We start from the raw sequence: 143658 nt of genomic DNA on the forward strand, positions 1-143658 counted from the left end.
TAGATTTGTTTGCTGAGGAAAAAATGAATATTGTATTTATTTACTTGAATTAAATTGAATCCCTTCTCTTATCTGACCAAAGCCAGTGACTTTTCTTCAGGGCCTTGAGATTGCTGTGCAATCACATGCAGGCTCCCTGGGCCTTGTTCCTAATCCCAGGGCAGCTTTTTTCCTGATTTGCCCATGATGCTCTTGGGCTCTTTCCCCTTGTTGCCTATCTGATGTGTGATAAGAGAATTCACATTCTGTTATCTGCCAAGGTGAGATGAAATTAAAATAAATATTCTGCAAAAACACCATCTGCTATATTCCAAAGCCAAACATAAATGTGATTTAGAGTATTTAGTGTTTTGTTTTGTTTTTCTAAGCCATGGCCTCCATCAGCTAATGACAAGTTTAAAGTTAATGCTGAGTAAAAGATAATGAAGTCTTTAGAAAGTGTGGCTAAAAATTAATGCCCAGAGACCTGCTATCATTCATGTTTTCATACAGTTGAATTCTTTGGTCAAGGACACTGGTTGGAGAAATGATGGCCAGTGTTGTTTGGCAGCACTTCTTTGTGATTCTGATTCTTGTCAACCATTAAGAATAAAGTTAAATGTCAGGCTTAGAGGAACAGAGGCCACTGTTTTCAACTGCAGCAGTATGTTGATCATTTGGCAGTGTTCATGCTGAGCTTCGTGTTATTAATTTTCAAGGATGTCTATTTTAAAATGTTTCCCGATTTCTTATAGCATAATTATTAAATTAGCCAGACTAAGAAAGTGAGTGACATTAACATTCTCAGAAGCAGAAATGAGGGAGGTAATTGTCTTTCTGCTCTTGACTTAGTACCTTTGTGGCATCCCATGAATCAAGACGTGGGCATAGCTTTTCCATTTGTTTCCTTTAAAACATTCTTGTTCTTAGGACTTTTTTCCTGTAATGTGGTTATTTCAGGGAATTTTCTTATAATACTTTAAAATTAATACATATTTGTAAGCTAGAATCCAGAGAGACGACTCCCATTCCAACTTAGTTTGTAACATGTGCACAGTGAGAATTTCTGAATGAAGGTACGTTTTATAGACCCATCAATAAATGTACTTACTGTGTGTCCCTAATACTGCTCTTCCTCTCCCTCATAAACATCTGCTGAATTGAAGACAAAGTAGAAATAGAGACAGACAGACTCCAAGACAAGTTACGGCAGGAAGCACCATGGAAAATGAGATTAGAAAAACATTGATCAACTACAAATAATATACCATTGAACACAGCATAGAAATATACCATTAAAGTTAAAAAACATTTTCCTCCTTCCTGTTAATCAGGAAACAAAATTTTTTAAACATATAAGGGTATGAGCTTTTTCTGTTGGAAAATATATTGTGTAAAAAGACAGCGTATCAAATTTAACTCCTTTTTTTTTCCCCCATACCCTCCAACGGCTTAAATGAATTGCAGAAGTGAAGGTGAGAGACCAGGCAAATCAAGATCAAGGAAGGAGCCATGGATGTGAATGATAGTGTCCCCTTCAAAGAGATACTTCCATTTAGAGATGCATGACTGCTCTCAGTGCAGAATTGCAAAGGTATCTTTTGGTTTAGCCATTATCTATCCCGTCCTCAGCTAGTGATTAGAGAAGATCATGGGGACAGAACCAGAGGGAACTCTGCTCCTAAAGAAAGTGTTTGAGAAATAATTGGAATCATGATGCAAAAGGCTATAATCAAGCCAAGATTAGATTTAGAATGTGGGATGGAGGTGGGAAGCCAGGTGCCAAAGCAGATCTTCAGACCAGAGAGGTCAGTCCTGGATCAGGAGGACAAGATGCAAGGAGTCAACTGCCTATCTGACTCCACCTCTGCCCCAAAGCATTGGCCTTTTATACCAACAGTACGTATTTTCTGCCTCTGTCTTCCACGGATATGTCAGTGTGGTGACAATATTTGCCCCACATCCTTAATGAGTTACATCATTAAGGCAGTGGGCCCAGGCAATACACTTTAGCCATGGAGGCAGGCATGAAGTAAAATTCATGAAGGCCGAGGGCAGAGTAATTAGCTAGAAAAGAAAGCCAGACTGGCTAAATATCAGATGGACTGTGTGTGTGTGTGTGTGTGTGTGTGTGTGTGTGTGTGTGTGTGTGTGTATACACATGTGTATATACGTGGGACATTAGGGTTCATAATGGACTATAAGATGACCATGAGTTCAGTGACAAGAGCAGTCTTTTGAACAGATATAGGAACCTATCTTGTCCAAGCCAGGAAGACATTTTCCCCTCTTGTCTGATCTGGTTAGACCTTTCCAAGTTCTAGGGACAGTTCTGGGTTCAACATGTTGGAGTTAAGCACCACTAAGTCATATAATTGTTGGAAAATGAGAACTGTAAAGACGGATGTGAGACTGTTTGATTTAGAGAAGAGAAAGGAGAAGACTAATTTAAAAACAGTCTTTAAGGGCACCATGCCAGATGGTGACTAGCTCCTTTCCATCTTCCTTTGAAGGAGAAGAAATAGACTTAAATGAGAATAGTTTTTTATTTCAATCAGTAAACCTTTATTAAACTCCTCCTGTGTACTAGGCACTGTGCTTAAGCCCTGTGGATACAAAAAGAGTCAAAAGATCTGCTCTTGAGGACTTATAATCTTCTGGGGGAGACAACAAGCAAACAATTATGTGCATTCTATACAGTACAAATAGGAAATAGTTAATAGAGGGAAAGTACTAAAATTAAGTGGGATTGAGAAAACTTTCCTGTAGAAGATGGGATTTTAGTTGAGACTTTGAAGGAAGCCGGAGAAACCAGGCAATAGAGATGAGGAGGGAGACCATTCCACATATAGGGAACAGGGAAAATTTCCAGAGCCGAGCATTTGATTTGATAGATAGATCTGATAGAAGAAAACAGTTTTTGAGAGAAGAGTAATAGGAAGATGGTAGAATCTTTTCAGGTATGCTTTTTCTAATAGAGTGGATCCGTGTCACAATTTCTCAGGACTTGTGTCTTTTGCTGTACAATGAGAGAGTTAGACTAGAACTTCCAGCTCTGGTATTCTGTGACTAACACATATCTGAGAAGGTTTAAGGATTGTTCTGGATCCCTCCAAGCTGTTTAGGTTCTGCCCCATTCTCCCCACTTCCCACTTCACTTCTGTTTAAAAAGAAAACAGAGCCAGTCCATCATCAGGAGGCCCACAGGACATTTTCCATTATTGATCACTGATTATGCCTCTATGTCTCACCATAGACACTACTGGATTATGAAGAAGTCATAGCTTCCTCAACTGATATGCTGAACTACTCTGTGCAGTTATCTAGGACGCCAGTGGTGTCACTGGGCTCTTATAGAAAGAAGGAGATGCCATTCCTTTCCTCTTTGTTGAAGTAGGAGCCAAAGTAAATTGAGTTCGTTTGACTGATAATTCCATTTAGAAAGTTTTTGTTCCCTTTTAAACTACAAATATATTGAAAAGGAAAGGCTATGTTAAAAGCCTGGTTACCAAGGCCTCAGAATGTTTGTTTTTAAGCAGTAGGACACAGATATTCTACTTTATCTCAGACAGTGCTGATATTGTCTCCAGGTTCCAATGGCCCTAGAGCAGCAAGAGAAGGCACTTGGAGGACATCCAAGTGCTGAGCATCATGAGCACTAGTGGAGAAGACAGAACACTTAGGGTTCCCTTTTGCTGGGAAATAGCAAGGGTTCTGAAACATCTGTCTGTGCAGAGAACATTAATGGATCTTACCATTGCCCCAGGAGAGTCAGAGGAGTGGACCTAGAGTGGTCTGGACTTAGGTTCAGGTCCTGCCCTTCACACTAGCTGTGTGCACCTGGGCAAGTCATAACACTTCTCTGAGCCTCACTTTTCTCATCCGTAAAATGGGGATAACAACCCCCCCTACCTAAAATGAGATAATGTTTGTAAATCACTTTGCAAACCTTAAAACATTATGTAAATGTGAGCTGTTCAATATGTGTGAAAAGGTGTGAAAAGGAGAAGTAATTGAAAAGTGTGTAACCACACATGGATTAATCAATTAATAACCATTTATTAAGTACCAGTTATGTTCCAGTCCTGGATTAAGTTTATGCTTTAGAGGTGGGACCAAGAAAAATATTAAGGACATGGATTTAATTCAGAAAGGGAACTTAACATCTATTGAATGCAACCCCCTCATTTTACAGATGAGGAAACTGAGACTCAGAGAGGTTAATGGACTTAACCAGGACTGCAAGACTCATAAGTATCTAAATCAGGATTTGATCTTAGGTCTTCCTCAGTTCCTTTGAACTTGGGCAGCTGGGTGGGACAGTAGATAGAGTACCAGGCCTGGAGTCAGAAAAATGCCACTTCCTGAGTTCAAATCTGGCCTCAGAAACTAGCTATGTGACCCATGGCAAGTGACTTAAGTTTGTTTGCCTCAGTTTCCTCATCTAGATGAGGAAATGAACTGAAGAAGGAAATGGCAGATCATTCCAGTTTCTTTGCCAAGAAAACCCCAAATGGAGTCATAGAGTCAAACACGACTGGAAAGACTGAACAACCTCCTAACTCTAAGGGCTCTGTCTACTACACCACCTGGCTTCCTTTGCTTTCAATTACAAAGTGGTTTTGTATATAAAATTTGAGGACCCCAAATTAGTATTGGTCTGTCTTTTCTCTCTACCTTTGTAAAACCTGTTTCATTCAAATGTTCCTACTTCCCTTTACCTCTAGGCCCTTGGAGTAATCACTCCTGAGGATTGACTCCTGCCCTACTAGGAAACATGTAAAAGCTTCCAGATTTATGGCGAGCTATCTCAGTGTCAAGATTCTTTTTGCTCTTCGTACTCAGTGTCCTTCTTGGAGTTAGTCAAGTTTTCTGCCTAGACTCTCTCCTTGGATTTTAGAGCATTTGCTTACTTTGACCTCTGGTGTGTGTTTAGTTATTTGAGCTTTCCCTGACTCCCTAGACTTTTGACTTTCCTACTCAGATTTGACCTATTTCTTTGCTCTGACCTTTGATTTCCCCTCCAAACTGTGTGCCTCTTTCCAGACTTTAGCTATATTTTGACTGTGGGCCTCTGGGTACAGTCATGGATAGTAGTGTGCTACATTGCTGCTCTGTTCTTCTGACCCCAGCCCTTGGCACTATATCTGTAACCCACTGTGACAGTTACTGTGACCCATTTGTTAACAGTCAAAATCAGAATACATCATTTAAGTAGGTCACTGTATAAGTATGTCATTAGCTTCTAAGACAAAATAATTATAATATTTGGACCAAGGTGTATCTGTCATTGACTAAAGACTGAGTAAAAGTTCGCACCTTCAGCAGGGAAGAACCATTCACAAAATAATGACCCAAGTTGTTCCATACTCCCTCATCCCCTACCCCAGCCCCACTTTGATTCACATAAAGAACTGTGAGACCCTGTGTTGTTGTCACTGCTGTTAGTATGAGAAAAGTGTTGGCTGAGCTAGATTCCTGCTAGGAAATTCAAAAGTGTGAAATACTAACAATATTATGGAAAGTTCGACCCATTCCCATTGACTTTTAAACACTAAGGATTATAAGTCAGATGACTTCAGTTCCTATAAATGGGTGGTAAACATTGACCCCAGAAATGTCAACAAGCCCCTCTATCCATTTGTTTATTGGTCTTCTCTGCTGGGAAGGAACACTACCCCCGGTTTGTAGATATGCTGATCTTAAAAATAAAGAGCTTCCGGGAAGCCAGCCTCTTTCCTTACATTTATCCTTGCCAGGAGTCCAGAAAGAGTAGGCCTCTAGGCTTTCCTTGTAATAGGACTAATGACTCTCCTGAATCCTCTCATCCATTTCCTGTAGGAATTCATAATTTCTTAGAGAACCATGTAACACAGAGTTCTTCCCCCATCTTGGTTCCATGCTTGTGCTTTCCTTTCCCTTCCAGTTTGCTACTAGACCACTTTAGTGACCACCTTCCAAAGGGCTGAGCTAATAATGCAGTAGGCTGTACCTTGGTACTGTAAAATAGGTGATATGTTTCTCTTTAAAGGACTTTTATTTTGAAATTTTTAATGCCTTGACATAAAAGGAAGAAATGAGCAATGTGGAAAACAAAAAAATCCTCAAGCAGTACGTGAGGCTCCATGTGGGCGTGACTAGAACCTAAAGAATGATCTGAGACCCCTCTAGCCTCTTTAAAGCAGCTCCTCTGTGTGTGTTCGTCCTTCATTGCCATCAGAGAAATAATGACATGACTTGCACTTGACTTTGTTTTGAGTGAAGGAGGGCTGTGCATGTCACCAGCTTCACTTCTCCAGAGCCATCTGAATCCAGTGACCTGATATTCATCAGGATGACTGGAGATGACCCAGGATGAGGCAGTTGGGGTTAAGTGACTTGCCCAAGGTCACACAGCTAGTGAGAGTCAAGTGTCTGAGGTGAGATTTGAACTCAGGTCCTCCTGACTCCTGCACTGGTGCTCTATCCACTGCATCACCTAGTAGCCCCAGAGCAGCTCCTCTATCCCATTCCTGGCCCTCCACAGGATCATTGACTATAGCTGTAGAGCCACAAAGGTCATCTAGTCCAACCCCCTCTGCCCCTTTTCCACATGAGGGAGCTGAAGTTGAGTGACAGAAATAGTGATGAGCAGAGCTGCCATTCAGACCCAGGTTTTAGGGTTGAATTCAAGTTGAACCCTGTCCACAAGCCACTGCTGGTGCTTTGGAAATTGGCTCCTGTTGGAAAGGTGGGAAGTTTGACCACCATTATGGTTTTCCTGTCTCCCAGTTAATAGCCCTGGAGCTGCCATTGTCAGGCAGCAAGTGTTCTCAGCTGCCCACTTCCCAAGTCCTGGTCACTTTGGCCAACTCTTTTTCTAGCTGGACTGGGATTCCTCTTCATCCATCCTCATCCTCAGACTGTTGTCACGCATTGAGAGTGTTTGTTCTGTGACTTGAAACTCTTAACACCAGGTACATTGCTTAGAATACTCAGCTAACCATTGGAGAGAATGGATACTATACACTTTGGGTTTTGTGGGAAGAGTTTATAGACTAAGCATAAGGTCATGAAATTTCATCTGGCCTGGGAGACCAGTTCCCAAGGTATTTCTAGGTTTTATTAGATATGTGAATAGGAAGCTTCCTTGACACAGCACAGACATGAAAAGCTTTCTTGCTTACTAGGGACCCAATACAGTACTGCTGACAGAGGCCAAACTCCTGGGGAAACCACTCTACCATTAGTTGAAATTAAATAGCAACTTTTTGTTTGTTGAAGAGTATGGGATCTTAAATAGAGCCCTTTCTAAACCCAGGTACTGTACTCTCATTTAACCTAGAGTCTTAGTACACTTCTGATTCACTCTTGGGAGGCCTGGGAAAGGAGAGCTTTGCCTTGAATAGTTAAGTCATTTTGATTCCTTTTGTGCAAGTAAGTCAGTAGTCAGAGCATCTAAATTATTCATAGAAAAGCCATGATCAAAAAAAGAGCCTAGACATTATCTTCCATGAAATTATCGAGGAAAACTGTCCTGATATTGTAGAATCAAAGGGCAAAATAAATTTTGAAAGAATCCATTGATCACCTCCTGAAAGAGATCCGAAAAGAGAAACTCCTAGGAATATTGTGGCCAAATTTCAGAGTTCCAAGGTCAAGAAGAAAATACTGCAAGCAGCTAGAAAGAAACATTTCAAGTATTGTGGAAGTACAATCAGGATAATAAAGGATCTGGCAGTTTCAACATTAAGGGTTCAAAGAGCTTGGAGTAGGCTATTCCAGAAGTCATAGGAACAGGGATTAAAACCAAGAATCACCTACCCAGCAAAACTGAGTATAATATTTTAAGGGAATAAATGGTCATTCAGTGATATAGAGGACTTTCAAGCATTCATGTTGGAAAGACCAGAACTGTATAGAATATTTGACTTTCAAACACAAGAATCAAGAGAAACTTGAAAAGATAAATAGGAAAGATAAATCATAAAAGACTTTCTAAAGCTGAACTGTTTACATTCCTACATGGAAAGAAAATATTTAAAACTCTTGAGACTTTTCTCAGTATTTGAGTAGGTGGAGGGATTGTACATACACACACACATACACACAAAAACACACACACACACACATAGATAGAGAGTACGGGCTGTGTTGAATCAGAAGCGATGATATCCACAAAAAATAAAAATAAAAATTAAGGGGTGAGGAAGGAAAATACTGGGAGGAGGAAGGGAGAGATGGAATGGGGCTGGCTATAACTCATAAACGAGATAAAGAAAAATCTTGTTCAATGGAAGAGAGAAGGGAGAAGGAGAGAGGGGAAAAGTGAAGCTACTCTCTCCACATATGGCTGAAGGAGGGAATAACATGCTCACGAAATTTGGTAGGAAAATCTCTTATACTACAGGAAAGTAGGGGAGGAGGTGACAGGTGGGGTGAGGGGAATGATAGAAGGGAGAGCAAATGGGAGAAGGGAGTAACTTGAAATAAACACTTTTGGGAAGGGACAAGGTCAAATGAGGGAATAAAAAAACAAGGGGCGATAGAGTAGGTTAGAGGGCAATATGGTTAGTATTACACAATATGATTATTATGGAAGTCTTTTGCAAAACAACACATATATAGCCTGTATTGAATTGCTTGCCTTCTCAGTGGAGATGAGTGGGGAGGGAGGGAGGGAAAGAAGGTAGAATTCAAAGTATTAGAAACAAATGTTGAGAATTATTACTGTATATAACCGGGAAATAAGAAACACAGGTACCGGAGTATAGAAATTTGTCTTGCCCCACAAGAAAAGAGAGAAGATGGGGATAAGGGAAGTGTGGGGTGTGATAGAAGAGAGGGCTCATTGAGGGAAGGGGTAATCAGAATGCAAGGTATTAGGGGTGGGGGGAGGGGAGAGATGGGGAGAAAAATTGGCCATGTTACAAAGTGATGTAAAAGCAATTAGTATTAAAACAATTGACTGCATTAATTACCGAGACTAAATCAGAGACATCTTTAGTTTGGGGAAATGAATTTTAGTCTAAGTCGCCTAGAGGCAGGTAACTTCAGGTAAAGTTTGGCATTGATGGAAAAGTTAAGGTTTCAATGGTAAATCTGATTTTATGATAGTTATTTAAGCAGGAACTAGAACAGGTACAGAAAGGCACGTACGCCACCTAAGACCTGCCTCAGAAGATGTTCCTTGGCGAACGTGAGATTACAGTCATGTCTGAAACCTGGTTATTGGAGCTTACTGTTTTAAGATGCTCTGGGACTATTAACTCCAGGTATGGACAGCAAGAAAGTCAGTCTGAGCCTCCAATCCACGATGCCAGGAAGCCTGTGAGATGCTGGTATGAACTGAAAAAGATGATCTCATGGGAAGGGTGGGAGAGCGGCTGTTCGGCCTGGGCTGAGGTAGGAGTCGCCTGACTCAGTTTCCCCACTGACCCCTGAAAGATTTTAAGCCTCACTGAATACAAGTGGACAATCTACTCCTGCCTGGAACTGATATGAAGTTGGGAAGATATCATTTCCCTGCAGTGTCTCTACTCTTAGTGGCAATTTCCTATAGTCAAAAGGTTTGTAAGCTTAATACCAGATCTATTAAATTATAGATTGTTGGTAGGGGAACATCTGAGGTCAAGTCTGAAATTAAGCTATTAGGCTTAGGACTTTAGACCAACGACAATAAGTTAGGGTCCTTTTATTCTTAGTAATACTGTGGAGACAATTAGGTCAAGGGCTTGTGAAGTTAGCCACATAAATATTATTTGTGTCTCAGTTGGTTAATGTTAAAAAAAAAAATTCGTTTGTGGTCTATATTGTAAATGCTTTAAAAGAAATATCACCTGACCAAAAGTTGGAATAGTGTTATGTGATATGAACCGTGTTAAAAATGAAAAATAAAATAAAATATTCATAGATACTCTTCTCTGTAGCAGTGAACTGGAATCAAAGTGGATGCCCATCAGTTGGGGAATGGCCAAATAATTTTTGTTATATGAGTGCAATGAAACATTAATTACCATACCATAAAAAATTAAGAGTTCGAAAAATTCAGAGAAGCATAGAAAGATTTATATGAACTTGAATAGAGAATTAAGCAGAACCAGTAAAACAGTGTACACAGTTAGAGCAATGCAAATGAGTGGAAGAACAGTGATAACAAAAGCAGCAAAAATAAACTTGTGACCGAAAGTGATCCCGAAAGGGGAGATGAGAAAATGGGTGTAGAGCATAGGCTGTGCCACCAGATGCGTGTGGGCTGCGTAGTGATGATGCACTACTTTTTTAAGTCTTTCATTTTTATCCCTTGTTACAGGAAACATAATGGAACATTTTAAAAAAGATCGATAAAAATGTTAAATTTTTTTTTAAAGCAGCAAGAAGTGTCTCCCTATAGTGGAGCCGTGACCTTGTGGCTCTGCAGACGGTTCCCTGTATGAGTTCCCGGAGGGTGGAACTTGCTGGCTTAGTTTTTCTGCTGACATCCTTCAACTCAAGGACAATTTTGATGATGCAGCAAAAAGCAAAACGTGCATTTCTGACATGGTTGCCATGTAATTACAATTGGTAGGAAGACAGCAGAACTGAGATTAAGCCATTTTTTTCTGGAGATGAGGAGAACATTAGGAAATCTTCATGGTTGGTAGGCTTGGTGTGAGGTCTGTTGTCATTGCTATGTTACAAGGCTAGGACTCTTGCACAAATATCTGGGGATATGCCTGCACCGAATATGGAAGGGCGCACCCTCGGAGAGGGATTTGCACTGAGGAAAGGAGAGGTATAAGCCCAGATCTGTCATTGTTGGTCAAACCAGACAGTGTGCAGAGCCCTGAGCCTAGCATCATTCCTGATGGTAGCATGATCCCAGTTCACTGCCCCGCTGTTCTATGTGGTTTATGTGTCTTCACTGTTGGACACACTATTCTTCAGTGTGCTCAGTGAAAAATCTCACTGGAAAAAATTGTTGTAAGCTAAATTATAAAATAAAAAACTCTCTGAGCCTCAGTTTTATCATATATAAAGTTCGGGATTGAAGGGAGAACGTTAGATAATCTCTGCGGCCACAAAGACAAAGATAAGTCTCTCTCTGTGTTTCACAGTGGAGCTTTTGGAAACCAATAGGCCACGTCCATAAGCTATAAATTTGCTCTAGGTACAATTAGAAAAAAGTGATTTTCAGGATGATTGAATAAGTTAAATGTATTTTGCTTTTAAATCTTTACTGTGAACACAAAATCAAAGAAAGAAAATAACTGGCATTATTTTTAAAAGGCTTTTGTATTAGGTTGGCAGCATCTGAGCTTTTGTCTCTTGAATGTTCTAAATTTCCTTTTTCGTATATATATATATATTGCCTATATATCCAGGCAGCTTTAGTGGAATTTGATTGCTCATTGGCAGAAGGGCAAGTGAAATAAATGAAATATCTTTTGATAACTATACTGTTGGCCAACCGTACTTTTTAATCTGGGTGCTCTACACGCTTTAAAAAGAATTTTTTTACAGACTCATTGGGTATGTGAATTGAATAGGACAGTGTTGGTAACACAGGGAAATAGTGGGCAACAAGTCAAACTCTGGTTAAGTTCAGTGACCACTTGGCTCCAGAGAACAGGTGATGAAACACTCCTTCCTTGTTGGAGTGACCTGCAGATTCCAATGTGGAATGTGCTGCTGGATGCTCACACTGGGTCAGGGGCTGCTTCACTTTCTTTGTTACAAGAGAAGACCACAGGAAATAGCTGTTGTGTAAACAGGGAAGGACATCAATAAAATTGTATTGAAAGGTTAGAAAACAAAAACCAACCAAGTACATACCAAAAAAAAGTGTAATGTAGGGAGTTTTTTTATGTCAGGTGACAAAATGCCAGAAGCTAGTCAGTCAAAAATAAAGTAGTAAGAGCAGAGCGAATGAAGCAGAAATGTCAAAATACTGTGTCTTTATAAGTAATCTCCAAGTATTTTTTGCCTCTTTGGATATGTTGGATAAAATGGTCTAGGCCAAGTGGCCTCTGTAAGCCTCAAGAGTCATTTCCCTGCATATTATCTGTAATAGACTGAGGGTGGGGGCTGAGTCAAGCCTCAGATGGCATGTGGGCAAACAAAGGTCATAGACCCAGAGGGAGAAAATGCCCTGTCCAAGGGCTTTGGAGCAGTCGGTGTCCTTCCGGAGTCATTCAGGATTCTGATCTTTCGCTCTTGCAGATGTGTTCTCCTAGTCTTCCTTATGGACTTTCTTTTCCTCCTTCCCTCTTCTACCCTCTTAAAGTTAAACAGAGTTTTTATTGACCTTTTATTTTTTTAACGTCTTCATAGTTTTCCCCCAATATCTCTCCCATTCCTCCTCTCAGAAAGCATCCCATATGACAAATAGGTATTTCTTTTAAGATAAAAAGAAGAGAAAAGAATCAGCACCACCAATCAGTACCCTGCAAAGCAGTGTGTAATGCTTATGGACCTCCTTCCCCCACAAAGGGGTGGCTTGGGGGTGTTCTCTCATCTCTTCCCTTAGACCCTGCTTGATCTTTATAATTATGGGAGAGTCACTTTTGGTTTGTGCATGTGGTGCTTCTTTCCACTGACATTGTGGCAGTCACCGTGTTGGCTCTGCTTCTGTCAATTCTGCTTTGGTTCATTTGGAACTTTTCGTGCTTGTTTGCATTCATGGCGTACATCATTACGTTCATGTACCACAATTTATTTATCCATTCCCCAATTGATGCGCATCTATCGTTTGAAATTCTTAGCTATTACTATATATTTTGGTATACATGGGCCCTTTCTTCTTAATTAACGGCTACCGTGGGTTAAGCCCGGTAGTGCAGTCTCTAGGTCAAAGGAAATGGGCATTTTGGTTACTTTATTTGCATAATTCCAATACTTTCCAAAATGGTTGTACCAATTCACAGCTCTACCAACAATGTGTCTGTCATCCCACAACACCTTCAACATCCAGTATTGTCATTTTTTGTCATCTTTGCCAGTTTGTAGAGTGTGAGGTAAAACCTCAGGGTTGTTTTGATTTATATTTCTTTTATCAGTAATTTGGAGCCTTCTTTCTTGTGGTTATGAATACTTTGCATTTCCTCTTTTGAGAATCATTTGTTCATATCCTTTGATCACTTATTTATTGGAGAATGGCTATTAGCTTTCTTACACACACACACACAGTGTGTATGTATTTGTTAATTGTGTTTATCTTGAATGCCAAACATTTATTAAAGAAATTTGTTAATCGTATGATCTCTAATATTAGTTCGTTTATCTATTTAAAACGTATTGCAGAAAATGATGTAAAGTCGTTGGTTTAAACTTAATTTCTACTGGACTGTCTTCCAGTTTCCTAGCAGTTTTTATCAGATAACGAGTTTTTTCCTAGGCGATTTATATTTTCTGCTGAACACTGGGTTACTGAGTTCCACTGTTTCTGACTGCTTTGTCTAGTCTTTGCCATTGATCTACCTCTGCATTTTTTAACCAAAGCTAGATGACATCGATGACTGCTGCTTTATAATATGCTGTCTGGATCTGTTGTTCCCCCTTTGTCCCAACTTGTTTCATCATGTTCCTTGATATTCTAGATCTTTTGTTTTTCCAAATAAATATTGTTATTATATTATCAGGTTTTGTAAAGTATCTCCTTGGTAATTTGATCAGTATAGCATTAAAAGTAGAAAGTCCATTTTTTAAACTATTGACCTATCCCAGCACTGAGCCCTGATTATTCCTCCAGCTACTTAAGCTATTTTTTAAATTTCTTTAAGGAGTACTTTGTAATTGAATCTATACAAAGTTTGTGTGTATTTGGATAAACTGATACTTTAGGTATTTTGTAGTTATTTGAAATGAGATTTCCTTTTCTATTATTGCTTCTTGGATTTTATTATCATTATTATCTAGAAATGCAATAGACTTTTGAGGGTTTATTAATTGCCTCAGTTAGTATCCTTGCTGATTCCCTAGGATCTTCCAAGCTTGCCATCACATCTTTGGCAAGTAGGGATAGTTTTATCTCCCCTTTACTTCTCCTTATGCCTTTAATTTCTTTCTCTTCTCTTACCATTACTGCTAACATTTCCAGAACTATATCAAATAATAGTGGAGAGAGTGAGCCTCCTTGCTTTGCTCCTGTGTTTATTAGGAAAGATTCTAGTATATATCCCCATTGCATAGGCTTGCTTGCTTTTAGTTTTAGGTAGATGTTTTTTATGATATTAAAAAAGGGCCTGCCGTGCCTACACTTTGAAGAGTTTTTAGCATAAATGAGTGTTGTACTTTGTATAAAGCTTTTTCTGCATCTATTAATGATCATGTGATTTTAGATGTTTTAGTTTTCAATATGATTAGTTCTATCAATCGTTTTCCTAATTTTGATCCATTCTTGCATCCCTAGTATAACTCCAACTTGGTTATAATTAGTGATTTCTTGGATTTCCTATTCCCTTTTAGTTAATCCAGGAGATAACTAGTCACATTGAGTAATATAAAGTTGGTGGGGGTACAGGATATCTGAAATTGTAGGCATGTACTATAGGAAGGTTGAAGCCATTTCAGAATCCTCCCCTCCAGGGGCAGAGAGTTCTAAGGAAAGCGCTACCAGGAATGATTGATACAAAAGTTGAGATCTTGTGCCATCCCAGAGCAGCTTGATGTACTGACTGGACTCTCCCATTTTGTTGTATAGACGGTTTCCATTCTAGAGCAGAGACTGACCCTGACAGAAGACAAACTCAAGCAATGCTTGGAAAATCAACAGTTAATCATGCAAAGCAAAGCTGAGTGATTTGGAGAAGAAAGCAAAATCAAGTGTGATAATAGATTTGGGGTGTGTGTGTGTGTGTGTGTGTGTGTGTGTGTGTGTGTGTGTGTGTGTGTGTGTGGTGTGTGGTGAGGGTCTAATGCATTTGTATTGTGTGAATTATATAAATAAAACTGATATTTTACTGAAATCAAATATATGGTTGTCCTCTGTCATTGAAAACTAATCACAGTCTGGCTTGAGCCTACCTTTCTAAACTTATTACATATTATTTCCCTTCACAGAGCCCAGTCACACTATCTGCTTGCTCTGTCTCCCATATGACACTCCATCTCCTGCTGTCCTCCGTGCCCATGTCCTCCTTCCAGACTCTGCTTAAGTGGCACTTTCCCTCTTCCCCAGCTGCTTGTGCTTTTGCTCGATTATTTTGTGTCCTCTCTCACAGAATGTAAGCTTGTTGAGGACAACCACTGTTTCATTTTGACCTTGTACCCAGCACATGGACCCTGGGCCATAGGTGTTAGACCCCTATACCATTAGCATTCGCGGTATTTTAATGTACCCAGAACGGTATGTGACCTGCATAATCTAAAAGTTTTTAACGTTACCGCAGCAATCCCTTTTTTTCTTAAAAAAAAAAAAAAAAGTTGAGTGACCTGTAGGCCGTAAAATCATGATGATTTCTCGTCTGTGAAGAACCAAGGGTGGTCCTAAAGTGTGCTAATCTCATGGGATTTTTTCATCTTTCACCCAAAGTCCTAGAGTTTTCTGTCTCTAGTATGAGTTAAAAATTGATTACTAAGAAGCTGAAAAAGCCAACAGATTTACTCAGAACCAAAGAAAAACGCCCAAACTTGACTGAGTCAAATTTAGTACCAGGGGAATAGGCCTTGTTTATGAAAGTACAGAAGTATTGATTTATGGATGGGACCAAAAATGAAAGACGCCTGACACATTTCAGCTTCAGAATGACTTCCTCCTCTTTCTCATACTAGTGAGGGTCAAACAGGCACCCCTCGAACTCAGTGTTTCCATTTCATTGCTCAAGATCTAATTAGCTCACCAGGACCCAGAACTTTGAAAGTAAGGAAATGAAAGAGAAAATTACATGCTTTGGAGGGTGCCTCTCTAAAGGAAATTTTCTACCGAGGCCTAAGAAGCCCCTTCGCTACTCCCCCAATCCCAGCAAACCATACATAGCATGTTGTTTCTGAAGTAATTTCGGAGAAAGAACAGAACTGCTTAGAACAGCCAGCCCTTGATTCTGGCCAACAGCCCAGGCCTGGCTCACATGCATATTCAGCCTTCCTTCCCCTAGAAACATAGACTTGAATATTTTGAGCACACGAGTTTCCATTTGCTCACAGGGGTTTCCATAAGCGACCCTTTCCTCTGCACCTGTTTCTGTAAAAATCAGCCCAAGTCTGCATTCTATTGAAACCTTGTAAGTTTTATTGAAGTCTTATTACTTCCATATGGGTGAAATGCCTTTCTCAGGTCTCTGCCAGCAGCTCAAAGTTCCCCTATGCCTCCTTTTCCTTGAGAATCCATGTCTGTCCATCCTCTTTTGTCTTTTATTTATTATTCTGTGATCGTGTCCATTGCCTTCTGTCTTTAAGACCTCCCCACAGATTGGTAGTGTGCCTGCCCAGTCAGTGCCTAACTCGGCTAGCCATGCTTGGCAATGCTCCCCTCCTTGTCTGTATCCCAAATGTTGAGTGTTTGTTGACTCAGACTGAACAAATAACTCCTCTCCCACTGTCCTGCAGGGAGTTACCAATGATGTCGAATGCTGTTGAGGTTGATTTCACGGCCAGTGAAGTTGCCTGGGTAGAAACGCAAACTGCTTCAAACACACGCACACATAGGCGCAGATAGACAACAGTAACTTGGTAGATATCCCTATTTATTTACAAGGTGGTTCTTGTCTTTCTTTTGAGTTGGAATCATCTACCAAAATCATGCCAAGAACTTTGCCAGCTCTCACAAGAGTTCCTCTGTTCTGTTTAGAAAGTTCATGGCTCCTCCAGAGCTGCCACTGCTTAGACAGGTGAACGATAAAAGGCCCCATGTTCACCAAAATGTTGGTGACAGCACTTTTTGTTCTAGCAAAGACCTGGAAACAAAGTAGATATCCAACAATAGAAATGCAATGGAATATCTTACTGCACTGTAAGTAACTTTTTGAAAACAGAATCATAAGAAGACTAATAGGAGCCAGCGTGAGGCAAGCAGAACCAGGAGAACCATAACTCTAGTAAGGTAAACAGAAACAGCAACAAGACCGATAAACCCAGTGCTGTGAAAATAGGCTGAAGAAGTGGTGGGAGACAATACACCCACCTCCTTCCATGGAGAGCTGGAGGGCTGCGCATGTGGAGCACTCCTCAGAATGCTGAATTTGTGTTGCTAGATCGGTACGTTTTGGTGAACCATTATGTTTTTTTAATTCTTTGTTAAAAGGAAAAGAAAAGATGAAGGGACATATTGGGAAATGTAGGCAAAGAATAAAGCTATAAATAAGCAATTATAACTAGCAGAAGAATCTTATCATGGCAGTGTGGTCTAGGGGGAAGAGCCCTGAGTTCAAGCCTTAGTTAGTCTCTTTCCCTCTCCATGTGCTAAGTGTGTGACCAGTCATGACACCTTACCTGGATTTTGTATGTATCAAGTGAGCTGTGGGTGAGGCAGTACGGTGGAATGGGAAGGACCTAACTAGGAATCCTGGCTTGATTTCTTACCATCTCTGTGTGTGTGATGCTGGATAAGTCATTTCTTTGGACCTCATGTTCCTCATCTGTAAAAGAACAGGTTGAATTAAATGAGCTCTGGATTCTCCTCTCAGCTCTAAATCTATGATCCTATGACAAAGAGCCATTATAGTGGGCCTGCTGCTGTGGTAGTGAATACCACAGTGATCAATTATGTCCCAGAGCATTTCTGGAAGGCCAGTTTGCCTGGGGAGCAGCCTAAGTACTCTGTCTACTGGTTAATATAGCCGCTACCCTCATAGACAGTTATGAGGAGAACATCTGAACAGTATATGAACAGACAGGAGAGAGTGCGAAAAATGATTTAAAAAAAAAATGTATTTTATTCAGTCCTGGAGTTAGAGATGACACTCAGTGGTGAGGAGGAGGAGCCTATCAGAATAAAGTTTATGTTTAAATGAGTGGGTTGGGAAGGTTAGGTGGGGTAGTGTTCAGTGGGAAAGGAATGACTTGTATCATGATACAAAAAGTGATTGTAGAAGAGAATACAGCATCTTCTAGTCAAGAGAGTGGAACCAGAGAAACAAGGTCAAATTGAGGTTCCTTGCACCATGACATTTGGGCAACTAGAATTTGCCATAGCATGGAGTGGGATCTCATAGAGCCCCTAATCCTACTCTTGCCTAAACGAGAATTCCCTTTACATTTTCAACAGGTGGTTATCTAGCTATTGAACCTTCCAGTGGATGAGAATTCCCTTCCCTGGGTTGTCTGTTCCCTGTTGGCTAGCTCTGACTACCAGGAAATTCTTCTGTTAAACCCAAACTTGCTTCCTTTGTAGATTTCTTCCCTGATTCTTCCCCCTCTGGAGCCACCCAGCTTAAGCCAGCTCCATCGGACACTACTTCACTGCAAAGCCCTCTCCTCTGGAAAGTTCCTTTGGGGCCTCGGTTTCCTCCATTGTAAAATGAGGAGTTTGGACTGGATGAATTCTAATGGCCCTTCCAGTTTTTGCTGTTTCATCTAGATCATACCCCCTAAATATAGGTTGTTCCCAAAGGTTCTTAAGCCCTAACTCTCCCTTTTTTGGTGACTTGGTTAGTTCCTGCTGATTTAAGTCTTGCTATGCTGTTGTACCTATACATCCCCACTGTCCTCGAGCTTTAATTCCGCCATCACCAGTAGTTGTCTGTTAGAAATTTCAAACTGGATATCCTGGAGATATCTCAAACTCAGGTCTCTCCCCACTTTAGTCCATCCTCAACACATCTGTCCAAAGTGATTCTTCACCCTGCCCCCACATTAGTCATGTTGTGAAAGAAGAAACAAAACAAAAGGGAAAAGTCACAAAAAATAAAAGTGAAAATAGTGTGCCTCAATCTGCTCTCAGACGCCATAGTTCTTTCCCTGATGTGAATGTGGATAGCATGAGTCTTTTGGAATTGTCTTAGAACCTTGCAATGCTGAGAAGAGCTAAGGCTACCATTGCTGATTGCCACGTTGTGTTGTGACGACTGTGTACAATGTTCTCCTGGTTCTCTGCTCACTTCACTCAGGATCCGTTAGGTAAGTAAAGGGATTTTGTTTTCTCAAGTGCTGATCTGATCATGTAACTCTCCTACACAATAAATTTCAGTGGTTTCCTATGGCCTCAAATCAAATATAAATCCTCTGTTTATCATTCCGACTCCATTGCACACTGTCCATTACTCACCATTGTCTGCAATAGGAACTGACCTGTGCTTGTTACATGTCGCTCAGTCTCCTGTCTTTTATGTCCTTTCGTTGACCATCTCCAATGCCTGCCATGAATACCCACATATCCTCCTCAGCCTCTCCTTAGACTTCCTCTTTTCCTTCAGGACTCAGCAAGCCTTTCCTGATCCCCACAAATGCTACTGCCCTCCCTCCCAGATTGCCTTGCATTTGATAACTTCATATTTGTTTGAATTATATATTTATTCTCTGTGTGTGTGTATATGCATACATATGGATACGTATCTCCCCCCTCACCCACACCCCCCCCCCACTTCTCCCCACCTTCATTTAGAATGACCTTTGGAGTGGGCACTTTTTCATTTAATTTTATTTGTATCCCTAATAGCAGCAAACATTTGTTAAGAACTTACTTCGTGTCCAGCGCTTTACCCCTGGAGCCAGCACAATGCCTGGCATGCAGTAAGTACTTCATAAATATGTGCTTATTGAAGGATTGATTTTAACGGATGTTATGACTATTCCCTATGACAGCCCTTCAGACTGTTAAAGGCGGTGATCTCTGTCCTCTGTCTGCCGTTTCCACCGCGCAGGGGAGCCTTTCATCCAATTCCATTTCTGCCTTGAGGTTTTCTTGAATGTAGCTTGAATGACGTTAGTATTTGATCCTACAGTTTCACAAAACTAGGCAGCTCTGTTGGCGTCGTTTAATGCCATTCTCAAACATGGCACCGTTTCTGTCCAGGGATCCAGTTGTACTCTGGGCCTAATCCTGTCTCTTGACAAGACGTGGCAGTAAGGTCTGACTTTCTCTGTCTCTGTCTTTTTCCCTCTCTCTTCTATCTCACCTCTCTCCCTCTTCTTTCTGTCTCTGTTTCCTTTTCTTTGTCTCCGTCTCTGCCTCTTTCACACATGCTAAAAGTCAGTACCTATGAATAGCCGTCATACTGGATTTTTTCCCTCTATGGAAGAGTCTGGGACAGAAGTCCTGCCCTTTTTGGACTTAGAATTCTGAATAGAGAGAAAAGGAGGAGGGAGGAGAGGAGGCATACTAGACATCCAATATAATTCCTCTATAATAGTCCTGGTATAATAGAATTAGTGTGATATAGTGAGGGAGGAAGAGGGAGGAGGAACAAGAGGAGTCAGGACACCTGAATCTTGGCTCTAATTATTTACTAATTATATGACATTGGTTACCCCCATCTGCCTCTAGACCCCACTTCTCTCATCTGCAAAATGAAGGGATTGGGCTATGAGTCTCCTAAGGTCCCTGCCGCTTCTCATGGAACAGATGAAAAAGATACCATTTCTGGAGTCAGAGAAACTGGGTTGGAGGCACCCCAGATGCTATATGGCCATGGGCAAATTAGCTCACCATCTTAAGCCACAACTTCCTTCCCCATAAAATGAAAAGGTTGGACTGGATGATTCTCACAGGGCCCTTTCAGCTCCAGAGCTTCAACTCTCTGATCTTTTGATTAAATACTTCGGATTTAAGAAGCATCTATTCTCAGACAGTAAGAAGATTCTATCTTGTCCAGGTAGCTCTGAAGGCCAAATTCAGTCTTTTATGTGTGTGGTTTATGATGCAGTCTCAAGGGTTAATGTCCCCTAGAGGATTCTAAATCTGTCCTCCCTTTCAAAGAGAAGACTTCCATGGGCTGTGCCCATCAGCAAGCCCCCAGACTGAAAGACCACCCACCCAGGCTTAATAGGTTGGTACACAGCTCAGATCCATGGTAAATTCCATTGGCCTTCAAAAACTCCCAATTGTGGCAGCAAACCTATGCCAGCCCTTGAAGGCTGGAGATCTTTCTCTGCAAGGGCTGGACGTATGTATGACCAGCCTGTCTCTGTGAATTTCCTGTAGCTCACAGGGCCTTGTAGAGGGTTAAAGATTTTGTCTGGGGCCTCTCCAGCTCATTCTGAGCCAAGTTCTTTAAAAAGTAGTTTAATTTGCTGCCATTGGAGTTGCCAGACATATGACCTCACCAAACATTCAGCAACAGCTCTTTGTGCAGAGATGACTCCCAAGGGAGGCTAGAGTGACCCCAGGGCAGCTGCAGAAGAGTTGGGGCTGCTCTAGGGATGAAACATGTTAAATGTAATCCTGATCTCTGAAAAAACTGGAATCTTGAGTACAGCCCACAGCCCACTCATTCCCTCCTTCCTGTCTGGAAACTGGAGGTGGGGCAATGGCCTGGGTGAGCTCCTGCCCAAGTAGGGGAGAGTGCACAACGCCAGAACCCAGATGGTTTTCCTGGAGAGGCAAGCAACCCCTGGCCGACCATAGTCTCAGTGCTGGCCCCCCAGTTGGGGATGGTCACTTCTGGCCAAGGGGCAGTGTCTTCCCCATCTGCATTTCCCATAAATATCCATCCCCTTGCCAATTGGAGGACATTTTTCTCTCATTGTTCTGGCTGTCACCAAGAGACAGGCAACACCGCTGAGCTTAGAAGCGGGGCTGCCTTTTGGGAGACAAAAGAAGATCTCAGATCTCCTCCTTTCAGATCTTGGTGGAAATGAAATCAACACAATCAAATTTTAATTGCTTAATGACCTAAATAAATGAATAACCCGACCCACACAATCTCCGCTCTTCCACATCAGCCCAACCCCGGCCTCTTGCTAAGGCCCTCTTTGCCCTATTTTTCCAGCCCAGCGGAGTGAAAGTAGACAGAGCTGGTTTAAATTGAGATCAGCCACCCACACTCTGCCAGAATCCTGGGGTTGCAGTAATGAACCTGTAAATCAGAATAGAAACCAAGCGAAAGTCTGGGAGCAAGTCATGTTTGGGCTCCGGTAGCCGAGCTGTGTCTCTTTCAAAAAGCATGCTGAACCAAGAGATTTGAGACGACTCAGATCCTTGGTGAATTCCATTTGCCTTCAGAAACTCCCAGTAGAGAGTGGTAGCGACGGCTGCCTCCTCCAGAGTAAAAGGCCGAGCTGCCCAGAAGACACTGCATCCCACGCGCTGACCCTTGTCAGCCCTTCAGAATCTGCCTTTTCTGAAATAAACAAGAACACAGTCATTAAAAGCTGCCACCTCCTCCAAGTGGAGCCTATGGGTAGACGGACTCTCCCAGGAGCTATTTCCATCCCCACATCTCCTTCCTAAGCAGGCCTAACCTCACTCACCCTAAGAAGGTGCGGTTGTCATGTGACTCTCTAGGGACCCATGACTGTGTCATCTTTCCTGGCCCCAGCTTTGCTGGGCACCCTAGGTCTGGAGATACAACTTGGCCATCGTTGAAGGTCCTGTACCCAGGCTTCTGGAAGGAACCCTCCCTTGAATCTACCTGATTGTGGGCACCTTTGCTAAGGGGGTCAGAGGACAGTGCTTAACTAGTCCATATGTGGGCATTCATTCCCCATCTGGTCTAGGCCTCTACTCCCTGACCCCCACCAAATTTGCATATGCAGTCCCTGGCCAGTGGTTCCCTGCTCATTGAAGGGATAATTAGGCCCAGCATATGTTTTCCTGAAGTTTGGCCCATGTAGAGATTGCTTCTGTTTCCAGTGTTGGAACTCTCACCTTGGGAATAATAATAGTCTATGCCAACAATCCCGGAAGTCCAGGATGCCAAAGGAGAGCCCTGAGTCACTGGCTGAGCCAGAGCTGTTCACCCCTGCTGCGTGATCCCCCATTTCCATAGCCTCTGGCTACTTTGGTCCTTCCCCAGTGATGAATGCCTCATCTTCACAAACTATTTGCTCAGGATGGGGCACTTTGATGGGTTCACACTGATTTGAGATGTGGCCATGTAAGGGGAGAAGTTGGCTTGTGCTAGGGTGCCATCATGGCCCAGTGCTGCCTCAGCAGCCTTCTCAAGGAGCTGTGTGGGTTGTTTGCTCTTCTTTCCCAAAGGGTTAATGTAATCTGTTGGCAACTGCAGCCTCACTTCTTTCTAACTTCCCCTCCCTGACACTACCACCCCCACTCTTAAACCCCAACCCCCAAGCCTGTGGGAGAATTCTCTTCCCAGCTGTCTGGGAGCTGATCCATTCAGACTTCCCCCAAGTGAAGCCTACAAAAACAGTCTGCCCCTCCCTGGGGGAAGGTTCCCCATGGAACAGGAATACACACACACACACACACAGACACACACACACACACACACACACACACACACCACGTCTGCATAGGTTCCAAGGGGCTTCCCATCTTGCTTTTCTGAAACATACAGCAAGAACAAAATTATTTCAAAACGTTCTGCTGTCACCTCCTCCAGTGAAACCTCCCCGTAAACAGATCCTCCCCAACAACTATTTCTAGCCTTGGAACTCTGCATTGCTTTCGCTGTAGGTGAGCCTGGAGGTGTCTCCCCTTAGCTAGTCCTCTGCAGCCCAACTTCCCTGTTCTCTAACTCTTGGTCTAATCCTTCATCCACATCCTCTATCTTTCTTTCTTATTTTACTCCCAAAACCAGCAGGTGAAGTGAGCAAGGCTTTTAAATCTGCCTTTCAACTCAGCATCTGAAACCAATACTCTGTGCTTGTCCTAATTGGAGGCGATCTCTCCCACTGGCAGGAATTGGCATCTGCAGGCACTTTGGTACCCTAGGGCCTCCATCCTCAGCCATCTCTCGGTTCTCTACCCTGATGGAGTTGAGAGCAGGTCGATATAATCCCCAAATATCAGATAGTTGAAAAATATTTATAAAAAAGTTCATACAATCCATGTAAAAGACATTCAAAAAGACCTTGGGATCATAGATTTAGAGCTGAAAGGGATCCAAGTCTAACCCTTTCATTTTACAGATGAAAAAACTGGGTCCCAGAAAAGGGAAGTAATTTGCCCAGGCTCACAAAGGTCATAATTGTCAAGGTTAGAATTCAAACCCAGGTCTCTTGCCTCCAGACTCAGCATCTTTCCACTACAGACTACACCATGCATCCTCCTTAGATAATAAACACACCCAAATACAAGCTGGAGCCATCTTGTTTTCCCCCAAACCCAATAGAACCGAGTGTTAGGGTTAGAATCGAGGGTACTCCCAGTTCTTTCCCATCTCCAGGAGTTTTCCTAGAGGTTTTTTCGGTGCTCTCACCCTACGCCTACCATTTTTCTAGGCTTAGCTCATCTTCCCCCCCTCCCGGAGGTGTCACATGGTCACCCCAACCCAGAATGATCACTCCCTTCTTTGAGATCCCACAGCACTTACTGTCTCTAGATGTGGCCTGATGGCACACTCGTTGTTGTTCTCCAGTTATTTTGTGGGCGTGAATCTCATCTCCTTAATCAGACTGTAAATTCCCAAGGAAAAGGTATTGGGAGTCTCCCAACACCTAGCGCTGGGCCAGCCACTTAGTAAGGACGAAGGCTGAGCAGATACACTGGCACAGTCCAACTTCAGCCCAGCCTCAGCCCAGGGATCCTGGGCTCTCTGAGGTCATCAGCTGGGCGGTTGATCTGCTTGTGCGTGATTAGAAGGTTGCCCCTAATAAGAGCCCTGGGCCTGGAGTCAGGAAAACCTGAGATCAGATCCAGCCTCAGATTTTTACTAGTTTTGTGACTCTGGCCAAGTCACTTAAACTGCCCACCTCAGAGATAATAATAGTACTTACCTCCCTGGGTCATTGTGAGGATCACATGACATGATCATTGTAAAGCATTGGCACAATGCCTGGCACATGGGAAGAGCTATAAAAATGTTAGCTCTTATTGTCATTCAGTCATTTCAGTCAGAGCCAACTCTTTGTGACCCCATTGGGGGTTTTCTTGGCAAAGACACTGGAGGGATTTGCCATTTCCTTCTCCAGCTCCTTTTACAGGTGAGGAAACTGAGGCCAACAGGGTGAAGTGACTTGCCCAGGGTCACACAGCTAGTAAGTATCTGAGATGATTTGAACTCAAGACATCTTCCTGACCCCAGGCCTGGCACTCTATCCACTGTGCCATCTTACCTGCCCCTATTAATCATACAAAGACAAAGACAAAAATACAATCCCTATTTTCCAAAGGCTTCTGTTCTGCTGACAGGCATACTGTATGGGTGTGTGTGTGTGTGTGTGTGTGTGTGTGTGTGTGTGTGTGTGTGTGTGTGTTCACTGGATCCAGATGGCTCTGGAGGAAGTGAGGCTGGTGACCTACACAGCCCTCCCTCACTCAAAAACAAAGTCAAGTGCAAGTCATGTCATCATTTCTCTGATGACGTGGTCTTCTTCGGCAACGAAGGACAAGCACAACAACAAAAACTTGTGTGCATGTGTATACATACACACATATAAGCATATATACATATATGTGTATATACATACATGTGTATGTGTGTATCCACTTGGCCTTGGTTTTGGATTCTCTTCCATTTGTAGGAGCACCTGCCTCCTGGAGTTATTGGAGATGAGACAAGATGGACAAAGTGTTTGGCAAACCTGAAAACAAAGTATAAAAGTTGGCCATAATTTTTTTCTAGAAACAACTATAAAGCTGTGATTTAACCTCTGCTAAGGTGAGTCAGGTAATAGGCTGAACTTATATCTAGCTTGTGCCTTAGTGTCCTATCCACCATCAAAGTAATGTGTATTCTCTAAATGGTCATGTGTGGTCACATGTGGTCATCGCAGACACACGGGGGAAAGGGGACAGAGCTCAGGAACTGGAGAAGAAACCCATCCTTTGGAGAGGTGGTATGGAAAAGCCCCCCTCCCCGCAAGCATTGGTGAGCTAGCCGGGCCTTTGTCATTGAAGGAACCTATTAGTTCTCAAGGGGACTCTGGGACCTCATGCTTGGAGGTAATTCACACCTCAGATGCTGGCCTGGGTCTCCTACAGGTAGATCATCTGAGGCCTGTTGGGAGTCCCAAGGCCTGGGCATGGGCCTACCTTCCTCTCTCCATGGCTAACTCCTGTCTTCTGCTCCCATATGAATGGAGATGCTATGTCTGTTTCAGAAAGGCAAGGCCAAGTCCTGAGCCCAGAGCCTCCCTGGTGACTTGAGGAGAGAATGGAAAAGCTGGGTGGGCTGTGGGGGAGGAGGTGAGCAAAATAGAAACAGAGAGGGGAAGAGGGGAGGGAGAAGGGAGGGAGGGAGAGAAGGAGGGGGGGGGGAGGGGGAGTGAGATTTCTTCCTTGAGAGTAATTACCTCCTGCTTATGCAAACCATTCTGAATCTTATTTATATCTCCTCAGTTTGGGAAACAATGCTGCTTTGCCAAGAGGGCTTGAATTTCAGTTGTTCTTAAATTTCTTCTTGAAAGCTCTTTGAAATTTTAATTGGGAGAAGCAGTGTAATTAGCTCCCTTGCAGCAAAGAAGCAAAGTCGCCTGCTCTCTAAGTAGAAACATTCATCCCTCCTAGATGGAAGAGCTCTCTGGTGAAATAAAGTCAGTCCCGGTGGGTGTCTGGGGCCAGGCTTTTCTGGCTTGCAGAAAGATAGTCCTCTGAGGAGCTCGAGTTGGCCTGTGGCCTCTGAAGTTTGAGCTCAATTAGCCACGGACTGGCTGAGAAACCCAGTTTCTTAAGTATGGGTAAGCTCTTTCAGGCCGGGGACCTGGGCCTTCTCTGTTTAAAGATGGCGGGGAGGAGTAAGAAGGGAGAGAAGGGTGTTGCTGTACCTTTCTATTTAGTGATTCAGTGAAGAAGGCCTTGTTCATGCCTAATTCATAGATTCTTCAACAGAGGAGTTCTGGGCCTTGTTGGCATCTCTGATAAGTTCAACAGAGGACATTCCCAAAGCCCTAGGCCAAGCTTGCCTTGAAGTTGTTCTGTAGCAGGGCCTGGGGTCCTTTTCTCACCCTTCTTTCTGTGCTGAATCCCAAGCTTCAATCAGATCTATAACAACCTTGGCTTGGGATGTTCCTCCATCTTCTACCGCACTTCCCTTCTCATTCCCTCTGTGAGTATCTTTTCCCCAAGTATACCATAAGCCTTCTGAGAACAGACCCCTCACTGAATGATCTCTTGATGACATTTCAGCCTCCTTCCTCAAATAGGAATCCTCACAGACAGAAGACCCTTGGAAACCATATTAGAGAAGAAAGAGACTGACATTTGAAGGTTATGATGCCCCTAGGAATGGTTTCCCTCCTGGGGTCATTGGGTCAATGAGATGGTGGCCCATGGGGACCTGGAGGAGCTTACAAGGGCCTGCCATCTTTGCTTCGCTCTTCTCGCCTCCATTTCTCTCATCACTTTATGGCTTTTACTACACATTCCAAGTAATTTCTCATTGCAGAGAAATGGGGAGCTGGAAGGAACAGAAAGGACTGTGCTTAGTAGCCCTGGAAATAAAAGAACTCCCGGGCTGGAAGGTAGCCTCCCCAGTCCTAGCTCCGACATATAGGATTCTCTTCCTTCCTCCCCACACCTGACCCCAACAGGAAATTGGGTTCCTAGAAAACTGGGGCTGGAAAAGGCCTTCGAGCTGGATAATTGTGATTGCTAACATTTTGTGATACACACAGAAGCTCTAGAGAGGCAGGCAGCCTGCACTGCTAGTCAGAAGGGCGTCTGATCTGGAGACACAGGCACCAAGTTCGATTTCTGGTTCTTCCACTCGCTGCCTGTGCACCAGTCTGGGACAAGCTACTTCACCCTCTGCATAATTTCCTAACCTGTAAAATGAGGGGATTGGATTAAACGCCTCCCACGGTCCCTTCCAATTCTGAATCTAAGGTCCTTTGTGAGATGCAAAGGGATTGGGGCCCCACGGAATGCTAGTGCTCATAAACATCGCCACGTTCTTAGCTAGATATGCACCTGCCCCACTCCAGTCCCAAGGGATAAGTCCAAGGTCACTGCTCAGTGCACCTGGCCAAGCTGAGTTTCCTGTTCCAGGTTCTTCTCATCCCAAACCCCAACTGAGCAAGGCCCAATCACCACCTCTAGCATGGAGAGAGGAAAAAGACACCCCATCTGTCCCCCTTTTTTCTCCTGTGCAGCTGGGTAGCACAGAGGACAGAGCCCTGTCCTGGAATCAAGAAGATCTCAGTCCAAATCTAGCTTCAGAGACTAGCTAGTTGTGTGACCCTAGGCGCTGACAACCTCTTTCAGCCTCACTTGCCTCATCTGCAAGACAGGGATAAATAACAGCTACGTCACAGAGGAGATGATTCTTGTGAAGCATTATATGAATTCTAGCTATTATTATCAGTCAGTCCACAAACACTGCTTAACTCTCTGCTGCGTACCAGGCTTGTTTGTACATCTAGGCCTTTTCCTGGTAATTTCAGTAACTGGACCTCATTCTCCAAGAGGATTCCTCAAGTCTCTCCTCCCTCCAGTCCATCCTCCCATCAGCTACCAAAGTGATTTCCCTAAAAGTACAGGTCTGGCCACATCACTCCCCTCCCCTACTCAGTAAACTCCAATGGCTCTCTATCACTTCCAGGTTCAAATGCAAAACCCTCTGTCTGGCCTTCAAAGCCCTTCATAACTTGCCTTCTCACCTCACCTCATCCCCAGCTCTCCAGTATTCTTTCTTCCATGATCCAGTGACGCCAGTCTCCTTGCTGTTTCTTGTACAAGACACTCCCATCTCCAGATTCCAGGCACTCACCGTCTGTCGTTCCTTCCCCCCATCTCTGCCTCCTGGCTGCCCTGGCTTCCTTCAAGTCCCAGCTAAAATGCCACCTTCTGCAAGAAGACCTTCCTGGCCTTCCTTAATGTTAGTGCCTCCCCCTCACCCAGGCTGCGAATCTCCAAGTCATCTTGTATTCACCTCATTTGTACGTAGTTGTTTGCGCGTTGTCTCCCCCATTAAGAGCAGAGATGGTCTTTTGTCTTTGTACTTGCAGTGCTTAGAACAATGCCTGGTACACACTAGGTTCCTAATTAATGCTTGCTGACTTGACTGTGTCTGACCTTGGGTAAGTCCATGTTCCAATCTGTCATAGTGTCTGGGACGCCCCTGCCTTGTACATGAAGCCCGTAGAAAAGCAAACTCAGGGTTGCTGTAAAAATAAAATGATACAACTTTGTGATCTCATGTTCACTTAAAAGACCATAGCTCACAGTCCTCCTCCCAAAGCAAGGCATTGAATGAAATAGCACAGTAAAAAAAATAGCAGGAGGACATTTTCCCCACAAGCCTGGGGTGTTCTCCAGTCTATACACACAGTCAGTAAGGAGTAGATAGATCTAAAGGACAGAAGTACCAGAGTGTACAGTTCCTCATCTGAAGAATGAGCTGGAGAAGGAAATGACAAACCACTCCAGCATCTTTTGCCAAGAAAACCCAGAAAAGAGACACGTGGAAATGAGTAAACAACAGTGACACTGCCAGAGTATGTGTGCAGGGAGCCCACCTGGCCAGGACACAGGCATGGAAGGCTCTGCATGCTGGGAAGTGTCCTGGTGCTGCTGTGGCTGGACCCTCTTCTCTGCTGGCCTTGTGTCTCCTGTGGTCTCTGCCAAGCTATACTGCACTGGTGATTGCTCGGTGAAGGTCTGTTTTTCTCACTAGTACTACTGGGAACATGGTGGTGGTGTTTCTTTTTGCTACCAGTTGTGGGCTTTGGCACACTTCATCAGAGGAGATGCCACCTTTTTCTCTTAAGAGAAGTGGGTTCTCAGCAGTACTCTTTTAGTTTAGAACCCAGTAGCTGAAGCTTTAGCTTGTTTTGTTGAGAGAGATGGACCCTTACACCTCCAGGGTAAAACTAGGAAGGAACCCTAGGTGGCTTTCTCTTCATAAGGAAAATGAGTATTTTAATTCCTGAAGTCTTAACTGTGTGCCATTTTTCTTTTTAGAGGGTCTTACCTTGAGGATCTTAGCACTTTTGGAACATAGACTAGTAGCCAGACGGCTAAATCTGTCCTAGAACCTCTCCAACTTGCAATATCTCTGTTCCTGGTTTGTATCTGACTTAGAATTAGAAATTCCTTATAGCTTCCATTTAACACCTTTTATGGACCTTGTGGCCAGCCAGATGAAACCTTGACTAGATATCACCTTTCACTGCAATCCTCTGTTCCAGTTATTGTGTATGTATATGTGATGGGCAACAAACTTATGGCTATGGGAATTGTGGGAGGGAGGTAGCAAGGCGCACCACTAAAGAACCCTCAAAAAGTGCTATATGAGTTTGAGGCAACTTGGTTTTCCCTCAATTCCCCAAATTTTCTGGGTTTCCCATGAAAATAAGTTGGGAGGGAGATAAGATTCCCCACCAACCCACCCCTCAAGAAAGTGCTGGTAGACATAATCTTCCATTTCCATCCTTTCTTCTAAATCCCTCCCTTTATTGTTATATGTGGTCAGCAACAATCCTCCCCAGCTTTGGGTCACCCTGGGGGGCCCTTTCCTAGCTCTGACTTCTCAGTCTTTTTGACCCTGCTTCCCTCAACTTAGTAACTCTAGCCTGACTTGGGTGGAGGAATTTGGGACTTTTCCTGTCTAAAGAATGGGAAGTTAGCCAGCAAGAGGCAAGCTCTTCTGTTTCTCTCCTCAGTGGGAAGCATCTCTGTCGCAAGAGGGTGGTGGCTCCTACCATGGAAGGGCCAGCTGTGAATCTTTCCCCCTCCCCTTAACCCTTTCCCTCTCTCTCCTTCCCATCTCCCCCCCATTCTCCCCCTCCCCCTCCTCCTCCCCCTCCCCCTCCCCCTCTGGCTTTTACTGCCTCCTCACATGTTTCCAATTCCCTCCAAGGCCTGTTGTCCCCCCTCCCCCACATTCTCATTTCCTCTCTCCTCCACGTTGCATGTGGAACTCGTTAGGGGGACCAGAGGAGTTTGTAACACAGGCACAACCAGGGGCTGCTCAGGGCTAGACTTAGGCTTATAACACCCAAATGGCAGGAGAGGCAGTACATTCACCTCACCTATACCTCAAGACACAGAAGCTAGGAGGGGAGAGAGGAGAAGGACCTCCCCACCAGCCCCTACCCTGGTCTAGAGGGCCCTCTGCAGTCTGCCGGCTCGAACCTCGACAAGGGGGCAGGACAGAAGGCAAATAGTGCTGCTGCCTCTCCCTGAAGGCTGGCATGCCAGGCAGCCTCTGCAATGAATAGCGACTCTTCTACATCTGGGATAGGGATGGGGTGGGGATGGCTGGTCAAAGCTGTAGCATCGAATTCTGGCTCCCTGAGAACTGAGTGACCAGCCTAGGGAAGACGCTCCAGGAAGGATGGGCCTTTCTCATAGACCAATAGGGCCCCTTCTTCTCTACCCTTCTGCTTGGCCAGCTCAGGGTGGTCCTGACGTGCCTAGATCCAGGACAGCCTTCCTGAATTCAGTTGATTAAAAAAAAAATAATCAACCAATCCACAGGCATCTGTTAAACACCGAATATGCCCCAGGCACTGGGCTAGGTTCAGGGGATATAAGTGCAAGAAATGAAACAATCCCTACTCCCAAGGTGCTTATGTTCTATGAAGAACCTGCTAAGTCTCAAATGCCATCTGCTAGGCACTGGGCATTCCCAACCCCTGCCTTTAAAAAAAAAAGGAGGCATTGGCAGCGTACACAAACAATGGTAATAATAACTTATGTACACACACACACACACACACACACACACACACAACTCTATGAAATAATTAGAATGCCACAGAAAGAGGCGAGAGAGACAAATTGCTCCAGACCAGGGGAGTCAAACTCAAACAGAAAGGGGGCGTTCCTGTGAGTCACATGTTCACTTGGGAAGTCACAGATTAACATTATCTACGTTGCACTGTACTTTTATTTATTTTGCTGAACATTTCCCATTGCACACAGTTTGAGGTGAGAAATGATAAGGACTTCATGGAGAAGGTGGCCTCTGACCCAGGCCTGGAATGATGAAGAGGAGGAAATCAATGATCGGAGAGATGAGAGCGTGGGCTTTCCAGGCACTGGACCGTAAGTGGTTGCTGGGGATGGTGGGGAAGCCTGAACCAAGACACAGAGGCAGGAGAGGGCAGACTGAGCCTAGGAAATAGTCCATTTGGGCTGGAAAGTGGATTTTGTGGAGGGGATTAGTGTGATATATGGTGGGAGGATAGGCCGGAACTAGATTCAGGAGGGTCTTTAATGAGAAAGTAAGGTATAAGTATGTTATCCTTAAGGTAATAGGGAATTACTATTGGTTTTTGAATAAAGGAGAGACATGGTCAGACTTGTCATTAAAAAGTATATTTGGGCAGTTGTCTGATAAAGCAGGCGTCCTTTTTAAAAATCAATGTGGCTTATTCAATTTAACATACACCTTCTCTAACCTCTACTTTCCCCACCCCCATCACTAACTGAGAAAGCTAGAAAAATAAAATCCCCTGTTACAAATATATAGTCAGACAAAACAAATTCCCAAATTATCTGTGCCCCCCCACCAAAACAAGGTCTCAGTCTGTACTCTGAGTCATTTACCTACTCTTAAGATGTAAGTAGCCAATTTTAGGAGTCCTCTGAAATCCTGATTGGTCACTGTGTTGATCAGAGATCCTAAGACTTTCCAAATGGATTGTCTCTATGATATTGTCACTGTACAAGTTGTTTTCCTGGTTGTACTCACTTCACCTTGCATCGGTTCATGTAAGTCTTCTCAGGCTTTTATGAAACCATACCCTTCATCATTTCTTACTCCATAATATACATGGACCTAGGCCATAACTTATTCAGCTGTTCCCCGATTGATGGGCTTCCCCTCAGTTTCCAATTCTTTGCTACCATGAAAAGAGCTGCTATAAATATTTTTCTACATAGAGGTCCTTTTCCTCTTTCTTTGATCTCTTTGGGTTATATACCTGGTAGTGATAGCACTGGGTCCAAGGGTATACACAGTTTAATAGCTTTTAGAGCATAGCTCCAAGTTGCTTTCCAGAATGTCCAGAATGGTTCACAGCTCCACCAATGGTGCATTAAGGTATCCTTCCCCCACTTATTTTTGTATACAGTATGAAATGTTGGTCTATATACAGTTCCTCCTAGACTACTTTCCAGTTTTCCCAACAATATTTGTCAAATAGTGAGTATTTGCTTCAGTAGCCAGTATCTTTGGGTTTATCAGACACTGGCTGCTGTGCTCATGTGCTTCCGTGTATTGTGTGCTTAGCCTGTTCCATTGATTTTTTGTTTTTATTATTTTTATTTTGTCTAATTTTAATTATTTTATTATTTTTATTTTTAATTCGATTTTATTTGTTCCAAGTTCTCTCCCTCTTATCTCAAACCGAGAAAAATAAAATCCATTACAATTTTGTACAGACATGCAGAACAAACTTCCATATTAGCCACGTTCCAAGGAGGAAAGAAAGTGAGAAAAAGAAGAAAATACATTTCAAACTACACTCAGAGTTTATCAGTTCTCTATCTGGAGGTAGATAATATGTTTCATCATTGAGTTCTTTGGAGCTGTGGTGGGTCATCATGTTGATCAGAGCTGCTAAGTCTTTCAGTTAATTATCTTTGCAATATTGCTGTTTCTGTGTAAATTGTTCTCCTGGTTATGCTTACTTCACTTGGCAACAGTTCATACAAATCTTCCTAGGTTTTTCTAAAACCATGTTCTTCATCATTTCTTACAGCACAGTACTATTCCTTTACATTCACATACTGTAACTTAGTTAGCTATTCCCCAAATGATGGATATCCCCTCAGTTTCCAATTCTTTGCTTCCCCAAAAACATCTACTATATGGATGTATAAGTGTGTGTGTGTGGCCTTTTTCTCTTTGATGTCTTTAGGGCACAAACCTAGTATTGGTCAAAGGGTACATACAGTTTAATAGCTTTTTGGGCTTAGTTCCACATTGCTTTCTAGGGTGCTTGGACTAGTTCACAGCTTCACCAACAGAGCAGTAATGTATTGCATTTGTAATGTACTTGTAATGTTTTCTCACATTCCCCCTACCATTTGTCATTTTCCACTTTGTCATCTTAGCCAATATGAAAGTAGGAGGTGGTACCTCAGAATGGTTTAACTTGCATTTCTCTAATTAATAGTGATTTAGAGCATTTTTCATATAGCTTTTAATAGCTTTGATGTCTTCCTCTGAAAACTACCTATTCATATCCATTGACTATTTATCAATTGGGAAATGACTCCTATCCTTGTAAATTTGATTCATTTCCCCAGATTGAAATCAAAGAAACTTGCTACAAAGATTCCCCCTGCCCCAGTTTCCTGCTTTTCTTCTAATTGTAGCTGCATTGGTTTTGTTTCTGCAAAATCTTTTTGATTTTAAGTAATCAAAATTACCCTTTTTAATTCTTGTGGATCTCTCTATCTCATTTGGTCATAAAGTCTTCCTTAATCCGTAGATCTGGCAGGTAATTTATTTCATGTTCCACTAATTTGCTTATGATATTGCTCTTTGTGTGTGTGTGTGTGTGTGTGTGTGTGTGTGTGTGTACACATTACCTAGTCTGTTCCACTGCTCAGCCTTTCTGTTTCTTACCCAGTTCCAGATTGTTCTGATGATGACAGCTTTGTAGCATAGTTGGGGACCTGGCCTCCATTCCTTTCCAATTTTTTCATTGATTCCTTTGATATTCTTGGCCTTTTGTTGTTCAAGAGGAATTATGATATTCTTTTCCTAGCTCTATGAAGTAATTCTTTGGTAATACGATTAGTATGGCACTGAATAAGTAAATTAATTTAGGTAGCATTGTCATTTTATTATATTAGCTTGGCCTACCCATGAGCTATTAATATTTCTCCAGTTATTTAGATCTGCTCTTATTTATATAAAGAGTGTTTTGTAATTGTGACCATATCCTGTGAATATCTTGGCAAGTAGTCTCCTAAGTCTTTTGGACTATTTGTAATTCAGTAGAATTTCACTTTCCATCTCTTTCTGCTGGTTTTTGTTGGTAGTACTATATACAGAAGTGTGATGATTTATGTGGATTTATTTTACGTCCTGAAACTTTGCTGAAGTTGTTCATTGTTTCGATTAGTTTTTTAATTGACTCTCCAAGGTTCCCTAAGGAAGCTATCACGTCATCCACAAGGAATGACCGTTTTGTTTCCTCATTTTCGCCTGTGCTTATCCTTTGATTTCTTTTTCTTGTCTTACTGCTCAAGCTGTCTATTTCCTAGCCAGTATCTAATTGTTTGATGATTACTGCTTGAGATCTGGGACTGCTGGGCCCTTTTCCTTTCCACTTTTCTTCATTATTTCCCTTGAGATCCTTGACCTTTTGTTCCTCCAGATGAATTTCATTATATTTTTTTCTAGCTTCATAAAGTAATTCTTTCATAATATGACTGGTATGGTATGAATAAGCACATTAATTTGGGTCTATTCTCATTTTTATTACATTGGCCTGGCCTATCCATGAACTATTAATATTTCTCCAGCTATTTAGATCTGTATTTATTTGTCTGAAAAATATTTTGTGATTGTTTTCACAAAGTTCCTCCTGGCAGGTAGACTTCTCAGCACTCCATACTGTCTATAGTTATTTTCAATGGGATTTCTCTTTCTGCTGGACTTTGCTGGCAATATACAGAAATCATGATCTTTGGGAGTTTATTACATATCCTGCAACTTTGCTAAAATGGTTCATTGTTTCCATTAGCTTTTTGGTGAACTTTCTAGGATTCTCTATACAACCCATCATATTACTTGCAAAAGTAATGGTTTTGTTTCCTCTTTGACCATGTTTGTTCCTTCAGTTTCTTGTTCTTGTCTTATTACTATAGTTGGCATTTCTAGCATTGCACTGAATAGCAATGGTGATAATGGATATCCTTGCTTTAGCACGGAAAGTCCTCTCATTTATCCCCATTACAGATAGGAATGGGTTTCTTAACTTTTCTTGTGTCATGGACTCCCTTGGCAATCTACTAAAGCCTATGGACCCCTTCTCAGAATAATGGTGTGTTGCCTCTACTCATAATTGAAGGAAATGCTAAATTATAGTTAGAGGTTTGTAAAAGAAAGACGTATTTCTTTTTCTATTCAAGTTCATGGACCCCCTAAAATCTATCCTCAGGTTAAGAACCCTTGGGTTAGAGAGGCAAGACCAAAGGAGAGACCAGTTAGGAGACTGTTACAATAGCCAAAGCAACAGATAATGAGGGCCGGAACTAGGATGGTGTCAGTGTGAGTGGACAGAATGGGAATGATAAGAGAGATGTTGTCCATGTAGAATTAACAGAATTAAGCAACTGATTAGATATGGGGGATAGGGGAGAGAGAAGGGTCAAGGATGACTCTGAGTGACCAGAAGGACTCCCAGTGACTGCAAGGATGATGATGCCATCCACACAAACGGAACTTTGTAGAAGAGGGTTTGGGGACAAGGTTACAAATTCTATTTTGGACATGTTGATTTGAGCTGCTAGCAAAACATCTAAAAAAAAGGTTCACCAGACAGTTAGTAGGCTGGAGCTCAAGAGAGAGATTAGGACTGGATTTATAGAGGTGAGAATCATCTACTTAGACATGTTGGATCCAATGGGGGCAGGTGAGATCACCAAGGGAGAGAGTATAGAAGAAGTAAAAAAGGTTCAAGATAGAGTCTTGGAAGACATCCCTAGTGAGGAGACAAAAGGTGGATGGCAATCCAGCAAAGGATTCTAAGTAGTCAGATAAGTAGGACAACAAAGAGAGAGAGAGAGAGAGAGCAGTGTCATGGAAGCCAAGGAAAGAAGGAATTCCAAGAGAAAAGTCAATAGGAAGGGTGAAGATTGAGGAAAGCATTTTAGAAGTTACTGGTGACCATGGAATTACATTTTAGCAGAGTAGGGCAGCCAGGTGGTACAGTGGATAGAGTACCAGACCTGGAGTCAGGAAGTCTCATCCTCCTGAGTTCAAATCTGGCCTGAGACACTTTCTAGCTGTGTGATCCTGGGCAAGTCACTTAACTCTGTTTGCATCAGTTCTTCATCTATAAAACGAGCTGGAGAAGGAAATGGCAAACCACTCCAGTATCTTTGCCAAGAAAACCCCAAATGGGGTCACAAAGGGTTGGGTATAACTGAAAAACAACTGAACTAAAGTGGAGTGCTAGAGTCAGAAGCTTGATTGCAAAGAATGGGTGGAGAGGAAATAGAGACAGGAAGTAAACATGTTTCAGGGACAATTTCTAGAAGCTTAGCAACAAAAGAGAAGAGGGACGTTGGGTGATTACTTGAGGGAGAAGCGTGAGGCCAACAGAGGGTTTTTTGTTTGTTTATTTGTTTTTTAGGATACCCAAACCTGAGCAGATGTAGACAGTGATGCAATAGAACAAAGGAAAGAGGGAGATTGTGAATGAGAGGACTGATGAGTGGAGCAAATTTCTGGGGGAGACCAAGAACCATGGGCAGCTCCGGTAAAAGGAGATTCACTTCATCTTCATAAGTACTGGAGGAAGGGGTGAGGGAATGAAAGTACAAATGAGTGAATGAATGGTATTTCCAATAAAACCGCCAATCCCTGACCATAGTGTCCTGGCTACTTCTGGGGTAACCTGTTTGTATCTGCCTTCAGAAACCTTCCTGACTCCCACACAGAACAAAGGGACCATCTCAGAGCAAGACCATTTCTCTAGCTCACTGACTCCTAATGGCAGGTGTTCCTGCTTCCAAGAAGGCCCAGCTTCACCCAGAGAGCAGAAGTCAGCAGCAACATCAAACTTGTATTTCCCATCTGCAATCAGGGCCCCCTGCTCATCTCTGAGTGGGAGATACAGAGGGAGAGCCTGGATACAGACCCAAAGCAGATGACTGGCAGTGTGTGGCATCTCATCTAATTGAAGGAGCAGAGCAGATACGTGGAGCTGTGAGACCCCTTTGGACTGGAGCAGTCTGGGAGGGCTTCCTGGAGGAAGGGAGGACTGGAAGATGGGGTAGGACTTGGATGGTGGAGGAAAGGAGAAACCATGTCCAGAGAAGAGAGACTGGTGTGTGCCCGGGGCTGAAGGTGGAAATGTATTGACTATGACAACTAGGTGGCACAGGGGAGAGAATGCTGGGCTTGGAGTCAGAGACCAGAGATCAAATCTGGCCTCAGACACGTATCTGTGTGATCCTAGGCAAGTCACTTAATCTCTGTCTGCCTCAGTTTCCTCAACTGTAAAATGGGGGTAATAGCCCCCACCTCCCAGGGTCATCCTCAAGAATCAATAAGATCATGTTTGTGAAGCATTTAGTGCAGTACCTGGCGTATAATAGGTGCTTAATAAATGCCCGCTCCTTTCCTCCCTGACATAGGTTCCAGTTCTGGTGACCTGTGTAATCACCAACATTTACGTGGGGCTTCCAGATTTGTGAGGTATTTTGTCCATGCTTTCTCATTGATCCTTATAATAACCTGAGGAGGTAGGTATTGTTATTGTCACCATTTTACAGATAAGGAAACTGAGACGGAGAGAGGTTAAGTAATTTCCACAGGGTCACACAGCTGGTGTCTGAAGAAGGATTTCATGCTTCCCCACCTCAGATTCCCTGTCTGTAGAATGAGAAGACTGGGCTGCATGGCCTCTTGAGGTCTCCGGAAGGGTGAGTTAGAACTCAAGCCCAGGTCTCCTGACCTCCCTGCCCCAGCCTAACGTTCTTTTCCAGTGCAGTGCTCTACTCAGAGGAGAAAGGAAGCCATCAGAAGCTCTGGAGTTGAGGGTGGAGATGGAAAACCTCAGGGCAACAGGGTCACACTGGGAGGGTGACATTTTTCATTGTAACCTTAACCATCCTGACCCACACTGACCAGAGTCAAATCTCCAGTGCCCCTGGCTTCAGGACTTGCTTACCTCCCATGATGTCAGCTGGGCCTGAGCCAGGAGCCTGCTCTGGGTACTGGGTGAGGCCTGGGGATTAAGGCCCCCCTTTCCTTGATAAGTAGCCTTACTGGTCAAGCCAGGGCTTCCCTGCCAGGATGGGGCAACCTCTGGCCTCAGGTACAAAAGGGCTGCCCCAATGGTCCTGCTTTCCTGCTGATGGTACCCTGATAACTGACACGGCCGTGCAGAGTCACTGCCCTGTCCACTGTTGGACCCTCAACTGGTGCTGTCCTCCCTAGCACTGGGGAGGATTGAGGCTAGGCCAGTCTGGAGTCCCCAGGCCACCTTGATCCATTCTGTGGTGTGCCAGGAGAGTGAAAACTGGGTCATTAAAATAAAAGCTTGCCGTAGCCTTCCCCTCCTCTAAAAATATGCATTCATGCATTTGTTCATCCATCCATCCATTGGTTTATTCACTCATTTCTTAACTCATTTATTCATGTACTATTTCATCCGTTCACTAGGTCATTCCTTCATCCGTTCATTAGATCATTCATTTGTTGGTTCGTTCATTCTTTCATTGGTCGATTCATTCACTCATTCACTTATTCATTCATTCATTCTTTAGTTGATTCAATCATTGGTTCATTCATCGGTTCATCATTCATTCATGGGATCTTTGGTTGGTTCGTTAGTTTGTGGAATTGTTCAACCATAAGTATTTTTTGAGTCTACAAGTCGCTTGGCCAGAGTCTTGGGGGAGTATGGGAAAAGGAGACATGGCGGCCTTCCAGAAGGCTGAAGCTGAAATGAACAGATTCTGGGTCAGAGGAGCAAAACTGAGCTGCTGGAGTGGTCTGTCTGCACTACTTCAGTGCCTTGGTGTAGTGAACAGCCTGAGTGGCAAGCCCTGAGCCTTGTCCCCATTTCTCAAACAAGCTAAACCCCACTCTCCCCCCGCCATGAAATCTTCATTACAGATATCCTCTCTTTGGGGCATCTTCCCACTCATCTGCAGTTCAGTCTAAATGGTGCTAGCACAGTGTTGGCTTGTCCTGTGATTATGGGTCTGATCCAGGTAGGGAAGGGTTAACTGTTCTCTATACTAAACTGAGCCCTAACCTGGACAGAGACAGAGCCCCTAACCCCAGCCCTAAAATACATTCTGAGCCTGGGCTGCTCTTTGGAGTGCATGAGCAAAGGACCAAGACCTTGGGAGACATGGGATTGAATGAAGAGGGGGGAGAAGGCTGGAAAGGATATTGGAAGGTGACTGGAAGCTAGCTGTCCAGATTCATTTGTGAGTGACACTGTGACTGTTAGTAGCTGCTCCCCTACACGCCCATGCCCTCATTCCCAGGCCTCTGTATATCTAGGATCACTTGGGTTGTCACCTGATGATAAGACTGAGTGAGACAGGATGCCCCAGGCCTTCTGTGGGTGACTCAGGCATCCCCAGACTGGGGCTTGCCTATTTCTCAGCATCATTTCTTCTTTGTCACAGCCTTAGCCATCCAAGGAAGAGGATTCTTGACAAACAGGGCCATGGGGATGGTAGACAGGGAGGCATCAACAGACCAACAAACAGACGGCCTGGTGGAGTGGCCCTCAAGTCCTGGCAGAGACATGCTTGACTTGTGGGGCAGATCCTCAGAAAGGCCTTCCCCCACCTACAGATGCTAAGAGCCCATCCCAGTATCCTGGGAATCCCTGAATGCCTCCTAGTGCTCTTCCCCAGAGTTGGAGGAGGAATACGTTTGGTCTCCAGTTCTCTGGATCTGAAGAGAACTGAACTGATCTGTCAAACACATTCCCAGACTCCAGGATCTAGGGAGGAACCTATCCCCTGCCCCAAGTGGGACTTCCTCTCCTAAGGGGTTATTTTTAGAGCTAGGGCCCAGAGGGACTAAATGGTTTGCCTAAAGTCCCAGAGAACTTTAGACAGAGGAGCGAGAGGAGAGCGTGATTCTCCAAACTCCCCTGTCCACTTGTTTCTGGCACCTCCATCTCAGCCCTCTGGAAGGTTGCTGTCTGGCTGGGAGGTGGGATTCACAACCAGCTCCCCTAGACCTTCCTTCTCTGTCATTCAAGTGGCCCCATTCCCAAAGAGAGAGAAAAGACCTTAGAGGTCAGATGGTTCAACCCTCTTGCTTTACGGATGAAAAAGCTGAAGCATAGGGATGTAAGGGATTTGCCCAAGGTCACACAGGTATTCGATGGCACAGCTGGGATTGGAAGTCCAATGATTTGGATCCAAACCCAACTCTCTACCTCAGTACACCCCTGACCCACCCTCAGCATGGAGCAGGACCCACACCTGGGTGAAAGTGGCCTCTCAGGTTCAGCCCTCTCCAACCCCACCCCTTTTTCTGGGAAAGGTGATTGTGGGTGGAGAGGGAGCTGAGACTGAAGCCTTTGGGGAGCTCCACCTCCAAAAGGCAGGAAACCCAGAGTGGGAAGGGAGAGTAGGTGAATTGGATCTTATCTGACTCGTCCTGATGCCTGTCTTTACTCCCCCCACCCTACCCACCCCCTCTACCCTGGGCTGTATCAGGGGTCCCTCCCCCCACTCACCCAGAGGAGGGGCAGCCAACAGTTGGGGTGACGGAAGCTAAAAGAGACTTCATTATTTTACATATGGAGAAAGTGAGGCCAAGAGAAGAAAAAGAATTGTCCAAAAAGTCTCAGTGAATATAGCCCAGTTGGAATTTACACCCAAAGTTTCTAACTCCTGAGCCCTTCCCATTCCACCAGACCAAGAAGAGTATGGGAAGGCCTGGATAGGGTGCTGGGGATCTGTGGCCCTGCAGGGTCCCAAAAGGCAGAACCGGAGCCAGTGGATGCAGGTTAGAGGGAGATGGATCTGGGTCCAATATAAGAAAGAACTTGTCAACAATTGAATGTCCAGTGCTAGAATTCATTGCCTTGGGAGGTCATGAGGTCCTCATCCCTGGGCTAATGATGATAGCAACTCAGGTTTACTGAAGCGCTTTCCTCACAAAACTTTGGCGAGGTAGAGTGCAAGTTTTATTATCCCACTTTACAGACGAGCAAACTAAGACTCGGAGAAAATCAATGACTCATCCAGGGTCGTACACCTTTCGTTGACTCGGTGATTTCAAAGCTGTCTTCCGTTTTTTTCCATGCTGGATGTTTAGGTCAGCTGGCAGAACCCAGGCTCCATCCCACGTTTCCTGGCTTCAAACTCTTTGCTGCTTTTGCTATAGCAAACTGCCTCACAGAGTCTCCTGCATAGTCACCTTGCTATGTTATGTCCCCTTGGACAAGCCCCTTTTCCCTCCCCCCTGACCATCCAAGAGAAGTTCTGTTCTGTGGGACTCACCAAGGTGAGGATCAAGTGAGGCTTTGCTTTGGAGAGGGCTTTGGGAACCAGATGTCAAGGAAGTTCATGGACCTAAGGAGACCCTGACAGGAGTCCGTGCTTCCCATCTGGACTCCTCTTCTGGGGCCTCCCCCATGGTTGTCCCCTTCTGCTGGCCCCTCAGAACCAGACCCTAAGCTGGGAGGGCTCCCGGAGGCCATCAGGAGAGCAACTCATACCTGCACCACCAAGTGGGTGAGGTTGACCATTCAGGCCCTGCTGGAAGACCTCAAGTAACAGAGAATTAACTCTCTCCCTCCCAAAGCTGCCCATCCCACTCGGGGTCATGCTATTGTGCAATGAGCCCAAGTCAGCCTCTCTAGTCTGCTTGAGACATCCATGCATACACACACACACACACCATACACACCATACACACGCACGCACACATACACCATACACACACACACACGCACACACACATACCATACACACACACCATACACATGCACACACACACCATACACATACACACACACCATACACACACCACACACACACCATACACACACACACCATACACACGCACACCATACACACACACACCATACACATGCACACACACACACACCATGCACATACACACACCATACACACACACAACCATACACACACATGCACGCACACACACATACCATACACACACCATACACATGCACACACACACCATGCATACGCACGCACACATACACCATACACACGCACGCACACACACCATACACACGCACACACACACACCATACACACACACCATGCACATACATACACCATACACACACCACACACACACCATACACACGCACACCATACACACACACCATACACATGCACACACACACACACCATGCATATACACACACCATACACACACACAACCATACACACACATCATACACACACACATACCATACACGCACACCATACATACACGTACACACACACACACACACACACACCATACACACCCCAAGCAGAAAAAAGGCTACTCTGTTATCTAAGCTACAGCCTTTCAAACACTCCCATCATTCCCCTCCTCTTTTATTTTTTCTCCAGGATAGACATTCCCCAGTTCTTTCGACCCGTGATCACATGGCATGGTCTCAGGTGCCCTTCACCATCCTCGCCACCCTTCCCTGGGTGCACTCTAGCTTGTCAGTGTTCTTCCTAAAATAGCGTTCCCAGAACAGAAGACAATCCTCCAGGTGAGGTCAGACCAGGGAAGGGAGCATGGATCATCCATCACCTCAGATGCTCTAAATCTCCTCCTCTCAATGCAGCCAAGATCACACTAGCTTCTCTGGCAGCCACATTAAACTTGTGGTTCACTGAGAAATAACTCCAGATCTTTTCTTTATGGACCACTGTTTAGCTATGCTTTTTCCATTCTGAATTTGTATAATTGCTTTTTTTTTTTTTTAATTCAAACATTAAGTCAGTCATGTCCGTCTCTTTGGGACCACCCCTCTGCCCCCTTTGAGGTTTTCTTGGCAGAGATACTGGAGTAGTTTGCCATTCTCTTCTCTAACTCTTTTTACAAATGAGCAAACTGAGACAAACAGGATTAAGTGACTTACTCAAGGTCACACAGCTAGTGTCTGAGGCCAGATTGGAACCCAGGTCTTCCTGATTCCAAGCTGGGCTCTCTATCCACTGTGCCACAAGCATAGGATTTTATATTTTCCCTCTATTAAACTGAATCTTATTGGTTTGGTCTATCATCCATTCTCTGGATCCTAACTGGACTATTCAACATGTTAGCATCTCTCTCAGCTTAGCATCTCCAACAGGTTTGCTAAGCAGGTTGGCAATGCTTCTGTTCAAGGAAAGATCCTTGGAGCACCCCATGCCTACACACCTCTCTCCAAGTTCATGGGAGCACAGATGAAGCATTGGAAGGGTCTTAGAGGTCATTTAATCCAACCTCTTCATTTTACATGAGAAAACTGAGATCCACAGAGGTCAGATCATTTGGCCAAGGTCACACAGAGCCAATATTCAAATTCCAGAGTGGACACCAGTATGTTGATGATTACTCTTTGGTCCATTTCTGAATAGATCTGAAATGCGCTGTCCGCTAGCCCACGTCTCTTCTTTGCATCCATGTGGACCGCACAAGAAACTGTCAAGTGCTTCACCGAAACTGTAGTAACAGCTAAAAGTATACATATGTAGTATATACGCATATATATTAAATATGACTTTAAGTATTTGCAACATGCATTACTTATGTCTTCTGTGTTATGGTTCACAACAACTCCCTGGGGGAGGTATTTCAGTTATCTCAGTTTGACACATGAGGAAACTGGAGCAAAAGTACTGAAGTGCCCTTCCCACAGTCACAAAGTTGATAAAATCAGGAATGGGATTTTTTTTTTTTGAGAACTCAGTCTCCCCTGCTGGCTCCAGCTGGAAATGTAAGTGGCCAATCTTGTGCAGCCATCAAAATGCTGGTTGGTTACAGGAGTTCTGTTTTGTCCATTTTCCTGCCCCAGTTTGCCTCTCTGTAGGCAACCTGTTGGCCCTCCACTAGCAGGGGCTCATTATGTCAGTGCTGAACCTATAATGGACAGCCAGTGGGTTTTACCCCTACTGCAGCTCAGAGCTCCTAAGCTGAAGCAATCCGCCAACCTCAGCCTCTGCCAGTGGCAGGGATAGGATGTTAGCCCAAGTCTTCCTAATTCCATTTCTAGGGTTCTGTCAGGTATTACATGATGTTTCTCATGGTGTTCCTCTGATCTACCGAACTAATGACATTCCCTTCAGTTCTCATCTGTTTGAGGGGGAACAGTCAGGAACTCTGTGGGCTTTAGTCCAACTGAGTGGGCAGCAGGTGGGAAAAGTATCAGGAGCCATTGTTGTGAGGGCCTGGGAAAGAGAAGGGGGAACACGAGGAAGGAAAGGGAGGAAGAAGAGGGAGGATAAAGGAGGAAAAGGGGAGAAAGAAGAATGAAACAACAGATAGATATAGAAAGAAAGGGAGGGAAGGGAGAGGCAGGACAAAGGAGATGGGAAGGGAAAAGGAGAGATAAGATGGAGACACGGGGAGAGGGGAGAGGGACAAGAGAGACACAGGGAAGGAGAATGGGCAGACAGAAAGAGAGAGAGATAAAGGGAAGTGAAAAGTAGCAGAGCAGAGAGGGGGTGAGGCTCTGGGGAGTCCAGATCATCAGCTGCTCACATCAAGGGGCTCATGGGAACCCCGATCCCACAGGCAGAGAAATTCCATTCAAGTCACCCCTGGTGCAGAGCGGCTGGCTGGAGGCTCCGGCTCTGGACACTGTGGTCAGCAAAGACCCGGAGCTGGAAGGAGCCTCAGAGGCTAATGGAGTCCCAGGATCGCTTAGGTGGCGATCACAAGGTGGGTTGTCTTTTCCCCCTCCCATAGTATTCGCCTGATGCCAATCTGAGAGTTGACCTCAGTGCCAGCTTCTCCCAGGAGACAGGGCATGTCCAAACCCTTTAGAGGCCTCTCCTCTCCCAGCTCCCTCCCCCCTCCCCCTTCCCCCACCCCTATTCCTGAGGGGAAGTGCCATAAACTAGTGGCTGTGAACATTTATTGCTGACATGTGGTTCTATAAGTCTGGATCTGGTCTCTGAGTCCATAAAGTGCCCCCCCTCCCCCTCCACAGACACCCCTCCCAAGGCTTTTTGAGACCTTCTTTGTGCTCTGGGAGCCTGTGGGGGGAGGCTGAAGGCAAAGCTCCCCACTTCTGAGAGTTAGTTCCTTGTTGGAACCAGAAGGGGAAGGGGGATGGGGAGGGGGAGAGGGAATGACTCAGAGAGGAAACAGACCTCTAACAGTATGACTGGCTACGCTGGGGACGTCGAGGGAGGGCCTTCTCCTGGGGCAGCAGGAACCCCGACTCAGAGACCAGAGGCTTGGGCTCTAGACTTCATGCTGCTGCTGGGACCCACTCTGTGAGTCAGACAGATCCCTGTCCTTCTCCTGGCTCAGCTTTCTTATCTGTGAAACAGGCTTCAAGAAGGAAGCACCAGAAGCCAGGGGTGGAAGCTGCAAAGACGGCATTAGCCCCTCAGTGGGTAGAGAAGGGGGGAAAGCAGTTCAGACACAAGTGCCGGTGGGACAAGTGGGCAGGCTGACTGAGGCTTGGAGGACTGGAGGGTTTCTGAACAGAAAGGTTGTGGCTGGGCTCTCCGAGGCAGGGCCAGGATGAGCCAAGCACCCAGGCCTCTCACCCACAATGCTTAGCCCTTCCCCCATCCTAAATTCAAATCCAGAATCTCTTGTTGAGTTGTTTCAGTCATTTCTGACTCTCCTGACCCCATGTGGGGTTTTCTTGGCAGAGATACTGGAGCGGTTTATCATTTCCTTCTCCAGCTCTTTTTACATATGAGGAAACTGAGGCCAACAGGGTGAAGTGACTTGCCCAGGGTCACACAGCTAGTAAGCATCTGAAGTCAAATGAACCCAGGAAAAAGAGTATTCCTGACTCCAGGTCCAGAACTCCATCTGGACCTCGCTGCCCAGCTCTTGAAGACTTGAGTTCAAATTCTGGCTCACACTTAGCTATGGGACCCCGAGCAAGTCACTTAACCTTCAGCCTGAGTTTCTTCATCTATAAAATGGGCGTAATACCCCAGGGTTGTTGTGAGGATCCAGTGCAATAATCATTAAAAATCTCTTAGCCCAGCGCCGGCCCAGAGTCAGCGCTGTCTACGTGTTAGTTGTTGTTGTTATTATTTTAAAATTATTTTTATTAGCCCTTGATGCTCCCAAGGTCAGACTTTACCTTCCCTCCCTCCCTTCTTTTGTCTCCCTATTGAAGGAAAGGAGACCTAACAGAGGCACCCCTGTCCCCCTGGGGCTGGTGTGTGTGTGTCTGTGTGTGTCTGTGTGTGTCTGTCTGTCTGTGTGTGTCTGTGTGTGTCTGTGTGTGTGTCTGTGTGTGTGTGTGTGTGTCTGTGTGTGTGTGTCTGTGTGTGTGTGTCTGTGTGTATGTGTGTGTGTATCTGTGTGTGTGTGTCTGTGTGTGTGTGTGTGTGTGTATGTGTGTGTGTCTGTGTGTCTGTGTCTGTGTGTCTGTGTCTGTGTGTGTGTGTGTCTGTGTCTCTGTGTGTGTGTCTGTGTGTATGTGTGTGTGTGTGTGTGTGTCTGTGTGTGTCTGTGTGTGTGTGTCTGTGTGTCTGTGTCTGTGTGTGTGTGTCTGTGTGTGTGTGTGTGTCTGTGTGTGTGTGTGTCTGTGTGTGTGTGTGTCTGTGTGTGTCTGTCTGTCTGTGTGTCTGTGTCTGTGTGTGTGTGTCTGTGTGTATGTGTGTGTGTGTGTCTGTGTGTGTGTGTCTGTGTGTGTCTGTGTGTGTGTCTGTGTGTCTGTGTGTCTGTGTGTCTGTGTCTGTATGTGTGTACTGTACTATTTCATTAATGACCCTGTCGTACTTTTGTGACCAAAAGGCGACACCAGCACGAGGCCCTGGCCGCATGGCTCAGGCAGCCCCATTTCCCACATTCAATTTTTATCAATTAACAACCTACAGATGATGAGCGTTTCCTCCCAGGAGGCTTGCTCAGTCCGGGGCTGCCTCGTCTGGATCATTGCTGGGTCCCACGAAGTGAGCCAGGGCTGCGTGTGGCCACAGTCCCCTCCTACTCCCTGCCAGGAGTACAGAACCCATGGACCAGCTCCTGGGGCTGGGGCTGGCATGTCTTCTGTTACCCTTGGGAAGGAAGAAGAATGAGCCAGCACCCATATCAGCAGGCGGGGGTGCCAGGTCTGGGGCCCTAACACCCGCCATTTCCAGCCACATGTGTGTCTGTCTAGGTCCGCCTCAGACACTTCCTAGCTGTGTAGCCCTGGGCAAATCTTTAGTTCACTCGTTATTAGAACAGGAATAAGAAGTCCCTCACAGGACTGCTGTGAGATAATGCAGGTAAAGGCCTTTAGAAGCCTTGAAATGACATATAATCATTAGCATTCTTCTCCTTTCCTCTCAGCCTCACCGGGCTCTCCGGTAGCTGGTGGCTCTGGACTCCAAGGCCCCGGCCACCCCTCAGGGGCAAAGAAGGTGGTTCGTGTTGACTGACAGAATTCTCTGGAGATAATGGGTACATGAGACCTGCCAAGCAGGCCTTTCTTTAGATAAGGCTGGGCTTGAGCAACAACCCCTGGTGATAGTCGGGTATCAGCATTGTGAGAGTTGTGGTTACTGCCTTCCTGTGACGGAGTTCTCCGGATTAGCTCACAAGGATAATATTTACCCGTCCGGTAGCCTTTATCTTCAAAGGCCCAGTGCCTTCCCTGCAGCCTGCCTCCTCCCCGGGCCGCCAAAGCCTGAGCCCTGCGCAGAGATAAGACAGTGATGACAACTCACCCCAAAGGTCTCTCCCTCCTGTTCCCTCCTTTACTCTCCAGGAGCCTCCTAGAATTTCCCAGGGTGCTCCTGTCTCCCAGGCATTTTCTCCTGGAGTACTGAGGAGTATCCTTATGTTGAAGAGGAGAGCCAAGGAGCATGGCCTGTGATGGATACACCCTTTCTGAATATTCACAGAATCACAGAGCAGAAAGCACCCTGAGGGATCCTCTATTCTGACCTGTTTATTTAGAGATAGGGAAACTGAGGTCAAGAAAAGTGAAATGGCGCAGCTTGGTAGAATTAGAGCGCTGGCCTTTAGGGTCAGGAAGGCCTGAGTTCAGATCCTGGCAATGTGACCCTGAGCAAGCCTCGGTTTTGTCATCTGTAAAATGGGAATAGTTGTAGCACCTCCCTCCCAGGATCACATGAGATGACACAACATTTTACAAGCCTTAGCACTGCTCTTATTTGAACCCATGACAGATGACCCCAACTCTGGGGTTCTGTTCTAGGGTCCCTTCCCACTTGGGGTCTTGTGTCTGGTAATTTCCCCATGCTGGATATTGTGTAACTGACTGGGTATCCAGGGCCCTTGCTGCCAAAATCTCAGGATGAGAGTGAGCTTTCTGCTCCTCTCCCTCCAGTTGCTTCTCCAAAGCCAGAAAATGAGGGGCACAAAGGGACGAATGGGAATTCTCCCCAAGTCCATCCTTGCCAGGAGGTTCAAGAGCCTTTCCTCCCCAGAACCCAGACAAAAGCTTTCTTCAGGCTCCAGGCACTGGTAGATTCTCACTCTCAGAGACACACGGGGAATAAGCAGAGACTTGAGTAAGCCTCCTCTGTGGTCTGAGTGCTGGGCTGGGCCCAGAGGGGATATAAACAACTCTTTTCCTGCAGAGCGGCCAATCTGAGGAGGAGCGGCAGCTCACTCTGAAGGGACCTTTCAGCCTCTTGCTGTGAAGGACCCTAGGATTCCTGTCCTCCGTCTCCCTCCATTTCTACATCTTTGCTCTCTACACAGTCACCCTTTATAGGACAAAGCTGTCATGGCCCCCAAACCATTGCTTGGAATGTGAATTTCTCCATACTGAACCCAACTCCTTACCTGATATGCATCATCTAATTAGAGATGAGTTTATTTCGGGAAAATATTGGCTCTGAGACAAGTGAAAATTACACTGAAAAATACAGCCAACTATTGAAAATCATCTGCTTAATAAAAAAAGTTCCAATAAAACAGAAATGTTCAATTTGTCTCAAAATATTAAATGTCTATGAACTGATCGGTTCCATTGGGCAAACAATACAAAAAAAGTTACAAAATTGTTCACCCCAATGCGCCTGCTCCTAGGTTCCTATCCCCAGCATTGCACGGACAAGAAGAAAAGACTTATCTCTGAACAAAAATATACCTGGTACCTTTAGTAACAGTAGAAAATTGGAAACAAACCATGTGCCCGTGGTTGGAGAATGGAGGGACAAGTTACCGTACATGAGTATCTGTAAAGAGCAATGGATAGTGAGAATTCCTAGAAATGTGGGGAGGCTCCCATTAAATTAGGCAGAGAGAAAAGGCAGAGCCAAAAGAACAAGCCACAGTGATGACAATTAGGAAAAGGAAGAAAACCTCCAATGGCGACCAAACCCAACGGGCAACGTTGGCACTCCTCCATGTGCTTCAAATCACCAAAGCGTTCAGGGCCAGACTTGCAGTTACAGCCATTCTTTTGCTTAACTTTGGACTTTGAGAGTTTACATTCACTGTGTTAAAAATAAGATTCATCTATTGAAAAAAAACAACTTATCTTTCAAAGAAATATCATTTTTATGATGAGATGCCAGAAACTAGGACTCCTTTTCCTTGTCTGTCAAAATGGATAACCTAATGATAACAATGGCCTTCTTTACAATTGCATCTCAATGATCCACTTTGTGGATTCTCTGTGTTGGCTTCCCTCCCATTTCCATGGCTTCTAGGGCTCCGTTCTGGGGTTATTGAGAGAATGTCTGCGCTGGGAAGGGGTGGTGCAAACCTATTTCTGAGTGTATCCCACTGAGACGAACTTGCTGCCTGGGAGACACACATCAATTATTATTGACTTACCAGTATCTACATCACACTCTCATTGGGATTCATGGGATCGTTGCTTTAGAGTGGGAAAGGACTAGACGTCAGCCAGTCCATTCTCTCCATTATGTGGATGAGGAAATAGGGAAGTGATTTGCCCCAGGTCCCATAAGTAGTCAATAATAAATATTCATTAAGCACTGGGCATTGGACGAAGCTCTGGAAGTAGTAAGGGGCAGAGCCAGGATTTGAACCCAGATTCTCTGACTTCAAATCTCATTTTTTCAACGATCTTTGCCCTCTAGAACTGAGTGGACTTTCGTCAGATGGGAACCATTGTCATGGCTGGCTCTTCCTGCCTGGCCCTGAGTGCGGTCCCCCTGATCTGGGCCTGTGAATCTAGGACAAGAGAGGAGACAGCTCAGGAAGCTCCTTTCAGGGTCAGGGTTCCCCAGGCCCCCAAGCATACCCTTATCTTCCCCAGGGAATCTCTTACCTGAACAAGACCTGTCCCAATCACTTAGCCAGCATCCATCCTTTTCCTTCCCAGATTCCCATTCAGAGTATGGGACTCTCTCTTCCCCAACCAGAAACCTTCAGGTGGCTATGTTTATATTCCCTTCTGTTTTGATGGAGCCAGAGACTCCAGCTTGGCTCAGGGTTCCTTAATCCCTTCTCCCTTTTCTCCTTCATTCACCCCCACCTCAGTTGTCTGTCTGGGTTCCCAGCCCATCAACACCTGGGTGACTGTGAGTCAGTCAGCCTGGTGGGTGAGTAACAGCTCAGTCTCCAGCAGGTCTATGCCTCACCTCCCTGGCCTCTCTCTTGTCTTCCCTGGCTGGGCCAGCTGTTTCCTTTGGGATCTGCGGCCTCTTTTCCTAAGTTCCCAGGAATGACTGATAAGAACATCCCAACAACAACAATGAACATTACAGTAAGAGCAACAATGAGTTAGCTCTCCTCACAGCTGTCCTCCCTACAAAAGATGAAACAGGCTCAGACACTTGGGACCCTTTGGCCACAGAGGAGGCGAATGTTAGAGCTGAGACCTGAACCCAGATCTCCTTATTCCAAGTTCAGCGTTATTTCTGTAGTTCCTCCTTGAGCAGCCTGGGAACCCCAGGGATTGAGAGGCATTTTTTGGTGAGTTGGCCTCACCTAAAAGTAGAAAATTTCTGGTGGGAGGCAGGTAGACCATGGCAGGTGGTGCCTTGCTGTTAACACTGACTGGTGCCAGGAACACCACAGGGGGTCACCTACAGGATGTGACTTTAGGGGCACTTGAAAGCTGCCCTGAATCCTGCAGTGGGTTAGGAGGTTGAAGTAGATGAATCATGGGGTAGTAGAATCTGGAAAAGGCATCAGAGATAGTCTAGTTCAGTCTCTGTCTGAGCAGGAATCCTGTCTACGATATCACCAACAAATGATTATCCAGCCTCTGTCTTAACAGTTCCTGTGATGAGAAACTGATGACCTGCCAAGGCAGCCCCTTCTGCTTTTGGATGGGTCTAATGGTCTGGAGATTGGTTTTCACAACCTTTAATTATTTTTCTATATGGTAAATATCCTACTTCCTTCAATGGATTCTCATATACCTTGGTCTCTAGTCACCTCATTTTTCCAGTCTCACTCCTCTGGACATGCTTCATCTGGTCAATGTTCTTTCTAGCCCTCCCTAATTATACTGACTTTAGCAAGGACCTCCACTACTCATATCTGACCTAGTCCATCTTTGTTTTCCTTAGTGCCCTTTCCATTTCTTCTGGTTGCCTTTCTCTGCCATATTTCTCTGGCTGGTGAGGAAGTCAAACATTTTCTGGTTGAGGCAGTTTCTTTCAGTCTCATTGGGACAGTTGATTTGTGTTGGATACATTTCCTCAGGAAATGTTAACGGTTTGTATTGATGACTGTTCTTTTATCCATTTCCCATTTGTGTGTAATGTTAATAGTTTATTTAAATTCATCAGGATGGAGTTACTGCAATTGTGTGCCACATCTTCTTGTTTTTATCCTTATCATTTGGCATTGATTTGGACTTTGTTCTAACACATTGATGATCTGATTGTGCCTAGACAGCTGATTCAGAAATGGCTCCCACATCAGCGATCAGTCACATCCCATGCGATGAAAGACAGTCTTGTGGTATTCTTTGGTACCAGTCATGTCCTGTGTCTCATGCTTTCTTCCTGAATAAAATACTCATGATGCATAGGCATGAGGTTCCTGACAGTGTACAAGCCTTTAGTTTCTCTGGTTTCTTGTTGTTGAACCATGTTTTCCAACCTCATTTTTGCCATCCTCTCCTCTTGTTCACCTTTGCTCTGAAGTCACCAAGTATTAAAGTACCTATTTATGTAATTTGAAAAGTCTTGCCAAGCCCTTCATAGACTATGTCTACCTCTTCATCCTCCACGACAGATGTTGCTGGAGAAACCGTAACTTTCTTCATAACGGTCTTTTCGCATAATTTCATCAAAAGTACAATTCAAGATGACTAATCAGTCCATGAAATAATTTGTCTTATTGACTATGGACGTAGGATAAAACCAATTCTACAGAATCCCTTATATTTGACAAATGAGATAATATTGGTAATGTACGTAGCACAGTTCCTGGCACATAGGTGGTGATTAATTAATATTTACTATTGAATAGTAAATATAATTAATTAAATATAATAAATGTTTGTTCATTTCCTTTCCCCTGTCTCCAAGAAGAGCCCAAGAAACACCCTTCTATTTAATTACCATTTCGTTTTGTCTTCTGGGTTTATTTATAGTGAGAAGTTCAAGACTGGTCCAGTTCACTTCTTCCAGGATTATATCTACTTATTGGTCACTGGACCAGAGAATGTCCCTTTTTAAAGTACCAACAGTCAAGTTAATATGTAGAGACAGTCTAAAACAGGTGTGATCATTGGCATCTTTTAGCCACTTTCTACCGCTCTGTCAGAAGGAGACTGCCCAGGATTGAGGATCATTTAGTGTCTTAGTTTGTTTGAGTCACTGTGGACAGCTTCTGAGGCCCCTTCTAGCAATAAAAAAATCTATGATCCTGTGATGTACCACCCCCAATCCCAGCATCTAGCCGGTGCCCAATAAGTTTGTTGAATGAATAAATGAATGAGTGATTACACAAGCCTGCTTGGGAAGGCCTCCGGTGGTCCTGGGAGATGGCTAGAGGGCCAAAGAGCAGGAACTATTCCCAGCAAAGTTTGCTCTGGCCAGAGGCCCACTGCCCAGACACAGGCTGCTCCCTGGACACAGCGGAAGACCTCAGTGTGTAAATAACAGCCTGATAAAAACTACCACTTCTCACCCTTATTAATGGGGGTCTCCTCACCACAACCCCAGTTCTCCCTTCCCACACATTTTCTACAGCAGTTTCCTTGGTTTCCCTCACCCTTCTCCCCTCTTTAAATCCACTCCAGCCTCCCACTTGTCCATATGTGTTTCCCTAACCCCAAGCTGGGGTAATGGGTGAACTCCCGCTTAGCTCCAGACTGACTCGTCTAGACCATAGTCCCAGAGAATATTCTTTTCTACCTTCAGGGTGGTACCAGGGCCTGGGCTTTCAGGGACAATGGGAAGCACTCTGGATTGGAAGCTAGAAATTTCAGTCCTGACCCTGCCAAGAGCTTACTGGGTGACTTTGGACAGGTCTCTTTGGTTCTGTTTTTCCTCTACATTAAAATAAAGGGGGTTGTATCTCATGATCCCTGAGGATTTTTCCAGCTCTGATATTCTGTCTTATAGTATGGTGTAGTGGGATGCATGGTATAGTGGAAAGGACTTGGAATTGAGTATCAGAGACACTGGGTTCGAATCCTGACTGTCCTGTTAACTGTGTGATCTTGGGAACAGAATCTCACTTATGCATACAACCTCAGCGGTGGCTAAAGTAACGGCTTTTTAGGATTGAATAAGAGCACTGGGGTATAAAATAATCTTCTGTAGACTCACTGAAAGCAACATTGGGGCCGCTAAGTGGAGGACTGGTTGGAGTGGGAAGAAACAAGGCAGGAGGACCAATTAGAAGGCTATTCCAATAATCCAGGTATGAAGTAATGAAGGCCTGACATCTAAGAAGAAAGAAGAGGACATATTTGAGAAGCATTTATAGAGTAAGAAATAACAAAATCTGACAAATGATTTGTATATGTGGAGGGAGCAAGAGAAAGCAGTGGAGGATGCCTCTAAGGTTGTAGGTGGGGTGATTGTCAGAGGATGGTGGTACCTTCCACAATAATAGGGGAGGATTCAGGAGAAAAGATAAAGAATCATATCATGAGACCTACAGAACAAGCTGCTCAAAATATTCATCAGGTAATTGGGGATTTGAACATATACTGCTCAGGAAAGAGATCAAATGCACAGCACTGATGACTGAACCCACCAGAACTGTTGAGATCACCAAGAGCCAGAGCACAGAAAGAAGACCCAGGACGGAACCTTGGAGAACACCCACAGATAACGGTTATGACAGGAATGAAGATCCAACCAAAGACAATGAGAAGGTGCTATCTGACAGGTAAGAGGAGAACCCAGAGAGGGTGTCTCACACACACACACACACACACACACACACACACACACACACACACACACACAGTTAGGAGGGAGTATGCCAGAGAATAATCATCTGTGTCGAATGCTGTAAAGTGGTCCAAAAAGATCAAGAGAAGGTCATGAGATTGGCGATTAAGAGATCACGCATAACTTTAGAGAGAGCAGGGGAATTCCGGTAAATTCATTCAGGTGAATGATGAGGGTAGAGGGGTTTATGAGAGAGTGAGAAGAGAGGCACGTTTAGCTGAGAAGGGGGAGAGAGAGATGAGCTGACTGCTGATGGGCATGGTAGGATCTAGTGCTTTTTCAAGGGTACAGAAGATTTGAGCATATTTGTAGGTGGCAGAGAAGGAGTCAGAAGGTAGAAAAGATTGACGACTGGAGGCAGAATGGGGATGATGGGGTCAAAAGGGGAGCAACTTGCTAAAGAATACAGAAGGGAATGGAATTGAGGGTACATACGTCTAGAGGGAGTGGCTTTAGCAAGAAAAAAGGGAGGCTTCTTCCTTTGAGGCACCAGTGGAGGAGAAGATAGGGATAATGTCAGAGGGATGTGAGAAGGGGAAGAGGGAAGAAGAGGGAACTCAGCAAATGGCTGCAATTCAGTTGGTGAAGCATGAGATAAAGTCCTCAGCAGAGCAAATGGGAGAAAACTTGAGGAGAAAAGGAAAGGTTTGGGAAGCTGCAGTGGTAGTGTGATATGGATTCAATTAAGTATAGGTAGAAGAATTGCCTTGCTGTAGCGAAGGTCTAGTTCAGATTATCCAACGTAAATTTATAGAGACCCAGTCAGCATGGGGTCACGATTTTCTCCAGTTTTGTTCAGCACTGTGAGAGTGGGTGGATGGTGAATGGTGGAAATAGACCATTGTTAAGGTTTAGCAAGAATGGAAGGGAGTCAAGAGTATGTGGTAATGTAGAGTTGAACTGGTTCACCAAAGGGTCAAGAATGGGAAGGGAGGAGAGGATAGTTGGAGTCAGGTGAAAATCTGGTACAACACTAAGGGATTGGAGGTCAAAGTGAGGACAAGGAGAATGAGAGCTAGGTAGAAAAGCCAAGATAAAATATTATGATCCTATAAAGAAAAGAAAAAGAGAAAAACAAGAATCTAATGGAGTGCCTTCAATGGTCTTTTAGACAGGAGAATGCCTGAACAAATCATGGTGTATGAATGTAAGGAAATGGGAAGTAATAACAAAAGAGAGAATCCCAGAGAGTAGCTAGTAGTATGCACTGACACAGGATGACGTGAACAGAACCAGGAGAGGAGAACAACATGCAATGTGAACATTATAAAGAAAAACATCTGTGGAAGACTCAAGACCTCTGATCAAAACAATGGCCAACATCTTCATCACCCCACTGAGAGGAACACCATGATGCTGTGAATTGGGACAAGCCTGCTAGTGATGCTTGGCTGGGAAGCCTAGAGAGAAGGTGGAAGTTGCTTTATCACAGACCATTAACTCCTTGAAGGCAGGCATTGTCTTTTCCTTTCTTTTGTATTCCCACAGCTTAGAACAGTGCCTGGCACATAGTCGTTATTAATGGACAAGTCTGGAAGCTCTTCTCCTCACCCCACACCCCGTACCCCAGCAGGGTCTGGTTCTGTTGTGAATATTCGGCATGGCAATGTTCATTTTAAATGTTTTTACCTCTTTTGGAGATCAGTTTAAATGGATGTGGGCAATAATTCTGTCTGTGCGAATGCTCCAGTGACAGTACAATTTATTTGTTGAATTTTCAAGAATAATTTGAAGCATCTATTTGGAATATGGGAGTTTCTTGTCTGTTAGTTTCTGAAATAAAATGAGTTACTGATGTATGTTGGCTTTGCCAACAAAATTGGAATGATCTAATTGGGATAATCAAACTATGTCCAGCTATCACGTTCCACCTACAATAAAAATTTTTCCAGTTAAAAAATAAATGGCTGTCTCCAGTCTTAAAAATAACAGATAACTGAGGCAATTGCTAATCAGCAGAGCAGATCCCAGGCTGAAAGTTCTAGGGATAAAAGGGTGAAAGCATGGTTTCTGGTCTGGATGCCATGTTGGCCATTGGCTGAAAGTAAAGCAAGGTTAAAATATTTGTAAGTATCATCTTTGTCCATTTGTTTCAAGCTCAAAACCTTTGGTATCTCTCCTTTCTCAGCATTTATTAAGCACTCTTCTTATTAAACCTAAGTGATGTGGACACCAGTGGAAGCATATTCTACAAGATGGAAGAGCTGTCTAATGCCTTTCATATAACTTGATGCCATCAGAGTACATCAAGTGGTTAAGGTGATCTTTTATATAGCTCCTCCTGTAATTTAGAAGCCATGCTCCCTTCTTTTCAGGGTAGATGACAATGGGATGAAGGCTAAACAGAAAGAACCATAATTGACTTAAACTCTCTCCCCCCAAAATGCCACACTTTATATCAGCTTTTCTTGACATGATTGTATTGGTGTCATGTTTCAAATAGAGAGCAGTTTCTCTTGCAGACATCAAGTACTGTAGTATTTTTAACAAGCATTTATTAAATGCTTACTATGCATCAGTATTATTCTTGGAGCTAAGGATACGAATAGCAATGAATGAAACAAGCCCTGCTTACAAGAGCTTACATTTTGGTGGAGTAGGCAACACCTGGATCTATTTTATATATCTGAAGCACATAAATAAGCCATGAGTGCAGAACTGAGTCAAATAAAGATTCTACTTTTCTCATCCAAATTCACAGGCCCCTGAAATCTGTGGGTCTAGGGATCCCAAGGTAAGAAACCCCTGCTTTACAGGAGTTTTTTTTTTTTTTGGTAGTGATGCAAGCTGTAAATGGTTTGCATAAAGTACATAAAAACCTAATTGACCTCTGTTTGGAGGAGCCACTGGTGTTCTCATCTTTGGATGGTAGTTAAGGTGATGCTTTCTGATAAAAATGGTAGGGTCCAATCTGGGTCTGAGAGGAAGATAGTAAAGGACCATACTTGTCATCCGTGCACCAATGAGAAGCACTTAAGACTTGGAAGGCACTTCTTATCCAGCGTCAATGCTACCGGTTTTACAAAGAAACATCCATTTCTATCACCTCCCTTGATGAAGCCGATCCATCATTCACTACATTGGTGGCGTACAATCTTTCCATTTCTCTCTCCATCCAACTTGTGTTCTTGTTGGGTCGGACATCGTGGGACGGTACAGATGACCAGGAGTCTTTGGCATCTTCTTCCATTGGGAGCTCTCTCTGTCTCCCTTTCTCCCTCTCTCCCTCTCTCCCTCTCTCCCTCTCTCCCTCTCTCCCTTTCTCCCTCTCTCCCTCTCTCCCTCTCTCCCTCTCTCTCTCTCTCTCTCTCTCTCTCTCTCTCTCCTCATATTTCTTTGCTTCTCTGCATTTTTCCATAAAGTTTTAGATTGATGTAGAATTGTTCATTTTGTCTCTCTTTCTTCACTGCCAACTTGGGCTGTTGCCTTCACCTTTTGACTTTTGCCTTCAGTTGCTGAGTAAGGGAATCTAGAATTTCTAATTGACTTCTGTTTTCCAGATTCCTTTGTACATGTTTCTTTTTTGTTGCCTTTAACTGACAGACAAGGCATTCAGGCTTTCTACTAGGCATGCCAGCTGGGTGTTTATATAATCTTCCGCTGCCTTTCCAAGAGCCTTTGACAACTTTTTCACGTCTCTTCCATCCTGGCAGTATTTGGTGCTTGCCCACACCACTGTTCCTTAATGATGCCACTTTTTCTCCTGTGGTCGTCACTGTGGCAATGGCTGCTTCATATGTCATTGTTGCATTTTGCTGTTGATACTGGAATGATTTGTCATTTCCTTCTCCAGCTCATTTTGCAGGTAAAGAAACTGAGGCAAACAGGGTGAAGTGACTCACCTAGGGTCACACAACTAGAAAGTCTCTTGACTTCCTAGATTAGTAGATTTGAATTGAACTCAAGAAGAGTTAGATTAGATTGGATTTAATTTAGATTAGAGTTGAACTCAAGAAGAGGAATCTTCCTGTCTCCAGGCCCAGTGCTTCATCCACTGTGCCATCTAGCAGCCCTAGTATTATTTATAAACATGTATTATCATTATCATTATTTACAAACATTTACCTACAGCTTTTTTGGTAAACCTATAGATGAATCAAATTACTTCAAGGAATCCCCAGGACATACAACTTACAAGGAGACCATTGCAAGAACCCTTCTTCATGAAGACCCACCACAGGAATTTCTAGGAAGGAGAAAGGTTGGAAAGAAAATAGAAAGCAGAAAAGTTCCCTTTTTTCCTCCCGAGCTCTTTTCACAGAGGCCTCTGCCAGAACTGGATTCTTGCCTCCTCTTAGTGGCATGTGAAGCAGCCCATCTCCTGCCAATCCAAACCTGAGCCATACTTCAAGCTCTGCTCCCTCCAGGGAGCCTTCCCAGACTACTCTGGCCCCCATGGATCTCCCATTTCTCTGGTTTCTTCTCCCCCTTTCATTCTGGGTCACATTACCTAGCAATCAATTAAGCTGTGTTGTAATATTCCCGTTATCTGCATGTTTCTGGTCTTCAGACTCCAAAGGGTGAGGAAGGGAATAAGTGTTTAATCGCTATTTTTCATTTTTATTTAGTCACTAATGGATTAATCCACTTCCTTGGTGACATTTATTTCCACCTTTTGATGCCTCAGTTTCCCCAGTTGTGTCACCAGGGATTTCCAGGACCATGCAGGTGTAAATTTCCTTTTCATTCCTGGAAACAGTTTCTACGGTGACCACAGCAACGATCAACAAGCCCAACCCCAGTGTGTTCTGCCAGAGAGCAGGTGGGTGACAGGGAGTGCGGGGAGGACCCTAGATCTTGCCAGCTTCGGGGAGCACTTTCCCCATCCTCCCGAGGGCACCTTAGCATGGTACTTCCCGCACAGGTACCAGCGTGTTCTGCAAGGTGGAGTGTTTCTGTGTGTTTGTGTGTACTCAAGTATCAGCCTGCATACCATGGAAACAATCTGGAGAGTTTGGCTCTGACAAGACAGTACCAGGAACACGTTCTGTGGACAGGGGAAGAAGCGAGATCTTCCATAACCATAGTGTGGTCAGCACATGAGTTCTGCCCATGCAAAATCGCAAAGTCTGGCCCAGGGAACGGCTTCCTGGCATCTAAGCTAGCGCAGGGAAATAGCTCCCGGGGTTTGCTTTCCCTTGCCCTGAAACACTAACAGCCAATGGGAAGTGATAGGATCTCAGATCTGATATGGAAAAGCAATGACTTTGGGATTAGAAGGCCCACTTTAGAATCCAAGTTCCAAAAGGTACTACCTGGGCAACCTCAGGCAAGTAGATTCATTCAATTTAATTTAACTTAAAAAAAAAAATTCATTACCATGAGTCATAGCGTACAGAAGTCTCCAAAGAATTAGCATTCCCAATCACCCAAAGGGTGACAATATTACAAGGCATTATGGGAGTATTGGGTAGGCTTCCTGCAGAGGGTTTCTCCTAGAACCTGCACAAGAGCAACATGAAGGCATGGGTGGGCTATGGCATGTATGAAATGATGTCTCTAGCTATGTCTCAAAGTATAGTGAGCTAGGCTGAAGTGGGGACGTGGATGAAGTTTACGTATAGCACTGCTCTTGCCCTCCTGTAGCTCCAAACCTCATTCAGAAATAAGGCAAAACAGAAAATACTGTGTGGCATTCCATAGCAAATGCATCAGGGAGGAAAGAGGGATCACGGAGAAGGCAATGAATGTAACGAGTTACTGTCTTTTTCTCATCTGTAAAATGGACAGGATGATGGTTCAATGACCTCTCTCACAGGGTTGTAAACCTTCATAAAGGAGAAATGTCCCAGCAAGGGGCTCTCTGTTGCTGAGGACGTGAGAGCCTACATTCAGAGAAATGACAGGGAGACCTTGCCCTGAGTTCTTTTCCCTGAGGAGAAAGGAGGGATGGAAAAAAGGAGACCTGAGATGCTGAGACAGTTTTCTGGGCCCAAAGGAGTGAGCACTGGCACCCAGGTCTCACTTCTGAGCCGGACAGGTGATGGGCAGCATCTAGGGCCAGTTGTCATGGGGAGAAGCCCTGCATGGGGAACAGGATGGTGCCACGTGCAGAGGCACCCACACTCGCCCCCCCTTCTCTAGCACCCCAGCCCTCGCCTCAGCCTATTCATAGCAGGACGTCAGAAAGAACCCAGATTAGAAAGCCATCCATCTGGCACCAGGGACCCAATCCCAGATTAACTCTGGAAGTGCCAGCTCCTGTCAAAAAGGGAATTCTGATGGCTCCGTGACCTAGCAACCACCCACCAAAGGTCTCCCATGCCTGGAACTGTGTGGGTGAGGGAAGAAAAATCATATTTTTGCCTTTGGGGAGTCCCTGTTCTGGGGAGAGAAACAGCCTTTACCTTCAGAGAATCTCTGGTCTGGAGGAAAGACATTGCCTTGACCTCAGGAAGCTTTTAATCTAAGGGGGAAACATACCCTAGTTCTTAAGTCTGAGGGGAAATACAGCTATGTTCTTAAGAAGCCCCAGACTTCAGACCCAGCCCCATGCTCAGGGAATTCCCAGTCTGAAGGGAAAAACTTTGTTGTACATGCCAGAGACTTTGGGATCAAATTAACTGAAGCCACCCCTAGGGAGGAGATGTCAGGCCAGGCGAAATGTGAGGGAAGGTCCTAGCCACCAATGCGTACAGCCTAGCTTGGGACCAGAGGCAGCAAAAAAGGCTTCTTATGTCCAAGGCTTCCAACCTGGTATGGACAGTCACCTCAAGTCCTCTTTCTACCAACTAGAGGAAGCCAGAGAATTTCTACTCCCTTCAAAACCCTTTTCCCACCACTAATTCTACAATTAAAGTATGTCTCCCAACAGTACTTTCTACCTAGGAAAGTGCCCCATCTCTGGGGACAATATGTGGACTTGGTGATATGTGTTTGGAGTGGGGACAGAGGGGTTATGAGGTGAGGTACAGAGATGGCACAGAGGACAAAATAGAAAGGTGTTGAAAGGGAGAAGGGTCAAGAAACCTGCTGCAGGTACACTGTGTGATCCTGAGTACATCCCTTATCCCTGTCCCTCTTCAGGACTTGGCTAAATCCTCTACAAAATGAATGGGTTGGATTAGGTGGTCTCTAGTTTCCCTCTGACCACCAATATTCCAGGTTTTCATGTCCCCTCCAGCTGTGATGTATGTTCTCTGTTATAAGGCCTTTTCCAGCAGAAACGTTTTCTGTTCCGTGATTGAGAGGCAGTATTGAACCATGAATAGGACACTGCATTTCAAAGGCTACAGACTTGGATCTGAATCTTGCCTTAGACACCTGATATCAGTATGGTCATGGACAAGATACCTCATCTGTTAAATGGGCATGATACCTGTGAGTACCTACCTCACGGAGGTGCCAAGAGGAAAGCACTTTGAAAACCATATGTAAAACTAAGCTAATTATTATGGAGAATTCTTGAGGGTGAATGGGGAGGGGATATCTCAGGGTCTTCACTCTATCAGTGATCACTGTCCAGGTTATAGAGAAAAAGAAGCATCACCTTAGGTCAGTCCTTGGGAATTGTGTGTTTGACAATGTATACACTGTCCCTCCTTTCCCTATTTATCCTACTTCCTCCCTGTCCATACTAATCCAACCTCTCTGCCTTTGCTCACACCTTTCTTCCCACCTAGAATGGATTCCCCCTCTCTCTACCTTTCTCTTTCAGGAGGGAGGTCTTTACAGTTAATCATTCAACCAACCAATAAGCATTGATTAACCACCAACTGTAGCAATTGACCCTCTGACCCTCACTGGTCCATCTGTGATCAACTATGACCCTTACTGTCTGGCATACAATTGTACACTGTTTGAAATGGTCCTCTACTAGGCTATTCTCCAAAGTGAGGTGGGTATGACTTGATTCCAAGAGGGCTGTGACCTGACCCAAAGGGGTATCGACCAACCAGTGAGTGTGACCTCTATATCCTCTCCATTACAGCCAGTCATGAGACATCTCCAGGGGTGTGCTGGAGCCAGCTCAAACTGGCTCATGAGCCAACTTAAATTAACTTAAAGTGTGAGCCTTTGCACCTCCTAAATCGGAAAAGCTGCAGATCAGGGCTTGAGTTTTGTTTCATTTCGTTTTGTTGATTGTCTGAACTTAAGAACAAGGATGGAAAAAATGTTGATATTGCAGATTAAATGTACGTCACGAATAGCTGTTTTTCTCTCTCTAATAGAGAGGGCTAGTGGTTAAATATCTAGCACAACCTTGCTTGTCCCTAACACAACTACACTTAACCTTATCCCCCATTTTCCCTTTTCCCTCCCGTGTGCATCCTCCCCTTCTGAGCAGTAATAACCTAACCCCTACCTGGGCACCTGACCCAGCAGTAGTTACACAGGTACCATTGGGAAAATTCCCCTGCCCCTTTACCCACCACTTATCTCCAGATTTCCTTGTAGTTACAGCAGGTACTCCTTGGAGGGCAGAGTCTGTGCTTCATGCTGGGCCATTGCCACTTCTCCTGACTTTGCCTGGCCATTGAACTTTGGTGGCTCTGGAAGAGAGAGTGAGGCTGATGGTTTTGCACAACTCTGCCTCACTCAAATCCAATTCACCAGAGTCAAGATATCACTCGTGATGTCACTGGTTTTCTTGGAAAACGAGTGACCAGTGAAGAATGGCCCTGCCTCCTCCCCCCTTTTCATTTTGTATGGTTCATTTGTATGGTTGTTGCAGGCCTTTCTCATCCTTTATTTCCAAGAGGACCATTGGCGTGATGAATAAATAGACATGGATGGATGGGTTGTAATCGACTACAGATCTCGTTCCATTACCTCTCACATTTTCTGATTAGCTTCCCTGATTCAAATCTCTTCCATCTTCCCTGAATCATCCACACACAGAGATGTTCCTAAAGAGGTCTGACCCATATTACTTGATAAACTCCACTGGTTCCCTATCAATCCTAAAATCTAGCATCATTTCCTCTTTACCTTATTACTTTTTAATTCCTATTTTTGTCTATGCTTTATAACATACACAATTATTTGCATGGTGGTAGAGATACAATGTCGAAATGATAAAATATATACCCATGGGGACATGACGGAGTGCATGCTCAAAAAGGTTTGGAGACCATTACTTTAAGTCCACTCCTAGATTGTTTTCCTTGCCATACTGGGACTTCACTGGGGCAGGGTCTAGATTTCCCTATTCCTCCCCAATGTTCTTGCTTTTATTTTGTGTCTTGTGCATTTGTATGTGTGCACATGACCTCCCCAGTGCAATATAAATTCCTTGAGGACAGGGACTTTGTATTCCCACTGTATAAGAACAGCGCCTGCCACACCCCTAGTATGGGCCCTCTGCTAGCTCTCCATCTGTTCCCCCTTATCTTCCCTGGACCTGAAGCTCTCTGAGGGCAGGGCTTGGGTCTATGTCTCTTCTGAATTCCAGTCCCTCCAATCTTCCTCACAGCTCATAGCTTCTCTAAGTCCAGGGCTAGATGTCCAGAGGGCCCAAGGCAAGCCTTGCTAGGTTACTGGTTTAACTAAACATCTGGCCTCAGCTGATTTTCTCATCTTTTGCTTCTGTTTTCTAAACTTTGGTGTAAAAAGTAACCTATTTCCTGAGGATCTAGGTAAACTGGGTTCTAGGTAATGCAGGTCTCAATATAATAGCAAAATGGAACCAAAGCTCCCAGGGAAAAGAGACCTTCCCCCTCTTTCTGGAAATTGCTCTTCCAGCTAGCCCCGCTGATCCCCTGCCAACGCCCTACCTCCCACAAATCAGGCCCCTGGCAGCCACCCCCATCTTGGGCACATTGACTAGCAGGTTCTGGCATGTTGATGTGCCAACCCCTTCTTCCACCACCTCCACATGGCCCAAGAGGCAAAGGAGCATGCTGGGACATGTAGATTCCTGGGGTTAGGCTTCTCTTTCAGAGTAGAGGGCAGCCACGGGAGCCCCTGCCTTACTGAGAATGACCAGGAGCCAAAGGGAGCACAGCCCTGAACTACACCCAAGTGTCGAGATTTCTACAATAGCTCTTACTGAAAGGAGGTAGGAGATGTGAACACCTGGAACGATATAGTTCAGAATCACCCTCCCTAGACCTTAGGCCAGGGATTAGCCCCACAACCTCTGGCTGGATCCAGTTTATACCTTGACTCTCTGCTGGCATCAGGGTCATCTCTACACCATAAGGCAGCTTTCCAGGAGGAGTTACAAAATAACTAGATCACTCTATAGAACCCACTCTGCCCTGCCTCCATCTGCGGTCCTACATTCCTCCCAGTTCCCAGATCTCTCTTGCACAAGTTGACCTGGCTAGACAACCTGATCCCTCCCAGAGGCTGCCTCATCTTCCACCCATCCATCCCTGGGGGCAGATTCTGGGCTAGGGTTAAGAGGTATGCATCCACCGCAGAAGCCTGGTTGGACTGCTGACTTCGCTGCCCCATCTCCTGGGCCCTGAGAGCCTCTGTTGTTAGTCCCAGGGCCTCAGGATCAAAGGCATTTCTCCCCTACAAGGAACCAGGACAGTTTGTTTCTCCTCCCCTACTGCTTGAAATTTGGTGATCCAAACTGGAAGGGACCTTGAAGTCGATCAAGTTCAGTCCCTTTGTTTTACAGGTCAAGAGACCAAGGCTCAGAGAGAGAGGGGAACTTGGGGACAGAGCTGTTTATCAGCACCCAGTCCTGAGTCCCAGTGCAAGGCTCTTAGTACTATAGCATACTGCTCCAGTGGTAGATAAGCCCTACTTCTCCTGGCTTGAAGGGCCCCAAGGTGGTGTGGAGAATGTGATCACCTTGAGTGATCCCACCAAGCAGCCTCCCAGGCTCTAGATAGAGGTAGCTTATCTTTCCTTCCTTCTTTCCTTCCTTCCTTCCTTCCTTCCTTCCTTCCTTCCTTCCTTCCTTCCTTCCTTCCTTCCTTCCTTCCTTCCTTCCTTCCTTTTTTCTTTCTTCCTATTGATCGATCTGTCTGCTAGATATCTATATCCATATCTCTCTATCAGCTAGATATCTATCTCTATGTCTAACTATCCATCCATCTATTTACCTACTACCTTGCTTCTCAGCTCAGCCATGATGAGAAAATTGTTCTGATCTGAGTTCAAAGGGTGGAAAGGTTCAGAAATAAGGAGAGAGAGAGGGAGGCCACAAACCTGCTAGGAAAAGGAGGGACTGGGGCTGCAGAGACATGTGGCAGCCAGCTCACGGCTGGTAAGTAAGGAGCTGACTGCCCAGGACTCAAGTTGCACCTGCCACCAATAGGCTCCACAACTAGTTGTAGAGGGAGAACCTTGTTTCAGGTCGTAGTTGGACTAAACAGTGTTTAAGGCTTCTTACCCTCAGATGTTCTGATTTTCATGTAAAAAGGCTTATTGCCTGAAGGAGCATGGGAGAGGGGGAAGAACACTGAATATGGAGTCTAGGGGGACCTGGATTCAAAATCCAACTCTGTCACAAACTTCTTAGTCTCTCTGTGCCTCAGTTTCCTTGTTGGTAAAAAGAGTGACTTAAACTAGGTTTCTGAGCTCTAGCTCTAAATTCCATGACCCTTTCACTATAAGGGTAGGGAAGGGGATGGATGGGAGAGTCTGAACTTTAGCTGACACCTGAAAACACACAGCTCTTTCTTTACACAATAGTTTCTGAAATGTTTCAGGTAAATCAAGATTTTTTTTAAAATGTTTATTTATTCATTTTTAGTTTTCAACATTCATTTCCACAAAATTTTGAGTTCCAAATTTTCTCCCCATCTCTCCCCTTCCCCCACCCAAAACACAGCGCATTCTGATTACCCCTTCCTCCAATCTGCCCTCCCTTCTATCATGCCCCTCCCTTCCCTTATCCCCATCTTCTCTCTTTTCTTGTAGGGCAAGATAGATTTCTATACCCCATTACCTGTATTTCTTGTTTTCCAGTTGCATGCAAAAGCAATTCTCAACATTCATTCCTTAAACTTTGAGTTCCAACTTCTCTTCCTTCTTTCCTCCCCACCCATCCCCACTGAGAAGGCAAGCAATTCAATATAGGTTATAAATATATAAGTAGCTTTGCAAAAGACTTCCATAATAGTCATGTTGTGTAAGACTAACTATATTTCCCTCCATCCTATCCTGCATCCCATTTAATCTATTCTCTCTTTTTACCTTGTCCCTCCCCTAAAGTGTTTACTTCTAATTACTCCCTCCTCCCATTTGCTCTCCCTTCTATCATTCCCTTCACCCCACTTGTCCCCCTCCCCTACTTTCCTGTAGCATAAGATAGATTTTCATACCAAATTAAGTGAGCATGCTATTCCCTCCTTAAGCTAAATGTGATGAGAGTAAGGTTCACTTTTTCCCTTCTCACCTCCTCCCTTTTCTCCTCCACTGAAAAAGGTTTATCTTGCCTCTTTTATGAAAGATCATTTCCCCCATTCCATTTCTCCCTTTCTCTTCCCAATATATTCCTCTCACCCCTTAATTTTATTTTTTAGATATCATCCCTTCTTATTCAACTCACCTTGTGTGTTCTGTCTATAAATGTGTGTATAATCCCTTCAACTACCAAAATACTGAGAAAAGTTTCTAGAATTACAAATATGATCTTTCCATGTAAGAATGTAAACAGTTCAACTTTAGTTCAATCTTAAGTCCCTTAGGATTTCTCTTTCCTGTTTACTTTTTCATGCTTCTCTTAACTCTTGTGTTTGAAAGTCAAATTTTCTATTCAGCTCTGGTCTTTTCATCAAGAATGCTTGAAAGTCCTCTATTTCATTGAGTGACCATTTTTTCCCCTGAAGTATTATACTCAGTTTTGCTGGGTAGGTGATTCTTGGTTCTAATACTAATTCCTTTGACTTCTGGAATATCACATTCCAAGCCCTTTGATCCCTTAGTGTAGAAGCTGCTAGATCTTGTGTTATCCTGATTATATTTCCACAATACTCTAATTGTTTCTTTCTAGCTACTTGCAATATTTTCTCCTTTACCTGGGAACTCTGGAATTTGGCTACAATATTCCTAAGAGTTTTTCCTTTTGGATCTCTTTCAGGAGGTGATCAGTGGATTCTTTCAATATTTATTTTACCCTCTGCTTCTAGAAGATCAGGGCAATTTTCCTTGATAATTTCATGAAAGATGATGTCTAGGCTCTTTTTCTCATCATGGCTTTCAGGTAGTCCCATAATTTTTAAATTGTCTCTTCTGGATCTACTTTCCAGGTCAGATATTTTTCCCAGTGAGATATTTCAGTCTTCTATTTTTTCATTCTTTTGATTTTGTTTTGCAATTTCTTGGTTTCTCATAAAGTTATTAGCTTCCATCTGTTCCATTCTAATTTTTAAAGAACTATTTTCTTCAGTGAGATTTTGAGGCTCCTTTTCCATTTAGCTAATTCTGCTTTATAAAGCATTCTTCTCCTCATTGGCTTTTTGGACCTCTTTTGCCAATTGATTTAGCCTATTTTTAAGGGTGTTATTTTCTTTAGCATTTTTTGGGGTCTCCTTTAGCAAGCTGTTGGCTCACTTTTCATGATTTTCTTGCATCACTCTTATTTCTCTTCCCAATTTGTCCTTCACCTCTCTTACTTGATTTTCAAAATCCTTTTTGAGCTCTTCCATGACCTGAGACCATTGCATATTTATTTTGGAGGTTTTGGATACAGAAGTCTTGACTTTATGTCTTCCTCTAATGGTATGCATTGTTCTTCCTCATCCAAAAGGATGGAAGAAAATACCTGTTCACCAAGAAAGTAACATTCTATAGTCTTATTTTTCCCCCTTTTTGGGGCATTTTTCCCAGTCAGTTACTTGATTTTTGAGTCCTTTGTCAAGAGAAGGGTATACTCTGGGGACTTGTAAGTTCTCAGTTCTTCCAAGTTGGCACAATCAAGAGAAAGGAGCTTACTCCTCTCCTGGCCTGCACATTGGTCTTGGAGGAACCAAAAACTTTTCTGCCCAGGATCTGCAAGTAGAATTCCATCTCCAAAACTGCCTCCAGTTCCTCCATGCTAGTGCTTCTCCTAGACCCAGGGCCCCCACTCAGGGCTGAGGTTCAGATCAGCTGCTCCATTCCCCCAGAGTCTTTAGGCAGAGGGCTCCAAAAATGGACACAGCTACTGCAGTGGCTGCTGTAGGAGGGGCCAGACCACATTCCCTTTTCACCCAGGTGAAAGTGCTTTCTCACTGACCTTTGAAGCTGTCTTTGGCATTTGTGGGTTGAGCAATCTGACAGTTGCTGCCAGGGATTCCACCCCCTGAGGTCTGCTCTGGTCCTGAACCTGCCACACCACCGTCAAGGATGAGCTGTGCTCCACTCTGAGCCCAGCGAGATAGATCTTTCTTGTTGGCCTTCCAGGTTGTCTTGGGCTGGAAATCTCTTTCACTCTGTCATTTTGTGGCTTCTGCTGCTCTAGAATTTGTTTAGAGACATTTTTTACAGGTATTTTATAAGCAATGGGGGAAAGTTTTTACAAGTCCATCCTTCTACTCCACCATCTTGGCTCCGCCAAGATTTTTTTTAAAGAAAACCAAGCTACAACAAAAAAATTTTTTTTAATTTTAAAAAATGAACCCAATCCACCTTCTCCATTGCCTCACAAACAGCACCCCCATCCCCACATCTGAAAAAGTCTGCTGTCATGGAGTGCTTTACAATTTACCAAGCATTTTGGGAAAGACTCCAAGATACTGGGCATAGTCAAGTCATTGCTTTACAGGACCATAGATTGAAATCTGAAAGACCTCAAAAGCCATACAGTTCAATCCTCTCATTTTACACATGGGGAAACTGAGGCCCAGGGGCCAGGTGACTGGCCCAAAGGCACATGAGTAATGTCAGAGATGGGATTTGAACTAAGAACCAGGGAACCCAGGTACTTTCTCTCTTTTGTGCCCTGGCTCAACACTCTCCTCCTCCAGGAATGCACACTGTAATGAAAATAATTTTGTTTAAAATCACAACAACTTAGGGTCTATGGGCCTGTCTGAAACTGCCTTTGCCCTGGACACTGGGAATGGCCACTTGGCCTGTCTCCTTTTAAATATGTCCCTGCTCCATGCTTTTCTTTCCTATTTGTTTCTACTGCATTTCCTGAAGTAGTCAATACTTCAAAGCTCTGTGCCATGTTATCGGAGATGAAAATCAACCAGACTAAGCCGGACCCAACTTCACCATCCCCCTTCCCACTAATAAAAAAATCCACAACCAGGAGCTATCTGGAAAGAAGGCAATTTGGGCCCAGGCATCCCATGTACTGACTAGTAGGAATAAATGAAAGGCAGAAAAAGCATTCTGTAAGCTCTTGCTATGCAGCTAGGTGCGGTATTGTGTGCTCGAAATCCACGACGATTCTTGCCTTCAAGGAGTTTATATTCTAACAAGGGGAGGCAATTCAGATGGGGAAGTGGTGACTGGACATGGATAGTCACAAGAATGGTGAATGTTGCTGTAAGATAATTGACATGATCTTTCCAGGAATGGTAGTGGTGATTTAGATGATGTAGAAGGGGGGTGGAGGCTAGAAAGGGGCATGGGCAGGGGGTGGCAGCACAGCATGAAGGTGGCCAGAGGACAGCGGTGTGGTGAGCCTGGTTTGGGTCAGTGATGGAGAGTTTGCCAGAACTGGCTGCAAGGGGCTATGTTTGACCCAATTCTTTCTCAGCCTGGAGGAGCAGCTTTACTGGGGAAGGGTGGGGGGTTTCCTGGTCACCACCTCAGGCATAGGCTTTCTTTGCCGTTCCCTTCCCACCAAGCTCTCCACCACAACCTCCAGAGGCTTTCTCTTTAGGCTTTGAACCTATCTTCATGAGAATTAAAAGTCTGATTACCTTCTGCATTCCTAGCCTTTGTGGCCCTTCTGTGAAACCTGTTCCAAGTCCCAACACAGTCCTTATGGGCAAGGGCCCACACCAACCTGACTCTAAGGAATCTATAATTCTAGACCACTCCAAGTGATTTTCTTACAACACTCCTGTCAGAGAGGGAGCGTTAGCATTATTACAGATGAGCAAACAGAGGCTGTGAGAGAGCTAGCCATTTGCCTGAAGTCACACAGTCCTCCAATTGTGGGATCTCGAAGGTGAAACTGACTTGGCGGGGGCCTAAGCAGGAATTCCTTCCACATCTGACAAGTGCTTGTCTCCAGTGATGGAGAACTCAACGCTCTCCCCGGGCAGCCCACTCTCATCGTTAGGAAGCTTTTCTTTCCCTCTAGCTGAAATTTATCTCACTGCCACTTCTCTAAAGGGTGGGTTGGGGAGAGGAGGAAGCAAGCGACCTTCAACCCTAGGGCTGGGCCCAGGTCACAGGAGGGGAAGGGGGATCTAGCATGGCTAGAAAGAATAACAAGAATTTACATTTCTCTTGTGCTTGAAGGTTTACGAAGTGCTTTTCTATATCTCTGTGAAGTATTTCATCTGATAGTATAATAACAACCATTTTGCAGTTGGGGAAGCCCAAAGTGATTTAACCAAAACCATACAGCAGATCACTGGCAAACTCAGAACCAGATTCTTTGAATTCAAACGATGATCTTTTCCCTACAACATAGCCTCAGCCTCACTCCCTTCCTCCAGACCTCTTCCTATTTTTCACCTGTCTAGGGGAAGGTCAACAATTTCCAGAGCCTGCCCCAGGCAGGCAGGAGGGGAATTTGACCTTTCACTCACTTTGGTAAACAATTGTACAAATCATATCCCTTACCTTCACTCTTCAGTGGACTTTCTACAGACATCCATCCTCTCGCTCCCCAGGCAGCCTCGAGGAGGGAGCTGTCTTAGTCACTAGGGGACCTTTGGGTACATCTAGCATAACCCCAGAAGTTCCCTAGGATTTCACATAGGACAGAATAGGAAAGAGGTTCCAACTCCCTTCTCTTTCGCCTTCATTCCTACACATCAGGGTGGCAGCTAAAGACTGCAGAGGGTAGGTATCTGAGTCTCAGAGGCTGAGAGAAAGCTGGGGGAGGGAGGAAGAGGGAAGACAGGCAGAGGCAGAGGTCACTATACACTCATTGAGCTGCAAGCTATCTAATCAAATTCCTTCATTTTATATGTGAGGACAGTGAGGCCCAGAGAAGATGTCAGAGCTTGTCAGCAACAGAGATAGGAGTCTAACTCAGGAACATAGACCCAGAAGCATTTGAAGAGTATAGGACTAAGGCCAACTTCTTTTTTAAAAAAAAATTTTTTTTATTCCTTATTTATTTTTTAATATTCAACATTCACTTTTATAACAACATTTAACATTAAAACAACATTTCAACATTCACTTTGATAAGATTTTGAGTTTTTTTGAGTTCCAAATTTCTTCCCCTCCCCAAGATGGCATGCGATTCAATATACGTGTACAATCGTATTAAACATATTAGTCATGTTGTGAAAGAAGAATCAGAAGAAAAGCGAAAAACCACAAGAAAGAAAAAGAGAAAATGGCATGCTCTGATCTGCATTCAGACTCCATGGTGCTTTCTCTGGATATGGAAAGCATTTTCCATCACGAGTCTTCTGGAATTTTCCTAAATCACTGTATCACTGAGGAGAGCTAAGTATCAAAGTTGATCATCGAACAATGATGCCGTTACTGTATACAGTGTTCTCCTCGTTCTGCTCACTTCATTCGGCATCAGTTCATGTAAGTCTTTCCAGGTTCTTCTGAAATCAGTAAAGGCCAACTTCCAATCCCTTTAAAGACACAAATAATTAGCAATAATAACTGTCATTCATACTGTACCTCATGGCTTACAAAATGTTACTAGTACTTTGAACATACTACTATCATCCTAGTCACCCAATGTCTAAAGCTCCCCTTGACTCCTCACTCTCTCTCTCATCCTCCCCCCCAACCCACCCAAAAGCCTGTTGATTTTACCTTCCTAACATCTCTCCAATTCACTTCCCTCCTCTTACTCTGCTACTACCCTGGTCCAGGTCCTGGTTACTTTATACTTGGACTATTGAAATAGCCTGCTAGTGGGTCTCCCTGCCTCAAGTCTCTCCACATGACAAGCCATCCTGCACTCAGCTGTCAAAGTGATAGTCCTAAAGTACAAGTCACCCTCCATTTCTCACCCCATTCAGTAAATTCCTGTGGCTCCAAGATCTAGAAAATCCTCTGCTTGGAGTTCAAAGCCCTCCATAACCTCCCTTCTGCTTCCACTTTTCGAGTTTTCTTATATCTTACACTCCCTACTCCCTACAGTGACACTGACTTCCTTGTGGTTCCTCAAACAAGACCCTCCATTTCCCATCTCCCTGCTTTTTCCCTGGGTGTACTCCAGGTCTGGAATGCTCTCCCTCCTCACCTCTGCAGCTAAGGAATCGCCTCCTACAGGAAGTCTGTGCCAATCCCCTTAATGTGCCTTCCCTCCATTGATTATCTTTAATCTATTCTGTCTACAGCTTGTTCTTGAGTAATTGTTCACATGTAGTTTCTCCCATCAGACAGTGAGCAGGGACCATCTTTTGCCTTTCTTTATATCCCCATTGATTAGCACAGTGCCTGGCACATAGCAGGTGTTTAATACATGTTTGCTGATTGACAAAACCTTTTCCTCAGGACCACCCCAGGAGGTGGACAATGCCACTATTGTTGCCCCCATTTTACAAATGAGGAAGTTTTAATGTGAAATGAGCTTGGAGGGAGCTGAGATGGCAGAGACAGCCACTTGAACTTTCCCAAACTCCCCTCCACTCCCCTCCAAACAATTTTCAAATAATACCTCACACTGAATTCTGAAGCAGCAGAACCGACAAAAAGTCAGGTGAAACAATTTTCTAGTCCAAGACTAGAGGAGCTCAGCAAGAAAGGTCTGTCTCAGCTGTGTGGTGTTTGGACCAGGAGAGCAGCATGCCACCAGCGGGGACCTTGGAGGTGACTGCCTCAGTGGCAGCAACAGCTTTTGGAGCTCTCAGCCAACAGGGCAAAGGGATCCAACAATGGGTCAGAAAGATTATGGGGATCTTTTGCTGGGTCTGGGTTCAGGACCTTGTAGTACTTCTCATATGTGGTTCCAAGTCACAGGCCTAAGGCAAAGAAGAGGTGGCAGGGGAACAGGGGCACTGGTCACAGTTCTAGGGTGAAAGAGTGCTTGTGGTTTCTCACAAGGGAGCAAGGGACATAATCTCAGTTCCTGGGTCAAAAGGAATGACTAGCATTTGTGGCTACATGAAAACAAGGTCCCTTCCTAGTTAAAGACCAGAGCACAGGTCAGGAGAGCAGGGACTATATGTTTCCTAAGATCATAACCTTTTGGAAGCATCAGAAACCTACAGAGCCCCAGAACTAGCTCTGAAAACAGCAGCACAAAAAAACTGAAGCTTGGGACAATGCTTTTTCCACCTTGGTAACAGAGCCCAACTTTAACATAAAGTTAAAAGTCAAGAAATAGGCTGGAAAATAAACAAACAACAACAAAAAAGAACCTGACCATAAAGAGTTACTATAACCATAAAGACCAAGACACAAACTCAGAAGATAATGATGTCAAAACAGCTACAAGCAAAGCTTCATAGAAAAATTTGACTTTGAAACAAGCCCAGCAAGAATTCCTGAAAGAGCTCAAAAAAGTTTTTTAAAAACCAGAGAGGTAGAGGAAAAATTGGGGAAAGAAATGAGAGAGAGATGCTAGAAAATTATGAAAAGAAAGTCAACAACTTGGCAAAAGAAGCGTGCACAAAAAAAATACTGAAGAAAATAACTTAAAAATGAGAATTGACCAAATAGAAAAAAAGGAACAAAAATTCACTGAAGAATTCCTTAAAAAGCAGAATTGGCCAAATGGAAAAAGGTACAAAAGCTCACCAAAGAAAAGAATTTCTTAAAAAGTAGAACTGGCCAAACAGAAAAGGAGGCATAAAAGCTTACTGAAGAAAATAATTCCCTAAAAGTTAGAGCTGGGCAAGTGGAAGCTAATGACTCCATAAGATGTCAAGAAACAATAAAACAAAATGAAAAAGAATTAAAAAAAGAAGAAAGTGTGAAATATCTCACTGGAAAAGTAACTGACCTAGAAAACAGATCAAGGAGAGAGAATTTAAGAATTATTGTACTATCTGAAAATCATAGTTAAAAAAAGAGCCTACATATATTTCAAGAATTTATTGATATCCTAGCACCAGATGGTAGAAGACAAACTGAAAGAATCCACCCATTACCTCTTGAAAGAGATCCCCAAAGGAAAACTGCCAAGAATATGATAGCCAAATTCCAGAGCCCCTGTCTCCAGGTCAAGGAGAAAATATTGCAGAGATCAGAAAGAAACAGTTCAAATACTGTGGAGCCACAGTCAGAATAACACAAGATTTGGCAGCTTCCATTTAAAGGATAGAAGGACTTGGAATATAATATTCCAGAAGACAAAGGAGCTAGGATTATAGCAAGAATAACTTACCCATCAAAACTGAGTCTGATTCTTCAGGGGGGAAAATGGATATTTAATGAGACAGAACTTTCAAGCAGTCCAAATGGAAAGACCAGAGCTGACAGAAAATGTGACATTCAAATACAAGATTAAAGAGAAGAATGACAGGGTAAACGTGAAAGGTAAATAATCACAAGGGTCAATACAGCTAAACTGTTTACATTCCTATATGGGAAGATGATGCATGCAACTCCTAAGAAGTTTATCATTATTGGGGGCAGTTAGAGGGAGCATACATAGACAGGGATGGGAGTTAACTGTGGTGGGATGAACTTAAAAAGTGAGTTTGAAACCTTTCCCATTGCCACAACCATATTAAGCACTTACACCTGTGTTAGGTGTTATGGGAGATACGTTTGATTACAAGACACAGTCCCTGGGGGTCATCCCATCAGGACACAGAAACGCCAGTAGTTATGTAAGCTCACCATGACATGGTAAGTTCAGTAAAGAGATGGTGCGTAAAATACAAAATCTGCGAGGAAAAGCTTCCAGGAAGTGGCATGTGCCCGCTCTAAAGGATGGGCGGCTGAACAGACAAAGAGCAGGAGTGAGGACATTCCTCAATGAGTATTGTGTTGACCCATCGATCAGATGGTGTGATGCGGTAACCTAAAAAGCCAAGGAGCTCTACTGACCAGAACCCCGTTTGTTGCCCTGCTCAGGTCCTAAGGAGTATTTATCTTCAGCTCGAGGTGCCCTATTTAAGGGAGAATATTGGCAAACTGGAATGGACTCAGAGAGCAAGCAGGGAGGTGGGAACTGCCCCGTAAAAGGAGCAGAGAAGGCTTCGGAGGACGAGATCACCGTCCTGAAGCGTGTCAGGCAAGGTGAGGGAGAGGAATCGGACTGGTCCTTCTGGGTCCCGGGGGACTGTAGAAGAGGCTCCTCCTGACTGGTCCGTGCCCGGTGAGCCGGGTGTGCCATCACCCGCCTTTGACAGACTGAGAGGGTAAGCAGTCCAAGGTCATGGAGGGTGTCCTAAGGACCCTACCGTGCGCCCCTGCTCTCAAGGAGCTGGAAAGGAGGGGTCCAGGGGAGCAGAGGTGGGGTGCCAGCTCAGGCTTGAAGGAAGCCAGAGGCTCTGGGCCAGCTGGTCTTGCCCCCTAGCTCCAGCGCCAGTCCACTCCCCAGGGGGGCTTCTTCTGGGGGGAGTGAGCTCCCTGTCATCGGGAGTACCCAAGCAGAGGCTGGACCACTTCCCATCAGGGACGCTGGGAGGGGGATCCCTGCCTCAGGGAGTGTCTAAGGCAAGTCTCGGGGTGCTGCGGTGACAGGGGGCGGGTTTGGGCAGGAGGATGCCCGGTCCTGGGCTCCGGGCGGGGCAGCCCCAGCACCAGCGGCGCCTGCCCTCTCCTTTCTCGTCCCTCTCCCCGCCCCATCCGGCACCGTCCCTGCGGGGCAGCCAGGCGACCCGGCGGCTCGGAGGGCGGAGGCGCGGCATCCCTAGAGCTCCGTTAGAGCCGGTGGACAGCTCTCCAGCGCCAGCCGGGCCGAGGCCTGCGCATGCGTGCTGAGGCTCTCCCGGGCTCCCACGTAGTCACATTGTTACAGTTCTACCTGCCGCTCCATTCACCTCCTTTAAGCCCGCCCCCTCGGCGTCCGCGCTCCCACAGCGGGCAATCAGATACACAGCGCTGGGGCACGCCCCCCGGCCTCCGCCCACTCTCGCTCCCGTTCTCCCTCCTCCCCCACCTCCCCACGCCCTCTCCTTTCTGGCCTCGGATTGGACACCTGGCGGTTCGCTCCCGCCCACTGCAGGAACTGATTGGTAGATTGGGGAAACTGAAAGGGAGGGAAGAAAAAAGGGAGGGAGGAATAAAGCGAGGATGAGACTTGAGTTTTTTCTCCCCCCTTCGCCTCTGGAAAGTCACGTGTCGCCTCAAACTGGGGTCAATCATGACCCCAGCTTTCAAAGCCTTCTTGAAGGGCGCGCAGCCTCTCTAGAGGGTCCTCTCCGTGGCCGGCAAGGTCTCTGGCCAGAGAAGCTGGGGTCTGGCCCCGGAAGCCGCTGAGTCACTCCCCTTCCTCCCCACGTCTGGCTCCGGAGCGGGCAGAAAGGCTAGGCTGTGTGCACAGGGATCCAGCCCGGGCTTGAGGAGGGAGTCCTCCAGACTCGTCCAGGCCGCGGGCGGGGGGGGAGCTTGGCTGAGTGACGGAGATTTCAGGACGGGGGGACGCCCGGCCCAGCTCGCCAGGCCTGGAAGGGCCGGGTCTGCCTGGGGGCTGCCCGGCCTCGATCCGGGCGCCGCCAGCGGGCTCAGCAGGTCTTGAAGGCTGCGGGAGGAACGGAGGGCGGGGTCCGTGGCCCGGGATGAGCTGGGCAGCTCCGCGTTTATTTAACCAAGCGCTCCCCGACTTTCTGAGACAAGTCTCTGGCCTCAGTTTCCTCTTCTGTCCAGTGTGGGCGCTGCGCCTCAACGCTGGGCGGGACGGGACGTTTTCTAAGGGCGGCTACGGAGGTCTCTGATCTCGGTCCTCTGGCAGCCGCGGGGGAGGGCGGTGCTCACGTGGATTTCCCCGAGGCTTCTTAGCCTTTTGTGTGGCGGGGCGGATTTCCGCAGGCCGGCCGGGCGCAGGCCCCGCCCCCGCCCCCGCCCGGAGGAGGCCCCGCCCGCCGCAGGCCCCGCCCCGCCGCAGGCCCCGCCCCCCGGAGGAGGACACGCCGCGCCGCTCCGCGAGCCCCTTTTTAATTGAAGTTGTCAGGCTGCGGCCCGCCAGGGAGGGCGGAGGCGCGGCCGGCGGGAGGACGCGAGCGGCGGCCCAGCGCGGCGGCGGCGGCCCCAGCGCGGCGGCGCCCGGCCCGGCCCCAGTCCACGCCCGCCCGCGGCCCGCCCGGGCCCATGCGAGCTCGGGCCCGCGCGCCCATGGCGGTGGCCATGCCGTGCAAGAGCGCCGAGTGGCTGCAGGAGGAGCTGGAGGCCGGCGGCGCGTCGCTGCTGCTGCTGGACTGCCGGCCGCACGAGCTCTTCGAGTCGTCCCACATCGAGACGGCCATCAACCTGGCCATCCCCGGGCTGATGCTGCGCCGCCTGCGCAAGGGCAACCTGCCCATCCGCTCCATCATCCCCAACCACGAGGACAAGGAGCGCTTCGCCACGCGCTGCAAGGCGGCCACCGTGCTGCTGTACGACGAGGCCACGGCCGACTGGCAGGCGGAGCCGGGCGCGCCCAGCTCGGTGCTGGGGCTGCTGCTGCAGAAGCTGCGCGACGACGGCTGCCAGGCCTACTACCTCAAAGGTGCGGGCCGGGGGGCGGGGAGGGTGCGGGGGAGGGTCTGCGTGCCCCCCGCAGCGCCCCCCGTGCCAGGCCCACTACCTCAAAGGTGCGGGCCGGGGGGCGGGGGGGAGGGGGAGGGGCCAGAGGGGGTCTGCGCGCCCCCCGCAGCCCGGCGGGGACCCCTTGGCCACCCCTGCCCCCCCTCCTCCTCACCCAGACCCTCACGGCCCACATCGGACCTGGACCCTCCTTGCCTCCCCCTCATCCCCACCCACACTGACCGTCCGGAGCCCCTCTGCTCTCCCCCAGACCGCTTACCCTCACCCCCGTGGCGCTCACCTGCACACAGACCGTGCCCTCTTGCCTCCCCGGCTGGGAGCTGAGGTGCCCTCCTCCTCCCCAAGATGCTGGCTCCAGCCTCCCCTTGCCCGAAGCCCCACCGACCAGCCCCACTTCCTGCTGGAACTAGGAGTTGGGGTGCTCCTGGATCCTCACCCAGACTTGGACCACCATCCTCCCGGCTGGGAACCACCTCAGCCCCCCTAACTCGGTCTGACCATCCTTATCCTTACTCCCCAGGTAGAAGCTGTTTCTCCCTCTATCCTCACACAACCTCTGACTGTCCTCCCCCCCAAGCCCCCCAGCTAGGACCTGTCCCCCTTGCCCTAACCTAGGCTGACTATTCTGACCCTTGCTGGGACCTTGCCTTTAACCCAGACTATCCCTATCCAGACCCCACTTTCTGTGTTGTCTCCTCCCAAATCCACACTTGCTCCCTTCCCCTCTGGATGCCAGGGCCCCCCCAGCCCACGCTTCGCTGTAGCTTGTCCCTCTCCACGCTTCAGGTCCCCCTTCTCCCTAACCCAGAATTTGACCCAGAGCGCAGGGACTGATCTGGCCCTGGCCCTGTCCTCTGGACTCTTTATCTTGGACTCCAGCCTAATTAACCTCCAGGGTCCGGGGTCCCCTCCCTTCTGTGGAGCCCTGTCCTTTCCTTTGTGCCTCCCCTCCCTCCTCATCAGCCTGGGCCTCGTCTTATCTCTTCGCCTTTCTGGGAGCTGAGTTTGCCCTTAGTTCAGTAAACATTTATTAAATACCTCCTAGGTGCTTGACACTGAGATTTCAAAAATGGAAAAATAACAGCCCTGCCTTCCAAGGATTCACAAGCTGGGGGTGTGGGAGGCTGGGACATGCTCATGTTAATCATTGCTATTAGTTAGGAAACGGTGAGGTACATGGGAGAGGGAAAATAGAGACCCGAGTCTCCCTCCACCCCCACTCCAGACCCCTCTGCACCCCTCCAAACCACCAAGCCTCGGGGCCTGATGGGGAAAACTCTGGGGCCTCTTTTCCCTCCTAGCCACCCCACCTGGTGGTGCTGAGGAGCTAGCTCTCTCTGACCCTGTCTCCCATCCCCCCACGACCCCCGCAGCAGGGACCCCCCTCCATTTCCCCTTCCCTGCACAATTTCCGTGGGAGGAACAAACTTTTTTCCCCTCCTTGCTTTTTTCCTCCAGTTGCTGAAAAGGAATAGTGTAGGTGGTGGAGGGGGTGGCTGTCACCCTGGTCTCTCCAGGGGGGTGGAGACCCTAGAGCACCCTTCTCCCCTCCCCTCACACCCCACCACGCTGTCCACCACATCCTACAGTCCCAAGTCTTTGGAGGAATCTCCTGTGGGCTTTGCTTTCTCTCTGGCCAGTTTGCAGTTAATCCTGTCTGGCCTCAGCCAACCCTCTTGTGCCAGGACACCCTCCTCTTACACACTAGACTTGGGATTCATTTTTTTAAGGAGGGGGAAGGGAAAGACGGGAAGGGAGGCAGCCCTGGATGGAGGGAGGATATTGGGGCTTCTCTCTCTAGACCCGCCTGCTAGTTGGGGGGGTGAGGGGAACTCTTACCCCCTCCCCCGTCACTCTACGAAGCCAAGAGAAACAATAAAATTTCAGCTGGAGGAAGGGACCCAGGAGTCCAGGCTTCTGGCCAGAGGTTCCCTCTGGCCATGCCCAAAGGCCTGACAGACAGCTTTCAGTTCTCGCCTGCCCAGATGGGGTCCGCCTGCCCATTTTGTCTCTGGAGAACCCTTCCACTCCCCACCCCCCCACAACCCCTTTGGCTGAGAGCTACCCCTCGCCTAGCCGGCTGGAAACTGCTTGTGTTTCCAATTAACATTCCAAAATGGCCTCTCTGGCGGGACCGGGGGAGGGGAGGCGAGGCAGGGGAGGCCTGGCCCTGCCCTGCTCTGTGCTGCTGCTGCTGCTGCTGCTGCTGCTGCTGCTGCTGCTGCTGCTGCTGCTGCTGCTGCTGCTGCTACAGACTCCTGGAGCACCTGGCCCTGCTTGGAGGCATGAACCCCAGCCCACTGGGAGAAGGTGCCCCATCCCTAGAGAGCAGAGGCAGAGGCCCTTGGCCCTGGGAGCTTCTGGGACTCCACTTTGTATACAGCAGGGGCTAAATAAATGTTTGAATGAATAGATAGACAGGCAGCTGTTCCCCACCCTCTGCTCCAGGGTGATCATAGGATCATAACATTGTAAAATTGGAAGGGACCAAAGAGATTACTTAATTCATCCTCCTCCTCTTCAGAGGAGGAACCAGAGACTTGGAGCGATGACATGGTTTACCCAAGGTCACACAGTGACAAAGTGAATATTGGAACACAGGTCTTTTGCCTACAGATAGATCCCTTGTTTTTTTCTCAGACCATAGTCTGACTCCTATTAACGGTCAGGAGGGAGGTGGGGTTTGGGAGGGGACCTTCCTCTGAGGTCCTGGCTGCCTCCAATGCTGTAAGAAAGGGAACAGACCATTCTCCTTAAGTGCTGCCTCTTCCAGGAAGGTTTCCTTGACTACTCCAGCCCACAGTCCTCTTCCCTTCCTCTGTCCTGACTGTCTTCAAGGTGCAGACAAACATTTACACACTCTCTTGTGTTGGAGTCTTGTCTCCCCAGCTCAGAGTATGAGCAGGGCTGGGCTGTTCCGTTTCCTCCATAGCTAAGTTCATAGTAGCATTCCACTTTTTTTGGCTTAATGATTGATTATAAATATAGGGCTGGAAGGGACCTCAGAGACCCTCTAGTCCAGTCCCTACATTTTACAAGGGAGGAGCCAAAGGCCCAGGAGGTTGGGATTGCCCAACGTGGCAAAGGAGTCAGAGATGGGATTTGAACCCAGGACCCTTGACTCCAAAGCCTCTTCCTACTAGACCACACTGTTTGTTCTCTACCAAAACAGTAGAGGGTTTGTTTTTTCTGGGGGAAGGGGTCTGTTAGGATCATCCCCTAACCAGAAGCCATCTTGACTCTCACAAACACCAGTGTCGGGGGTGTTGGGATGGAGAAAGGCCAAGTGACAATGTCCTAACCCCCCACCTTCTTCTCCCCAGGTGGCTTCAACAAGTTTCAGACGGAGTACTCAGAGCACTGTGAGACTAGCCTGGATACTTCGTCTCCCAGCAACTCTCCCCCAGCTTCAGTCCTGGGCCTAGGAGGCCTTCGAATCAGCTCCGACTGCTCAGATGGAGAGTCTGACCGAGAGCCTGGCAGCGCCACTGAGTCTGATGGCAGCCCCCTCCCCTCCAACCAGCCAGCTTTCCCTGTCCAGATCCTGCCCTACTTGTATTTAGGCTGTGCCAAGGACTCCACCAACCTGGATGTCCTGGGGAAGTATGGGATCAAATACATCCTGAATGTGACACCCAACCTGCCCAACATGTTTGAACACGGAGGGGAGTTCAAGTACAAGCAGATCCCCATCTCTGATCACTGGAGTCAGAATCTCTCCCAATTCTTTCCTGAAGCCATCACTTTCATTGGTATGCAGTGTGTGTGCGTGTCTCAGTGTGCGGGAGTGTGTGTTTGTGTCCTTGTGTCTGTGTGTCTGTGTCTGTGTGCGGGAGTGTGAGCATGTGTTCTTTCTGACCATGCCCCTGCCACCAGGCAGCTCCCAACTTGTACTGAGGAGTCTTGGGGCTTCCTCCTCCAGCCTCATGGTCTTGTTTTCTGGTCCTGGTCTCCAGGCAAAACAGTGCAGCTCATCAACCTCCCACTCACGCGCGCACGTGTATGTGTGTGTGTGTGTGTATGTGTGTGTTGCTTTCTGAATCATACCTTTTTTAGTGCCAGACGGAGGTGTATCATGCCTTGTGAGGTCTCGCTCTGGCGAGAGTGTCTGCTTCTGCCTGTTTAAAATCTCCCAGGAGGCCTGGGATGCATCTGCTCAGCCAAAGGCACACGTGGGACTCCTGGTAGAATTTGGTAGAACATCCTTTAGTGGCCTCATGTGGTGAATGTGAATTTGCCAGGTTGTCAGAGTTGGGAAGGAAATCTGATACAAAGAAGAATTTCTCTTATTCAGGAATGAAAAACTAGTTAAGCAAATAGGTGACGGAGGGAGTTTTTAAAGTCGTTCAGTAACCAGTCTCTCTGATCACGGCTGGCTATCTGGGTCTTGTAGGGAGTGACTCAGTCACCTCAAGGGAACACCTTGCTAGATGCCAGGTTCTTCCCCTAGAACTCTGGCCAGTTCCTCTGAGACTCCCTCCTGCATGCTTCCCTATCACACCTCCTGACATCCTGGTGGTGGCCTGAGATAGTTGAGGTCTCCCTTAGCTTTGCCAGGGCAGCATTGGGCTCAACTTTTTGCTTCTAGGGAAGGCTAGAGTTCAAGCCTCCTGCCTCACACATTGTCCCAAGCTGTCATGTATGGGGCCAGAGGAGAGGAGTGGGAGAAGGTAGCCAGGATCTGTCTTCCTTCTCCATCCCCCAAATGTGTACGATTTCCTACCAACTTGTTTCTGAGGCTGTGGTCACCCACCAGGAAAAGGAGAAGGGAGCCAAGGTGTAGGTGTGAAGGCCATGATCTAGAGTCTGCTGAGACTGGCAAGGTGTAGACTGGCTGGGCAGAAGAAGGAGGTTGGGGACGGTTGGTACCATTGGTGCTTGTGAGTGCTAGTTTCCTCTTCCTTTTAGGAGCTAGTCAGGAAGGCAGAGGGCACCTGCCCAGTCCAAGGGCAAAGACTCTGTGCTGGGCTCAGCTTTGGGGATGCTTTGGTGCCAGTCTCTAGCCACAGTTGGACTTCATAACAGGAAATGAGGGAATTACCCACCTCATCCTCTTCTAAGGGAACTGTTTGATGGACTTAGGTGTCAGAGCCTAGGAATTAGGAAGAAGGAGTGCTGGAACGTGGGGCTGGGCTTAGGGGTGGGGGGAGATCCCCTGCCATAACCTCTTCCTCCTCTGCCCCCTCATTTAGACCAGTGGCTGCTCTGTGGGCAGCTGCACGGTTGGAGTGCCCGGTGTCTTTGGATCATCCTGGGGTGGCTGGAGGACATCCCTTCAAAGAAGAAATACCACAGTACTTACTGTCTTATTTCTACCCCCATTATTATAGCTCTTGGAGGATTAGAAAGCACTTTCTTTGCAATGACCCTGTGTGATAGGGAGTGTGGATGTTATCGGTGTTTTAAGGGTCAGCAGCTTGTAACTCAGAAAGTTCAAGGTGAGGTCAAAGTTATTTGGAGTCAGAGCCTGAGTTCAGATTTCATCTCGGTTACTGTCGTGGGCAGCTCACCCTCTGAGCTTCGACAGCCTCTGAACCACAAGGAGGTTCAACTTAGCTCTCTCCAAGTCCTTTCCAGCCCTACATTCCCATGAACCCTAGGACTTGCTCAAGGTTATCATGGCTTGGGGCAGTCTGAAGGGAGAGTCTGAACCGGGGCATCCTAGCTTCTCTGGTGTCCTCTTCTTTCAGCCTCCATGAGGCTGCTGATCAAAGGCGTGAGAGGACGTCCCACCAGACGTGATCCCTGGGCTGCATTTATTTCTTTATCTAGCCGTTTTACACTGCCCATCCACCATCTAGTCCGGTGTGAGTGCCCACTCCCTTGTTAGGAAGGCGGAACAGAATTTGAGGGCTTTAGACTCCTAAGGAACTTGCTGAATCACCTTGTCCAATCTTATGTGATAGACGAGGAAACTTACCCAGAGATGCGAATCCACTGACTTAGTAAGCGCAGCAGCCAGAATCTGAATTCAGGTCCACAGATTCCTAGTCTCCTCTTCTTTCCAATATGCTGTACCACCTCCACAGGACCCATTGCTGCAGGGGCGGATGGATCCAAGTTCAAATTCAGTCTCAGACACTTACTAGCTGTGTGACCCTGAGCAGATCGGATAATCTCTTTCTGCTCTTTCTACTCTGTCTGCCTCTGTCTTCTCACCTGTAAAATGGGGACGATAATAACAGCTCCCTCCCAGGATCATTGTGAGAATCAAATGAGAGAGTTGTTTTTTTGCTTTTTTTTTTAAATACTTAGCACTGGCACATGGTAGATACTGTAGAAATACTTACCCTCTTCCATTATATCGTCTGACCACAGACTGAGTGAGCATGAAGCAGCAGAGTTGGTGCAGAGGCCACGGACTTTGGGGGCTGGGCTCTTCTGGACTCCGTGTATTGGCTTTCTTAATAAAAGAACCACCAGTGAGAGAGGAAATGGCTTACCATCAGGGAGTGTGTCGCTGGGCCTCGGGCTCCCAGCCCTGGTGTCTGGACCCAAGTGAGGACAGTGCCCTCACACACACTCAAAGGGCAGGAAGTCAGCTGACTCAGGAGAGAGTGAGAATAGGAAGAGGCTGATCCAGAAAGAGCAGAGCCCTTGAGAACAAAGCTTTAACAGTCCATCATGCCTCACAGTCACAGCCTCCATCCCACACACCCTCCCCTTCCTCTCCAGTCAGAACGGAGGGTCTGGAAAGCTCCTTGGGCTGGCCCATTTACCCAGTATCCCCATGAATGACCCTGTGTCATCTGCCAAGCTCCTCTGAGGTCTTGTGGGGGACCCCCAAGCCCGAGTCAGGCAGGGTGGGGAGCCAGGGGAAGAGCAGGCCTGGGCAGTGCCCAAGCTCACCCGATAAGACTCCTCCCCTGAAACAGTGAAAGCACAAGATACTGTTTTTTATTCATCGTATCTGAATATGATAAAAAATGCTAAATTGTGCCCTTTGGACAGAAATAGAGCAGGAAGTTGTGTGCTCATTGCTCAGTACTGAGGATGAATGGAAAAGTTCTGAGTGAAAGGAGAGCGCCCTGAGCTGGGGGAGGGTGTCAGGGAGAGCTGACTTGACCTGGAATCCCTTCGGTGAGGGGTATTACCCAGCTGTAGTGTGAGGATTGCCCATGGCAGAGAAGTCTTCCCATTATACATAAATGTCCAAGTTTTTCTCTTGACAACTTGCCTTGTTGTCCCCCAAAACTCGGTCTCCTTTCTGGCACCTAACAGAGTAAGCCCTCAGCATGCCCCTGCTACCCCCTGCCCAAATCTGTCCTGCTCTAGGCCTTACAGCCCCAGGTTCTTCCAAAGATCTTCAGGTGGCCCCTTGGAGAGGGAGTACAATACATTGGAAAGGGCCCTGGTTGGACTAGAAGTCAGGAAAACCTAGGCATAGCTTCCACCACTAGTGTGAGCTGTTCCAGTAACCATGCTCTCTGAGCCACAATTTTCCCATCTGTAAATGGGAGTGCTGCCTCACCTCAGGGTGGCTGGAAAATGTACATTATTAGAGAAATATAAATATTAGCTAGTATACCTTACAGTCCTCTTCATTGGGCATGTCTGGTGGTTCTTCCCAAAGTTTGGTCCTCAGAAGTGTCTGACCAGGCCAGAGGCTGTGTGCCCGTCACCTCCTAGCTTATAATCTACTGTTGCAGCTTTAAGAGAGCATTATATCTTTGACTTCCATATTGGGCTTGACTTTTTTGAGCTTTTAGCCCCCCTCCCCGCAAACCCTCAAGTCTTTTCCATAGGAACTCCTCCCTACCCAATCATTGCCTGCTGTATACTAGTGCAATTGAATTTTTGGAACCGTGGCGTATGACTTTCCATTTCAGTCCTCCCAGGGGCCATGATTTGGGAGGCCCTGGATTGGGCAGATCATTGACTTGGGAGTTCTAAGGCTTGAGGATGAATGCTGACCTGCTCTGTATTGCTCTTGGTATGAACCTTCAGACTGTTCATGTGACCTCTGGGTCTCAGTCACCTCGTGGAGGATCCCCCTTCTGGCTCTAGAACGCTATCTTGTCTATGTATGATTTTTATTATGCACACTTCCTATACAATGTGGATCCCCAGTTCTCCCATACTTCAGTACATGATTTTTCCATGTGGCTGTTTTTGAAATTCATCACCTCGTAGTCAGTTTTCTGGTGATAAACCTGGGGCACTTAGCTAGACTGCTCCTCAGACATCAGGGTCCATGCACAAAGCTTGCCTACCATCATAGACCTTGCCAAGGCTTTGCCAGGACAGCTTTATCACCTCTGTGCCCCATCGAGGCATGGGAAGGGGACCTGACTGCAGGCCTTTCCACTAATAACTGTTAGCCATCTTAGTAGATTCTAGGGCAGGTAACGACATGAACAAAGACCCAGAAGCTGGAATAAGTCTAGAGTAAGGAAAGTGACCTTGCTGGGTGGGGGTCCTGGGTTGTAGCTGCTTTAGCTAGGGAACCTTAGGATTAGGTCTTACAGTAGTGAGACAAGTATTGTTTTTGGTGTGTGTGTGTGTGTGTGTGTGTGTGTGTGTGTGTGTGTGTGTGTGTGTGTGTGTGTGTGTGTGTGTGTGTGTGTGTGTGTGTGTGTGTGTGTGTGTGTGTGTGTGTGTCTGTGTGTGTGTGTGTGTGTCTGTGTGTGTCTGTGTGTGTGTGTGTGTTGTGCATGTGCATGTGCATGTGCATGTGTATGGAGAGAGAGAGAGAGATCTTGGCCAAGGGATCTATTAAGCTAAATGGTCCCTGAGGATTAGAAGGGGTGAGTGAGCACTTATGGGTCAGAGCTTAGACTTGTAATTAGCATTCACTGTGAGGGGGAGCCCTGCACTACACAAGTCACATGTGTGAAAATCCAGGTTATGCTTTGTAATTCAAAACGCTTTCCACGAATTCTCTTATTTGGAGACCATGGGGCTCTTTGGTGCAACAGAGAGAAAACCGGATGTAGAGTGCATACATCCTGAATGTCTTCCTGCCTGACTTGGAGCATGTCCCTTCTCTTCTGGCTATTCTGTGATATTAAGGGATTGGACTAGATGGTTGTCAAGCCTCCTTTTGTCCCCCAGTTCTTCGAGAGAAGGAGAGCAGGGCTCATTTTACTGGCAGGGAAAAGGCAGTTGGAATTGGCTACCCTGGCTCAAGGTTACCCTTCTGGTGAGAGCCCCAGTTCCCTGACTTGTAGACTTTTAAGTCTTGTTCTCTTTTCACTCTTTTCACATCTCCATCCCCCATGGACTTTGTAGACTGAATAGATGACACTAAAACCTTTAGCAGTTCGTCACTGTGTGCCCATGAATGTATGACAGGCTAATGCCTGGTTGGGAGATTGGCCAGCTCCTGATGCAGGGACTCACCTGTCCATCCTTCTCCCTTCCCTCTGTTTCAGATGAGGCTCGCTCCAACAAGTGCGGAATCCTGGTGCATTGTCTGGCGGGCATCAGTCGCTCCGTCACCGTCACCGTGGCTTACCTGATGCAGAAACTGAACCTGTCTCTGAATGATGCCTATGACTTTGTAAAAAGGAAAAAGTCCAACATCTCTCCCAACTTCAATTTCATGGGGCAGCTGCTGGACTTTGAGAGGACCCTGGGCCTGAGCAGCCCCTGTGACAATCGCGTCCCTAGTGAGCAGCTGTACTTTACAACACCCACCAATCACAACCTTTTTCAGCTCAACACCCTCGAGTCTACATGAGACCGGGGCCCCCATGGGTGGGGGGCGTGCATTTGGATTCTTCCAAAGGAACTGGAGCTTCAGGCATTTCACAAAACAAAACACACCACGTAACGTGGGCTGCCGGTGAAAATCACCTGTGGGCCCCTTCCTCTACAGGCCACAACCTTAAGAGGACTTGCTTCCCCTAAGCCACGGAAGGTGCGTTTACTACGTCTCAAGATGGAAGAGAAAATATCCTGAGTCCAGGGCTGCTTTGAGCCTCCTGACGCCCGGTGGTGATTGGTGAGGGCAGTTGCCACAGGTGCCTTCTGCCCCTTCTTCCCTTGTTGGCAGCCTCTGCAGTGGGAAGCCTGGACATGTACTATCAGCAGGCAAGCTGGGAAGTGCCAGCACCCTTGGGAACCTTCCCGAAGATCCCCAAGATTATGGTGGCATTTGTTTCTCTATCTTTGTTTTTAAGATACAAGCTTGAGTTTACTCTTTGGTCAGGGGGGAGGGGGGCCAGGTAAAGCCAAGCTCTGTGGAGTACAGAGCATGCAAACTCGTTTTAAAAGAAAAAAAAGGCATGTAATTTTCTGACCATGTGTACAGACAACGGCGGGCTGTGGGAAAACCAGTATTTTCTCCCGTTCCTCTTTGAAGAAGAGGGAGAGAGAGAGAAGATTGTTCTCAGTTTTTGTTTCGCATTTTTTAAAGGAAAAACTATCCAATGTCTCGATTGACCAAATGCGTTTTGCACATTTGTGAAGCCTCGGGGTATTGTCCTGGTATGTTTTGAGTCCTTTGAGAGGCTGCTGGCTTTTAAGGGGAAGCGCTGAGGGTCGGAAAGGCCAATGCCCATTTGTAAATCTCTCCCCTTCTCCCTTTGACTTCTTCCCTGCCACCCCCAACTCTGCACTGAATTGATGGATATGCCTCTTAAGCTGCAAACTGCTTCTGAGTTACCTTTGGGTTTGGGGGGCTTGTAAATCTTCCTCCTTTCCTTATTCTTTCTTCAAAGACATCCTACCTGGAGTGGCTAAGGACAGAGTTCTGGTGTTGGGCAGTGGATCTAGGGAGGGCATTAGCTCTCTGGTCTGACCCAATGTCCTGTGCTGGGAACACTGCCATTGATGACCTGATGTTAACTCGCTACCCTTTGGTTTAGCCTGGGTAGGGGGCTGGGGCGTCTTAATAGGGGCATAGGCATGGGAGTTTAGGGTGGGGTGGGGGGGTCTGTTTTGACCCCTCTTTACTTCAAGAGTTTTTCTCTTTTTACACCTCTCTTATTTTCCCCAAACTGTCAATGTCCAGAACTCAGGCCGACTCCTACTGTCCGGCTGGAGCAACCCCTGTCCTGCCGTGCCTTCTACAAAGAAAAGACTTGTTTCTGTTTCCGCCTGTTGTCAAGAAAAGGGAGAGGGAGAGGAGACAGCTAGAGGAGTGGGAGGAAAGGACAGTGATATCCATGGGAGGTAGGGGGTCAGGGGGGAGGGATCCCCTATTTCGTAATGATGTTTTAGGGGTTGAGAAGGGTACAAGGTGGGAATGAGCCTCAGAGCAAGTGGAGAATGTGTTCACTGCATCTTACCTCATCGAGGGTTTTATTTTCAGGGAATTTTGGGGCCGTGAATCATAAGAACATGTCATGGCTGAGAGAGCTCACCAAGCAGCTTCCTGGGCTGTGGATGGCTCCTTTTTTATTTTCATTTTTAATTCTTTTATTTTTTACAAAAACAAACTACATTCAGCAACCCAGAAAGATGCATCTGATGTGCAAATGAGGGTTTGTTAGAGAGGGCCGGTTTTGCTTTGTGACTTAATGAAGGAAAATTTGTGACCCTATATATATATGTATATATACATATATATGTATATATATACACACACACACACACACACACATATATAACATATATATATCCTGAACGAATAATGGGACTTTGTTTATATTGCAAATAAATATTATTTTTTCTTTAATAAAATGAAGAGTGTTTCTGTGTCCGGTAGCTCTCCTTAACCAACAGAAGCCAAGGCGGTGGTGTGTAGGCAAGGCCACAGATCTAGGATTTGGAAGGGACCCCAGCAAGCATAGAGTCTTGTCCCCTTCTCTGTACAGGTGAGGAAGGTTAAGTGACTTTCCCAAAGTCACCTAAGTAGTCAGTGGTAAAGTAGGGCTTCCACCCAGGCATACTGTGTCCTGTGCGTGCCGACTTGAAAATAACTGGATCTGGCTTTCCAAAGAGCCTTGTCCATCTATCCAGCTTTATTAACTGCATGCTGGGCTAGGTGCTAGGGACTCGAGGCAAAGAACAAAAGCCCCTGCCTTCAAGAAGCTTATATTCTAATCAAATACACACAGAAGTAAATGCAATGTAATGGGGAAGGTCCCAGCAGCTAGAAAATCAGGAAAGGCCTCAGTAGGAGGTGAGCTCTGCAGGATATTAGGTGGGAAGGACTTTTCAGGCTTGGGAGCCTGAAAGACACAGAAGAGAGGGGATTTTGTGTGGGAGAAAGAGCCACTGGAGGAAGCAGGATGCTTTGACCGGAGCATGGGAGTGCATGGTGGCTGATACTGTGTCCTCAGATTTTGAAGGGAGCCTCCATAATGTGGAGAACTTTCACTGCCGGATTAAAGATAGTGAGCAGAAGGGAACCACTGAAGGTTTCGGAGCAGATGAGTTACATGCACAGAGCTAAGTATATGAAAGATTATTTTAGTACCCAGATAAGGAATGGGGCAATGGCAATCATCCAGGCTGGTGGCAAAGAGAGATGGTATTGGGAGGGGGTTGACAGACCCATACAGTGTAGGGTTCCACGTGCTGAAAGTATGGATGATGGGATTGTGCATCTGTTTTTTTCAGTTGAAGAAACAGGCCCAGAGTGCTGAAGTAATTAATCCAAAGCCACACAGTGAATGACAGAACCGGGATATGAAGTCAAGTACTTTGTCTCTGCCCTTCTGCTCAATCCACCATGAAGTTTGGGGACAGAGCTGCTTAAAGTACAGGAGGAGCTGAAGTGGATTATTGGGAGAAGTCAAAGAATGGTTTGAGGAAGAGGCCTTGATAAATGGATTTGAAGGAGCTTTGGGAGGGGTTGGCAACCGTTCTTTGTTAGGAGTGGTTGGGGAACGATTGGAAGGGGAGAAGGCCTACCTTTTGTATAGACTTCGGAGGCCAGGCATGTAGAGGCCTGGGAGAAGTAGTGAAAAGGGTGCAAGGCTTAGCATCAAGAAGAAATATGAAATGAAATCAATTCATAAACATTTGTTAAGCAGCTGTGCTCAGCTCAGGGGATCCAAAGACAAAGATGAGGTGGCCCTTTCCCTCTGGGAGCTCATATTCTATTAGGATGTTCAAAGGAAATGGAGAATAAAATACGCAGTGATCTGGGGGAACCAACAACTTGGGGAATCAGGAAAGGACCCTTGAAAGAAGTGGCTCTTGAGCTGGGACTTAAGCAAAAATGAGGAGGGAGAACATGCCAATCACGGGAGTGTCGCTATGAAAAGGCAAGGAGATGGCATGGGTATACGAGTAGGCATCCCCTCTCAGTCCTGTTCGTAACTCTTTCTGGGCTCCAGAATGATGCCCACTCTACAGCTGGCCCATCCTGAAACTTTGCTCAACATCAGGGGTCTCCACCCTGGAGAAGCCCACCACTCTCCAAGCTCAATTACCACTTTACTGTTCTTGGAGACCCACCCTCTTCTTTCTCCCTTGTGTGGAGGGGCCCAGGTGGGCCTGCCTTCCATCTTCTCCTGGGCTTGTGCCTGCCTTTCTCTGTACTGCCTCCTCCGCACTGTTTGTGTCGAATGTAAGCTCCTGAAGGCAGGGAATAACTTTCTTTTTGCTCATTTCTGTTTGTATTCACAGAATTTATCCCTAGGCCAGATGAGTAGTAGTAAGCACTTAATAAGTGTTTGTTTCCTTCCTTCCAGTTGAGTACCTGAAGGAGAGTAATATGTAATCCTCCTGGAAAAATCAATTACACAGGACTTTGAATGCTAAGTTTGTATTTTAGGAAATAGGGAGCTACGGCAGCTTCTTGAGGAGGGGGATGGCAAAATCACTATAGGAAGATCAGTTTGGCAATGGTGAGGAGAAAGTATTACAGATATTGGATACAGGGAGACCAGTCGAAGGCTATTGCAATACTCTTGGCCAAACTATGGTGCTGACCATGTAGTAGAGAAAAGGGGTCAGAGGCCAAAGATATGGAGTAAATAAAATAGGCAAGACGTGGCCTACTTATAATTGAGGGAGAGGGGAGGAAGAGGAAAGAATTAAAGGAAACTCCAAGGCTGTGATCCTGGGGAAATGAAAGATGAGATTGCCCTTAAGAGAAACAGGGAAGCCGGAAGCCAGGGGGAAGGGGGAGATTAGGAGGAAAGAGTTCTCTTGTTCTCTCTCTCTCTCTCTCTCTCTCTCTCTCTCTCTCTCTCTCTCTCTCTCTCTCTCTCTCTCTCTCTCTCTCTCTCTGTCTCTCTCTCTCTGTCTCTCTCTCTCTGTCTCTCTCTCTCCCTGTCTCTCTCTCTTCCCTTCCTCTCTTCTCTTCTTTCCCTCCTCCCCTATCAGCTCTTTCTCTTTCCATCTCTTTCTATGCCTCCATCCTGCCTGTTCATCCTCAGCCCCATTGTCTCTCCCCTGTTTCACTGTGCCTTGGTCTCTTTCTCGTTCCTCATCCCTTTCTCCCCACCACCCCAGACTTTCCCCAGACTCACTGCCTTCTGAAGCTGCTGTGTCTCTTTGAGTTGCCACATGGAGATGCCCAATTGAAGAACACAGACAGGAAATGTTGTAGGAGGTCAGGAAAGGGGGAATCAGTGTGGGTTGGAGGAGGTCAGGGCAGGCTTACTGGCAAAGATGTAATCCCCAATGCCATCTAAAATGATGGTACTCTTTTCCGGAAAGGAAATGTGAAGCCCCAGAGAGACGCCTCCCATTTCCACAGAGCACTTTCCCTGCTATCCAAGGTAGGTCACAGGGTATGATCCACATTGTATGAAAGAGGACATTGAGGCTCAGTTTAGTTATGGAATTTTCCCAGTCATGCCTCTAGCAATTAGTAGGGCCAAGACTAGAATGCAGGGTTCCTGACTCAACCACCTGCAATGGGGAGCTAGGAAAGGCAGGTGGTATTGTTCTCTTTCTACAGAAGGAGAAACCAAGACTCTGAGTCAACTTCAGGAGAGGGTTTCTTTTCCTCTGGGGTCTGGTTGGTTCGATCCCAGTGTATGAGTGGGGAAACTGCCCTTTACAAGAAGGAGACTCCTCCACTTCTTTTGCAAGGCAGCTTACAAGCCTGCAGCCTGTCCGTCCAGGACTCCTACGTCTGCACCTGGTCTTGCAGGCAGTGATCAATAAACATGTATTAAGTGCCACAGAGTGGGGGTAGGGGAGAGAAACACAACTGGTTAAAGAATGAATGAGTAAAAGAATACATGAAACAGCTCCTGTTTGCAAGGTGCTTACATTCTAATGGGAGAGACTAATATACATACGTATAATTACACACAGTGAATATAAGATGAATAAATACAAATGAATTTTAAGTTGTTTAGGGAAAGGAATAAGCATTTATACAGACAGCACCTACTACAATATGAGACCCCCCTGGATGAGGCCCCTTCTGAGCCCACAGTATCCACTGGGCACTGTGTAGATGCTACTATTATGCTCATTTTACAGTTGAGGAAACTAAGGCAAACAGAGGTGAAGTGACTTGCCCAGGGCCACGCAGCTAAGCTGGTAAGTGTTCAAAGTCACATTCGAACGCTGATCGTCTCTTTTCCGGGCCCCATCATTCTATCCACTGTGACACCAACTGCTTCTAGTTAGGTACAAAGCAGTACCAAGCATTGAGAGGATGAGGAAAATACTTTTGTAGGAGGTGCATCTTGAAGGAAGAAGGATGGAGGTGAAAAGAGAGTGCATTCCAGGCATGATGATGGGAGATGGAACGTCCTTAGTGAGAATTGCAAGAAGGCTGGTTCAGCTTGACTGAAGTATATTGGGAAACGGGAGTACTGTCCTCAAAGACTTGAGAGATGGGGTTGGGAGAGTTTATATTTTTTATTCTGGACACAACAGGAAACCACTGGAGTTGTTTAAGTCAGGGAGATGACACAGTCAGATATGCTATTATGGGAAATCACTTTGGCAACTGTGTGGAAGGTACCCTTCAGCGACTGGAGACAAGGAGACCATTTGGAGGCTATTTCAATGATGCTTGCATAAAAATGGCAAGATATTTGACATAAGGGAGAGTAAGAAGTTGGGGGGGTCATGCCAAGATTATGGAAAGAGAGAAGCTTTGAAGAAGGGTGGGTTTTGGGGGTGAAAAGAGAAGCCTTGGCCAGGGTCTTCCCATCAGCACCAGGGGCTTTCAGCCACTTGTTCATAGAATTTCATTTCAGAAATGGACCTGAAAGGCCATGCTGTCCAACTTGACCAAGCATCCTTTCAGCGGCATCCTAAGTGTCATCTGGCTTTTACTGGAAGCTCCCAGTGAGGGGAAGCCCGCTACATGCTGAGGTTTGGTTGAAGGAGAGCGGGAAGGTTGAAGGTCTCTCTTCTGTCCCTCTCTAGTTCTCTCCATTGTCATTTTTCTTAATGGTCTTTATGTTTCTGTCTCTGCTTCTCTGTTCTTTCTCCCTTTCCCTCTCCTCTATCATTCTTTCCCTGACTCCATTTTTCCCTCTACATCAAGCTCGCTGTTTTCACCATCTGTCCTGCCCTAGTGTCTTTTCTGAGTTTCTCTGTGTGTGTTCTCTCATTCTCTCTTTCTCTTCCCCTCCCCTCTTCTCCTATTTTTTCCCCGCTCCTCCATCAGCTCTTTCTCTTTCCATCTCTTTCTATGCCTCTAATCTCTCCCAGATTTGCCTGTTCAACCTCAGCCCCATTGTCTCTCCTGTGTTTCACTATGCCTCAGTCTCTTTCTCATTCCTCTGCATCCCTTTCTCTCTCCCAAGCCCTCCCCAGACTCCCTGCCTTTCAAGGCTGCTGTGTCTCTTTGGTTTCTGACTCAGAGAGCACAGACATGCTGCAAGGTAATACAAAGCTTTTGCAGGACCACATGGCCCAGGCTCTAGGTGCTGTAGGAACTATTTCAAACTTCAGCTTCCCTGGGAGCCCTCCGGGGAGGGGACCTTGCCTCTTCAGAGCTGATACTGGGCCTTGGGACTCCTGGACATAGTTGAGGAATCTCCCAGGTGAGAAGAAAAGTGCAAGAATAGGGCACAGGGGGTTGAGGGAAGCCAAGGGAATTCTGGTGTTTGGTAGGTTGAGTCCTGCCTGCTGGGCCTGGGGGATGAGGGTTCTCTGGTTTGATCCAAAGCAGCTACAGCATCCTCTGAAAGCACCTGGCCGTGCTCCTATGACCCAAGGATTGTGGGGAGCTCAATGCTGTTTAGACCAAGCCTTGAGCCACCCTTTACCAACCCTTTGGCAGCATCAGTAAACAGTTCCCTGCTGGTCTCCGTCTGAACCCCAGGAAGCCTTACTGACCCTAGCATCTGGACATTGATTTTAGGAGCTTCTGGGTCTCAGGCAGCTAATGACCCAGGGAGCCAGGGCAGCAGATAGGATGTCCCATTTTACAGAAGTTCAAATGGAGACAGAAGAGACTGGCTGAAGATCATAGTAGGTCAGCTGGACTGAAGCTCGGATTTCTTGGGTCCAGTACTCTTTCCACTTGGGCAGATTATTCTTCATAGCCAGTGTCATGTAGGTTCAATTAGAAAGTAAGTTTCCTGAGGGATTGTCTTTCATTTTAATTTGTATTACTGGTGCCTACCCTGTTCCTGGCACATAGTAAATGCTCTCTGATCATCGTACGGGGTTGAGGTGCTGATGCTGAGCTGGGCCAGAGTGGGGCTATGGGTTGGGTTAAAGGATGGATCTGGGCCATGTGGGAGAGGCTCCTGAGACAGAATGGAAAACCCTGCAGAAAACAAAGAGGATTAAAACAGGTTTAAAAGAAAAAAAAGAAAAATTCTCCAAACATTCCCTTTTCCCTGTCTCTGCCTGCTATTGCCTGGAGTCCTGGGGGTGCTAATTGGTTTCCTTGACAACTGGCAGGTAATCCAAGTTTCCCTGTAGGGGAGGGAGAGCCTGAGTTTCATGGAGATGGACTCCCCAACCAACACCTGGCTATCTGGGCCACAAGAGGGCCAGATAGCCCTGGGGAGGGACCTGGAGCTCAGGACTGAAATAGAAAGAATCAAAGGGTCCCAGGGCAGGGACCCCTCTGACTTCCCCTAGAACCTGCTGGTGACCTTTTCCTCCTCCCCCTCCACCACCCTGCTAGAATTCAGGAAATGTGAAAGAAAGAGTAACCTGGAACCAAGTTCAAATCTAGCCTCAGATACTCACTAACTTTGTCTTCTAACAAGAAATCATGGGCAACTCTTGGATTCTTCATGGACTATACGGCCCATGGGGTTTTCTTGGCAAAGGTGCTGGAGGGCTTTGCCTTTTCCTTCTCTAGTGGATTAAGGCAAGCAAAAGTTAAGTGACTTACCCAGGGTTACGCAGCTAGCAAGCACCTGAGGCAGAATTAGAATTCAGGTCTTCTTGACTCTAGACCCAGCATTCTGCCCATAGAGCCATTTAGCTGCCCAAGTCTAGTGGCATTTTATTAATACTTATACCCTTGATTACCTTCTCCCCATGGATACTCTCTCCCCTGTGGGTTTTTATGACTCTTCTCAGCTCTCTTCCTATCTGATGGACCCCATCTTCTTTCATTAGACCTTCAACTATGTGACATCTAAGAAGATGCCCTTCAAGATGCTACCCTGGACCCTCTGCTCTTTCCTGTTTATGGTCTCTCACTTGGTGATCTTATCAGCTCCTATAGATTCAATGATCATTTCTGTACAGATGATTCCTAGATTCATTTATCCAGCCCTGGTCTCTCTCTCTCTCCCCAGCATCACCAGCTACCTGTTGGATGTCTTGAACTTCCTGACCCATAGCATCTCAAAGCCAAATATCCAAAGCAGACTCACAGTCTTCCCCAAACTCCTCCCTTTTTCCCAGCTCTCCTTTCATGATCAGAGATGCTACTATGCTCCCAGTCAATCAGGCTTGAAACCTCACTGTCATTCTTGACTCCTCACTCTTGCTCATACCACACATCCAACCCATTGCCAAAATTTATTCTCTCTCCCTTCACAATATGTCTCATGTACTCCTCCTCCCCCTAGGATGAGCCTTCATCCCCTCATGCTTGATCTACTGCAATAGCCAGGAAAGTGCTGGAACAAGCAAGCTCTAACTACCTCCCAAGAGGGGATGAGCATTTACTCCTTAGAGATGGGCAAATGCTACAAACTGGGGCATAATTTATACTTTGTTGATCATCTAGACTTAAAAATGATGGGAAAATGTCAATAATGAAATTTAAAATGAGAAGTATGTCGTATGTTCAATTTTTTTAGAAAGCTGGTAGTTAAACACTGATGTGCCCACTTCTGTTCACTTCCTGTTCCACATACTGAAGAACAGGTCTGACTTTTTCACTCCCCAGTTCAATTAACTTCAGTGGCTCCCTATTATCTCCAGGGTCAAATATCAAGCCCTTTGTCTGGCATCTCAAGATCTTCACAACCTGGCCTCTTTCTACCTTTGTCACCTCCTCATGCTTTACTCCTCTTTGCATCCTCTCCAGAGCCACCAGCCTGTCCCATTTGTTGTTCCTTGCACGGGGTGCTTGTCCCTTCTGTCTTTGCCTTTGGTTTTTTTATGTGTTTTCCCTATAGCTGGCATGATTTCTCTGCTTCTGACCCTTAGAGCCCCTGCTCCCATGAAGATTCAGCCCAAGCAACAGGTCTTTTCCTGGTCCTCTGAAGTGCTAGCTCTTCTAAGGCTGTCCCATCTACCCTACCTTTATCTTTTATTTCCTCCCCTTCCAACCTCCTCCCATTAGAATGTAAACTTCTTCAGGGCAGGGACATCTGCAGCAAGCTCCTACTACCTCCCAAGAGGAGATAGGAGGAGGTTTGTGCTCACAGCAAGCTTTTAATAAGATGCTTGTGGATTGATTGAGAGTTGTGTGACCTTGCAAGTCCCTTCAGCTCCATTTTCTCATCAGCAGGATGCAGGGTTAACCATATGGTTCTTGAGCTATGATCTCTCTAAGCTGGGGACATCTTAGAACATAGAACATAGGCTAAACTACATGGTTCTTGAGCTATTATCTATCTAAGCCAAGAGGAACCTTTGAATATAGAACATAGAAAGTCAGTGCTGGGAGGGAGCCTAGACCACAGAAAGTCAGAACTGGGAGGTCATCCAGTTCAATTTCCTCATTTTACTAATGGAGAATCTTGGGACCAGTGAAGTCCCTTGCCCTGCCTAGAAGGTCCTTTCCATCCTCAATACCCCTTCTCACCTCCAGCCAGTCTGTGACTGAGTCGAGACTTGAACACAGGTCTCCTGACCTCCAGGCCAGTGCTGTGTTGACAGTGGTGCTCTTTTTCTCATGAAATCAGAATGCACCTAATTATCACTTATCTTAGTTACCCTAGCACAGGGAAAGATAGGGTAGTTAGGAGACCTTGGTTCAAAGCCTGGCTTGGCTTCTATTCTTCTGTAGCCTCACTTTCCCCCTGTGTAGCTCCACCTAGGACCAGAGAGAGGAATGAAGGAGATGAGCAGAGTGGATGGCTTTGGAAAGTTTTACATGGACAAGGAGGTGACTCATCCTGTTTGTTCCTTCTCCACCAAGCTGGAGTCCCCTGTGTCTGTGCTGGGCCCTGCTCACTCTGTACCAGGGGAGATCAGGAAGGGGGTGGATCAGATTCTACCAGGGCACACACATAGACACAAGAGCATTGTTCCCCACACTGGGGCAGGCAGAGCAGCCAGAGAGCCCATGGGTGACATTGAGTGGTGTCTGTGTGTGGCAGGCTGGGGGCTGGGCTCTCACCCCTGGCCCCTACCCAGGTCCTGGCCCCTTCCCTGCTCTAGCTAATCATATAAGTGCCTGGCAGTGCTGGTATTACCACAGATCAGCATAGAAAATGTCTCTCCCTGGGGATGGGACAAGGCCCCTAGCACGGAAGAAAATGGTCGTGAACCTGATTAGAGAGAGACTTGGTGGGGGAGGGGGCACATTCGGCTTTTCCCTACCTTTGTGTAACCTGGAATTACCTCTTCACGCCACTATATCTCTTATACTCCCAGGTTCAGCTCATGCCACTGACTCCAGGAAGCCTTCCCTGACTGGCCCCATTTTTGCTGATTTCTCCCTTTTGTTACGTTGTCTGAATTACATTTATCTCTGTAACTAAGAGCCAAAAATGAGAAAAGAGAACCTACCTGTCCCTTTCCCTCCTCTCCTCCCTACCTGTAGGAGGCTAGCCCCTCTAGCAGGAATGGAGATGGGGCTTAGGGCCCTACTGCTTCCTTCCCTCCATGGATGAGGCTGGGTGGAGTTTCAAAGGCTTAGAAAGGCTGTCACAGATGTAGACCGCAGACCCCCAAGCACTCCTCAGGCTGGGTCTCCCTGGCTATCCTTGGTGATCTACATACCCACTGTCAGCACCTATGACCCCCATATAATAGATGTAGAAATTAAGGCCTGGTTTCTCTAGTCAAAGGAGCTGTTTGTTGAGTTGAATTTAGCCGAAGGCACTGAGTGCCTAAGTCTGAGCGGAGGAGGTAGGCTGGAGTCAGGTGGGGAGGGCCCAACATTCTCTGGGTGCTGTCACACAGGAGGGGCCTGGCTCGTTAGGACTTGTCTGCCCCCAGCCCTTCCCTCCTTCTTGGGCTGGGCTCAGACACTGACTCATCCATGGACTGGGTAGGTCAGAGGGGACCGGAGGGGTGGCAGAGCCAAATCCAACTCTATCTCTATCTGTGAAATGGGAACAAAATGAATTTGTCATTCATTCATTCAATAAATATTTATTAAGTACTGTGTTGTGAGTATATAGATGAAAAATAATTCCATTCCCCAAGGAACTGAACACCTCACATGTAACCAGCCCTGTCAATGGACCTTGACATGAGAGTCAGGAGCAGGGGAAATCACTACCAGACAAGGAAGACAAGACTCCCATAGGAACAGATAACGCAACTCCAGGCAGTCTATACTAAGGGCATAGCCAACAAGTGATCTAGATATAAGGGCTATGGGAAATTCACAAGACCAAGGGCTTTCAGTAGGCTGGCAGGTGAACAGGGACCACACTTGATCTTGGCCATGAGGGACTGCCCATGCTTGCTGGGGGCCTGGCTGGGTCTGGGGTCATGGGCTCTGTTCTCCCAGTCTTAGGGCTGTGATGCTGATTGTTGGGGAGGGGAGAAGGGGCAGCCTGAGAACTCAGGGGAACCCCCAGCTTTTCACATTGTTCTCTTTCCTGTCTTGTATTTTGTTCCTCTGTTTATCTCTTGTTCTTGGTCTTCCTCCCTATCTCTGTCTCTCTCTCTTCCTGTCCCCTTGGATCAGTCTCTCTGAATCTCTCTCTTCTCCTTCTCAATCTCCTTCTCCCTGGCTTCCATTTCTTCCTCTTGACTCTTCTTGCTTTCTTCTGTATCTCTCCTTGTCTCTCCTCTCTCCTAACTCTGTCCAGCTATTTTACTCCATGTCCTTCTCCCAGTCTCTGTTCAGTAGTCAAGGTTCTTCTCCCACGCCACTGACCTCATCCCAGATCCAAGTGACCTGGAGACTGAAGTGCACCCTCAGGAGGGTTGATGGAGTCTCCAGAGAGGAACTGAGCATGACCCCTTTGACCCACACCCTGACTTTCTCAGGCCTGAGCCTGAAAGGGTTGAGATGAAGGGAAGTAGGGGGATGATTGCTAGGCTTTCAATTCTGGACTCTGAACACTTAGGGATCACAGTTGAACAGGAAGTAGCTTAGCTGGGGAAATCCCCGGGAAAGTCTGCCTTTCTTCCTAGAATCTGAAAGCTAGAGTTGGATTTCAAGATTCCCAAGGTAAAAGCAGATGCATCGAAGCAGACTCTTAGAGAAAAGGGACCCGTCCAGAGCTTGTCCACCTGCCTGAACACTAGCAGTGGTGAAATAGGGGTTCTAGACCTGGGAACTGGACAACCCAAGCCACACAGGGACTCAGCCTGGCTCAGAGTTAACACTGGCCATGCCCTCTCTACTTGGGAACTGGGAGATAAAATCAACATTTCCAACACAGCACCTCTTCTGAGCCCCTAGGCTTCAAGACCCAGCTTGTCCTGACTAATTCTGTCTTGTCGTTTTCCTTCTAGATTTTGTGAGAAAGAATGCTGGATTTGGAGTGAGACAACCTGGGTTTACACGGAGGCTCTGCTGCTTGATACCTGTGTGATCTAGGGAAAGTTAAGACTTCCCCAAGCCGCAGTTCCTTCATTGGTAAAAAGATGGGAGTTTGATACATGACCTCCTTGCAGTTATAAATAACTGTTGCTGAGCTCCAGAACATTACAGAAGGGATCAGATCATGTAGATCTGCATCCCTTCTTGTTCCTGTTCTCCAGTTGTTTCTTGTCTGAGAGCCTATCCTCCCCCAGACTGTGAGCATCGTGGGGGCAGAACCTTGTTGGCAGTTCAGACTAGGGAGACCCTGAGAGCAGGGCTTTGTCTCCTACCTCAGACTGACAGAATCCTTAGGCCTATCCCTTAACTCTCCCTCCCAGATTGGGGGGGGGGGGCCTTCCTGAGAGCAGAGCTTTGTCTCTTCACCTCAGACTAGGGATATCCTGAGAATATTTTCCTGTCTCCTTCCTCTAACTGGCAGCTTCTTGAAAGCAGGGTCTTGCCCCTTCCCCGTATTAGACCAGGGACTCTGTGTTTTACTTCTGTCTCTCACCTAGATTTTAAGGTTTGGTTTGGGGCAGGGAAAGAGAAGAAAGAGATGGTTAATGCACATGGCCTTCCAGTCATCATTCTGCCCCCTCATTTCCCAGACAGGCAGGGCCTTGGCTCTCTGACTGCCCCAGGGAAGGTTCCACAGGCCACGTCACCAGTGTTGGGGCCTCTGACTCCTGGCTCTCCATGCCCATTCTGTCCCAGGGCAACATTGTCCCAGAAATTGTCCTCTGTGATATCATTTCTGCCCAAGGCTCATTACTTAATGACTGTCATTAATCACTCCTTCATAGAGAGGACAGGGGGTGGTCACCATTATCTGGGCAGCTCTATTGGGTGCCTTGGAGAGGACTTTGGCAACCCTCACTTAGGCTGCCAGCTGAGCCCTTGACAAGTTTCTCTCACAGCCAGACCCTGGTTCTTGAACCTTCTACGACCTTAGAAACACCTTGCAAAGATGCCCAGTTGAGGACTGACCAAGGGAGTATGGATGGTTCAGTACAGCCCATTCTTACTGATGGGGACTCAGTATCAAACCCATGACGTCCTCAAAGGGGTAAGGAGTTTTAGCTTCCTATCTTAAGGATGGCATTCTGTGGGACTATCTATACGCCCTTACCAAGGCCTTGAATGAAGGCATAGAGGTCATGCTCACCAAATCTGTAGATGATAGAAAGTGGAAGGGGCAGCTAATATATTGAATGGAAGATTCAAGTTCCAAAAAAATCTTGACAGGACAGAAAGATGGTTCTCAAACCACAGATTACATATGACATATTATCTACATATATGCTAACAAACTTGAGAAAACAAAAGAAATAGAGGATACCTTCAAAAACGTAAAATAACAAACTATCAGAAAACTAGATAGAAATTTTAAATAACTCAATCTTTAAAAAACAGATCTAATTGTAAAGACACTACCAAAGTAAAAAACTCCTGGTCCAGGAGAATTCTATCAAACTTTTAGAGAACAGTCAGTATCCATACTCCAAAAACTGAGAAGAAAACACTTTACCTGAATCCCTTTGTAATACAAATATTGTCCTAATATCAAAACCAAGGAAAGATAAAACACAAAAAGAAAATTATAGACCAATATCATAAATGAGCATTGAGTCACAAATATTAAACAAAATCCTATCAGACAACAGCAATTTATCCAATAGACCGTTCATTATGACTAATTGAAATTTATATCAGGGATGCAAGAATGGTTCAATATTAAGAAAATAAGCATGATTAGTCATATTAAAGAATAAAATATCTAAAACTACATGATCATCTTAGTGGATGCAGAAAAAGACTTTGACAAAGTACAACCCTTTATGCTAAAATCCCTACGAAGTTTAGAGATACAGGGACTTTTTTTAGTATCGTAGAAAGCATCTATCTAAAATCAAAAGCAAGCATCATATGCAAAGAGAGAGAAATTAATGGCATAAAGACAGGTAAAGAGGAGATGAAACTATCCCTATTTACCAATGATATAATAGTGTATCTGGGAAATCCTAGAGAATCAGCAAAGATACTACTTGAGACAATGAATAATTTTAGAAAAGTTGCAGGCTACACAATAAATGCTCAAAAATCAACAGCCTTTCTACCTAATAATAACAAAACACAAAAAGTAATAATAGAGAAATCAAATAACTACAAAATGTGTAAAATATCTGGGGATTGACCCACCAAAATACATACAAAAATATTTATCTAGATTCAATTACAGTGTTCCTTAAAGAAATAAAGAACAACTTAAAAGGCTGGGGGAATATTCAGTGTTCATGGTTAGGCTGTGCTAACATAATTAAAATGAAAATATTATCAAAATGAATTTACACTTTTAATGCTAGACCAATCAAATTACTTTTATAGATCTCTATAAGACAAAAACAATCTAGATCTAGAAGATCAAGGGAGATTATAAAAAGAAGCACAGATGAAGGGGGACTAACCCTTGCAGACTTCACGCTGTATTATAAAGCAGCAGTCATCAAAGCCATCTGGTATTGGATAAAAAAAAAAATAGAGATGAATTAATGGAATAAACTAGACAAGGGAGAATCAGCAACAATGGAACTTGATAACCCAGTGTTTAATAAAGTGAAAAACACAAATTACCTAAGAAAAATCTCCTTATTTGATAAGAAAAAAAAAGGGCTGGGAAAATTGGAAAGCTATTTGGCAGAAATTATATTTAGACTAACATTTTATACCATACTCCAGAATGCATTCTAAATGGATCTTGATGATAAATATCATATCATTTAAAAATTGGAAGATAAATCATATACCTCTCACAGCTATGGGTAAGAGATAGACTTTTTAACCAAACAAAAGATACTGGCAATTACAAATGATAAAACATATAACTTTGTTTACTTGAAACTGAAAAGCTTCAGTACAGACAAAATTTATGAACATCAGATAAGAAGGAAAGTGGTCAGAGACTCTGAACCTAAGAGCCTTGGATTCCTAGAGCAGAATCCCCCAAACCACCAGATCTGCTTCCAGTTCAGCACCCACAGCCATCATTGAGGGGGAGGAATCACTGTGGAGAAGAGACCTACCTTCCTTATCACCAACAACATCCAAGGACCAACTGCCACCAATGGATGGATAAGCCCAGGAACTCTTGGGGATGGAAGCACACCTTCCCCCAAATTATTGGTTTTACTTCTAGTCCAGTCCCTGGTGAAGGGGTTGACTATCCCTACCAATTGCCTCTCTCAGTTTTGGAAAGCCAACCTAGCTAAAGCAACAGGGCATCTTGTGGGGAAAATGAGAAGGGAAGAAGTATTTTTATATGTGCCAGGAATTGTGCTAAGCAATTTTACAAATGTCATCTCATTTGATCCTTACAACAACCCTGTGAGGCAGATCCAATTATTATAATACCCATTTTTACAGTGGAAAGAATTAAAGCAAAGATTAAGTCATTTGCCCAGGGTCACACAACCCATAAGTGTATGAGGCTGGATTTGAATTCAGGTCTTCCTGATTCCAAGCCCAATACTCTATCCATTGAGCCACTAGCTTCCTCTATGGGAGGCAATATGTGCCAGAAAAATTGAAGTGTCATCACCACAGCCACTATTTCCCCTCAGACCATGCCAGAGACAGCCCAAGACCCTGAACTCTTGGGAATAGCAATGCTTCCAGCCCAGTGCCCCCAGCTGCCATCCTGGGCATCAATTCCTCCAGGGGATGCAGCCTTGCAATAGCTCCTGAAGAGGCTGTAGTCATATCTATTGAAACTCCAGAAAGTTTTTGCCACCAAAATCCTCGGCATTGTCAAGGTTCAGTATCAGAAACTGATGAGATTTCGTCAGTGGAAATACAGTGAGAGAAGATGCATCCACATCCGCTTTGGTGCTGTACCCTAAGGACCATGGGACCTTTCTATCTCATTTGCACCTGAAACCTTCCATGTGTGTTGTTTCCTCTGTTAGACTTTGGGCTTCTGAAGAACAGGGACTGTCTTACTTTTCTGTGGCACATGGTAAGTCCTTAATATTCATTCATTCACATATTCTTTCAAATATCTTGGCTGTCATCCTTGTGTGCTCACTCTCCCTCCCCCCACATATCCAATCAGTTGCCAAATTTTGCTGTTCTTACTTCCATGGTATCTCTTGAACTATGTGACCACTTGGAACAAAAAATAGCAAATTCATGGACGAGGGTCTCTCCACCTCAGTACTTAAGCAAAACCTTAGACGTGGGAATAGAGGATGGGGAGTGGGGGGTAGAGAAGGAGGAGTGAGAGAGGGGTGATGTCCACTGGGGATCAAGAGCTGACAGGTGGAGAGGTTCAGTGGGACCAGGCTGTGGCTGAGTTCTCTTTGCTCACCCTTCCTTGGACCTCTATCTTTTATCTTCATTCCTCCATCCCCCTCAACACAGACCCAGGAGAAACTCCAAACCTTCCATCTCTCAGAGAGCTCTCTGAAAAGGGAAGCCACCCAAGTGTGGCCTCACACACCTCTCTGGTCTAGGCTTTGGGCTCTGCCTCACCCCTAGTCTGCTCTTAGGCATATGCTTTTGGCTCTTGGATGAAAGGACAAAGCTTCAGTTTTACCAGGTTTTGGCAGGCCAGCTGGCCCCAGAACACCTCTGCCAGCCCCTGCTGGCTTCACTGCCAAGAAAACTCAGACGACTCTCTCCTTCCCACCTTTCCCTGTTCTTCTAGCTTTCCCTGCCTCCTCTTCCTCTCAGTAATTTTGATTAAACTATCAGATGATAAAACAACCCTACAATTCCCTCTTTACTTGCTAGGTATGAAGAACTATTTGGCTAGTGTTGTCTGACCCTGACCTGGGTCTTCCTACTCTGTCCCACTTACCTCCTCTTTTAGTTAATAGGGTAGGGTTGAAGTAGGTTTAGTCACGAATGGCAGGGAACCATCTCATCCAATCTCTTCATTTTTACATATGGGGAAACTCAGTCCTAGAGAAATGATATAACTGGGCCACAGTCATAAATGGGGTAGTAAGATTCAGAGGTGAATCTTACCTGATTTCCTGGTCTCCTGGTCAATCTTAGGTCAACCCTTACTGGGCAGGCTGAGGGCTTGGGAGACCCCAGGGATGGAGGATAGGAATGAGGAAGTTGGTCTCATCAGAAGAAAGAAGACTGAAATCTAGATCTAAAAAAAACCCCAAACAAACATAAAAACCACCAACCCAACCTAGCCCTGGCTCCAAGAGTCACATACCTCAGATCAACAGATCTCTTAAGCACAAGTCTGCCATATTGCAACTCCAGCCCAGGAAATAGGGGCAGGAGCCCCACAGGAGGTGAGTTGCTGTGGAAGTTGGTTCCTGGGTCCCCAAGATCTCTTCTTAATCTATGGAAGATAATGCCTCCTGCAGGACCCAAAGCTAGAGACTGAGAGTGTCAGAGAGAACACCTTTCTAGTGAACAACTGGAGATGTCGGATCATTCTTCTTCAGTTCCACTGCTGTCTTTGTTTAAATGAAGGGGCAGGAAATGAAGAGGAAAACATTTAAAATCAGTCAATCAGTCAATAAACATTTGCTAAACACCTACTATGTTCCAGGCATTGAGCTAAGCTTGAGAGATACAACAAAAGCCAAAAGACGGTCCCTGCCCAGGAGGAGCTCCCAGTCTAATGGGGGGGAGGGGCAGATAGCATGCGAACAACCGCATACAAACCACCTGTATCTGGGATAAATTGGATAATCTGTTGATTAACAGAGGGAAGGCACTGGAATTAAGGGAGATCAGGAGTGACTTCATGTAGAAGGTGATGAATGAGCCATGTTCTTTTTTTATTTAAATACAGGGGGATGGAGCCAAGATGGCAGAATAGAAAGATGCATATATTCTAGTGCTTCCCCCACTGCCCACAAAATACCTGTAAAAAATGACTCTCAACAAATTCTAGAGCAGCAGAAGCCACAGAATGACAGAGTGAAAGAGATTTCCAGACAAAGGTAACCTGGAAGGCCGACAGGAAAGGTCTACCCCACAGGATGCTGAGTGGAGCAGAGCCCAGCCCTGGCCACATGGCACCGGGAGGAACAGGACTGGAACAGGTCTCTGGGGCAGTCTCCCCAGCAGGGAGGGTCCCAGATCCCTCAACCCACAAGCAACAAAGAAAGTTTCAAAGGTCAGTGTGGAAGGGCTTTCCCAGCTGGGTGAGAGGGGAGCAGGGTCCCCCCAGCACTGGCTGCAGGCCGTAGCAGAGGTGGCAGCAGCAGCAGCAGCAGACAGCAACGGTGGCCACAAAAGCAGCCTGGGTCCATTGTCCAAGCAGCTCAGTTTAAAGCCTTTGGTGGGACTGAGCAGGGGATCAGCCCTGAGTGGCGGCCCCACCCCCACCAAAAGCCCCTGGGGGAATTGAGCAGCTGATCTGAATCTCAGCCCTGAGTACAGTCTTGGGAGGAAGAGGAGCACTAGGACCCTCCTCTTGACAAAAGATTCAGAAGTCAAGTAACTGGCTGGAAAAAATGCCCAAAAAAGGGAAAAAAAATAAGACCATAGAAGGTTACTTTCTTGGTGAACATGTATCTCCTTCCATCCTTTCAGTTGAGGAAGAACAATGCATACTGTCATAGGAAGTCAAGGCTTCTGCCTCCAGTACCTCCAAAATGAATATGAAATGGGCTCAGGCCATAGAAGAGCTTGAAAAGCATGTCAACAGCCTGCTAAAGGAGAACCAAAAAATGTTGAGGAAAATAACACCTTTAAAAACAGGCTAACTCAATTGGCAAAAGAGGTCCAAAAAGCCAATGAGGAGAAGAAGACTTTAAAAAGCAGAATTAGCCAAATGGAAAAGGAGGTTCAAGAGTTCACTGAAGAAAACAGTTCTTTAAAAATGAGAATGGAGCTGAGGGAAGCTAATGACTATATGATAAACCAAGAAGTTACAAAACAAAACCAAAAGATTGAAAAAAATAGAAGATATTGTGAAACATCTCATTGGAAAAACAACTGAGCTAGAAAATAGATCCAGGACAGACAATTTAAAAATTATGGGACTACCTGAAAGCCATGATCAAAAAAAAGACCCTAGACATTATCTTTTATGAAATTATCAAGGAAAACTGCCCTAATATTCTAGAACCACAGGGCAAAATAAATATTGAAAGAATCCACCGATCACCTCTGAAAGAGACCAAAAAGAGAAACTCCTAGGAACATTGTGGCCAAATTTCAGAGTTCCCAGGTCAAGGAGAAAACATTGCAAGCAGCTAGAAAGAAACAATTCGAGTCTTGTGGAAATACAATCAGGATAACACAGGATCTGGCAACTTCAACATTAAGGAACTAAAGGATTTAGAATAGGATATTCCAGAAGTCAAAGGAACTGGTATTAAAACCAAGAATCACCTACCCAGTAAAACTGAGTGTAATACTTCAAGGGAAAAAATGGTCATTCAATGATATAGAGGACTTTCAAGTATTCATGAGGAAAAGACGAGAACTGAATAGAAAATTTGACTTTCAAACACAAGAGTCAAGAGAAGCATGAAAAGGTAAACAGGAAAGAGAAATCATAAAGGACTTTCTAAAGCTGAACTGTTTACATTCCTACATGGAAAGATAATATGTGTAACTCTTGAAACTTTTCTCAGTATTTGGGTAGGGGGAGGGATTATAGACACACATACACACACATATAGACAGAGAGTATAGGTTGAGTTGAATCAGAAGAGATGATAGCCATAAAAAATAAAATAAAATTAAGGGGTAACAGAGGAAAATATTTGAAGGAGAAAGGGAGAAATGGAATGGGGCAGACTATCACTCATAAAAGAGATAAGAAAAATCTTTTTCAATGGAGGAGAAAAGGGAAGGTGAGAGGGGAAAAGTGAAGCTTACTCTCTTCACATTTGACTTAAGAAGGGAATAACATGCCCACTAAATTTGGTATAAAAATCTATCTTACACTACAGGAAAGTAGGGGAGAAGGGGACAAGTAGGGTGAGGGGGATGAGAGAAGGAAGGGCAAATGGGAGAAAGGAGTAACTAGAAATAAACACTTTCGGGAAGGGACAAGGTCAAATAGGAGAATAGAAAAAAGGAGGGGACAGAGTAGGATGGAGGGCAATATAGTTAGTCTTACACAGCATGAATTTTATGGAAGTCTTTTGCAAAATGACACATATATAGCCTGTATTGAATTGCTTGCCTTCGCAGTGGGGTTGGGTGGGGAGGGAGGAAGGGAGAGAAGTTGGAATTCAAAGTATTAGAAACGAATGTTGAGAATTGTTATTGCATATAACTGGGAAATAAGAAATACAGATAATGGGGTATAGAAATTTATCTTGCCCTTCAAAAAAAGAGAGAAGATGGGGATAAGGGAAGGGTGGGGTGTGACAGAAGGGAGAGCACATTGAGGAAAGGGGTAATCAGAATGCAAGGTGTTATGGAGTGGGGGGAGGGGAGAGGTGGGGAGAAAATTTGGAACTCAAAATTTTATGGAAATGAATTTTATGGAAATGAATGTTGAAATCTAAAAATAAATAAATGAAACTATTAAAAAAACAAAAAAGTAAACTTAAATACAAAATAAGAAAAGAAAAAACTATGCACATAGCAGCACATAAGAGAAGATTAAATATAAAACAATAAATTTTCATTTCAAGAAAACCTATATAAAAAATACTACACATAGTTTTCAGAGCTGCCCAGCTTTTCTTTGCTTCCTGGTTGGGTTTCTTTTTTTCTCTGCTGTGCACTTTTAACTTTATTTTTTTCCCCTCACTTCTGCTCCCACTCCCACCCCAAAAAGGCTACAGTTAAGCCTAGTTATCTCCCAACTGCATCTTATAATCTGGGCATGCTCTCTTGGGTCCTTCTAGCCTTGATGTTCTCTGATTTTATCTATGTATCCTTCACATAGACTGAGTGAATCAGTGAAATGAATGAACCTTCATCCCGCATCCCCTTGACCCATTGAGGACCTTAGGTATCCCACCTTCCCCACACTTTGAAGCCAAATTGGAGGTCTCATCTTCTCCAAGAAACCCTCCCTGATTCAAATCTGTCATACTTGGCCCTTACCTCTTGCTCCTAGCTGCCCTTGGACCTGGGTCCTTCTGCCTTCTGCTCATGAGCATCTTTCCTGTGCTTTGCCTGGGAAAGGAGAATGGGACAGGGGAACTAGCTTATTCCAGAGGAACTAGAACTAAATTTTTTTCAAATACATTTTATTTTTTTCTAAACACAAGTAAAGAATTTTTAACATTCATTTTTTAAAATTTTGAGTTCCATATTTTGAGGGGGCGGAGCCAAGATGGTGGAGTAGAAAGGCGCACATACACATAGCTCCGAACCCACAACCCATAGAACATTTACAAAGAAGTAACTCACGGCGAATTCTGCACCGAGAGGCCACAAGAACATTGGAGCAAGGGAGATTTCTGTTCCGGAGAGACCTGCAAACCTCTGCAAAAGGTCCTTCGTGCCACGGACTGGGCGCTGGGACTGGGAGCTGAGTACAGCCCTGCTGCGGCCGTGGCACCGAGAGGAAAAGATCCGAGCGGGCTTCAGGGACGGGATCTCCAGCGGCCACGCGGGTCCCTCCACCCACAGGTGACAGGGGTCAGTGAGAGGGTCTCTTTGGCAGGTTGAGAGGGGAGTGGGGTGCCCCCATAACTCAGGCCCCCTCGAGAGGCAACAGCAGAGGCGGGAGCAGACAGGGGCTCCCCAAGCAGGGAGGAGCCCGGATCCATTGTTGAAGGTCTCTGCATAAACCCCATGAGGGAACTGAGCCCGTGAGGCGGCCCTGCCCCCACCTGAGCACCTGAACTTAATCTCACACTAAATAGCAGCCCTGCCCCTGCCCAAAGCCCTGAGGCTGGGAAGCAGCATTTGAATCTCAGACCCCAAGCGCTGGCTGGGAGGATCCAGAGGCGAAGTGGGTGTGAAGAGAGTATTCAGAAGTCAAATCACTGGCTGGGAAAATGCCCAGAAAAGGGAAAAGAAATAAGACTATAGAAGGTTACTTTCTTGGTGAACAGGCATTTCCTCCCTTCCTTTATGATGAGGAAGAACAATGCTTACCATCAGGCAAAGACACAGAAGTCAAGGCCTCCATATCCCAGCCCACTCAATGGGCTCAGGCCATAGAAGGGCTCATAAAATTTTGAGTTCCAAATTCTCTCCTCTCCCTCCTCATTGAGAAGGCAAGCAATATGTGCAGTCATACAAAACATATTTCCATATTAGTCATGTTGTGAAAGAAAACACAGACCCCTCCCCCAAACAAAAACAAGAAAAAGAAAGTTTTCAAAAGTCTGTTTCAGTCTACATTCTGACTCCATCCATTTTGTCCCTAGAATCCTTTTGGAATTGTCTTGGATCCTTGTATTGCTGAGAATAGCCAAGTCATTCCCAGTAGATCATCATACACTACTGCTGCTACTATATACAATGATCTCCTGGTTCTGCTCACTTTCCACTAGTTTCACTAGTTTCTGGGTTTTTCTGAAAGCATCTTGCTCCATCATTTCTTATGGCACAATAGTATTCCGTCTCAATCATATACCACAACTTGTTCAGCAATTCCTTGACTGATGGACATCTCTTTAGTTTCCAATTCTTTGCTACCACACAAAGAGCTGCTATAAATATTTTTGTACATATAGGTCCTTTTCTCTTAAAAAACATCTCTTCGGGATACAGACCTAATAGTTGTGTTTCTAGGTCAAAGGGTAAGCACAGTCTGATAGCCCTTTGGGCAAAGTTAAGGCTAGATCTTTTTCATCCTCAGGGAGCCTCCAGCCATCCTAAGTTGTTTATCTGACCCCAGAAGGGTTTGTTGAAGAGAAGACCTGGAAATACTATGTCAATGAAAGGGACCACCTATAATTAATCCAGCCACTCCCCTCTAGCAATGCTTTCCTGAAAACGTACATGGAGATCAAACCTCATCTTCCTGATGATTTCCATACTCATCTTTGGCAACAGGCAATCCTAACAGGGTCTTAAGAAATTCTCAGTCTTTCTATAAAGTAGTGAATGATGTGTAAACAAACGTTTATATGTTCCAAGGGAACCTGCCATTTCACACTAGGTCTCACACAAGGTCTTTCCTGAATTCCCTCAGTTGTAAGTGTTCCCCACCTCCAAAATTACTTTGCTTACTCCTTGTGTGGTGGCCAAGAATTAGAAATTGAGGGGATGCCCATTAACTGAGGAATGGCTGAACAAGTTGTGATATATGAATGTAATGGAATACTATTGTTTCATAAGAAATGACGAGCAGGTGGGACTTCAGAAAAACCTGCAAAGACTTACATGAACTGATGCTGAGTGAAGTGAGCAGAACCAGGATAACATTGTATATAGTAACAGCAACATTGTAACAGTAACAGCAACATTGTGTGATCGCTAACTTTTGAAAGACTTAGTTCTTCTCAGCAAAGCAATGATCTACGACAATTTCAGAAGACTCATGATGGAAAATGCTATCCACATCCAGAGAAAGAACTGTGGAGCCTGAATGCAGATCAAAGGATACTATTTTTCCTTTTTTGTTTCTTTTTTCCTTTCCTGTGGTTTTTCCTTTGGTTCTAATTCTTCTTTACTACATCTGGAAATAAAAAAATGACTTTGCTTTTGTTTTATACTCACTTATCTGTGCACATGTCATTTGCTTGAGTAGAGTGTGATAAGGGCAAGGACTGTTTTGGTTTTTTTGTCTGTTCTCAGAGACTAACACAGTGCTGCTCACTGAAACAACCCAGCACAAAAGCTCTCTGAATCGAAGTAACCCTCTGAAAAATCCTTTTGTAAAGTGAATAATCACCTCCTTGTTTCTCTTTTTGATTGGTCCTGTCTTGGGTGGAGTAGAGCAGGGGACACCTTCCTAGTGCCCCCCACACAGTAGTTATTAAATAAATGTTGCTTAGCTGCATGACATACTGACCTGCTGGTTTTCCTGGAATATTTCAAGAGGGGTTTCTTCTTAGGTCAGGGCAAGAGTCAGGAGACCTGGGTTCTAGTTCCTGCTCTTCCAAAAACTCTCTGTATGACCTTGGGCTAGTCTCACCCTTTCTCTGGGTTTCAGTTTCTCCTACAATTAAATAGTGGTTGGTTGGAGAAAGTGCCCTGTAGGGATGGCCCTCCTTAAAGGCCCTCCAAACTCTATAGTCTATGTTCCAAGGTCCTTCTTTGATTTTGAAAAATTCTATGTTCTTTTTTTTATATTGAATTTAATTCTCAACCAATACAAACATTCCAATATACAAATAACAAAAAAGAAAGGAAATCATGAGCTTCTGTTATTACATTTTTAAAAGTGTGTGAAATTTAACAAGGTAGTAACTAAATTACACAATTTTCAGTGTCCCTTCGTGGGCCTCTTTTTTCTTTGGTTTGTTGTCTTTGTTTCATGAGTACTTTTTCTTCTTTTTTCTCCGTTTGTTTTTATTTCTTTTCTTCCACTTTTCATTTTCTTCTTCTCCCTCTGTCTCTTATGCTCTATCTCTGGCTCTTTCTCACATCCTTCCTTCCCTTCTTTCTTCCTTCTCTATCCCTTCCCACTATCATCCCCACATTCACTTATAACAAATTAGTATGTCAAAACAAAACACACTGGCAATCTCTGCACGATTCCTTCTGTACCTACAGCCCATCGCCTTGCTTCCAAGAAGACGTCCTCTTCTTCACCAGTCATCGTTTGTCATTGCATCGATCCGAGTTCTGAAGTCTTTCCAGTGGTTTCCCTTTATATTATTGTAATCATCATGTCAATTCTTCTGCTCTGTTCATTTCAGTACCCTCACATGTTCTCAGTTCCCCTTCAGCCCTGGCATTTCTGCTGTATATTCTAAGGATCCTTCCAGTTCCATCTTCCACAATCCTGGCTTCCTGGTCCACTCCTCCCCACCCCAGATGTCTTACTGCTTGGTACAGGTGAGACCCTGGATCCTTCCCTGCCTTTTGGTCCATCTTCTCTGCACAGTCAGCTACATGCTGGATTTTGAGTTAACCCTCCAGGCTTTTAATTTCATGCTGAAATGTCAAACACAGGCTCAGTGAAGTGGGTTTCCAGCTAGGGCTCAAGGAGTTGCTGGTTGTAGGAAGAATTTCATTTTGGTAGAACTTTTTTTTTAATGTCTAACTTATTTTACCAAAAAAAAAGTTTCCCAATCTCAGTCAATGGCTTCTGTGTTTCAAGTAATCCCAGAATGCCAGAGCTGGGAAGACCTTTAGAAGATAGGATGCCAGATCTGGAGGGGATCTTACAGCATCGGATATCAGAGTTGGAAGGGGTTTTAGGACATAGAATGTCAGAGCCAGGAAAGACATGAAAAACCATCCTGTCTCATCTCCAGCCTCCTGAGTTCCAGTTTGCCCTTGGTGCCACTGGATCACTGTCTCTCTGTGCCCCATTATTGGACTTGTGGACCTTTCAGGTTGTTCCTCTGAACTTCTCTGGCTTCAGGCCTGATCGGTGTTAGGAGGGATAGAAGGCCCTTTGTTCTGTGGGAAGTGGTCCTTTCTCACTTGAGTCATGGGGGAATCAACTCTCCCAACAGGTGGCTATAGTTGAAGGCTGGAGGCCTGAATGGGGGGAGGTGGGGAGGAGGTGTGTAAATGGAGGGGGAAAGGAGGTACCAGGAGGTACCGAGTCAGGGGTGGAGACCCTGTGTCATATTGGGCTGGAGGCCTTGGCATGAGTCCATCCGAGTAATGAGAGGCAGTAGGGGCTTTGTGAGGGGGAGAAGCATTAGGCCTTGCTATATTGGCTTATAATAACAACCCTTCCTGTGTGTACAAAGCTATATAGTTTCAAAGCACTTTCACACCCATTAGCTCATTGAATCTTCACAAGAGCCCTTGCGGGGGAGTCAGGACCAGAGATTATCATTCCTATTTTATAGGGAAGGAAACTGAGTCCCAGAGAGAGGTCATGATTTGCCCAAACTTTCACAGAATGTCAAAAGCAAAGTTGGAGTCAGGATTCAGGTCTCCTGACTCTCTACCTGGGACCTCTTTCAATGTAATAGTAAAACTTTACAAAGAGCACCTTCCCAAAAAAAGCAAAACCAAAAATAAAGAAAACAGCTCCTCAACTCCTGACCTCATCCCCAGGCAGCCCATCACTGCCCTCCTCTCTTTTCCTGGATCCTCAAACCCTCTGTAACTTCTCTGAATCACAGCATTTAATTGCTCTCTGAAAATCTTTGGTCTATGAATCTCATCTCAAGAGAGACAGATGGACAGACAGCCACCAGGTCCCTGAGGGAAGGAGGTGGTACTCATTCTTCTGTTCCCTTCTATGCCCTTCCCCCCACTCCATCCCCCAGTTTTCAGTTCAGAAACTCAGGAAAGATTTCTTGGCTTCTGGATGGATAGATGAATAAATGGAAGTGGTTCACCCTCATTTTCACTAACATTTCTGCAGTCAGGCCCGTGGGGCCCTAGGGGAGGGGGATAGATGGGCAAGCTGTGACTCGAACTCCTGCCATGGACGACTGCCTCCTCCTCCTCCTCTTCCTCTGTTGCCTTGGTGACCATGCTCCACTGGCTAATTACAGAGTACAGACTGGTTGGGGCATCAGGGAGGGGCTGGGAAGTGTTTTTGTTGAAAAGCTACGTCAAGGTCAGATCTGGCATATCCCCCACCCACCCACCTTCCCTGGGATGAGTCCCGGCCGCTCCCAGTCTTATCCAACACCTCATTCTGAGTAATCTCCACCTGCTGTCCTGACCCCTTTCTACCCTGAGACTTAAGGATGTTGGGAAAATCCCGGGACTTTTGCTTTAGGAGCCTTCCCCAGACTTCTAGGAGGTAGACATCAGGGAGGAACAGGGATGAATTCCTGGGAAAGCTGGGAGCTGAGCCCCATAGTCTGAAGTCATGCAGCTGAAAGCACCCCTTCCTCTTAGCTGGAACACAATCTTTTGCCAAAGGTTACTATCCTTTGATAAAGACATAGATGGAAGCATGGATAATCCACATTAGTCAGTTACCTGCCTTCTTCCGCTTGGCTCAGGCTAGTGTTAAGCCAAGTCCAACAGCAGAAGGGAATGACTGAGAAATAGGGGGAAACCAAGCTGGGGTTAAGTACTGACTTTGATATCACAAGACTGCTCTCCTTAAGGGGGTGTTTGTCTCTGTCTGCCTTTACACAGAGGGAATTGCAAGCCCATCTTGGGAGAACTAAAGGGCTCAAGGACTGAATCACTTTTCCAGCTCAGGAGACAGGAGATTGCCTTGCCCCAGTGCCTACAGCATGACCCCCACTACTTGTTGAATTAAGTCTAGCTTTCTCAGACTGGCAGTCAATGACTCCCATAATGGATTTCTCCATTTTAACGCATAGTATTTTCCTTCCTGTACCCTCAGCTCTAGCCAGTCTGTTCTCAGCACTGTTTTTCACACACACACCAAACTCATGCCCACCTCTTGCCTTTGCCCATGTTCACATTTTCTGGAATGCCTTCCCTTTTCCTCTCTCCCTAACCAAATCCTACTCTCACCCTTCAGTTAATGGAGTTACCTCCAGAAAGCTTTATCTGATCTTAGTAGCCCACAATTCCCTCTCCTTCTTCATCATACTGCTTGCTGCCTGCACCCTTCACTTTGCACTGTCCTATGTCATTCTCATGCTGTTTATCCTGTTTGAGTCTGTCTTCCTTCCCTGAGGGTAGGACTTAAGTCTTTCTCTCCACCCCACTTCCCCCCCAAGACTGTTTGCTCCCTGTCTACTTCCAGACTGAGAACTCCCTGAGCACAGATTTACTTTTCTCTCTCTCTCCCACAGATTGGGAGTTCTCTAAGGGCAGGGCCCAGGTGTCTTCCCCACATCTTGGGAAGCACAACTGATGTTCAGTCAACACTAATTAGAAACTGAATCTGATTCTTAGCCTGGAGGTGTTGGCCTCCCTAACTGCCACTGACTTGGCACGGTAAACACCATAAGACAGGTCAGTCCAGAAGGCACTTGTGTGCAGCAATACTGGATACAGATCTCCTCATCCCCCACCCTCACCCCCACTCCCTCCCTCCCAGGGTTCTCTGTCCCTGCGTGGTTAGAAAGAATGAGTCCTAGGTACCTCACCTGACTCTTGGATAGAAAGTTTTTGTGAAATGAATCTTGAAGGAGAAAGAGGCCAGGAGGTGTGGGTTAGGGTGTGTCCCAGCAGTTACTTCAATGAAAGACATTGTTCTGTGTTGGCTAAGAGAAAACTAAAAACCAAGGTAGCTGCGGAAATCCAATGTCTCAGAGGCTGGAGTAGATTCAGGATGGTACAGCTCAGTTAGATGCACAGTCAGCCAAGGCAAAATGGGGGCCTATTTTTAATCCTAAATTGGCTTGAGTGATTCTCAGACATGGGAGGGTGGGGGACCTCAACCAGGCCTGCGTGTCTCAAGGTTCAAGATCCTGCTATTCCCTTCCCCTGGGACAACTCTCTTCCCCATCCCCATCCCCATCCCCATCCCAAAATGTGAGCCCCACCCTGGGCTGGGATAACAAGGCCTCCTGAGTGACTCAGATCAGTACTGCATGGACAGATAATGTGACCTAAACCTGATAAAGACACCAATGTGGCCATTTGGCTGAGAAGATGAGTGTATCTGTAAGGTGGGTAAGACATGAGGCACATTGATACAAAGAACCAATACTGAACTTAGAACCAGAAACCCTGGGTTCAAATCCTGCCACTGACATTTAATGACCAAAGGATTTAGGACTGAAAGGGACCTTCAAGTTCATTGAATCTAAGCTCTTCATTTTACAGACAAAGCAAATGAAGTCCAGAGTAGAAAAAGCCTTGTCCAAAGTCATGAAAGTAACAAGTAGGGAAGGATTGGAACCTAGATCTTCTTACTCCCAAACCTGTAAACATAGTGCCTCCTTTACCTTTAGTATCGGTGCAATCATTCCCAGCTTAGCCCCTTCCCTCGTGGGGGAGAGAAAGTAAAGAAACTCTGCATCCCTTTCTTCTGGCCCCTCACCCCATCCTGTGCACACAGCTTACCTATCCAGCTCGACCTCCATCTGGCTCAACCAGATCTGCTGGACCTGATGCCCCAGCCCTAGGGCATTCCTAGAACTGGCCAACCATGGAATGGGCCCGAGGCTGGGAGGCAGCAGGCTCAGAGACCCAGGACTCCTCCCTGCTTGCTTCCTTTCCATTTTCTGTTCCAGTCAAGCTGGTCTCTTTGATCTCCTGTATGAATGAAACATACATTCCTCCTTCCTGCCTCTGCACACACCACTCTTCTGCCTGGAATGCTGCCCTACCTACCCCAGCCCACTTCCCCTATCTTAGAATAATAGGATTTAGAACTGGAAGTAACCTTGGAGGCCATCTCTCCCAACCCCTCTCATTTTATAGATGAGGAAACAAGTCTAGAGAAAAGAAATTCCTTGCCCAAGGTCACAGAATCACCTCTTTTCAAAGTGGAAGGTGGCACAGAGATAGTACCTGAGAACAGAAGGCCTCCGCCACTGCCCAGGAGCCTCTGCCTGAAGCCTTCCAATGAAGGGGGATGGAAGAAGATGTGGGGAGGGGACTTTTTGCCTCTCAAACAGCCCTTCCTGCTTGGCGGTAACTCACATTGTTAGAAGGTTCTTTCCTTGGACCTAAATGTGTCTCCTTGTAGCTTGTACCCATTCTGACTGGTTCTGTCCTCTAGGGCCAAGCAGAATAGTTCGAATAATCCTTTTTCCTCAAGATAACCCTTCAGATACCTGAAGACAGCTTGCCTGTTACCTCCAAGTCTTTCCTTCTCCTGGCTACACATTCCTGTTTTCTTCAACCAGTCCTTAAGTGGCATGAGACCAAGACTTTTTACCATCCTCATTGACCTCTGGGCACTTTCTACCTGAGGACTGAACCTGATATTTCAGATGGGAATTGACCAGGTAGATATTCCTCTCTTAATGCAGCCTAACATCTTGTGAGTTGCCTTGGCTGCCATATTGCTGTTTTCAGTTGATTTTCGTTGAGCTTTTAGGCCACTAAGACTCAGGTCTTCCTCAGAGGAATTTCTGTATCACTACATCACTTCCAGTGGGTCCTTGGGGAGTTGATTTTTGAAAACCAAGTGTAAACCTCTCACCTGCATAACAGAGCCAGGATTCAAACGTAGGTCCTTTGGACCCCAAACTCAGTACTCTCCCCATTATGCCACCTGGCCTATCCAAGCCTATGGATCTAAGTTTTCCTTATCCTTCAAGACTCATGCCCCTCTTCTCCCTCACCACCTTAGCCCTGACAGATTTCTCCCTCCTCTAGCATTTAGAGTTCATGCTGCGCAATTGAGTTTTTTATCTCCATCTATTCCATATTGGTCCCAAATTCTTTCTGACTGCAATTTTCTGTGTGATCCTTAGCAAGTGATTTCTCCTCTTGGGGCCTCAGTTTCTTCATCTGAAAATGTGGGTGATTATCTCCTCCATCCTGCCTCTAAGTGGGAGAATGAAAGAACAGATGGGAAAGCATTTTGTAAGTAATCATGCCATGGAAACACAGAGGCAGACACTAACACTGCCATTTATCACTGGTGATATTATTTTATTAATATGTGTGACTGTATGGCCAAAAAATGAACCATTTCAATTGTTCGTGCACATTTTAAGACAAACATCTGGGCAGCTGATAGTGTTTTCTCCATTTATAAAAGCTGATTACTTCCCTTTTGGCTGGCACGCTCTCTATTCCCGATCTCTTGGAGTGGCCTAGGTCATTTCTGGGCATCATATCCTTCTCATAGAAGGGGATGCCCATTCTTCTTTCTGAAAGGCCCATCATCCATGACTTGCTTCCTTTGGGACTCACTCTTGGTCCTTCTGGGTCACTGTCAGACCATGGGAAATCCTTTCCTTTGAGTTGGGGTTTCAGTTTCCCTGTTCTCCAGGAAGGGTTTCCAACCAGTGAGCCAAGGCAGTTGTGCGGTCACAGTGTAAGGGTTAGTTTGGGCTCTTTTCTATATGCTGCTTCTAAGTCAAAATTGTAGAGATAATGGTGTTGACTAGAGAGAAAAATGAGAAGCAAGTAAGACATCTACAGGATAGAGCAGTGTGGTTGTTTGAGCTTTCCTGGCTGACTGCCTCTTAGTCTTGGCTTTGTGTACTTTTAGGCTGTATGTGTGCCTGGAGAAAGTCTTGTCCTTTTCCCTGTGGCTTCAAGAGCCTGAGGTCTTAAACCAACAATGTCTGTCATACCTGTTGCTTTGGGAGCCCCTGTTGATGGAGAACCTTCGCCATTCTCTAGGAAGACCTCCAACAATAGTCAAAAGACCCTGATTGGGAAGGGACACCTGTTGGAGTGGGTTGTGGCCCCCTCTCTGCCGTTAGCTTGTTACATCACCTTGACCAAATTACACGTCATCTCTGCGGAATTATACGTTTCCACTCTATAAAGTTAGGGGGGTGGTCCAGATGACCTCTGAGGGCCCTCCCAGCTCTCAATCCCAGTGATTCCAATCCAGGACTTTGTAGGGACTCTGTGCCTTTGGGTAAGGCCCTTCTCCTCCCCTGAGAATCCTGTCTCTAACTCCCCCACCTGATGTACTGCTTAGGGGCTCAAGGAACAATCCATGCATGCTGGTTCACAGGGACGGCTGGAGGAGCTGGGGCAGGGGGAGGGGGAGCCTGGCTACAGGCCCATATTTCCAACATTTCATGCATTCAGCTTTTCCTTCCTCCTTTCCTTCCCCATGGCTACCTCTCATCATTCTCCACCCCACCCCCACTCCAAACACCTTGGGCAGAAAAGAAGGGGGCTGTTCTTCAGCTGCGCTGGCAGTTCTCCACCCCCACACCCACATCTGGATTCTTTGACTGGTCAGAGCAGGAGAGGGAGATAGGAGAGAGTTGACTTTCCATACAAAAGATTTCATGCCTCTAAATCCCAAACCAGGGACTTTATGGTGTCTGTATATACCCCCTACCCCACCCCCACCTCTGGTATGGACTATGCCTCCAGATGGTTTTTTGCAGTGCTTTTTTTTTCTTAAACTCTTCTCAGATCCATTGCCTGAAAGACTGAGCCAGAGTTGGACTCGGGCCTTTGGTCTCTGTACCCCACTCACCAGGCCTGCCTCTGATGCCTCCCACTCATCCCTGTTACTGGCTTATTCTGGCCCTACTCCCTGAGTGTGGGAGCAGTTCACACACTACCCACCCCTCCCTTGCCTCTTCTGGGGCAAGAGGATATCAGGAGAGAAAGGGTCTGGTTCATTTGTTTATTCATTCCCTCTGCTTCCCCATGGCAGGGAGGACAGACCCAAGTCTTGCCTTCAGTGAACTTCCAGTTTGGGGAGGACAGGACCTACTCACATAAAGCAAGTATGGGACAGTAGGACTGTACTAATTTGATCAGACCAGATGAGCAGTCCAGATTCTAGCTGTGTATGCACTCAGAAGAGGGAGAGATGAATGTAGTCTGGGTGGTCAAGGAAGACTCCTCTGAGGAGGGTGGACTGAAGCAGGGCTTCAAGGATATCCTTCAAGGATAAGTAGGCACTGGACATATGTAAGGGACCCAGCACCCCCAGATCAGGCAATTACCAAGCTGAGGTAGCAGCTCTCCAATGCTCTCCTTACAATCTGAGTTCTCTTTTCTAGTCCTACTCTGGTATTTAAAGGGATTCCTGTGCCTGGGCCATGGTTGAGCCATTTGAGAAGGATTGTGGGTTGGCCAGTTGTGGAACATAGGACCACGGTCCTGGTTTCCTCTGAGGCCAGCTGTTAGGAGTGGGGGTGCTTCATCCAGATGTGGCAACAGCAAGGAAGGGGAGGGGGTCAGAAATGCAGGGGCCCATGGCTGATATGGGGGGCCTGCTGAAAGGATAACACCCAAAGGTTTGGGAGAAGGGTTGGCAGAATTGAAAAGAATTAGTTTGAGTGAAAGAGGGACTTTTGCCAACCAGAGACAACTTTGAAATGAGCCCCACTCCCCATTCAGCTGGAGGGGAGGAGATTGGATCTGATGCCTTCTACATCTCAATGTGCCTTCACATTTCCAGTAGGATGGGTATGGGGTGGGAGTGGGAATTGAGCAAAGGTTGAAGCAGAAATGAGAACCCCTCCCTGGCCTGGCCTGCAGGGTGACTCTGTGGGTCAGTCTGGAGAGGAGGTAAGGAGGGAGACTGTCGCAGATATTGGAAGAGGGGGCTGGGGAACTCCTAGGCCTCACAGACAAAGGGTCAGACACACAGACGGCTGTTGCAGCTCTGAAGGGCTGAAGGAATCCAGGCCGACCAGCTGGTTTTTCCATTTGGCCAGAGCCGGATATGGTAACTGTGGTTAGCAAAGGAGAGGCTAGTGTGTGGCAATGTGTGCCTCTAGGTATACATACATGTGGGGAACATGTATATAGAAAGTAATTATTGAACTGGAAGGATCCTTAGAGGTTATCTAGACCAACCTCTTCTTTTTATCAAAGAGGAAACTGAGGCCCCAGGAGAGGGAAAGGAATATGTCTCCTGACTGTTAATCTGTATAAGCAATTTGTGGCAGGTCTCCAGGGACATGCAGACAATGTGTATACTCCATGGCTTAGCGAGGTGGAGCTAAAAAGTCAGGAGACCCCAGTTTGAATCTTACATCCGATAGGGTGTGTGACTCTGGTCAAGTCACATAATATCCAAGAGTCTCAGTGTCTTCATCTGTAGAATGGGGCTGAAAACACTAGCATTGCCCTCCTCCTCAAGGATTGCTTTTAGGAGAGCTCTGCATTCATGTGAGCTATTATCAGTGTCATATATGTATTTCACATGTACATATCCAGACACCGACAAACAACTCATGTTTGACATGGGGTCCATCTTGGAAATGTATGAGTATGCATGTATCTCTAGATAGATATACATGTGTCTACATGGGATGACATGAGAGCAGAGCCCAAGAAGGAACAAAGGACCACATCCAGCCAGAGACCAGGCACAGAAGACTTGACCACTAAGACCTGAGGATTCTCTTCTTTCTGTCCCTTTCCTTCAGTTCTTCCCCCTGCTGTTGACTCTGTTGGTGGAATGCCCAGAATTCCCATCCCCAAGTATCCCATATTCCCACACCAATTACCTCCTTCATTTTCACTGTCCTTGACCTGGACCTTGGCTCTGACCTGATTCTCCTTCTCCCCTAGATGTCACCTCAGACAATCCCAGCCTGGGCTACTCCTTGAGTCCTGCTCCACTCAGTCCCCTCCCCTACAGTTACTCCCTTCTCCCTGAACTCTTTATCCCTTCCAATTCACACCATCCTCCCTACTTGGATTCCTTCTGGCCACAGTTCCCATTTGGAGTACCCCCCAAAAAAAGTCATGGATTCTGTATCCAGAACTGGAGGGAACCTCCAGACCATCTAATCCAACCCCTTCACTCTACAGTTGAAGAAACGAAGCCATTTTCCCTGACCCACACTGCTAGTAGGCATTTAGAGGTCCACTGGAACCAAGAACCTCTCATTCTAGAACTGTACTGTCCTGATCTCCTGGGTAAGGAGGAGCGATGGTGGAATGTGAGCTCCTTGAGAGTGGGGATTGCTCTGGGGTTGTCTTTCTATCTCAGTTCTTGTCCATAGGAAACAATCAATGTTTTGACTGTAAAGCATTTACGTTGATGATAAACGAATTGACTGGAAAGATCCTTGAACTAGAAAATAATGGGGGAAAATCTACATGGGAACTGTGTATTCTTACCCACAAGATTCAAAAGGAGAGTTGCTGCACCCTAAATTCCTAGCTTTAGTTTTGTGGAGAACAATGACATAACCTCTCAGACTAAAAGACAACAGCCACAGAGAGTGGAACTTGGTGACTGGTGGTGGGAGCTCCTGACCCTCAACATTATGGAGAAGAACTCAGAACTCCCCAGCATCAGCCTCTTACAAAAAAGAGACAGAACTTCCCGGGCAGCATAATCCTGGAAATCCAGTCTTTTAGAGAGAGTTTCTGGACAATGCTAGTCTTGGGGTTACCTCTACAGCAGCCTCAATTTCAAGCATTCTAGTATCCTCCTTCTAGATAGAAAAAGGGAGTTCCTGGTCACTACTTGCCTCTTGAAGAGAAAAGTGGGTCATGAACATATACCCAAAGTCGGAGAAGTAGTAAAAGAGTCTAAGTTAAAATGTAGGGGAGTAAAAAGATCTTGACTTTGCCCTCTATTATAATGAGTTACTTATATAGTACAATTCTAATGGGAACATATTTCCATCTTCATCAGCCAAAGTGCATTTCCCTTCTAAGGGAGCCCAAGTCCTCAGGGGAGCATCTTAAGGCTGAAAGTTTGTATGAGTTGCAGCAAAAACTGAGACTTACTGGAATATTAGGGGGTTGTCCCACTAACAACCCTATGTTCATGTCCCCTCCAAGGGAAGGCCAAACTTGGAAGATGCTTCCATGAGTCTGGAGGACTGTGGGAGCCTGAGGAAAGACAGTATTCAGTAGAGAAGGAAGAGAGTTGTTTCAGTTGTTTATGGGCTCCTCTGAGTCCTTTCCGTGTTTCTGCACTTTCTGTGGGGTAGAATAAAGGCTATCTGGTATGCGTTGTTACCTTGAGTGCTTGTACAGGAGCCAACAACCCTTTTACCCACAAACATGGAAACCGAGATATGAGCAATATTCTGAGATTCCCCAGAGGCAGCTCTGGATGGGGGCAATCTGAACCGACATGATTTCTGGAGCCAATGCCAAGACTGAAGGCTGTCAGTTTAAGTCCAGAGCTTGGGGAGCTGGGCTACAGGTTACAAAAGATACATGAGAGGACTTGAGGACTTGAATATTTAGTTGATTCCTTCAAACTTCTGAGTTAATTATTTCAGTTAATACAACTAACCAGAAAGATGTGGCGCCTTCCACTCTGTATTCTGATGTTACCACCCAGGGACCTCTTGGCACTTCAGCTGGAGACAAAGCTCCACCCTAACTTCCTTTGAAGCGATCAGGATTGTTCCTTTAAGAGAATAGAGGTTGTTAAGAAGGCCCTTCCCACCTCCCATCTCCCACCCCCCAACATATCACCCATCACAGACTGTCAGTGTGTCCTAGGCACATTATGGCATTTTCAGAGGCTTTCAAGTATATAAGGAACTCCGAAGGGAGTCATGATTACAGGATATCAGAACTGAAAGGCACTGGAGAAATAATCTAATTCAATTCTCTCACTTTATAGCTGGGGAAACTGAGGTTGAGAAAAGGCAAGGAACTTGTCAGAGCGGCCACAGGGAACTCATCCCCTGTTACCTCTTGATCATCCCCTGTCTTTTGTATCACTTCTAGAGTTCCAGGATAACCCAGGCCAAGATGAGAAAGTCAGGTGGACTCCATGGGTATCTGTGTGTGTGTGTGAGTGTGTCTGTGTGTGTGTCTGTGTGTGAGTGTGCATGTATGTGTATGTGTGTGTCTCTGTGTGTATATGCATGTGTCTGTGTGCGTATGTGTGTGTATGTGTGTGTGTCTGTGTGTGCATATGTGTATGTCTGTGTGTGTCTGTGTGTGAAGGTGTGTGTATGTGTGTGTGTGTATGTGTGTGAGTGTGTGTATGTGTGTGTATGTGTATATGTATGTGTGTGTGTGTGTGTGCGCATATGCCCGCGGGAGCTCGCACAGCAGAAAAGTCAGCAGGCCCTGGGTCCTCTTCCCCCACCCAGACTGAGTCTGACACCAGGGGACTTGAAATGAAAGACCCTGACTAGGTTACTTCCCTGAAACCTTGAGCGCTATTTGGAGTGTAAGAGCAACTGAAACCTTCTAGAAGCTAATTCCATAACAGCAGCTGCTATTACTGCCACTTCTGGTCTCCACCCTCCAGGTCCCTGAGTCCTGGGCACATCTGGGATAGAGACAGAAGACTTCTGTGGTCAGGGTGCTGAGCAGGAAGACTTCAGAGGACCCGCTCTCCTTCTACACCTTTCCACGAGGCTCCCCAGGACTAGCAGAGGGGGCCTTTCCTTACCTCCCCTAAAAGGGTCTCCGAGGGCCTTTCTCCCTCTTCTGTAATAGAGCCTGGCCCTGGGCTGTGGCCACATTAGGCCCTCAAAAATCAGTCTTTTCCAAATTCCTCTTGCTCCCCAGCTCCTGTCCTTTTCTCCCCCAAAAACTGAACTTGAATCTCCTTTGTATTTATTCTTGTGTTTGTTGTTCAGTCACTTTTCAGTCATGACCAACTCTTTGGGACCCCATTTGGGGTTTTCTTGGCAAAGATACTGGAGCTGTGTGCCCTTTCCTTCTTTATCTGTAATACAGATTAGGAAACTGAGGCAAACAGGGTACAGTGACTCGCCCAGGGTCACACAGCTAGTAAATGTCTGAGACTAGATTTGGACTCAGGGAAGAAGAGTCTTCCTGATTTCAGGACCAGCTCTATCCACTGTGCTACCCAGCTGCCCTTGGATTGTGGCCATAACTATATATGTGCCTATTTATCTCCTCTAATGAAATGTAAGCTCCCTGAGGACAGGGGCCACCTAACACAGCGCCTTGGAATATAGTTGGTGCTTCAAACAGCTTGCTGATTGGTTGCTTGATACAGACACAGTACTGCCTAGAAGGGAGCATGACGCTAAGCTGGCATGCCAGTCCGAAAGAATTAAGATGTGACAGCCTGGAACCAAGTGAGACCAGCCCGAGCAGGGAGGAAGTCTAACCTCTTGCTCCTAGACTTTCTGTGTCCCAAGGAAGAGGGAGAACTGGCCTCATGGATGAGGGAGCAGGCGCCCTGGGCACTGAAAGAGGCCTGATAGGAGGTGAAGGGTAGTTGCTAGGTGTGCTGAGGCCCCTCTGGGTGTACAGGGATGGGGTAGGGGTTAGTAAGCTTCATCTCACCGATAAATCAAGAATCCAATTTGTTATAGCAATGGATCCTCAACCACAGCAGAACCCTGGGCTAAGGCTAAGTGAGGCATAAAACCAGAGAATCTCAGAGTTCAAAGGGACCTCAGTCCCTAGTACCGCCGTCCCTAGGCAGAGAATCACACTAGACTATCCAGTCTCTATCCGAACACTTTAAATGATGGGGAGCTCACTACCTACCTACAGGGAGAGCCCATTGGACTTTGGGACAACTCTAATCTACTCGACCAGCTCCAAAGATTTCCTCAATTTAGCTTTTAAAGCCCTAAACAACCTGACCCCCAACCTATCTCCCCAGGCTCTTTGGACGTTGTCTCCCCTCCCACACTTTGTGATTCAGCCAAATGGCCTTCTCTCTAGTTCTCTCTCCGCTCTCAGAGCTTTTGGTTGGCCATCCCCCAACACTGCATTCCCTTCTTAGAACTGTTCTCTTCCTTAAAGATGCAACTCAGGCACCATCTGTGGCGTGGTGGTCTTCCTGATTTCCCAGCCACCGTTGCCCTCACTCCCAAGTCACATTGTATTTAACTACTCCCTAGGTATATTTAGTCAGTCCACATTCTTCAATGTACTTGTTGTCTTCCCCTTCGGAATATAAGCTCATTGAGGGCAGGGATTGTTTCCCTCTTTACACCTGCGTTCCCAACGCCCAGTGCTGAGCCTTGCACATGATAGGTGCTTGTTGATTGTTCACTTGATTGAAATGCAGCTACAATATTTCTCTTCAGCTTCCACCCATTTTTCCTAGTTTAGCCCTTGGAAGGAGCCAGACAGGATAAGACCAACTTCCTCTTCCCAAGGACAGCCCTTCAAGTACTCGAAGGCAGTCATCTTATGCCCCCTAAGATTCCCCAGGTCAACATAAACCAGTTTCTCCATCCCATCCTCCTGTTTTGAGGCCAGAGTTACCTTGGCAACATAGAGGAAAGAGAATAAGGGGATATGACTGAGATGCTGAGCCATTGAGATTCCCCAGCTATCTGTCCCAAGAGGACCCTTGAGAGAGAGCAAAGACCCGGCCTTGGTGAACCTTTCTCTGGAGGGCCAGAGTCTTCAAGCACTGACCTGACCCACAACAGCCCTTGAGTTTCAAGAGGAGGTAGCTGTAGTGGAGTGGAAAGAACCCTGGATTTGGAGCAAGGAGTCCTTGTTTCAAACCTTGACTGTACTCCTTACTGCTCATGGGACATTCCCAAAGTCTCCATCTCTCAGAGCCTCAGTTTCTACCTCTGTAAAATAAGGGGAAAGGATGAGTTTATTTCAAAAAGCGGCAGGGAGAAAATAGGAGCAGGTGAGAACACAGGACAATGTCAGAGGATCAGAAGTTAGAACTTCATGATTAAGCAACATCCTGTTTCCTCAGGGTGGGGGCTAATGAGGGTTAGTGACCTCCCCAAAGCATTAGTTGCCACTCTAACTGACACATAATGTGTAAGATCATAGGATCACAAAATTCCAGAGCTGGAAGGGCCCTTAGGAACTATGAAGTTGACTCTTACTCTCGTTTTACTAATAGGGAAACTGGAGTCAGAGAGGAAAGAGATACTCTCCAGATCGCACAGTAATATAGTAAAATTTCTGGAACTAGAACCTAGGCCTCCAGGCTCCCAATCTATGTTTCTCCCTCCTATACAAATGATCTTCTATTAATAAAGACCCTTGAAGCAGTAACTCATGACCAAGCCATACAGAAACTCTATTCTGGAGGTGAATGGATTTGACTCCCACCCCTCTGATTGGGGCATATGCCCCTTGGAGGTTTGGGGAGATCTCAAAATTTCCTCAGGGACAGAGACATTGACTATATTACCCAAGGCTTGGCTCATAGGGGCTAGGGACCAATTTTGGCAGGGAGAAAGGTCAGAGGGCTCCTATCAAGCTCCCCACGACCTGGAATTTCCAGCCAAGCCCCAGTGTTTGAACTTTGATCAGTCTTAACTACGTTCTTAGTCTCAGCTCCCAGCAATGCCCAAATACGTGTATGCCCAAATTGTGTGTGTGTGTGTGTCTGTGTCTGTGTGTGTGTGTGTACCTTATCTTGTTGAAGGAGCAGGGCTCATCCCTCAAATATAAGCACATTGAACTTCTTCTGTTTGTCCTTCATTCTCAAAGAGGACTCTGACATCAGGGAGGTGATGTCATGACATACATGTGAATTGGATTTAAGTGAGGCAGGGCTGTGCAAAGTCACCAGCCTCACTTTCTCCTCTGAAGCCATCTGGGTCCAGTGATCAGATATAGATCAAGATGCCTGGAGATAGCCCCTGATGCCATGGGAGACTTTGGCCTTTTTAAGCTAAGGTCTTTAACATGTCCCAATTTGATTAAAGCAGTGTCCAATGAGTGATTAAGGCTAGGTAAAAATGAGGCAGAGAGTGGCTTCTTTTACTTAGTCAAAAAAAAAATCAATCTAGGAGGGGAAGATCCTCAGGACTTCTGGCCCAAACAGAAACAATTGCTATTTACAATCATTATTTGGGCCCTGACTGGCTTGGAGTCAATACACTGAGCTTCGACTGTGTACAAGGAAGATGCCAAGCTTGGAGGGAGAGATGGATAAGAATGTGCCTTGCTGTATTCTGCCTCCTTGCCTTTGCAAACCCTGTTCCCTGTGCCTATAATGTGCATGCTCTTTTTGCTTTACCTGCTGAATGTCTACCTATTCTTTAAAGTCCATCCCAAATGCTACCTTCTCCAGGAAGTCTTCCCTGATTCTTGCATCTCAGTAATGATCTTTCCTCATGACCTCAGAAAGTATTTTGGTTGGAGCTGTCTAATGTACTTGATAAATAATATTGTTAATTACAGCTAACTTCACATGTTTCTTATCCTCTTTACTAGGATGCAAGCTGAGTGAGGGCAGAGACTGGTGTCTTATTTAAACTGTATTTCCATCAGTTTCCAGCACAGTGTTCTGCATACAGTAAGTGCTTAATAACGTTGGAAGGAAGGAAGGGAAAAAGGAAGGGAGGAAGAAAAGAAGGAAGGAAGGAAGGAAGGAAGGAAGGAAGGAAGGAAGGAAGAAAGGAAGGAAGGAAGGAAGGAAGGAAGGAAGGAAGGAAGGAAGGAAGGAAAGAAGGAAGGAAGGAAGGAAGGAAAATTAAGACACTGCTCCTATTTCAGTCTTTTAAGTGAAGGCCGGGCTCAGTATCAGCTGTGAACAGGAAGATTCCAGTGCAAGGCAGACTATGTTCAGTGGGACTGAAGGGTGCTGCCCAGCAAAGGCTGTGGGGGCTGAGCGGAAGGGCAGGATCCCAGGATGGCTACAGGAACATTTTGACTGAACCCTGAGAAATGAGGAGAATAGCGACAGGTAGAGGCAGAAAGAAGATCCTCCAGGCAGAGTGAAATGATATTCCCAAAAAGTTGTGTTTCAATCCAAATGTGCAGTTGAAGGGCTTTTGGGGCAGCATGGAAATAACACTAGGCTTAGCATCCAAGGGCTTGGCATTGAGTCCCACTTCTGTCAATTCTCTGACCTTGGGCAAACTCCCTTTCTGGGCCTCAGTTTCCTCCTCTGTACAATGAGAGAGGTGATCTTCCCCTTTTTAGTGTCAGGGACCCCTTTGGCAGTCTGGTGAAGCCTTCTCAGAATAATGTATTTAAGGTCATGGCCTGTTTCCCTTCAGTTCCCAGCTAAAATCTCACTTTCTGAAAGAAGTCTTTCCTGATCCTCCTTCATGTAAAGGCCTTCCCTCTAAGATTATCTCCAGTTTTTCCTGTCTATTTCTTGTTTGTACATAGCAGTCTGCATGTTGTTGCCCCCATTTGATAGGAAGCTCCATGAGAAAAGGGACTGAATTTTGTTTTTCTCACATTTTCTATGTTCCTGGCACATAGTAGGCACTTAATTGACTTGACCTGTCCCTTCCAACAATAATGATCTCCATGTAGAGGTAATGAATGTATGTGAACCTTCATTTCCTACAGTCTGAGTGTATGTGGAGAGAGATTCTCTGGACTACGTTTTCCATGATGTTGGAGTTGTTCATGAGCCCTCTATATGGTGAAGAATATTTCAGAGGGCAGGAAGCTTAAGAACTATACCCAGGTGGATTGAGGCACAGTGGCAAGCACTGCAAGAGTGAGATCCAGAGTTGAAGTTGGAATGGAGAGGGATGATGGCCACAGGGAGCAGCATGACCCATGGCCCCCCAAGATTCCATTATTATTTCTGAACCATGGTAACGTCAGAGCTGAGGTAAGAGTTTTCACTCATCCTTCTGTTGTCCCCAACGGAGTCCCAGGGAAGACACTTTAAAAAAGCAGAAAGTACATCACTAAGCCATCATCCGTTTGACTGTGAGTTTCAGTTTAGCTGTGATGGGGACTCAGAAGGATTGAAGGGAAATTGGATTCCAATCATCCCAGAAGTGTAGGAGATGGCACTCCTTTCTGTATACATGCAGATAATATTTAAGCACTTGCTTCTTGACCTTCTTTCATATCTGAATCAAGTGATTCTGCTGTTGCATTGGTGTGAATCTGGTGCAGTTTAACCTACCAGAGCACAGATCTGGTGCGGCTGAGGTACAATCTGTGTAGTTGTATCCTCCCCAAAAGCCCTGTTGGACCCAGGAGATCCGACATTTGAACACAGTCAGTGAACACCAGTGGGAATTCTCATGCAGAAGAGAAAATCCTTCAGACAATGGATGACTGCTCCTAGTTCTTCTAATTTCGTTCATTCATTGAATATTTTTATTAGTCTAGATTTTCATAGTTGATTTGACTTATTATCTAATCAGGTGCTAGAAAATAGCTTCTTGCTGGTGGGAGACAGGATAAAGGAGCAGTCCAGAGGTAATCAGAGCTAATCAAAGCTAATCAAAGAAAACTTCTAGGAAGAGTGGAGGTGTGAAGGAGCGGAGGGACAATATAGGTTGACCAGGGGATCTGGAAAAGAATTCTTAGTAAGGGGATGAATAAAGTGACCTCTGTGTTGGATTGAGTCAACAGGCGTGGGTGTCATCTCAAGCATAGGGACTCCCCTGGCCCCACCACAGGCAAAGGGACCAGACTTCTGGGACTGGCACAAGGCACTCTATTCCCCCACCTATCCTTGGCCCTTGCTTAGTTGAGTGGCTCCCCAGAGAACAATGATCCTTTCTCATCAGGCCTCCTGCAGTCCTCAGGACTCTGCTGCCCTGGGACAAAGGGGCTATTTCATCATTGTTCCCTCAGATCAACAACGAGGCAGGCCCCGGGTGGGGCCATAGTCAACCAGTTTCCTTCCTCAGCCCAGCCTTCTCCCAGAGGGTCACCCTCCTCATCTCCACCCCATCTCCCATTCATAGCCCTGTGGTACAGTGCAAAGAAAACTATTTCTGAAGTCAAAAGATGGGTTCAGATCATAACTTTTCCATTTGTGCTACCTATGTATCTTTGGGCAAGTCACATAACCATATTAAGCCTTCCTTAGTTTCCCCAGATGAAAAATAATGATTTGAAGGAGCTGATTTCTGAGGTCTCTTCCAGCTCCAGTTCCTATGAATGTGCCCACTTTCTGTGTCTTCCTCTCCACCTCTGCCCCACATGCCTTAGAAGGTTGCCTCTGGAGGCACACTGGGCCCCTCTTGACCCTTGTTCCCCCCTCCCACCAACCCCTGATTTGATGAGGGAGAAGTAGTTGAAAGAGGGATTGAGCCAGAAGGAACCTTAGGGATCATATAATCCAGCCCCCTCATTTTACAGAGAAGGAAAATTAAACCCAGAGATGTTGCCCAAGGTCACACATGTTAGGTGATACCTCACAGATTTGAACAAGGGTCTCTTGATTTCAAATCCAGTGTTCTCTCAGCACTTCCCTCAGCTAACTCTGTGGAAAAAGCCCTGGGCTCCTGTGATTGTAGGAATCTGACTTGTGAGCCCATGATTCCAAGGTTCTATGTGGTCACTCTCTTGGTCCCATTAATCCAGGGCCTCCTTAGGCAGAGGATGCTGCCAGTCCACTCAGCCTCAAGTCCCTGACCTTGCTTCCAGGGGATTGAAGCAGCTGGGAGGTGGAGAAGTAGACTGGTTGGTTTCAGAGCATGAGGGAAGAGAAGGAGGAAGAGGAGGAGGAGAGGGGACAGCTCCCTCCCAGCCTTTATCAGCTCCGGCCATCACTACCAGCACTGTTGCTGGCCCAGGTCCATAAAACAAGATTGCCAAACCTAGCTTGGGACAATTGTTTGTGCTGGCTACACTCAGGTAACCTTGGCAGGATTAGCCAACTCTAAGAAGTTTATTTGCTTCAATGGAGGAGATGTGGATTTGGGGGGGGGGGGGAGCAGACCCTGGGAGACTAAGCCATTGGTACCCGGGTTAGAGGCCCAGACCCTTTCTTCACTATCTCCACGCTTCCTTCAGTTCTTTCCTTTCCTTCCTTTCTCCTATCATCTCTTCTCCCTTCTTCTCTCTCCTCTTTCTCCTTTTCTTTCTCCTTTTCATTTCCCTCTTTAATCTCTTCTTACTTGAGCAGTCATTGAAAGGACACTGTATGCAATGCCCTGTTCCAAGTTTGGGGGAAGACACAATGATAAAGAGATGGGGTCCATCTCTCAAGGGCCACACAGTCTGCTGGAGGAGATAGGACAGAGAGTCCCGTGGGAATCGAGAATGGAAAGGTCACTGTGACTTAGAGTAGTCATGTAGGGCATTCCAGAGGAGGGGAGACCTGAGCTGGATCCCAAAGGATGGGAATGATTTGGAAGAGCTGCAGATAGGGGTCAGTGAGGACAGAACCTATCCAAGCATAACCTTCTCCCCAAGGGTCTGATTTCCCTCATGCTGCTACCCTTTATCCCTATTGCATTACCCAGAGATCCTCCATTCCTCAATGGAAATTTCTCGATGGCAGGAGAAGGAGCTGGGAGGAGGGAAGCTTTCCAAGGCCCCGCTTGGCAGTCTGGTTGTTGGCCAGCTTAGGCTAGTGTGCTAATGGGAGAGGTAGAGGAGGCTGCTGACAGGTGTGGATTTTAGCCAGGGCCTTTGAGGGTCAGTGACATCTGGATTCTGACATAAGCACAAACACCAGCCTGGCCAAAGGTCACTGGCTAGACTCACCCGGATCATCACCCCACAAGGCGCTCTTTATCTCCCCAACCTGTGAAATGAGTCGACTGGAATGAAAGGTTTCTAAATTTCCTTCCAGCTCCATTATTTCCTGAGCTGATGAGATTCCATAAGTATATGGCAGGCATCATGGCACAGCTGATAGGCAGATGGCCTTAGGAGCTACAATGACCTTTGTTCTGACACATACTATGTGCCCTTGGGCAAGCCGATTAACCCCTCAATATCCCAGGCAACTGCTTGAAAAGACCAAGTTGCTGATCTGCATTGGTGAAAGGAGTTCCTGCACCAGAAGTTCTTCCATGCTAATGGAATCACAGATCAGGACCAGAGATAGACAGATATAAATACACACACATACATGTGTGTATGTATATATGGGTGTATATGCATGTATATATATGTGTGTATGTATATTTGTATGTGTGTATGTGTGTGAATATGTATATACATGTGTGTGTATATATAGATATACATGTATGTGTATGTACATGTGTATTACAAATATGTGTGTATATGTGTATTGTGTGTAGGTATATACATATGGTGTATGTATGTGTGCATGTATAGGTAACATGTGTGTGCATGTGCATTATGAATGTGCATGCTTATGTACATGTGTGCATATATATGTATATGTGTATGGTGTTGCTCTGCTGTAGATGCAGGAGCAGCATGTATATGTGTTTGTGTATGTATGCATATGTGTGTATGTGTGTATATGTGTGTGTATATATGTAGGCATGGGTATATGTACATACGTGTGTGTATTGTGTCTGTATCTCTATATCTGCGTTTATATGTATATCTACAGCAACATATCTCCTCGCCTCTTCAGTCCTGCTCCTCACCTCTCTGTTCACATGCACCGTTCTGACCTTCCTCTCCCAGGCCACGAGCTCTGTGTTAACATTCCCCAAGACCACCGTTTTTATTATAGTTTTCTACTGCCTACTAAGCAGGGACACACTTACATATGTGTATTTGGAAAGGGAGAAGGGGATAAGGAGAAGGAGAGAAAAGGGAGGGAGGAAAGGAAGAGGAGAAGACCTTGGCAGAATGTACAACTGAAGCCAAACTTTAGAAACACTTGCTAGGAAAGGTTGTCTCCAAGTTGTCAAGGGATACAGGTGGGAAATGCCAGGATTCCAGGCAGCCCGCTGTGACAGGAACATGAGACTCACGGAGGGTGATACCCATCGTTATTATTAATAGTTGTAGTACCTAACATTTAGGTGGCGACTGAAGGTTTGCCAAGCATTTTCTGTACCTTGTTTTAATCCAGTGAGCTCGGTGCTTTTATTACAGATAAACAAAGGCCCAGAGAGATCAAGTAACTTTTCCAGCTTATAAGTATTTGAGGCAGCATTTGAACTCAGGTCTTTCTGACTCCAGGTTACAGCACTGTTGGTCTATTCTCTCTAAATTTTTGTTGTTGTTTTGGAGGTAATGGGGTGAAATGACTTGTTCAGGGTCACACAGTTAGTAAGTGTCTGAGGTGGGATTTCAACTCAGATCCTCCTGCTCCAGAACTGGGGGTGCTCTCTCCACTTCACCCTCTGGCTGCCCTGTTCTGTTCTCTCAAATCAGAGTTTGCCATCACCTCTCTGCCTCCTCATTTGCTCCCGTCTATGCCTAGAATGTCCTGCCTTCCTTTCTTTGAATTCCTACCCATGCTTTAAAGTGCAGCGTATACACAACTTCCTCCAAGAAGATTTCCCTGATTTTCCTGGGGTGATGTAGACTATTCCTCTCTCCCTGGGCCTTACTTTGTCCCTAATGCACTTATTGTGTAACACTGTGTGTTATAATTGTTGAGGGCCGTAGAAAGGAAAAGATGGATTGGTCATGTGGTTAGGGCAAGAACTGAACCAGAAGAATGCTGCACTGGGCCAGTACTCTTGACACATTAATAGGGATTGAGGAAGGCCCCCAGCATGTGACCCCCTGTGGTGAACTAAGGGGAGGTTATGGGCAGGAGTCCCCCAGATGGAGGAGGCACAGACAAGCAGAAACCTGTATCTTTGGAGGGAACTTCCAAATCAATGAGGTTACAGATCTGTTGTAGTGGTTCAATGGCTAGAGCACCAGCTGCCATGGTCAGCAAGGTTCCTCACACAGATATTGTCCTTCACGTGTTCAGAGACTAGAGGAACTCACCGTCAGAATCAGGGTGCAAAGAGCCCTAGACTGAGAGTAAGGAGACCAGTGGTGCAATGGATAGAGTGCTAGACCTAGAGTCTGGAAGACTTGAGTTCAAATCTAACCTCAGACACTAGCTGTGTGACGCTGGACAGATCATTTCACCTCTATCTGCCTCAGTTTCCTTAACTATAAATGGGAGACAGTAATAGAAACTGTCTCCCAGGGCTGCTGTAGGAGTCAAATGAGAAAATTTTTGTAAAAATGCTTGGCACAGAGCCCCACCCTGCATCTTCGTCTGGATGGCAAAGGGGCAAACGGCACCAGGCCTTTCCAACAGCAGCAGGTGTGCAAGGAGTACCAGAGTACGAGGAGCAGAGGATTCACTCTCTTGGCAGCCACACCCACCCACAGACAGCATCACAGCATCCTGGCAGGACTGAGCCCTTGCCTACAACTCCACAAAACGCTGAGAGCAGGCGCATAAAGAGACCCCCAAATGGGAGAATTTAGAATTAGAAGTGAGCTCTAGAAACTATCTAATCAAGTTCCCTACCTTCAGACAGGTAAGGGAGTATTCTGTCCATTTTGCAGAAGAGAAAATTGAGACCCACAATATTTAAGTGACTTTCTTCAAGGTTATAAAGTGACAGTCAGAAGTGAGACCTGAATCCCATTAGCTCTTGGCTTAATGCTGTTTCCACCACCCCAATACCCTTAAAACGGAGTTCCTGTCTAGTCCACATGGCACTGTGGAAAAAAATGCTGGATTTGGAGACAGAAATGGATTGAGATGCTGACACTACTATTCCCTAGCTCTGTGACAATGAGGAAGACCCTTCTCCTGCTTGGAGCTCAGCATCCTCATAGGTAAGCTGAGGATAATAAAGCAGGTACAGCTAAGGTACATTCCAGCTCCTTGGTGTTCTCTGCTGGAGGTGCTTTGCCTGTGACATGGAAATCAGGGGAGATCTGACTAATCTGAAAACTGACCCCAGGGTTTTGGGAGATGGGATTGTGACTGCAAAAGTCATAGCCAGAAGCTAATTGGAGTTATTATATATCGTTCTATGGTGATGGGAAACCCTTGGGGTGTATGTGATGGTTCTTTCTGTCCCAATTCACCTAAGTGTCAGGGATGTTAGGTCAGTGATGAGAGAAGAAGAGGGAAGTAGCAGCTAAAGTCCTGGACTAGGAGTATTCCCAGGTGGCTGAGAATAAGCCTGCACTTGTAGACAGAATGGATAAATGAGTTTGCCCCAAAGCTCCCAGTTAGGCCAGTTCTAAGTGGACTAAGTGGGTAGGAAAGGTGTCAGAGTATGACAATTCTCAGGGCACAGGGAGTGGGTCCCAGACCAGAAGAGAATCATGGGGCCTGAGTGGACCCTAGGCAGCTTTATTTGGAGAATGATTTATGAAACTTCTGATACCATCTGTTTTGTCCTGAATAGTTTTCTTTGATGCCCATCCCCCCGGCCCATTCCCAGAAACCACCCTTCTCTGTTTCCCCAGACAACTATTCCCTTGTGAATAAATATTTTTTTTTAGAAAAATGTATTATTACAGCATGTTGTGTGTGATGGCAAAGGGGAGGAAATGAAAGAGGGAAGTGGGTGCCAATGTCAGCGACAAGAAGAGGGAGGTAATTCTGGGTCAAGTGTGACTCATCTCAGAACCCATAGAGACAAGCAGGTTCAAGGGACCTGGCAGGATGGGAGGCCTGGATCCAAGGCCAAGATCTGGGGTTTAGGGATCAATGAAATTTAGAATAGGAAAAGAAGGAAGCCCTGGGCAGAAGGCCAGGCTCCCTTGGATCTGTTCTAAGGAGAAGATGAGACCCTGGTTAACTGCCATGGTCAGCAAGGCTCTTCACAAAGATATTGTCCTTCATGTGTTCAGAGAACAGAGGAGCTCCCAGTCAGAACCAGAGGGTGAAGAGCCCAGGACTGAGAGTCAAGAGACCTGAATTTTAGTTCTCTTTCTGCCATATTCATTGGAAATATCCTTCTTCTCCCTTTATCGGTTATCTTCCCCCATTAGAATACACATACACTCCTTGAGGGCAAGACTTGTCTAGTCTGTGTTTGTGTCCTCAGCCCTCTGTGTAGTGCTTTGGTACCAGGTAAGTACTTCATGAATGTTATTCATCCATCCATCCACCCATCCATCCATCTATCCATCCATCCACCCATCCATCCATCCACCCATCCACCCACCCACCCATCCACTCATCCATCCATCCATCCGTCCACCCATGTCTATCTATCTATCATCTATCTATCCATCTTCCTTTCTTTTTTCTTTCTCCTTCATTCTTCCTCATTTCCTTTCTTCTTTTCTTCCTTCCTTTCTCTTTCTTTCTTTCTTCCTTCCCTCCTTCCTTCCTTCCCTCCTTCCTTCCTTCCCTCCTTCCTTCCTTCCTTCCTTCCTTCCTTCCTTCCTTTCTTTCTTTCTTTCTTTCTTTCTTTCTTTCTTTCTTTCTTTCTTTCTTTCTTTCTTTCTTTCTTTCTTTCTTTCTTTCTTTCTTTCTTTCTTTCTTTCTTTCTTGTCCTTCATGCCCTGTTCTGCAAAATGACAAACCAGGACTAGGTGGCCTCAGAAAGGTCCTTCTAGGTCCACTGTGAAGAAGCACAAAAGCTTCCTGGCAGAGAGGAGGTTGGAAAGCTAAACAAAAGGCACACTGGAGAGAAATGGTTGTAGCAGTGTGGCTGGATTCTCAGTGCAAACACTGAAAAAGGACCTTGGAGCAGGGCCTGCTAGGCTCTTAGGCCAGGGCAGAGGTAACATCATAGGCAGCCATCTGCCTTCTCTGTGGAGCAGCAGGTTCTCAGCTCCCAGGCCTCACCCTCCATGGATTTCAACAGGCCAGGCTGTTGCCTCACGGCACACCTCCCCCAGGGCTGCCTTCATATCTCCGTTTTTGTTGGGCTTCACTTCCTATGACTAAGCTTAGAGTCATCTCCTGAGGCTACCAGGGTGCACAGAGAACACTGGGCTGTACCCAGCAGCCGGAAACCACCAGGCCCTTCCTTCCGAAGGAAAGCTGAATGGTGGCTTCCTGGTCCCCAGATCCAGCCCAGGCACCCCAAGACTGTGTTTAGACTTCCAAGCCCTCAGGTCTGCCTAAAACAGACCATCTGTGCACAGACATGACAACCTTGACCCACTGGTCATGGATTGTGGGTTTTGATATGGGTCTCCCACAATAAAAGAGTAGCCTGAACTGACCCACCCACACTGCCTTATCCCCACTATGACCCACAGCACATAATTTTGTGAGGTGGCTGACAGGGTCAGGGCTCAATCAGGTTGGGGAATAGGATTTTTCCTGTATAAAACTAGCAGATGCCTGTGAAACTTGAACCCATAACCCCAATGGGTTCAGTACCAGGACTTCAGCAATACCAAGACCTCCAGTTCCAGCCTCCAAAGGCCCAGGAATATTCCCCTAGGGAATTCTGCCACTGGCTCTCCCCAAGCCACATGATGATCAAGGATAGATTCTCCCACAGATCCCTGGACATGTGTTCCTCAGCCCTGTCCTGCCAAGGTGCTGACCCTGGAGACTGGTGCTCCTGCTGTGAGTGGTCTATACATGGCTTTGGTTCTGACTAGTCCCATCATCATTATTCCATGGAAAACACACATGACTGGGAGTCAGCACACCCAGACCCGATGCTTGTATAGTTGCTTGACCTTGGACAGATCACTCTTCCTCTGACCACAACTCCCTTGTCTGTAAAATGAGAGAGATTGACTATATATTTCAAGTGTGCTTAAGCTGGGGTTCAAGGATTCCCAAGGGACCCATGCATAGATTTCAGGGAGTCTATGAACTTGGATGGGAAAAATTATATCTTTGTGTTCCCTAACCTTCAACTGAAACTTAGCATTTTCCTCCATTTATTTTATACAGTAAACACACGCGCACACACACACACACACACACACACACACACACACACACACTATTAGGAGAAGGGATCCATAAGCTTCTTCTTTCTACCAAAGAGATCTTGACCTTTCAAAGTTTCACACCCCTCTGGTCTGGATGACATCGAATATCTCTTCAAACTCTGAAAGCTCTGGCCCTCTCCCATAGGGACACATCTCTACCAGGCTCTGTATATGTCTCTTAGAGGCCTCATGTGGGAAGTGGGGTGGGTTCCAGGAAGTGGGAGCTCAGATGGAGAGCCAGGGTGGAAGCCATCCTGTCTGTATCTGTACAGGATGTGGTCAGATTCAAGCAGCTGGGGAGGCCTCAGGGGGTTGTTTTTGTGGGTGATTCAAAGTAAAGAACTTGGGAGCATGCTGAGGCAGGCTCATCTGGAGGGGGTCCTGGAAGGATTAGAGCCCCCAGGGAAGGCTCCTCAACCCTGAGAGAAGCTCATCCCTGCCCTGCCAGGCCCTGCCCAGTCCTGCCCACCAAAGAGGCCCAGGGAATTGACTCAGAGAGGAGACACACACACACACACACACACACACACACACACACACACACACACACACATACACACACACGGGAGAGAGACAGAAAAACATTTAGAGACAGAGGAGAGAGAAGAAGAGTAATAGAAAAAGACAGAGAAACAGATAGAGGGACATATAGATAGGGAGTCAGAGAGAGACAAAGAGAAACAGAGACAGACAGAGACAGAGGGAGAGAGATGGGGGAGAAGAAGAGTGGGGAGAGAGAGAGATAAAGAGCCAGAGGGAAGGAGAGGTATTGGGGGGAGAGAAAAAGAAAGTGAGAGAGAGAGAGAGAGAGAAGAGAGAGGAGAGAAAGAGAGAGAGAGAGGAGAGGAGAGACAGAGAGATAGAGGAGAGACAGAGACAGAGAGACAGAGACAGAGAGAGACAGAGAGAGAGAGAGAGCATAAGAGCGCTCATCCAGGTCTTGAAGTTTCCCATGGGAGTCAAAAGTCTAGAATACTGATTCCAGCTCTGCTGCTATCTTCTTGTGTTTTCCTGTGTTTATCACTGCCTCCCCCCCCCAGACCCCTCCCCAAGGGATCGGACTAGATAATCTCCAGTTCTCTTGTCTCTGACATTGTATGTCTCTAAACTCAGAAGGAGATCATTAACAGGTCCTGGTAATAATTAGTGACACAGTAACCAGCTTCATAACCATCGTCTTACCCAGCTTCCTTTGTGGGCCTTCCCAAAGGCCAAACCTAATGCTGAATTGGGCAAGCCCATAGGCCACTCGAGTTTGGAACTGCCCCCAGACCTGGGATTACCAGGGTCACCAGAAGCAAAGTGTCCTTCCAGTCTTCCATCCCCATGAAAGTCCCCATGAAAGATTGAGAATAAGAAATTTCGGGAAGGGCCCTGAGACAGCATGTCATCCTCATCATACAGAGGGAGAAAATGAGGCTTGTAGAAAGGAGGAGACTTGCCCAACATGACCCAGAGATCCCACTGCCTGAGAAGAGGGCTTTCTTTCAACTGCCTCTGTCTGAGGCAGAGTCCTCTTTCCTCAGACTTAAGCACTCCCAGTTTTAGGACCCAAACATCGCTGGGGTTCTTTTTCATCTCTTTACTGACTAAGTACACGGGAGCAATTGAATGAAGAATGAGGGGAGCAAAGTCCAAGTAGGAGACTAAGACTGCAGTAACGACTACAAGACGGCTGAGGGCAGGGACTACTTCGGTTCTGGTTTTTCCAGTCCCAACACCTGGCTTCAACCCCTCTCTTTGCTGTCTTCTCTTTGATCCAGTGACACTGGCCTGGCCATCCCAGGAACAAGACACCCCATGCTCGTGGCCCCCAGCCTGGAATGCTCTCTCTCCCTTCTCCATTCCCCATAGATGCCCCCGGCTTCTTTTAAGTCCCCATGAAAATCCCACCTTCTCCCAATTCCTCTGAATTTTAGTAGCTTTCACTTGTTAATTTCCTATTTACCTCTGTATGGCTATTTACACCTAATGGTTTACTTGTGGTCTTCTTTAGGTTGTAGCTCCTAGAGCTCCTTCAGCCCTCTTTTTGGATCCTCTGAGCTTAGCACAAGGTCTACACTTAGACACTTAATAAACTGCTCATAGTTGAAACTTAACAAATGGTTGTTGAATTGAACTGGACTTGGATATCTTCATCTCTCTCTGTATCTTTCTCTCTTTATCTCTCTCTCCGACTCTGTCTCTCTCTGTGGATCCACATGTGTCTCATTTTACTGATAACTTCACTCTTCCAAAGATGAATGAAACAAGGGAAACTGCTGCCTTTGGCCCGATTCTGACCCGTGGGGAGGAGGTGATTGCTGGAGCAGACGTGACCACTCAGCCAGAGAGTTGGTGATAAAGGCAAGTGAAGCTCCCTAGGTGGGGACAGCTGGTCCTAGTGGGATGTAAGAAAGAGGAGGGTCCCATGGCCTAATCCTGTGAAGGACAAGTTGACCCAAGAGCAGGGCTTTGCTCAAACCAGCTCCATCTGGGTCCAGAGAGTCAAGGGGTATATTTTCACCGTGTGTACTTCATCTTGGAAACAGGCAAATGTTGCAAATCAAGGCTTAAATGATTATTTTGTTGAGTGTCTAAACTTAAGAAAGTGATGGAGAAAATGTAAAAAATGCTGATTAAACTTAAAAGTGTGTTGTGGGAACCTTTGGGGCTGGCCTGGGGTTGAGGGATCCGATTGTCAAACATAGACCAACACACTCCTGCTCAAGAAGCACGGGAAAGCTCTGGAGAATGAAATCCTGAAGCCTGGAACAGAAACTAAGGAGACAAAGCAGTAGCTTCTGAAGCTTCAGTGCCTGTTCCTGGTGCCTTGTGCAGAATCTGTGTGAGGCCTCATGGTCCTCATTGCTGAAGCAAAAAAGTTTCATCCTCTCAAGAGACTGGACCCATGCCCAACTGCTGAGTCATTCAGACTCTGAAGAGGGGGACATGGCTGGGTCCCAAGGCTGTTGCTGCAGAAAAGAGGCCCAGTTAAGTCAGAGGAGCCCTGAAATCTCCTGGGCCCTCACACAGTGGCTGAAACTCTAATATCAGAATGGAATTCGTGTAG

General features: G+C 46.0%; 2 protein-coding genes and 3 long non-coding RNA genes across 7 annotated transcripts in view; 3 read left to right on the plus strand and 2 right to left on the minus strand.

The window, feature by feature from the left end:
- Window positions 1-14908, plus strand: part of POC1A (POC1 centriolar protein A) — a 180428-nt gene extending 165520 nt beyond the window's left edge. For both annotated transcript variants that reach the window (XM_072650261.1, XM_072650257.1), the window contains exon 11: window positions 14639-14908. In XM_072650261.1, coding sequence (XP_072506362.1) covers window positions 14639-14737 — 99 coding nt within the window. In that variant the 3' untranslated portion in view covers window positions 14738-14908. The remainder of the gene's footprint in view (window positions 1-14638) is intronic.
- A 10405-nt stretch (window positions 14909-25313) lies between these two features.
- LOC140531200 (uncharacterized) lies at window positions 25314-44307 on the plus strand. 2 transcript variants are annotated; one of them, XR_011976301.1, is made up of 3 exons: window positions 25314-25595; window positions 31802-31924; window positions 37198-44307. It is a non-coding gene; the product is annotated as an uncharacterized lncRNA (long non-coding RNA). The 2 variants fall into 2 exon arrangements; XR_011976300.1 differs by lacking the exon at window positions 25314-25595 and having other exon boundaries at window positions 30697-31924.
- A 27858-nt stretch (window positions 44308-72165) lies between these two features.
- LOC140531230 (uncharacterized) lies at window positions 72166-78020 on the minus strand. Its single transcript, XR_011976303.1, has 2 exons — window positions 73716-78020; window positions 72166-72678 (listed from the first exon to the last, which is right to left on the minus strand). It is a non-coding gene; the product is annotated as an uncharacterized lncRNA (long non-coding RNA).
- Window positions 78021-78210: 190 nt separating this feature from the next.
- Window positions 78211-90322, plus strand: DUSP7 (dual specificity phosphatase 7). The gene is made up of 3 exons (XM_072650286.1): window positions 78211-78656; window positions 82018-82446; window positions 88069-90322. Exons 1-3 carry the CDS (start codon window positions 78260-78262, stop codon window positions 88374-88376), a joined length of 1134 nt encoding a protein of 377 aa, XP_072506387.1. The 5' UTR covers window positions 78211-78259; the 3' UTR covers window positions 88377-90322.
- A 3476-nt stretch (window positions 90323-93798) lies between these two features.
- Window positions 93799-110143, minus strand: LOC140531238 (uncharacterized). Its single transcript, XR_011976304.1, has 2 exons — window positions 96719-110143; window positions 93799-96287 (listed from the first exon to the last, which is right to left on the minus strand). It is a non-coding gene; the product is annotated as an uncharacterized lncRNA (long non-coding RNA).
- Between the last annotated feature and the right edge of the window lie 33515 nt (window positions 110144-143658).

This window comes from Notamacropus eugenii, chromosome 1 (assembly GCF_028372415.1).
Source record: "Notamacropus eugenii isolate mMacEug1 chromosome 1, mMacEug1.pri_v2, whole genome shotgun sequence".
Lineage (NCBI taxonomy): Eukaryota > Metazoa > Chordata > Mammalia > Diprotodontia > Macropodidae > Notamacropus > Notamacropus eugenii.

Excerpts from the sequence above, each read along its gene's own strand:
- DUSP7 (XM_072650286.1), top strand. The coding sequence starts at position 78,260 with ATGCGAGCTCGGGCCCGCGCGCCCATGGCGGTGGCCATGCCGTGCAAG. Across the intron at positions 78,657-82,017 it reads CCAGGCCTACTACCTCAAAG|GTGGCTTCAACAAGTTTCAG; the intron begins GTGCGGGCCGGG and ends TCTTCTCCCCAG. Across the intron at positions 82,447-88,068 it reads TGAAGCCATCACTTTCATTG|ATGAGGCTCGCTCCAACAAG; the intron begins GTATGCAGTGTG and ends CCTCTGTTTCAG.